Source organism: Bos indicus x Bos taurus, chromosome 10 (genome assembly GCF_003369695.1).
Source record: "Bos indicus x Bos taurus breed Angus x Brahman F1 hybrid chromosome 10, Bos_hybrid_MaternalHap_v2.0, whole genome shotgun sequence".
Taxonomy (NCBI): Eukaryota; Metazoa; Chordata; class Mammalia; order Artiodactyla; family Bovidae; genus Bos; species Bos indicus x Bos taurus.
Window position 1 is genome coordinate 70,899,783 of NC_040085.1, and position 143,677 is coordinate 71,043,459.

The 143,677-nt window shown below is 44.8% G+C and overlaps 3 protein-coding genes and 1 non-coding gene across 7 annotated transcripts in view; 2 read left to right on the forward strand and 2 right to left on the reverse strand.

The window, feature by feature from the left end:
• Positions 1 to 3,603, reverse strand: part of RAB15 (RAB15, member RAS oncogene family) — a 20,467-nt gene extending 16,864 nt beyond the window's left edge. Inside the window, exon 1 of the mRNA XM_027554335.1 lies at positions 3,337 to 3,603. Coding sequence (XP_027410136.1) covers positions 3,337 to 3,460 — 124 coding nt within the window. The 5' untranslated portion in view covers positions 3,461 to 3,603. The remainder of the gene's footprint in view (positions 1 to 3,336) is intronic.
• A 12,719-nt stretch (positions 3,604 to 16,322) lies between these two features.
• On the forward strand, positions 16,323 to 96,819 carry FNTB (farnesyltransferase, CAAX box, beta). The gene is made up of 12 exons (XM_027554334.1): positions 16,323 to 16,568; positions 50,985 to 51,049; positions 56,951 to 57,023; positions 59,439 to 59,530; positions 68,381 to 68,527; positions 68,614 to 68,697; positions 74,077 to 74,163; positions 81,739 to 81,868; positions 84,454 to 84,586; positions 89,789 to 89,900; positions 91,133 to 91,247; positions 95,346 to 96,819. The coding sequence occupies exons 1-12, from the start codon at positions 16,425 to 16,427 to the stop codon at positions 95,475 to 95,477; spliced, it is 1,314 nt and encodes a 437-aa protein (XP_027410135.1). The 5' UTR covers positions 16,323 to 16,424; the 3' UTR covers positions 95,478 to 96,819.
• TRNAG-CCC lies at positions 33,532 to 33,604 on the forward strand. The gene has a single exon. It is a non-coding gene; the product is annotated as a tRNA-Gly (tRNA).
• Positions 96,820 to 108,979: 12,160 nt separating the features above from the next.
• MAX (MYC associated factor X) lies at positions 108,980 to 133,327 on the reverse strand. 4 transcript variants are annotated; one of them, XR_003513152.1, is made up of 6 exons: positions 133,072 to 133,327; positions 132,314 to 132,340; positions 124,890 to 124,997; positions 111,741 to 111,864; positions 111,166 to 111,266; positions 108,980 to 110,496 (listed from the first exon to the last, which is right to left on the reverse strand). XR_003513152.1 is itself a non-coding variant. In XM_027554342.1 (5 exons), the coding sequence occupies exons 1-5, from the start codon at positions 133,105 to 133,107 to the stop codon at positions 110,309 to 110,311; spliced, it is 483 nt and encodes a 160-aa protein (XP_027410143.1). In that variant the 5' UTR covers positions 133,108 to 133,323; the 3' UTR covers positions 108,980 to 110,308. The 4 variants fall into 4 exon arrangements, 2 of the variants coding, with proteins under 2 accessions (XP_027410143.1, XP_027410144.1); XR_003513153.1 differs by having other exon boundaries at positions 110,412 to 110,496; positions 111,182 to 111,266; XM_027554342.1 differs by lacking the exon at positions 111,166 to 111,266 and having other exon boundaries at positions 133,072 to 133,323.
• Between the last annotated feature and the right edge of the window lie 10,350 nt (positions 133,328 to 143,677).

Sequence of the window (143,677 nt, forward strand, 5' to 3'; positions counted from 1 at the left end):
GGATGGGGAGGAGGGGAAGAGAGAGAAGGGACAAGCTGAGAGGGTCTGACGTGCCCAGACACTACCGCTGGACTCCCCTGACTGGTCTCCCAACCAACATCCTAAATGCCATTTTCTCCCTTCTCCCTGTCATCCCCCTGCTCAGAAACCCTTGACACCATCGCAAAGGGGCTCAGCCAGCACCTCAGCCAGGCCCACGGTGCCCTCTACCCTCCTTCCTTCACCAGTGGGACGTTTATGGAGAGCGTGCCTGGCCCTGTACTAGGACATGCAAACAACGAGGAATGAGGTTTGGTCTGACCCTCAAGGCACCTGAACTACAGTTTGGGAGACAGAGAGATAAACAGAGGAATGTTCTCACTCCTTCCCTCTCTTCAGCTCCAGCCAAACTGCCCAGAGTTCCGCGAACACCCACTGAATTCCCACCTCTGTCATCTCCGCTCCTGCCACTCCATCTGCTCCTTCCCTTGCAGGAGGAACTGAGAAGCAGCCCACACTGCAAGGCCTTGCTCTAGCCTCCCCTCCTCCCTGAGCCTTCCTGCTGCTTCCCATCCACCGGGCCGCCTCTCCTTCTGTGACCTCCTCCATCGCGTGCTTCGGGGAGCATCAGCGCTTGTGCACGGGCCCCTCACCATCCACGGGCTGCCTCAGGCAAGTCTTCCAGGGTTATTTAGCTGCTGGGACCAAACGTGATACCTTCATTACTAGTAACGATAAGGATCGTCATCCCTCCCCTACATTTGAAGAATGCTTCACCACGTGCTCTCAGATAGATTCTCTCCCTGTGACCAAGGCTCTTTTTTGGCCTATGTTGCTTCCTCAATTGGATCACAGCCTTCTGTGGGCAGGCAAAGGTGGATTGCAATCTGTCTCTAACACACCTGGTACTTCGTGGTGATGCTTAATGAATTGGTTTAACAGGTGAAGAAATAGTAGGGAACATCATGGCACTGACTGCCCTCCTCTGCGTGGGCCCCCTTCCAGGTCAGCAGAGCTGCATGGGAAAGAAATGCCAGCTCAGGGCCACCTACCCATCTGCGAAAGAGGAGTGGTGGGAGGTCTCCTCATCACCCCCTGCAGGTTCTTCTCTGGAATGTCACATGCTTTTACAGTAAGTGACCTCAACAGTGAATCACAAATCGACATGGTCCAAGAATCTGAACTGAACTCCGTCTTGGCAGTAACTGGAGAATTGCCCCATTTTCCCTATTCACAGAAGCAGCCCTGGGAAAGGTGCCGAGATCAATGTCCATGACGGTAAGAGAATGTGTCTTAGACAAGGAGCAGCTTGGGAGAGGTGACTCCAGGTTTTATTCATCTGAGAATCTTCAGGTCGCAGTGCTGAGCCTAGTTACAGGACACAGTTTTTTTGTGGGGGGTCGGGGGGGGGGATGGATAAACTAATGAATAGGACTTGGTAGTACCCATCCTTGTGGCTCCTTGATTTGTCTCTTGGCTACCCCTTCCACCTCCCTGAGGACCTTTCTGTATCACAAAAGGGAAAGCTTTTCTTGACCATCCAACTTTTTCCCTAGGTTCTTAGTTACGGCTGAAAAACATGACCAAGACAACGCAAAATCACAAACGCAACAGTAAGCTTTAAACAAGGAAGCATTCAAGAAGCCCAGTGGGGCAGATTTTAAAAGGCTGGTGTGAAGAAAGGCAGGTTTCTTTCTCTTCCGTAGAATCCTAACTCCTATACAGTCCTCTGCATCCTAGGGAAAGGCAGGCCCAGCTTGAGTACAGAGAGAGTCCTCACCTGCTGCAACCTGTCCTCACATCCCATCTGGTTCCTCAGCTGCTCCTGGGCATTTCCCCAACATCTCCTCTTCCCTGAGCCTTCCCCAAAGTCCTGTAGCCCTCCCTTGGCCTCCAGACCCTCCCCATTCCTAAGGTGTCTCTCATTCAAACAGCAGCCCAGCCCAAGCTCCTGGACATCCAAGGAGCTAGGCTAACAACTCCCCTGAGGAAGGTGAATGCACCTGACCCTGAGCCCCTTGAAGATAGTGAAGCAAAGAGAGAATGAGATCCTAGGAGCTCCATGATGACGACAACAGTAGTAATGACCAGCCTTTTCCAGGTCCCATGTCTGACTGTTCTAAGTGCTTTTACAAACATCACCTCATCTAATCTTTACAACACCTGGAGAGGCAGGAATGTGTTATCCTCCCCATTCTACAGATGAGAAGCTTACGTGGTATTCAAGGTCGCCCTGCCCCCAAGTGAGGTTCCCAGGTCTGTCTGACAACAAAGGCTGCCTCTGAACCCCAGGGCTCTGTTCCTCCTGGCTTTACCTGCCTCCTCTCCTCTCTTGGCAAGGAGCGGGTGTGGGGAGGGAGGGTGGAAGTCTCAAGTGGAAGCCGAGTGTGGGCCCTTCCTGACGGGAGAAGGACCTGGTCAGTGCTGAGGCCACTCCAGGGCGTCATCAGAGAACCTGCTGGACGTGGGTGAAACGCCCTCAACTCAGGCCTCTCAGAGGAGGCGGCCACTCAGGGCGAAAGACGGCTCAGAGGGGCGGCCACCCACTCCCTCCCAGAATGAGTGATTCCATAACAATCCTGTGCAGCATATGCCACAGGCCTTGTCCTCTCTAAGCACCGGCTCGGGCACTGCAGGAGCAGAGATGTATTCTGAGTCCCTTGCCTCGCAAGTAACCCTCCTGGCCCTCATCCCCCTCAGCCTCCTTCAAAACAAACGCCCCCACTGACGTTTTTCTGGAGCTGGCTAGCCATGCCCCATCCCGCGCACACTGGCTCGCACCTTACCTACGCCCTCCTCCAGGTGTGTCCCACCTTGTGGCTTACCTTCACAGCTGCGTCCTGTCAATTCAGTCCCTTTGGCCCCTCCCTTCCTCCTCTCTTCCCCGCTTTAGCTCCACACTGGGTCACCCCTGAACTGAGGGGTACCCAGTGGCTCGGCTCCCCCTACTCTGAACCCCCTCACCCTGAGCACAAGCTTTCCTTACCCTCCCCCTCTGCACCTGGGGGTGTGGGGTGTCATATCGGTGGCTATGATTCTCCACTGCCCCAGCTTGGAGTACCCAGGCCTAGGCCACCCCGTTTTCTCGGCTTCTGCGGGGAAGCGCCCCAGCCTGAGGCCCGAGCGCCTACCCTAGTCACCGACAGCAGTAGGCGGCCTGTTATCTCCAGGAACCCAGGCTTAAATACCCAGCCGGCGATCCAGCAGCCTGGGGTTCATCCCACGCCCTTGCCTCCGGAGCCCCCGCCTCTAGCCGGAGGGGCGGACCCTTGCTCCCGGGATGGAGAAGGGGCACCGCCGCCCGGACAGGTGGAGGCGGCGGGGAGGGTGGGGCGCCCCCCGGCCATCGCCCCTTACCAATGGTGGAGATGTGCGAGGAGTGGAACTCATTGTCGGTGAAGCGGCACAGCAGGCAGGTCTTGCCCACCCCAGAGTCCCCGATCAGGAGCAGCCGGAACAGCACATCGTACTGTTTCGCCATGGCTGAGCCGGAGAGGGCCGGGGGCTGCGGGCGGCGGGCTCAGCCCTGCTCCGCCGGGGCCATCGCGGCGCGCGCTCGCCCGGCCGAGAACGGCGCCGCCGGCGAGAAGGGAGCGGGGCTGTCCCCGCCGCTTGGCCGCCGCTGGCTCGGTACTGGGAAGCGTGTGCGGCGGGAGCGCGGTGGGAGGAGAGAGTCGGCCCCCGCCCGCCCCTTCCCCCGCGCCGCCGCCGCCGCCTGGGGAAGAGGCGGGGAGCGCGCGCCGGGGAGCCGACCCCTCGGCGGGGGCGGGGGCGAGGGCGAGGCCAGTGCGCGCTCCCCGTCCCCAGGGTGCTCTGCCCCAGCCGGGGCCCGACGCCCTCCCGCCCGCTTTGGGCGGGGATCCGAGACGCAGGGGTGAGGGGGTTGGGGAACGTTTTTGTTTTCCTGTAGACCTTCCGAGTGCGCTGGGAGGCTGGGAGGCTGGGATGAGCTACCCAGCCCACCTCCACCAAACTCCTCACTTGTCCCCCAATCCCATCCCGAACCTGGCCCTGATAGCTCCGCCCTAGCCGAGCGCCCGCCCTCCGCGGGAGCTTACCCGGCCCGGGGAGAGGGGCTGAGAGCAACAGTGGTTGGTCCTCACCTGGGCTCACCCCAGGTCGGAAGGCCTCGGTCTGGGTCTGGATTAAAGCGCGCGTCTTCGCTTAGAAGTCGCGGCCTCTAGAAACCCTGGAGAGTATTGCTAGAATTCTCCCTCTCTGCCATCTGGCTTCTCCATAACCTTGCGTGACTGTGTCCTCCCTCCAACCTACCCCTCCCCCACTAATCCCAGCTTTTCTTTAAACGGGGGAAATGTCTGCTGACCTTCACCAGGCTGAAAAGGCAGCGGATCATAAAAACACTTCCAAATGCACAATCCTTCGGAAGTGTTGTGCAGGCAAGTCTCTGTTTTGAGTCTAAGCTGCTTAGGGTCGGTGCTCAGGATGCCAATATATTATTTCAACCCACTAAGTATTTCTGCTGGTGCACACCAATGGTTTCAAAGAATGAATGGACCTCTGTTCAAGACCCAATTTACTACCACTGAATGTGTTAGCACCAGAGAGAGACAAATAAATGCTCTCTGGAGTCTAGAAAATGGCCTATTCCTGAGAATAAGTACAAAGGGAGAACACGTCTAGCCCATTAGATCTTTAAAAAGTGATGAAAAAGTGGATGTGTTTGACTGTTTTCAGGCTGAGTATTGGATGTGAATGTGTTTTTCAATAGTAGGTCAAGGAAAGCAGTAAGTCCGTTTACTTGGCTTGAAGAGCTATATTTCAGGCAAAGGGTATAAATTTATAATAAAGACGGAAAAAATCCGAACTGACAGTTACTTAGATGGCATTAAAAGCCAAGGAAACCTATTTTGCAGAATCCTCTAAGATGTCCAGGTGTGATTCTCTTCACTGGCTTTACATTGGGTTTCAAGTACATGCTGTGGGCTCTGGAGTTGGGCCCACTTGGGTTCCAGTCCTAGCTCTTCCCCTCAGCAGCTGTGCAGTCTTGAGCATGTTACTGAACCCCAGTACTCAGTAAATGCTGAAGGATGGAAATCACCCTTCTTTGATTTCCATGTGCGTATGTGTGTGTTTTTGTTAGTCACTCAATCTTATCTGACTCTTTGCGACCCCATGGACTGTATCCCGCCAGGCTCCTCTGTCCATGGGATTCTCCAGGCAAGAATACTGGAGTGGGTTGTCATTCCCTTTTCCAGGGGATCTTCCCCACCCAGGGATCGAACCCCCGACTACCACACTGCAGTCAGATTCTTGACGGTCTGAGCCACCACGTGGGTGGTAAGCATATCCCATATAGATGGTCAGGGATGTTTCCAAGGCACTCCCGTCGTCCTGCTGTGATTTTCACCCATACCACCATACATGGCCAGTGGAGGTGGTGGTGGGGAGGTTCAGCTCAGCCTGGCCCCCTCTGGGCACTGCAGCTGCCCTCCCATCGATGAATGGGCACTGCAATGGTCAGTACTTCCACAGGCCTCCTTACTGGGACGTTAGTGGCTCTCTGCTTGCTTCTGTTAAGGGAACGGGAAGGAAAATGAAGCCTGAGGTAAGTTCCTTGTCCAAGAAGAAACTTCGTTTTGAAGGAAATGGCTTTGCATAGATTAAGACAGGCAAGGGAGTGCGGCTTCTTAAACAAATCCAGGGAAATGAATGCCCAGACTCATAAAAAAACAGAAGAGATTTCATCATACTAGGCTGACCTCAAATTCGGTAGCTTACATTTCTTTTTTAAAAAAGCAGAATCAGTAGTGGAATAGTGTAGAAGCCTAAACTTCTAGCTCACCTATTTTCAGAGCTGTCAGAGATCTCTATTTTCTGTGTGTGTGTACACATGGGCATGCACCCTTGTGTACACACTCTGAGGTGGAAGAGCTGAGATTTGGGGACAATGTTAGCAAAAGAACCACAAAACTAGAGAAGACAACAAAGCTTGCTTTAACCATGGTCTTTGTAAAGAAAATACTTAATTCTCCCCTTACTGCAATCACTCAGTGGGACATTTTGACATCCTCTCCAGGGGAAGTCAGTGTGGACCGGGGCAGTCTTTACTAGAGCTGGGTGACATCTGAGGAATGGTTGCTGGATGTTCCTCCTGCCAAAAGCCTCCAAGAATCAGTCTCTCAAGTACATTGAACTGATTCTTTTACCAGAGAGACAAGTGCCTTCCCTGCTCCCTGCCACCTCCACCCCAGCCACATTGAGCATGCTCTGTGTTTAAACAGCCAGCAAGGGCACCGCTGTGGGATCTGTTGTAACAGCGGTTGAATTAACTGGAGAAATGCGCCAACAGGCAGCCCACTGCCGAGACTCAACACAGGTGGGCCGTGGGACTCCAGGTTATCAAAATCCCATGCCTCTTCCAGAATCACATTCGGGTTCCCAACTCTGGGTGAATGTAAACACTGTGCTCACCTAGCAGAAGGATTTCTGCCTTATCTCAGGATCAGAAGAAACAGACAGACCCCATAGCCCCTCGTTCCGTCTCAGTACCGTCTTCTATTCACATCCTTTTCCTTCTCTGTCTCTGAGAAATAGAAAAAGGAAGAGACTCTGAAATGACAAGGGAAAGGGGACAGGGCAAGCTAAGCTGTCAGAGACAAGTGCCTATGCACCTAAACCCCCTTTGAGGTTGCCTTAAGACGGCAGGGGAGGAGGGGCTCTGTGACACTCGGGTGGGGAAGGTGAAATTTTGGGACATTCAACAGATGCAGGAAGAGTTAGTTGATCCTGTAGCCTGGAGAGGGTTGCCATTTCCTACTCCGGAGGATCTTCCAGACCCAAGGATTGAACCCATGTCTCTTGTGTCTGCATTGGCAGGAGGATTCTTTACTACAGTGCCACCAAGGGAGCTTGTAGCCATAAATTGCTGTGCTTAGTTGCTCAGTCATGTCTGACTCTTTTCGACCCCGTGGACTGTGGCTCACCAGGCTCCTCTGTCATGGGGATTCTCCAGGTAAGAATACTGGAGTGAGTTGCCATGTCCTTCTCTAGGGGATCTTCATGACCCAGGAATTGAACTGGGTTTCCTGCATTGCAGGTAGATTCTTTTCCAGCTGAGCTACCAGGAAAGCCCAGTCATAAATTAACAAGCTTCAGAAAGGCTGTTTGGAAGGAGTGGTAATATTAATACACATTTGAAAGAAGTCACAGCGTTCATCCAGAAAATCATTTTGACTCTATTTTACCATTATCTAGTGGAGTAAAACATGAAGATCTCTTTGTTAATTGAGATTTTTAACTTTCTATGGAGGGCCTAGAAAGTTAAAAAAAATCTCAGTTTTAACAGCCTAGGGAGGGCTGCCCCAGGCATCAACCGCCTGCTTGCAGAGAGGGCAAGAGAGGAAACAGAGGGTGAGTAGAAGGTGGTAAAGGGCCAGGCCTGGATGTGGTGGATGTTGCTTTTGCCCACGTTCTATTGGCCAGAACTCAATCAGAAGGCTCTGCCTGCATGCATTTGGGGACTGCTGGGCTGTCACTTCACAGCTGCAATGCCCACTGTGGAAGGGAAGCAGGACTCTAGTGAATAGCCAGCATTTCTGTCACATAAAAAGAAGGCTGGGGTGGCTCCAACCCTGTCTGTGTATCAGCATCACGTGTGGAGCTTTAAAAATGCACGTGTCTGGGACCCAGCCCCAGAGATTCTGATTGGGTAGGTCTGCACAGATGCCCAGGAATATCTGTATTTTTAAAGGCACAGATGATGTTGATGGTCTCTTGTTAACTCTGGAGCGTATGTGTCTGGCATTGCCTCTCAACAGTTTTTAAAACCATTTCTCTGATTTCTCAGTGTGAACAATGCTAATTGGCTTCAATTCTGTATGTGCTGGTAAAGTAGTTTTCGCCATAATAAATCCCAAGTAGGACTAAAAGTCAATACTTTTGTACAGGCTTTCAGTAGTAGAGTCTATGTAATGATTAGTAATATATAATGTTGTTAATTTTGCCTCAATATTTGACACAATGGTGCAAGTATGTATGATTGCTGATATATTGATTTCTGAGAAGCTCACAGTTGTTCTCAATGCCACAAAATCATTGTTCAGAAAGCTATTCTTTTTGGAGTGATTTGAAAAACTTCTTTCGCCTCAGTGCTCCCCTTCCAAAATTTCAGACAGTAGTAGGTGCAAGCATCTGCTAGGGTAGTGTTGTTGCTGCAGATGGAAAATCTAGGATGGGGCAGAGGCCAGGCAGAGGTTAGAAGGAACTAGGGGGAGGGTGGAGGGCTGATATGGGAAGGTGAATGTAATAAGCACCACCGAAGAAAGCAAGTGGCAGCCTGCTGTAAATCGAATGAGCCTCTCCTCCCGTCCTCTCTTCCTTGTTTTATTGAAATATAATTGGCATATAACATTATATTAGTTTTAGGTGCACAGCAAAACAATTAAATATTTGTACATGCTGTACGTATGCGTGTGTGCTAAGTTGCTTCAGTCGTGTCCAACTCTTTGTGACCCTATGGACTGTAGCCTGCCGGGTTCCTCTGTCCATGGGATTCTCGACTCAAGGATTGAACCCATGTCTCTTGTGTCTCCTGCATTGGCAGGTGTATTCTTTACCATGGTGCTACCAAGGGAGCTCGTAGACATAAGTTGCTGTGCTTAGTCGCTCAGTCATGTCTGACTCTCTGCAACCTCATGGACTGTAGCCCGCCAGGCTTCTCTGTCCATGGGGATTCTCCAGGCAAGAATACTGGAGTGGGTTGCCATGCCCTCCTCTAGAAGATCTTCCCAACCCAGGAATTGAACCTGGGTCTCCCACACGGAAGGCAGATTCTTTACTGTCTGAGTCATCAGGGGAGCCATATGTTGTATGTGCTACAGGAAGTAAGAATAAAAACTAGAATTTCACAATTTCCACATTCTAATGTAACTATTTAAAATATTTACCAGAGAATACTCTATTGAAAATATAACTAAACACTAATGTTATATATTAAAAGGCCATCTTCATAGATTAGAACGAATTATTCCTTTGCTATTTTATTTCACTGAATTCTGCATGTGTTATGTCCTATTTTATGTCTATATCTATGTATTTTGTTTATATTTGTGTGTATTTACACAGGTTCTGTATTTATTAGCTAGTGAGCTCTTGAAGGATAAGACTAGTATAATGTTATGTTCACTGTCATAATTTTTTACAGTACGTTACACAAATAAGCACGCAAATGTTTATTACAATGACTGGAAATCATTTGAGTCATTGAACTTACCCAGTGCCTATTATGTTCTAGAGCGTAAGCGATGAACAATATAAAAATCCCTGTCCTGAGAGCTTACAGTTTAGTGGGAGGAAGACAAACAGTGAACAAATGCATAGTTTGTCAGCTGGCGATATGTGCTCTGGTGAAAAAGAAACCAGGAGAGTGGGACAGAGCATTAAAATCTGAGTAAAGAGCAGGAGTGACAGGGCAGGCTGCATCTGCATCTGGGGGTGGAGCGTCGTGTGGGAGGCTGGCCCTGGGGTGCACACACAACAGCAGGAGGCCAGTGTGGTGGACAGAGTGAGCAGTCAGGCAAGTGCGAGAAAAGGCCAAGTTGTGGGGCCTTCTAGGCTAGGATAAGCACCTCGAGGTTGACTCTGAGAGAATCAGAAGTCTTCAGATGTTTACACTGAAGAAGTTCAGTCTGGCTTTTGAGTTTGTATTAAGCTGTTGGAGGACAAGAGTGGAAACAGGGAGCACAGTTAAGAGATGAGAGTAAGAATCCAAGTGGCAGATGGTGGTGGCTCGGCCCAGGACCTCAGCTGTGGGATTTCGTAAGCAGGGGTTAAATTCTGGATGTATTTTCACTAAGAGTTATGGGGAATGAGAGAAAGAGAGGCATCAAGGATGGTTCTAAGAGATTTGTAGGAAAGTGGGAGGATGGAGTTACTTATGGTAATTGAAGGGAGAAGGCTGAGGGCACGGGTTTGGAAGAGAAACCAGCAGTTCTGTTGTGAACACATTTACCGTGCTAAGATGTATGTTAGATATCTAAGGGGAAATGCAAATAGGATGTTAGATACAAACACGTGTTCAGGAGAGAGATCCAGGTTGGAGATATAAATGAGGGTGTTTTCAATCTACTGGCAGTATTTGCAACACTGAACCTGATGGAACTCACAGGTGAGTGTAGGGACTCCAAATACAGCGTGAGGGAGATGAGGAAATAGAAAAGGCTGGTGCTAGACACTGCAAGAAGAAGGTATTTCAAGAAGGGAATGATCAACCCTGTCACATGCTGCTAGGAGGTCAGGTAAGAAGACAGGATAAAAGCTGAGACTGGCCCTTGGATTTAGCAATTAAAAGTTTAACGGGGACTTGACAAGAGCCAGTGGGGAAGCCAGATTGGAATGGGTTCAGGAGACAGTAGGAGGAGAGGAACTGGAGCCATTGGTAGAGAGGGAAGGAGGAATGGGGAGGTAGCTGAAGGAGGAGTGGAATCAAGAGGCTTAAAAGTGTCTTTTTCCCTCCAGTGAATGGAGAAGTAGCCTGTTTGTGGGTAATGGACATGATCAAGTACAGGAACAATTAAATGTCTTAGGAGAGGTAAGGGAGGATGGGCATGAGGGGAGAGGGAGGGTTTGGCCCTAGGTAAGAGCTGGGTAAGAGCCGGAGAAGGCAATGGCACCCCACTCCAGTACTTTTGCCTAGAAAATCCCATGAACGGAGGAGCCTGGTGGGCTGCCGCCTATGGGGTCCCACAGAGTCGGACACGACTGAAGCGACTTAGCAGTAGCAGCAAGAGCTGGGTAGATGGGAGAGGGAGGGTTTGGCCCTAGATAAGAGCTGGTTGGATCTCCTTGCAGTCCAAGTGACTCTCAAGAGTCTTCTCCAACACCACAGTTCAAAAGCATCAATTCTTCAGTGCTTAGCTTTCTTCACAGTCCAAATCTCACATCCATACATGACCACTGGAAAAACCATAGCCTTGATTAGACGGACCTGTGTTGGCAAAGTAATGTCTCTGCTTTTGAATATGCTATCTAGGTTGGTCATAACTTTCTTTCCAAGGAGTAAGTGTCTTAATTTCATGGCTGCAATCAACATCTGCAGTGATTTTGGAGCCCCCAAAAATAAAGTGTTTCCACTGTTTCCCCATCTATTTCCCATGAAGTGATGGGACCAGATGCCATGATCTTCATTTTCTGAATGTTGAGCTTTAAGCCAACTTTTTCACTCTCCTCTTTCACTTTCATCAAGAGGCTTTTGGGTTCCTCTTCACTTTCTGCCATAAGGGTGGTGTCATCTGCATATCTGAGGTTATTGATATTTCTCCCAGCAATCTTGATTCCAGCTTGTGCTTCTTCAGCCCAGCGTTTCTCATGATGTACTCTGCATATAAGTTAAATAAGCAGGCTCTTGAGAGTCTCTTGGACTGCAAGGAGATTCAACCAGTCCATCCTAGAGGAGATCAGTCCTGGGTGTTCTTTGGAAGGACTGATGCTAAAGCTGAAACTCCAATACTTTGGCCACCTCATGCGAAGAGTTGACTCATTGGAAAAGACCCTGATGCTGGGAGGGATTGGTGGCGGGAGGAGAAGGGGACGACAGAGGATGAGATGGCTGTATGGCATCACTGACTCGATGGACATGAGTTTGAGTGAACTCCGGGAGTTGGTGATGGACAGGGAGGCCTGGAGTGCTGCAATTCATGGGGTCGCAAAGAGTTGGACACGACTGAGCGACTGAACTGAGCTGAAGAGCTCGGTAACCCTTTCATCCGAGGAGGGCCAGGGACAGGGAAGGCAGAACAGGAGACTGCAGATGCTGGTAGAGAAGTCATTGTGGGGAAGAAAATTAATTACCTAGCAGGATAATAGATGAGTTCTTTCCAAAATATGTATTACAACATAGATTTGCAAGATATTAAAAGAAACAATTCATGCTGACATATGGGCTTCTGTGAGTAATGTAGTGAGAGCAGTTTTAAAGTTTTCTCTGGAAGCTACTCTGGGAAAAGGCAACTGTGGGGAGCCGGCGGGAGGCACTCCGCCCGTGGCAAAGGTCATGAGGAAGGAGGCTCGACATACGAAAAGGCGGGATCGAGCCTCAGGAGTCCCCCTGGAAATCCTCGAGCATCTACCCCCATAACCAGAGCCTGCCTACTTTACTACTTTGTGCTCTCACCAACACCTCTGACTTTACGGGGGGCTGTCCCCCACTACCTCTTTTGGAGAAGGAGTTAACTTAGGGCTCCAGTTAATAATAAAAACTCCTGGGCATGACAAGAGTGTTTTAACCTACAAACTCCTCTGAAGGTTCTCTAGGCTGCCTCACAGGCTTGTCCAGCCACATGTGATTGCTCACAGCCTCCCAACCGTGAGAGGCACGAGATGCTTTAAACCTTCTAAAAACAGGTTCTTTAGAGAAGTTAGAAAATTATAAGTATAGTGGGCTGATTAGAAATTGTATTGGTGAAGGATTTTTCATTTGTTGAGCCAATGTTTGTTGCTAAGTCTCCACATCCCCTGCCCTTACACACATTAATGAATATATAGAAGAAATAAGTATTAACCTTTGATATAAATCACGTTAGACCTTAGGCTAAGTAAATTCTTTCCTTAACTAAAACCCACTACCCCCTCACCCTATAGGAATGTAACTTTATTTGGGTGGCGTCTGTTTTAAGAATAATCACCCCTGGAGAAATAAGTGTCCTGGTTGACTGACTGCTGTCACAAGGAGAGGGTCATAAATTGTCAGCAGGCCCCCTGGCCAGAAGATGATGTAACACCCCTAAGACCTCTGTATACATTTGTATGAAGCACCTGACTTTGATAAAAGTCAGGACTGCTGACCCCGTGTGACTTTTGCATAACATCTCAGCGTATAAAAGTAGACCATGGAAAATAAAGAATTGGGATCAGTTTCTCGAAATACTGGTCTCCCCATGTCGCTCTCTCTCTCAAACTCTGGCTGAGTCTCCATCTGGAGCGTGGAACCCGCCATGCTTACTAACTATGCCTGGGCTTCTAAGATCTGACCGGGGAGGCCTCAGTGTCTCCTCTCCTTCGGGAGAACAGAAGGACGTCTGCGGCCTACGTAAGCGGTGCAAGCTTCTTGTCTTGAAGTTTTATTGGTCTCCCGCGTAAACCAAGCTACTCAGCCTCTTTTCTCCACTGAATTTTCCTACTGAGCTATCCTCAGTCTATTACTCTTTATATCTCTAATTAATATCTAATTGAAGCTATTGTTTCCTGATCCTCGCCGACGCTGTCCCCGCTTTGAACTCCCTGGATCAGCCAGGGCTGGACCCCGGCAGGCAACCGCTCCCCACTCCAGTACTGTTGCCTGGAAAATCCCATGGACGGAGGCGCCTGGTAGGCTGCAGTCCATGGGGTTGCTGCAAGTCGGACATGACTGAGCGGCTTTACTTTCACTTTTCACTTTCATGCATTGGAGAAGGAAATGGCAACCCACTCCAGTGTTCTTGCCTGAAGAATTCCAGGGACGGGGAGCCTGGTGGGCTGCCGCTTATGGGGTTGCACAGAGTCGGACATGACTGAAGCGACTTAGCAGCAGCAGCAGCAGCAGCAGCAGCAGCTGGAAGCTACTCTAGGAGCAGAAGCGCCCTCTAGTGGTTCATTTAGACCACTAATCTTTTTTCTTGCTCTAGATAGAAACATGAATACAAAATAGCACTATCCACATCTTATTTTTAAAAGAAACAATTACAATTCACAGTTTAATTTAGAAGAATGTCATACACTTGAGTTAAATAAACCCAAACCATCTGTAGTCCAAGTTGGAGTTGCTATTATCATTGCTAAGACTTTCTCCTGTAAATATATCATTTTCTGCCATACTGCCGATATTTATGTACATTCTGCTTCTTGAACAAATCGTTTTTATTAAACTCAGAGGAAAGATGACTTGTAGGCCACCGCTGATCCAAGGCTGAAAAGTCTTCTCAATGCTACGTAGAGTATAAACTCCTCGTATTTTCCATTCTTTGTGTCACTTGATTTTGTTGCCACTGGGTTTCCTCTACCTGGGATTGTCCTCCCACCGTCATCATTTCCTCATGATCTTCCAGACTACCTTCAGTCTCCTCTGCCATGCTGCTGCTGCTAAGTCGCTTCAGTCGTGTCCAACTCTGTGCGACCCCACAGATGGCAGCCCACCAGGCTCCCCTGTCCCTGGGATTTCTCCAGGCAAGAACACTGGAGTGGGTTGCCATTTCCTTCTCCAATGCATGAAAGTGAAAAGTGAAAGTGAAGTTGCTCAGTCGTGTCCGACTCTTAGCGACCCCATGGACTGCAGCCTACCAGGCTCCTCCATCCATGGGATTTTCCAGGCAAGAATACTGGAGTGGGGTGCCATCGCCTTCTCCATCCCCTGCCATGCAGTCTCACCCTATCCTGTGCTTTTTTCTCCCTCATGCCATTTCCCCCAACTGCAATAAGAAGTCAGTTCTGTAATGATTGTTTAATGTCTGTTTCTTCTGGTAAATCTTGAGACCCATAAGGGCTGAGCACGTGTGTGGCTTATTCACCACTGTCTCCTCAGCACTTAGTTCACTGAGCAGCACATAAAGAGACTATCCTTCAGGAGGCTCTTGCTTCCTCCCTATTAACCTCTTTCAGATCCCACTGTGCAGGAGACTGCATTCAGAAATAGATTTCTATTTCTTGAATACAATTTGCCATTGCTTTAGGTGCACTTGCAACAGATGTTATAATTTGTTACAGAATTGTTCCAGTAACTCGTCCAGTAGCTCAATTTAAATTTTTAGGTAGTAAAACAACTCTTAACAAAGATGGTGGAGTTCTTAGATTTGACCCAGACCTTAACAGATCTTTTTTTCCAAAACAGAAATAAAAGGCAATAAGATGCCAATACAGAGGGAAGAACAGGGACCATTTCATGTTGTACAGCTATATCCATGACTCTAACCCACACAGTCCTACTTATTCCCAGATTTAGAAATATTCTGGCACCTCCAGGACTTCACCCAACAACAGCACCTCTAAAATGGACATGGTGATAGTGTTTACCTACCTTGGGCCTCTGGGCCTCCCGGCCTCATCTTTAGACACTGAGAACAGGGGGATGGCTGGTTGTGAAATATCATACCACGGTTTCCTGGGTCCTAGACATGTGACTTGGAATTGAGAGGGAACAGAGTAAAATCCTCTGAGCCGGAAATGGATCTTGTGTCCAAGTCTATCTGGAAAGTCTGTTATCATCTTGTCATCTCAAACCTCCAAGCCCCCACCCCGACTCTAAATAATTTAACCTCTTGGTATTATAATTTTGGAGTAGTCTTTTTGTTGTGGGTCCCTGAAAGAGGGTCTCTTCTATCGCTTGCCCAAAGGTAGCAGGGTTTTCCTAAAATCACAACTTGAACATTTAATGGAGATGTATATGATGATTGACCCCACTTAAGAGGAATTTCTTTTATTTGGAACACCTTCAGATTAAATATCAGATTGAATACAAACACACATGAGCATATTTATTGCATGTTCTCTCAAACGTGCTGTTCCTTTCTCTTGTGAGGCTCTTCTTGGATGTTGTTCACGTGCGATGGCTCCTTGTCATCCTTCAAGTCTCATTCTACATGTCACTTACTCGGAGAGGCTTGGGGCGACCAGCCAGTCTAATCAGTCCCCTCCTCCTTTACTTTCACAGATCCTGTTATTTTCCTTCATACAATTTATCACAAGTCTTCATGTATTTATTGTGTTCATTCACTTAATTCTGTCAATTCTACCAGACTGTAGGATTCCCATGGGCAAGGACCTGATTTGTTTTGCTCACTTTTGTATTCCTGCGACCTAGCACGGGTGCCCTGACATATAGTAGGTACTTCATTTGAAATTTCTAAATAAATGAGTGAATATTTCTTGGTTGTTTGACTTATACTTGTTCCTTCTACTGCGTTTTAGTTTCTGCTACCGCACTATAACCCCAATGAGATAGAGAAAATTATAGTGCCCCTTTCCTCCATCACTGCGTGCGGAGATGGCGATGCCTTTGTGGAGAAGCTACTTGCTGGCTTCTCCCGGGCGGCTGTCATGTACCCAAAGGTGAACAATAGTTCTATTCGTAATAGCATGATTAAGACAGTCAGGAGAGCTGTCAGAAATGCTTTAAGAGTTACACTCATTGGGCTCTTGGGCACCCGCAACTGCAAACTACTGACATAACAATTAAGTGAGAATGAGCAGAATGTTGAAAAGAGGGGTGTGTGTGAAATGAAATTCGGACGTACACATTCTTCCCTGCCGCTTGGAAACTGAGCCTCTTGCAGCAAACCCTTTGCCCAGAGGGGGGCGGCAGCATCCCACTCCCTGAAGATGTGTAGGTGGCAGGAGCAATTCGCGTTCAGAATCTTTTGACTCTACCCGCTCACCGTAGCGCCCTAGCCCGCTCGAGTTTCAATGCGCGTTGTGGTTTCGAAGCTGAGCCCTATACACCGCCTGCTGCTTTCCGGATCATGGCTTCTCCGAGTTCCTTCACCTACTGTTGCCCTCCATCTTCCTCCCCTATCTGGTCAGAACCGCTGTACAGTCTGAGGCCAGAGCACGCGCGGGAGCGGTTGCAGGACGACTCGGTGGAAACAGTCACGTCCATAGAACAGGTGAGGTGGCTTGACTGGGCGAGGCGCCCGCGCGCGGGCTTCTGGGAGCGGGAGTCCGGTCCTCAGGGCTGCTGGGGCGCGGAACTCACCTGGGAACTACAGCTCCCACGGTGCACCGCGGCGTTTCCCCTTTGGGGAGCTCCGGGCGCCCAGGCTTGGGTTGGGGGAGTGGAGGTTTTTTGGCCCAGGTTGGGGAGGGGTCGATGTCAAAGCTGGAGCGAGAGAGCAGTACCTAAGCCTTGGGGAGCAGAGAGAATCTTGTTCTGTACCTGGAGGACTGAAGCAGCCCAAGCGGATTTACAGCCCACTCCTTTCTGCCTGACATTGGGAGGTTCTCTGATGGAGAGTTCACTTTCTACAGCCTGATGGTAGTTGTGGGACAAAGAAGGGGAAGAGAATTGGCCAGAATGTGGTCATGCCGTTCTGTTGTAGGAAGGGGGATCCTTTGTAGGGCCTGATAGTGGGCTTTTGCCTAACACTCGGAAATGAATTGTCTAAGGAGACACATGTGCTGACAGAGCAAGAGACTTTACTGAGAAAGGGGTGCCTGGGTGGAGAGCAGCAGGGTAAAGGAACTCAGGGGAACTGGTCTGCCACGTGTGGCTCACAGTTTCAGGTTTTATGGTATTGGGATTAGTTTCTAGGTTGTCTCTGGCCAATCATGTTGCTTGCTTCATAGCCTAACTCAGGGTCCTTTTTTGGCATGCATCTCTCAGCCAAGATGGATTCCAGGGAGACTCTGGGAGGTTGGTCTTCTCTATCGGTGAGCCTCTCCTGAATTCTCCTGGTTAGTTTTTGTCTGAAGCACCACGTTCCTTATGGGGACCTCTTGTTGGCCAAGTTGGGTTATTTTGGTCAACACTTACCTAACTCCCCCGGAGACACTTCATACTCAACATACTTCTTGGGAATTGGGGCAGAGGTTTCTTTCTTCTGTAGCTATTTCCTATTGGGAGTGGGCACCTTCTTTGCTGCTGCTGCTGCTAAGTCGCTTCAATCGTGTCCGACTTTGTGCGACCCCGTAGACGGCAGCCCACCAGGCTCCCCCGTCCCTGGGATTCTCCAGGCAGGAACACTGGAGTGGGTTGCCATTTCCTTCTAGAGTAGAAATCTCTCTCTGCCTGATCTAAATCTAGGTATTCTGTGTCTAAAACTGACTTCCACCCTTATAGTAACAATTTGGCCTGAAACTGTTGGACTCTGTCAGAGATAAACCTTGTAAGCAGGTGAAACAGGGGCTAAACAGGAGGCCTAACAGGATGTTCATTGCAGGGCAGAGGGGAGAGGGGGGAAAGAAAGGCAACATTTGGGGTGAGGGCTGCAGAGTGTGTGACTTTCTTCTGATTGGTGGGTAGTGAGGTATGGTGTGCCAGGAATCTTGGGCTCAGCCTGAAGTTACCATCCTCCACTTTGGTGTGTTGGGGAGGGGGGGCAGTTTGTCAAAAGAACTCAAAGATACAGATATGCATGCTCCTAGAGTAGGAACCAGGACTCTGCCCCAAGGCTGTCCCACCACTTGGCTGTTCCTCCCCTATTTCTGTATCCTCTCCCTTCCCTGATTAGCAACTGTTTGAATCTGCCCTTTGGAACTCAGTGAAGGTCTTGGAGGCTGAATGAAACCTATATAACCTACAAACAGGAAACACAGAAAGGATTTGTACTGGGGAGCCTCACAGATTCCTGCTCAGTTTCAGTCCCTTCTTTGATACTTCTTAGTCTTTCAGGGAATGGGACAACAATAGCAGTGGCAAATTCCTGTTGAAATGGGGCATAGTCTTGTCTCAATTTACGGACCAGACACTGAATTGGAAATGTTTCTGAGTTCCAGGTACTGGATCTGAGTCTCTTATTATTAAGATCTCAATCCTTTGTTCCACCATTTTGGTGTAACAGACTTAATTAGAAGTAATTAGAGGAATGAAACCTGGACTAGACAAAATAAATCTCATTCCCTGAGGTATTAAGAAGAATAAGCTTGAAACCCTTTCTGAACCTCGAACCTTTGGGAGACTTGAAACCAGTTGTCTAATTGTACCTAAGTAAGTTTTAACTTCTGATGTAGCATTAACGTAACAGGAGCTATCGGCCACTACACATATGTTTCTTCTTTTTGTTAATATCTGATCTAAAGCACTTTCATTTTTTTAGTTACAAGAGGATACCTTGAAACCATAAGGTTGCACCTACCAGTCACCAGCGGACATTGTTTTGAGAAATGCCAGTGACATCCCATGTCTGACACAGCTCAGAAAACTCAAGTTCTCAGCAGTACATGGCCTTGTCTGAAATCACGTCCATAATGCCTCCTAGTATTAATAACCTTAAATGTCTCAACCACAGCGACTCCATTTTGACTTTCAGTTTCATTTTTCTCCTTAATTGGCCAAAGCAGGTGTCACTGATAATTTTAGTGTTATCTAGGTATGAGATGATATAAGAATTTGGGCTCATAAAATCTCTTGAAACTATAACTATCTGAAGGCCTGTTCTGTCAGTTTTTCCAGCGCACAGAGCATCTCATCCTTGATCTCCACACTGAACTCCTTTCGAGATGTGTTGAAGGTCAGTGGCCGAAGTGCCCAGTGACCGCATTGTTGCAGAGGCAGGTGGCAAGTGCCAACTTTCAGTTGGCAGGGCCCCTTCAGGGTCATAAATTCGATCATAGTTTGGGGGGCATTTCATGACCATTTTGTCCCACAGTGCTTGGAATGCTCGTTTCCAGGTCTGGTGAAGGTTTCACTGATGGGCCACTTAGTGTGCTATTACTGGCCTAGGCCTTATTAACAGTGGCCAGAAGTCTCTAGGCCACCTTAGTCTCTTATGGTCCAGGACAATATTCCTTCTTGTTGCTTCTTCCTATATCTAGAGTTATGCTTTTATAATCATTGATCTCACATGGAACTACGTATCATCATTTTATCAGGGGCTCAGTCACACATTTGTAAATGCAAGAAACAACAGTTTTGTAAAACAGGCAATATAAAAAAAAATAGTACAGCTGGCAGTATTAGTAAGGTCACAAATTAAAATTTAAGTCAAGAGCTTCTATTAGGTGCAGCCCGGTATATCCCAGGTCATCTGATTTAATCTGCTTTGTATCAGTCTTTATCTTCAAGGGAAATTATATATTGGCATTGTCCCTAAAGCACCCAGCCGGATTTCCTAGTAGTACTAGTCTGGTTGTCCCTAGTGGTTTGGTGATGCGTTGTGTGCATGCTCAGTCATGTCCAGCTCTTTGCGACCCTATGGACTGTGTAGCCTGCCAGGCTCTTCTGTCCATGGAATTTTCCAAGCAAGAATACTGGAGTGGGTTACCATTTCCTATTCCAGGGGATCTTCCTGACCCAGGGATCGAACCTACGTCTCCCATGTTTCCTTCATTGGCAGGCAGATTTTATTATCACTGCACCACCTCGGAAACCTTTAATTGTTACCAAAATAAGGGAGCCTTTACATTTAAATGACCGTATGCTAACCTTCTGGTTGCAGATCATGGAACATCTTACCATCATCCAAAGATAGATTACTGAGTTAAGCTTCAGAAACAAAGTGTGCCTTTTTAATAATTCAATTAAACTTTGCAGCAATGTAACATTGTAACAGCAAGGAATTATTTGATAAATGGATCTTAGTGAATATAGGCCTCAATAAACAGACTTTAGTGTCTATTGGAACGTCTTTTTCTCTAAAATCACACTCATTTTTTTATCAAATATAGCCAAATCAAAATTAATTTGTCCTCAAATTAAATCTGATTCATTGATAAAAGTCCTCCCGAGGCCAGGAAGGCCACACCGAGGGCTTTTATCACAGATTTTGCCTTGTAGATTTAAGTGAATTCCTCCCTTTTTGAGGTCCACAGAATACCTTGAGATTCCTGTACCTGTTAGGAGGTGGCCTTCCTAATTTATCTGATGAAGTTGCTAGGAACCTAAGAGTTTCCAATCTCCAGAGAGCTCAGGTAGAGAGAAAAGAGAAATATTTTAATTCTGCTTATAAAGGTATAATTTACGAATTTGCTGTAAGTCATAATTAGTTTGAAGGGGTTTCTTATTTTTTAATTAATTTATTTTTGGTTGTGCTAGGTCTTATTTGCTGTGGCTTGTGGTCTCTAGAGCACAGGCTCAGTAGTTGCAGCACATGGGCTTTAGTTGCTCCATGGCATGTAGAATCCTCTCGGACAAGGGACTGAGCCTGTGTCCCCTGCATTGGCAGGCGGATTCGTATCCACTGTACCACCAGAGAAGTCTGAGAGTGTTTCTTTACATCTGGAAAACACAGATTAAAAACTAATAATGTTTCAGACAGAAACCATAAAAATTATAACCACATTAATTAGTTTACTCAAATCTATGTAACTAATCCTTTTTGTTAACTTTTAATGAAGCCATCAGATTTTTTTAATTAGGATTTTTTTCTCTTACCCAGTTCCCCTGTATAATCTGAGATTTATCAGAGTACAATAATTGTCTATAAATGAGAGAAAGACTTAAAAAGTCATGGTTAAACATTTGATCACAATGTAATTGATGAGAGAAACTTAGTTATTGCTGTGATACACATTTTAAAATAACAGCTTAAATTATAACATGATATCAGGGTGTTGTGCTAAGTCACTTCAGTCATGTCTGACTCTTTGACCCCATGGACTGTAGCCCGCCAGACTCTTCTGCCCGTGGGGTTTTCCAGGCAAGAATACTGGAATAGGTTGCCATGCCCTCCTCCAGGGGATCTTCCATACCCAGGGATTGAATGCACGTCTCTTACATTGGCAGGCGAGTTCTTTACCACTAGCAACACCTGGGAAGCCCGATATCAGGACATACCCAAATTTAAAAAAATTATACAATTTTTAGAATGTATATATTAATAATATTTATACATACAGTATATTCTAAGTAGGTTTATCACTCATGTGATGATGCTGTCCGTGTATATCTAATATATCAAATACTACTAGTTAAATACTTCTCTCCAAGATGCCTCAGAGACCCTCTAAAATGTCCCAAAGTTAGCTGGAGGTCAAAAGAACTTTAATCAAAATTTGGTATGTGGGAAGTTTGTCAAAAATTTCAAAACACTTGGTCAAGTAAGAGCATAGGTCACTGGCAGATAATACTTATTCCCTAACCAAAGTTGCAAGAGATCTCAACAGCAAGGCACAGAAACTCACACAACCTGTTATCAAAACAACATTCAAAGGAAATTTTGTTTTCTTAATGGAGAGTGAAAAGCAAATCTAGTCTTGCACCAGCTTGCCTTTAACAACAAAATTCAATTAACTTCAGTCTAAACGTAGCCAATCCTGACCATCCTCAGGATGGTCTGTATCCCCATGGTCTGTATCCCCCATGTTAATCTGTTCCCCATGCTCTTCTCCGTACAGAAACAACCAGCTCTAAGACAGACTCACTTTCTTTTCCCCTGCTGCTGCTAAGTCGCTTCAGTCGTGTCCGACTCTGTGCGACCCCGTAGGCGGCAGCCCACCAGGCTCCCCGGTCCCTGGGATTCTCCAGGCAAGAACACTGGAGTGGGTTGCCATTTCCTTCTCCAATGCATGAAAGTGAAAAGTGAAAGTGAAGTCTCTCAGTCGTGTCCAACTCTTTGGTGACCTCATGGACTGCAGCCTACCAGGCTTCTCCATCCATGGGATTTTCCAGGCCAGAGTACTGGAGTGGGGTGCCATTGCCTTCTATGTCTTTTCCCCTAATAAAATGCAATTCCATTCCTCATACCTTGTTCATTGAAAACACACATCCTATTTTCCTACTATATACTGAAATTCTTCCCTAATTACATATTTAAATTATAGAGTTCTCAACTCTTAAAAACGTTAATTTCTAGTGAAAACTGAGAAAGTAACCAATTATGATGTCTTCTAAATTAATATTCTGTAGATTGGTGAACATAAATGCCTGTGATAGTTTCTAAAAACATTTGCTTTTTTAAAATATCTATTTAAAAAATTTATGTATTTATTATTTATTTGACTTCTATCAAACCTAGGTACAATAAGGGTATTATACTTTAATAACTCTAAAGACTTGTCTGTGTTAATTAAATCAACAAACAAGGTTTAATACCAGATACTAATTTCATACTGAATATTTCCCAGTACTTGTAAATCTGAAATTAATTCTGACCAGTAATTTTCTGTATTTTTGAGAACTTACATAAGCATTTAATTTTGTTTAAGCCAATTAAGTAGAGCTCATTGACAAATTAATTTTGATAATACCATTTGATAATTTGGATGGTATTTGATAACACCATCCAAAGGTAAGGACATATGTATAATGTACACTGACATTTAGACAGATACAACCAGAGAACTCATAGATTCATTTTTTAAACTTAATCATGAATCAGCTATTACAACATAAAATTCAGTAGCTTCTTTCCTCTTTTTTTTTCCCCCCTAAGTCTCAAGAATTAGTGATCATCTAGATAAGATAAATAATCCTGAGAGCCATGGTCTCAAGGTACAGGGTGAGAAAAGCAAGTTCTCCTAGAAGAATTTGTTCCCACAAAGTCAGAATTCTGAAAAGATGTTTCATCAAGCTTTCTTTTTCTAACCATATATACAAAAATAACCAGTTCTGGAATTTTAAGAGTTTCACCAAACCAGTTTTTCTGGAGCCTGAAGAATATTGTGGCTGCTGCTGCTAAGTCGCTTCAGCCGTGTCCGACTCTGTGCGACCCCATGGACTGCAGCCTACCAGGCTCCTCCATCCATGGGATTTTCCGGGCAACAGTACTGGAGTGGGTGCCATTTCCTTCTCCCATATTGTGGCTACACAGGACTATAATAAAGTATCATCTTAATCTCTTAATAAAATATCATCTTCTTCATAGGCTCATAGGTAAAATCCTTCTAGTCAGACAGCATTCATCTAAGAGGGCTCTGCAGTGGACAGAACCAGACTTTCCCATGTCACAAAGCAGAATGGCCATCATAAATCACAACCCAGGACACAGAATAGAACACACATATAGGCACCGTTTTGTAATCAGACACTTCCTTCATCACAAGATTGCAATGGCTCAGAAAACCTCCTACAGAGACACAAAACCTCAGTACTGACAAACAGGAAATGGGAATGTCTCAGGTTGCCAAAGATTTCAAAGGGAGGAAAGAAGGACAGATTGAAAGAAGAGGGGAAGAAGGCGGGACAAAAAGGGGTGGCCTTATGGACGTCTCCTGACACCTACAGATGCCCAGGCATTAGAGGGATTTTTCCTGGGCTTATAGGAAGGAAGGATGGGAACTTGGCCCTATCAGAAACCAGGTAAGATCATTGGAGTTCTCTGCCCACCAGAGGTGATCAGGCTCCGTCCCTCAGCTCAGGCTGAGGCCCTTCAATCAGACTTCTGTGTCCAGTACCAGGACAGAAGAAAGGAGGGTAGGATAGGAGGGATTGAAAAGAGAGAGGGAAGGGAAAAAAGGTCAACAAAGTCTCTTGTTTGTTATCTGGTCGGGGCACTCTGGCCAGTCATCTCTATCAGGGGGAGGCCGGGGACAAAAGGGCTCTGGTAGCAGCTGTTGGGTCTGGTCTGTGGGTGAGTGAGCTGGTCCCTGAGTTCCCCAAGTGGTTAGGCGGTCAGTCGTAGCAAAGGGGTCCCACCAGAGTTGCCTGTTGTTACAGGAAGGGGGACCCCTTCCAGGGCCTGAGAGTGGACTCTTGTCTACCACCAAGAAATGAATAGTTGGAGGAGGCACATCTGCTAACAAAGCAAGAAGCGTTACTGGGAAGAGGCCTCTGGGTGGAGAGTAGCAGGGTCAGGGAGCCTAGAAGAGCCTCACTGCCATGTGGCGACCGGTCTCAGGTTTTATGGTCATGGGATTCGTTTCCAGGTTGTCTGGCTAATCATCTCGCTTGCCGCATAGTCTGATTCAGGGTCCTTCCTGGTGGCACGTGCATCTCTCAGCCAAGATGGATTCCAGGGAGAAGGACTCTGGGAGATTGGTCATCTCCTTCCTCTTTTGGCCCCTCCTGAATTCTCCCAGTTAGTTTTTGGTCGAAGCACCATGGGACCTCCTTTTGTGAGACAGCTTGGGCAAGTGGGCTTGGCCAAGGCGGGTGGTTTCGGTCAACAGTTACCTAAACAGTTCCAGGTTCTGTTTAATTTCTGAGCTGCAGTGCCAGATTTGAGGCCTGCATCATGGGTGGGCATTTTAGTAGTTTTTCTATCATATGAGCACCAGCAATGTGTTGGACAAAATGTTGAATGCTGGAAATACAAAGAAATAAAATAGTCACTGATCTTGAGCACTGCAGAACCCGGCTAGGGTAGACAGACTGGAAAATAATACAGTTTGGGAAGTAAGACTGTAATAAGACTATGCATTTTGGACTTCTTGCCATTCACTGCAGCCTCGAAGTAGATAGAACCTGTCACTTTGAAATGTATCTGGGGAATGAGTAGTGAACTATGGTTTTGTTTTTCTTCTCATCCTCCAATTGGAATTGTTCCCAAGTTAGTTATTGTGGAAATGCTTACCCATCTGTCACTAGAAATGATCAGAACGATTCTTTTTAGCACCAACAAATAAGCATTAGACTGCTTACTAAAAATAAGATCTCTTAGTAACATTAGTCTCCAGGCTTAACCTTTGATTTTCATACCTGAGGTTGGAAGCCTCAATTTTGGTAAAATTAGTAATGATAAGTATTATATTGTATTGACTATAAGTATTGACTATAATAACAAAACAAGGGTTTGAATACACACTTATACATTCAGTAGGAGAGGGAATATTTTAACTGGAGATCTAAGCTTCGTGTGTTTTAGGGTAGAAAGGGAACTTACCTTTTGAATCTAGCATCCCAGGTTATTTAGCCCACCAGTGTGTCCTTCTACAGAAGTCTTTTGCAAAGGATTGCAGAGAAATCTCCCATCAACAAAAAAGCTCCAGGATCTTGGCAGTATTCCTAAGTAATGGATTGTTGAATTGATCCAGGTCAACCCTTTTTTTATTATCTGACCTAAGACTATAGGATCACCTTTTGTACAGTTAATTGAATTGACCCAGCAGATAAGGCTATGGATAGATAAGATGTTAGTGGAAAAAAGGGCATCAGAATTTGGTCTAATTTACAGAGGAGAACAGAGACGTCCAGGGTTAGAGGGGTAAGTCAAAAAAAGGAACATTATCAGGGACTTTACTGATCTGTTCTTTCCCTTTTGCCTGCACTACTTTTTTTTTTTTTTTTTTCAGTTGAGGCCCTGCTTAGTTTCTATCAGGGAAAACCCAGCACTTACATTCTAAGTGCTTAGGTATAATGAAGGATGCAGAAATGGATGCAACACAGTTCTGGTCTACAGAAGTGTTGGCCAGTGTCTGGACCAGGTGTGGAAACTAGGTTCTGATATGGAACATGGGTACTATTAGGATGTCTTTCAAATCTAGGCCCAACTGTGTGGTGGAGAGTTAAGCATCTTACATTTCTTTTCCATGTTGTTGTTCCAGCTCACATTTTAAGTCTAGGATAAACAGTTCCAGATCATGGGAAGATAACATAGTATCTCATTCTCATAGCTGCCTCAGTAGTTTTAATAATCATTTTAGTATCCATTTATTGGGCATATATTTTCCATACCCAATATATCATTCAATTCTTATGCATTTAATGGATGAGAAGACCGAGTCTTAGAGAAGGACCAGGTTGGTAGGTTAATGATTATATAGTCATAGAAAAAACAACCTTGCTAGGAGTTGTTTACAGAAGATACTACTGTTATTCCTTTGGTTCTGCTTGAAGATTCCATTTATATTTAAGGATTTACTGACAGAGCTCAATTTTGTGCCATTGCCAGTAAAAACAAGTCCTTGTCACCTGCTTCCCATCTGATTATCAGGAGACTATTTGCTTAACAATACTTTGATAATAGAAGTTAAACTTCTAAACAGTGGAAAGAGTCCTTAGCTCTGGGTTTTTCATTGCATTCACTCATTTTTTTATTTACCAACAAATACTTGAGTGCCTTCTTTGTGCCAGGCACTATTCTAGATGCTGGACATAAGGGAGTGAACAAAAGAAGCTGAGTTGATGCCTTTATGAAACTTTTGTTCTAGGCTGGGAAGGCAGTAAATTAAAAAGGAGAGAAAAAAAAGTGTCCGTCCATCCATCTCTATCTAATGTTAGAGAGAAATGCTGTGGAGAAAAAGAAAGCAGCATAAGGGAGATGGAATGTGTCGGATGGATAGGGTAGGAGCAGGGAGGTTTTATATATGGTGGTGATAAAGGAAGCTGCTGCTGATGTGATGTTTCGGCTGAGACCTGAAGTAGGTGAGGGGACAAGCGATGCCTGTATTTGGGGGAAAAGCATTCTGGGCAGAGAAGGCAGCAAGTACAGGGTACCGGAGGCAGGGGTATGCCTGGTGAGTGGAGAGCCGCTGAGCAGAGAGGTTAGCAAATGGAATAGGAGCTGAGGTTGGATCTTGTCTTTCAGATATTCTGATTGAGATGGGAAGCCATTTGGCTGAATAGCTTCCATTTACCTCTCCAGAGCCACTCCACCCTTTTCTAACCTGCTCTGTAGGTCCCAGTAGGCAGACCTGCACTGACAGGCAGCCTTGCTTTCTGACTTCTGGTTGCATTTACCCACAGGGAGTATTAGTAGGGGATGAGTGAGAGAGAAGGATGAGATGGGCGTCTGTATTCTCTTCTCAAAGAATTGTCTGGGTGGGGCTGTCTCTAGGTTTCAGATCAATCCCTAATTGTCTCCTCCATGCAGCGCTCTGCCTCCGCCTCCACTCCTCCTCTTCATTCTTCAGGTCTAGAAGGGGGTGAAGGACCCCTGTGCTGCTGGCCCCCGTGTTGTGATAGGAACTCTCCTCGGATCACCCACTTTGAATGTGCCATCTGTTTCCTACCAGAGGTCAGACTGATCTGTAACTGGAGGATTTGGCCACAATCTTTTGAGATTTCAGCAGGCCCATTTAGGTCACTGTCGACAGTAGGCTGTGAGGAGGCCAGCGTGGGTGCAGGGAAACCAGTTAGGTGGCTATTGCAGAATTGATGATGGCTCTGCTCAGGGCTGTGGTGGTGGAGGTAATGAGCAATTCTGAGATTCTGGGTATCTTTTGGAGGTCTCTGTCTTGACAAGCTGTTTTACTTCTCAACGAACCTGATGCTCAGAGGACCTTTTATGACCACAAAGCAAGATGTTGTTGTATTATTAGTGATTGTCTTCCTTTTTGTGTCACCTGCAGCCACCCCATTGCAAATGTTCCATAATTCAGGCTGGTAGGGTAATACCAGTACAGTCTCAGAGGTAGCAGGCTTACCAAAAGCAGTTGTTACTGAAGATACTACTCTCATTTTCCTTTTAGACAGCCCTTGAACAGAGGCAAAAGCATTCTCTGCTTAAAATGGCATGATGTCATTAGACAACATTCAGTCAAGTAACAGTCAATTCTGACGGAAATCTAGAAGAATTATTTGTTGTTGTTCCATTGCTCGGTTGTGTCCTACTCTTCGCAACCCCATGAACTGCAGCACGCCAGGCCTCCCTGTCCATCACCAACTCCCGGAGTCCACCCAAACCCATGTCTGTTGAGTCAGTGATGCCATCCTCTGTCGTCCCCTTCTCCTCCTGCCTTCAATCTTTCCCAACGTCAGCGTCTTTTCAAATGAGTCAGCTCTTTGCATCAGGTGGCCAAAATATTGGAGTTTATCTTCAACATCAGTCCTTCCAGTGAATACCCAGGGCCGATTTCCTTTAGGATGGACTGGTTGGAGTCCTTGCAGTCTCCTTGCAGTCTAAGGGACTCTCAAGAGTCTTCTCCAACACCATAGTTCAAAAGCATCAATTCTTCTGCACTCAGCTTTCCTTATAGTCGAACTCTCACATCCATACATGACCACTGGAAAAACCATAGCCTTGACTAGACGGACCTTTGTTGACAAAGTAATATCTCTGCTTTTTAATATGCTGTCTAGTTTGGTCATAACTTTCCTTCCAAGGAGTAAGCGTCTTTTAATTTCATGGCTGTAATCACCATCTGCAGTGATTTTGGAGCCCCCCCCCAAAATAAAGTCAGCCACTGTCAGCCCCAAGAAGTGATGGGACCGGATGCCATGATCTTAGTTTTCTGAATGTTGAGCTTTAAGCCAATTTTTTCACACTCCTCTTTCACTTTCATCAAGAGGCTCTTTAGTTCCTCTTCACTTTCTGCCATAAGGGTGGTGTCATCTGCATATCTGAGGTTATTGAGATTTCTCCCGGCAATCTTGATTCCAGCTTGTGCTTCATCCAGCCCAGTGTTTCTCATGATGTACTCTGCATATAAGTTAAATAAGTGGGGTGACAATATACAGCTTCCCTGTCCTTCATCATCTCTTGGAGTTCGCGCAAACTCATGTCCATTGAGTCGGTGATGAATTCTTTTCTCTTAGAGGGGAAAAAAAAGAATACTCCTGAAGCAATCATAGAATGACTCACAAGAGCATATAATGAAGTGCTCAATTCTGACTGCATTGTGCGAGGTTTCAGGGAGTGGAAGCTGATCTGTTGTGGGCTGAGGGAGTCAGAACAACTTCATGGATGATGTGGATGGGGTCGGGCTGTAAAGATGAAGTTTGAGGGACAGCCATGCCAGTTTGAGGAGCCCTTAAGAGGGAAGACTTACAGGTTGGCTGTGGTAGGGAATTAGGTCAACGGATGAGGCGGCTGATCTAATGGTAGATGGGGAAGAGGGGAAGGTAGAATGGGATGAAGAGAGCCAGGCCAAAGAGCTGGCCGCAAGTGACAGGCATTGTACTGCTGCAGATCCTAAAGGAGGGAGCACTGGGAATCCAGGGGCGAATCCTCGACTCCTGCTGATGACATGGTTCAAGTTCTAGTCTCTGAAAGATTATTAAATGGAAGTGGAACAAGTTCCTACATATGGTCAGACTAACTAATTTTTTATGCTTCTGATAAAAGGAACCAGAGCTTTGCTTGTTAAATGCTTAGTAGGCTAGTTATGTGAATCAATTTTATTTTATTGAAATTCAGCATATATCACATTGCTCAACTATAAGAAAGTGCAAGTATCAAAATCTCCCAGTTTTCCTTTTAAAAAGCTCCCTGAAGTGCTTTTTGGAGTATACTTGTATGCACGTACTTGTAGGAGCTGAAGCTCCAATCCTTTGGCCACCTGATGGGATAAGCCAACTCATTGGAAAAGAGCCTGATGCTGGTTGGGAAAGATTGAGGGCAGGAGGAGAAGGGGATGACAGAGTATGAGATGATTGGATGGCATCGCTGACACAAGAGACATGAATCTGAGGAAACTCCAGAAGATAGTGAAGGACAGGGAAGCCTGGCGTGCTGCTGCCCATGGTGTCGCCAAGAATTGGACCCAACTTAGCAACTGGACAACAAAACAAACCAAAAGCCTACTGACAAGATTTACATTTTAAATTTAGGTATCAAAATAAATAAATAAATAAATTTAGGTATCTATACTATTTAAAATCACATTATTAAAATCACACTAATTTAGAAATATTGTTCTTTCTCCTCCTCATATTCATAAAACATTGTCTTCAAATTCTTAATATCCATCTTTGACCTTAATGTTTTTATTATCATTGGAGCTACATCTTAGATCTATGAATATGTTTTTTTTTAATTAATTTTATTTTTAAACTTTACATAATTGTATTAGTTTTGCCAAATATCAAAATGAATCCGCCACAGGTATACATGTGTTCCCCATCCTGAACCCTCCTCCCTCCTCCCTCCCTATGAATATGTTTTTGCAGGCCACACTTTTAGTTTTTCGAGATACATCCCTTTTGAATATGGAAAAGATAACTGAATATTTTATCACAAGTTACAATTATTATTATTTTACCATGTGTCCAGTTGGTGCATATCTTTGATCTTCATAATTTAAACACTTTATTACTTTTTAAAGGGATCTTTGAAAGGGTTTACAGTGGCAGTTTACACATGGAAGTGTGAGCTCATATCCCCAGGCATTTAAATGTGTGTTTGTCTTCTTTCATTGATACCATCAGCTGACCTCTGTAGACAGCGGAAACCAACCTTAACTGAGGTTCTTCTAGGCTGGTGTATCAACCCTAATTGGTTCATATTCAAAATAAAGAATTGAAAGAACTCCCCACAGCAAGAGTTACTTTGTAAGTATTTCCTATAAGGTGACTTGTTTTTTCTGAGGGATAATTGTTTTAGGATGAATCCTTTTCTTATATTTAATCTATTAATGGTTCTTTACCACTTCTTCAGTATTTGCGTGAATCTCAGGCAGCAACTCTGCTTTCTGGAATGGGCCTTCTCTGGGAGAGAGGGGGAGATGTAGGGAGCAGGGAAGTGATGATCTATGATATGAAAGTTGGTGCAGCATGAAATTTGCTTTAGATAGAAGCTGTGAAAGAAAAAGTACCAAATGTATGAGTTGTTTTTTTTTAACCACTCAGCTATGAATGGAAATTATTCTGTGCTTCCGATTGAACTTCTAGAAAAATTCCATGAGCTGTCTTTTAAACAGAGCTGTCAAGAATGCAGGCGGATGGCTAGATCTGCATTTGTATTGCCATGGCACCTAAGTCTTGGGGACTTGGGGGCAGTCACTGCATCTCTGACCCCAAGATTCTCACGTAGTCTCTCCTTTGTTGAAAACCACAAACTGATACACATATTAGTTTATATCGTGTACATAGACTATGCACACACACGCGTATATTTAATAGTTCATATTATATAAAGTTACATGTGCCTGTGCTGCTGCTAAGTTGCTTCAGTCATGTCTGACTCTGTGCGACCCCAGAGACGGCAGCCCACCAGGCTCCCCCGTCCCTGATATTCTCCAGGCAAGAAAACTGGAGTGGGTTGCCATTTCCTTCTCCAATGTGGGAAAGTGAAAAGTGAAAGTTGAAGTCACTCAGTCATGTCCGACCCTCAGTGACCACATGGACTGCAGCCTTCCAGGCTCCTCCGTCCATGGGATTTTTCCAGGCAAGAGTACTGGAGTGGGTTGCCATTGCCTTCTCCTGTATATCCATTTAAATATATAGTAGGGAAGGAAAAAATCTTTTCCAGTACCCAGCTTAGATTCTCCAGATGGGGCCCTGTAAATTAGACTGATCAAAAACAAATTAACAAGAGAAAAATAAACAAATTTATTGACATGTGCATTGTGTATGTACACATGGGAACACCCATTGAAAGGGTAATTATATGTCCTTATATGCCACCTTAGGCTAAAACAAAGAAAGGGTTTTAGGCTTTGGGGCTGGGGAGACAACTCATGGGAACAATCCAGGAAAAGTATGGTAAACAAGAGTTGTTTAGTTAGGTTTGCCATTCAGATTTAAGTCAGTGCCTTCGCCATTGATTAGAGTTGTTAGGAGTCCTCCACCCCCTGGTATGGAGAGGGAGACATCTTTACAAAAGGAAACTTAATGCCTTGTTTTTATTTATTTTTATTATTATTATTTTTTTAATATAAATTTATTTATTTTAATTGGAGGCTAATTACTTTACAATTGCCTTGTTTTTAGAGCTTTTTCTTCATCTCCTGGTTATCAGTGGCCTTTAGCTTAAAATAATCCATATACCAAAAAGGCCTGTTTTGGGATGGCATATTCTGGGACTCCTCAATATGTGTAATCTGACTTCAGTAAACTTAAAACCATTCTGTCCATAGAAACACTTAGCCTGTGCCCTGTCAGAAGCAGGGGTAAACTTTTGACAAATGAGTAGACTTAACTCCGAACTCTTATGTTCCCTTTTTGCCATATCCTAAGTGACCAATTGCCTCATGACTGGAGAAAGTGAGAGATGTATTGTTAGGACTAAGTTATGTTGTACGTTAAAGAGGTTTGGGAGGGCAGACAAGGGTTTCTCTAGGTATATCTCCATTGCAGAGTTAGAATTGCTGGGTTGTAGGGTGTGTGTCTTTTCAGTGTTATTACCTGCTACTGTGTTGCCCTCCACAGTGGCTCTAGCAATTTAAGCATTAATTAGTGGTGTACTACTGGAGAAGGCAATGGCACCCCACTGCAGTACTCTTGCCTGCAGTACTCTTGCCTGGAAACTCCCATGGACGGAGGAGCCTGGTAGGCTGCAGTCCATGGGGTCGCTAGAGTCGGACACGACTGAGCAACTTCACTCTCCCTTTTCACTTTCATGCATTGGAGAAGGAAATGGCAACCCACTCCAGTGTTCTTGCCTGGAGAATCCCTGGGACAGAGGAGCCTGGTGGGCTGCCGTCTGTGGGGTTGCACAGAGTCAGACACGACTGAAGCGACTTAGCAGCAGCAGCAGCAGTGGTGTACTACAATTAGTGGGACTTCCCTGCTGGCCCAGACGGTAAAGCGTCTGCCTACAATGCGGGAGACCCGGGTTCCATCCCTGGATCGGGAAGATCCCCTGGAGAAGGAAATGGCAACCCACTGCAGTCCTCTTGCCTGGAAAATCCCATGGATTTTCTGGAGCCTGGTAGGCTACAGTCCATGGGGTCGCAAAGAGATGGACATGACTGAGCAAGTAATTAGTGGAGTTCTATTTTGCCATCACCCTCTCTGAGACTTTATTGTCAGCAGTCTTAATTTGGAAAATATAGTATCTTTTACATACGTTTCAAATATCTCCCCCTAGGCTCTTGTTTGCCTTTAATCTTGCTTATTTTTATGTTCTTCTTTGTCTTTTTCCTTATAGTTTAGGCTTTTAGAAGAAATCTTTGTCTATCCCAAGAACATAAAGATATTCTCCTATATGCTGTTTTAATCACTTGACTCAAGTTTTTCATATTTGAGTTTAATCAACCTGGATTTTACTTATTTACTTTTGGGATGTGAGGTCGGAAGGCAGTTTTTATTAGCAACACTTACTGTCCATGTTTTTTCCTTTAATATTGGATTTTCCCATCTCTGCCTTAAACCACGTTTTCGTATGTATATGGGCTGTTAGGAATTCTTTAATGAAAAATGCTGCTAAAGGGACTTCCCTGGTGGTCCAGTTGCTAAGACTCTGTACTCCCAATGCAGGGATCCCAGGTTCAATCCCTGGTCAGGGAACTGGATTCCACATGCAGTAGCTAAACGCAACTAAGACCTGACCCGGCATGGCAAAAAAAAAAAAAAAAAGCTACTAGAGGACACTTCCTGAACATTCTAGCACAGTAATGCTGTGTGCCTGACCTTTGAATGATGCGGGTTACTACTGATAACATAGCTGCGGATCTGTGGGCCATTGGGAACTCTTTTCTAGTGATTTCATTTTCTAATGATTTCTTTTCATTTTCATTTATGATTTAAACTTAATTTTCCTTCATTACTTTGGAACACCTGATGTTAAAACAAGGTTTTCTAAACAAGGAATTGGCAGTGAGGGCTGCTGCTGCTGCTGCTAAGTCGCTTCAGTCGTATCCGACTCTGTGCGACCCCATAGACGGCAGCCCACCAGGCTCTCCGTCCCTGGGACTCTCCAGGCAAGAACACTGGAGTGGGTTGCCATTTCCTTCTCCAGTGCATGAAAGTGAAAAGTGAAAGTGAAGTCGCTCAGTCGTGTCTGACTCTTAGTGACCCCATGGACTGCAGCCTTCCAGGCCCCTCCGTCCATGGGATTTTCCAGGCAAGAGTACTGGAGTGGGTTGCCATTGCCTTCTCTGGCAGTGAGGGCAGTGGTCTCAAATCAGGCTGACCATTAGAATCAGCTGGGGAGCTTTGGCCTCCCCATCCCCTCCTCCAGGGTTGTACCCCCAACCAATTAAAACAGAACCCCTGGGGGTGGGACCCAGGCATTGGTATTTTTAAGCTCTTTTAATAGGCAGCCAGGGTTGAGAACCCATGGTTCATAAAGGGTTCATAAAGGATCTCAGCCTTGATAGAGAGGAACGCCAGCTGGTTACAGAGACTCTGTCAACTCTGACCACCCGCTGAATCTTGTACTCAAAGTATTAGGATATTTGTTCAGAAGAAATGTTTTACCTGTCACCTTTGTTTAACCTTTACTAAGAAGAAGAAAAGTGTGGTGAGCAGTTGAAAAAAAAGATAGTTATAAATTAAGAAAGTCCTATTTGGAGTCAAACTCAAGCATCAGCCTCTGAGCTGAAATCCACTGTGACTATTAAAGAAAACCTTTTTGATCTATCAAACATAAGCATGCGTCAGAATCCTCTGGAGGACTTGTTAAAAAGAATCCTCTGGGTGGGCCCCATCCTAGTAGTTTCTAATTCGATAAATCTATGACCTGAAAATTTATATTTTTAACAAGCTCAGCTTGGTACACTGCCTCTGAGCTACTTGCTCTAAAGGTTTCTGTTGTGTTTTTTTTTTTTTTTCCATTGTTGGTTTTTTAAATCCATTCTCCTAATGACGTACAACTGGGCCGTTGCCAGATTCTGGATATAGTGAATAATGCTGTTATAAACATTCTCGTAGAAGCCTTTTTACGATCATGTGCTTTCATGGGTTAAAAACCTGCAAGTGGAATTGTTGGATCGCAGGGTAGGTGTATGTTTAGTTCTAAATGAAACCACTAGCCTTTTCCAGAGTGATCATACATGTTACACTCTCACCAGCAGTGTTTGAGGGCTCTGGTTCCTTGACACCCTTGCCAACATTTGGTGTTGTCCCTCTTTTCAACTTTAGTCATTCTGCTGGTGGATGTGGAGGGATATTGTTACAGAAAAAATTATTCATGACACATGTTAAAGAAGACTGTATTCAAGGAGGACTACTATGATGGTGTTTTGCAGTGGGGGAGAGAGATTGGGCTCAAGTCTGAATACAGCAAGGAAAATTGGGAATTGATAGCATTCTTTGGCATTGCCTTTCTTTGGGATTTGACCTTTTTCAGTCCTGTGCTGAGTTTTCCAGATTTGCTGGCATATTGAGTACAGCACTTTCACAGCATCATGTTTTAGGATTTGAAATAGCTCAACTGGAATTCCATCACCTCCACTATCTTCATTCATAGTGATACTTCCTAAGGCCCACTTGACTTCACATTCCAGGATGTCTGGCTCTAGGTGAGTGATCACACCATCGTGGTTATCTGGGTCATTAAGATCTTTTTTGTATAGTTCTTCTGTGTATTCTTGCCACCTCTTCTTCATAACTTCTGCTTCTGTTAGGTCCATACTGTTTCTGTCCTTTATTGTGCCCATCTTTGCATGAAATGTTCCCTTGGTATCTCTAATTTTCTTGAAGAGTTGTCTAGTCTTTTCCATTCTATTGTTTTCCTCTATTTCTTTGTATTGATACGGAGGAAGGCTTTCTTATCTCTTCTTGCTATTCTTTGGAACTCTCCATTCAGATGGGTATATCTTTCCTTTTCTCCTTTGCCTTTAACTTCTCTTCTTTTCTCAGCTATTTGTAAGGCCTTCTCAGACAACCATTTTGCCTTTTTGCATTTCTTTTTCTTGGGTATGGTCTTGATCACTGCCTCCTATACAATGTCACGAACCTCCATCCATAGTTCTTCAGGAACTCTGTCTCTCAGATCTAATCCCTTGAATTTGTTTGTCATGTCCACTGTATAGTCATAAGGGATTTGATTTAAATCACACCTGAATGGTCTAGTGGTTTTCCCCACTTTCTTCAATTTAAGTCTGAATTTGGCAATAAGGAGTTCATGATCTGAGCCACAGTCAGCTCCCAGTCTTGTTTTTGCTGAATGTATAGAGCTTCTCCATCTTTGGCTGCAAAGAATATAATCAATCTGATTTTGGTATTGACCATCTGGTGATGTCCATGTATAGAGTCTTCTCTTGTGTTGTTGGAAGAGGGTGTTTGCTATGACCAGTGTGTTCTCTTGGCAAAACTCTGTTAGCCTTTGCCCTGCTTCATTCTGTACTCCAAGACCAAATTTGCCTGTTACTCCAGGTATCTCTTGACTTCCTACTTTTGCATTGTAGTCCCCTATAATGAAAAGGACATCTTTTTTGGGTATAAGTTTTAGAAGTTGTAGGTCTTCATAGAACCATTCAACTTAAGCTTCTTCAGCATTACTGGTTTGGGCATAGACTTGGATTACTGTGATATTGAATGGTTTGCCTTGGAAACAAACAGAGATCATTCTGTCGTTTTTGAGATTGCATCCAAATACTGCATTTAGGACTCTTTTGTTGACCATGATGGCTATTCCATTTCTTCTAAGGGATTCTTGCCCACAGTAGTAGATATAATGGTCATCTGAGTTAAATTCACTCATTCCAGTCCATTTTAGTTCACTGATTCCTAAAATGTTGATGTTCACTCTTGCCATCTCCTGTTTGACCACTTCCAAATTACCTTGATTCATGGACCTAATATTCTAGGTTCCTAAGCAATATTGTTCTTTACAGACTTCACTTCCATCACCAGTCACATCCACAACTGGGTGTTGTTTTTGCTTTGGCTCTGTCTCTTCATTCTTTCTGTAATTATTTCTCCATTGTTCTCCAGTAGCATATTGGGCACCTACTGACCTGGGGAGTTCATCTTTCAGTGTCTTATCTTTTTGCCTTTTCATACTGCAAAGATGGACACAGAAGTACAAAAGTCAAGGCCTGATTGGGAGGAGGATTCAGAGGAGCATAATTAAAGTTTCATTAAGTAGAGTCTCTTGGACAGCAAGGAGATCAAATCAGTCAATCCTAAAGGAGATCAACTCTGAATATTCATTGGAAGGACTGATGCTGAAGCTGAAACTCTAGTACTTTGGCCACCTGATGTGAAGAGCTGACTCATTGGAAAAGACCCTGATGCTGGGAAAAATTGAAGGCAGGAGGAAAAGGGGACAACAGAGATGCGATGGTTGGATGGCATCACTGACTCAGTGGACATGAGTTTGAGCAAACTCGGGGAGATAGTGACAGACAGGGAAGTCTGGCATGATGCAGTCCATGGGGTCGCAAAGAGTTGGACACCTCTGAGTGACTGAACAACAACAACAATAGTCTCTGTCAGTGTTACATTGTAGAATATTTGCTTCTAAATTGACAGAAGCAGTCTCTAATTGATTTCAACATCTATTTAACTACTATACATATAAATACATGTACAGTGTGTGTGGGCAGATGTGTTTGACTTTTCAAAAAAGTAGTTGTGGTGAAATCTTGGTGCGTGCGTGCTAAGTCACTTCAGTCGTGTCCAACTCTTTGTCACCCTATGGTCTGTAGCCCTCCAGGCTCCACTGTTTATGTGATTCTCCAGGCAAGAATATTGGAGTGGTTTGCCTTGCCCTCTTCCAGGGCATCTTCCTGACCTAGGGATCAAACCCCAGTCTCCTGCATTGGCAGGTGGGTTCTTTACCACTAGCACCACCGGGAAGCCCAGAATCTTGATATTAAGTGTTCTGTTTTAATTCTTAATAATTTATAACTTTTTATTATAAAAATTTTCAAATATACGAAAAATTGATAGTATTTTTTTGCCTTCCACCCAATTTCCCCGACCCCCATAAACTGTTCAAGGATAAATTTTAAAAGATAATAAGATCATGACTCATACAAATATAAAATGAGCACCTGTCAAAGACTTTATTTGACTGATGAACCCAGTACTTCAGATAAGAACTCAACATGCCATACATTTATAGTCAGATAGGAATGCGGAAATAGATTTGCAAATGGATGCAAAACTGGTCAATAGTCATAAAGTGATAGTTGCACTTTACTAGATACAGTTTGCATTTCTGTGGACAGAATTTATTTGCATTACTGTCAGTTTTCTGCAAATTAATTTCTATCTCTACAGAGTTACGAGATAGTCTAGTGTCACAACTAGACTAGAGATAACCTAGTAGAGATAACCCAATAATGAATCATCCAGCCAGGACACAAGTTTTCCTTTGGGGGTTGTGTCTGTGTGTTTACATAGTGTGTGCATGCGTGTTTGTGTGTGTATAAGTCTATATGTATATGACTATTTTTTCCCCTGGATTTTGAAAGAAGATGAAGTTATTTTGACAGTTAACCACTAAACAATAAAGCATGCGTCTCTTAAGAATAACATTCTACATAAAGACAATAAAATCACACCTAAGAAGATTAATAATCAGATAATCATGATGGTATGATCACTCATCTAGAGCCAGACATCCTGGAATGTGAAGTCAAGTGGGCCTTAGGAAGTATCACTATGAACGAAGATAGTGGAGGTGATGGAATTCCAGTTGAGCTATTTCAAATCCTGAAAGATGATGCTGTGAAAGTGCTGCACTCAATATGCCAGCAAATTTGGAAAACTCAGCAGTGGCCACAGGACTGGAAAAGGTCAGTTTTCATTCCAATCCCAAAGAAAGGCAATGCCAAAGAATGCTCAAACTACTGCACAATTGCACTCATCTCACACGCTAGTAAAGTAATGCTCAAAATTCTTCAAGCTAGGCTTCAGCAATATGTGAACCGTGAACTTCCAGATGTTCAAGCTGGATTTAGAAAAGGCAGAGGAACCAGAGATCAAATTGCCAACATTTGTTGGATCATCGAAAAAGCAGAGAGTTCCAGAAGCACATTACTTCTGCTTTATTGACTATGCCAAAGCCTTTGACTGTGTCAGTTCAGTTTAGTTGCTCAATCGTGTCTGACTGCGATACCATGAACTGCAGCGTGCCAGGCCTCCCTATCCATCACCAACTGCCAGAGTCTACCCAAACCCATGTCCACTGAGTCAGTGATGCCAACCAACCATCTCATCCTCTGTTGTCCCCTTCTCCTGCCCTCGATCTTTCCCAGCATCAGGGTCTTTTCAAATGAGTCAGCTCTTCGCATCAGGTGGCCAAAGTATTGGAGCTTCAGCTTCAGCATCAGTCCTTCCAATCACAACAAACTGTGGAAAATACTGAAGGAAATGGGAATACCAGAACACCTGACCTGCTTCTTGAGAAATCTGTATGCAGGTCAGGAAGCAACAGTTAGAACTGGACATGGAACAACAGACTGGTTCCAAATAGGGAAAGGAGTACGTCAAAGCTATATATTGTCACCCTGCTTATTTAACTTATATGCAGAGTACATCATGAGAAATGCTGGGCTGGGTGAAGCACAAGCTGGAATCAAGATTTCTGGGAGAAATATCAATAACCTCAGATATCCAGATGACACCACTCTTATGGCAGAAATTGAAGAAGTACTAAAAGGCTTCTTGATGAAAGTGAAAGGGGAGAATGAAAAAGTTGGCTTAAAGCTCAACATTCAGAAAACTAAGGTCATGGCATCTGGTCCCATTACTTCATGGCGAATAGATGGGGAAACAGTGGAAACAGTGAGAGACTTTATTTTTGGCGGCTCCAAAATCCCTGCAGATGGTGACCACAGCCATGAAATTAAAAGACACTTGCTCCTTGGAAGAAAAGCTATGACCAACCTAGACAGCATATTAAAAAGCAGAGACATTACTTTGCCAGCAAAAGTCCGTCTAGTCAAAAGTATCGTTTTTTCAGTACATATATGGATGTGAGAGTTGGACTATAAAGAGAGTTGAGTGCCAAGGAATTGATGCTTTTGAACTGTGATGTTGGAGAAGACTCTTGAGAGTCCCTTGGACTGCAAGGAGATCCAACCAGTCCATCCTACAGGAGATCAGTCCTGAATATTCATTGGAAGGACTGATTTGTAGCTGAAGCTCCAATACTTTGGCCACCTGATGCGAAGAGGCGACTCATTTGAAAAGATCCTGATGCTGGGAAAGATTGAAGGTGAGAGGAGAAGGGAACGACAGAGGATGAGATGGTTAGATGGCATCACTGACTCAGTGGACATGAGTTTGAGCAAACTCCGGGAGTTGGTGATGGATAGGGAGGCCTGGTGTGCTGCAGTCCATGGGATTGCAAAGAGTCGGACACAACTGAGCAACTGAACTGACTGACTAAGAAGATTAAAAATAATTCTTTAATACCATCTAATATTCACATTTGTTTTTCAGTTTCCCTGATTTCTCAAGATTCTTTTTATATCTTTCTGGTATGTTTGAATCTGGAGCCAATCAAAGATCCTTTATTTCAAGTTGTTTAACATTTTTGAAGAGCTAATCCCTTGGGATTAAATTTTCTGATGACTAATCCTGATGACCTTTCTTGTAACATTTCATGTAGCAGTGTTTCTGAAACAGATGCTTTCGGATGTCATCCTCCTCCGAAGAGAGCCAAATCACTTTCATTAACATGGTCACAGACTGTGTGCTTTGTGCTCAAGAGAAATGAACCTATGGGCTTTTTGCTGTTTACACAAGAGAAAGTCATCTCTTACTGTAGGGCTGTTAATAACCTTTTGTATTGCGGCCAGTTGGTAGCTGCCTTGCCTGTGGGCCTCTCCTGCCGAAAGGAGAGATTAACTAGAACAGGATAGTCTCTTGCTTTGAGGTAAAAAGGAGACATGGAAATTCAAGATAAAATTCAAGATAAAATCAAAGTCCTGGGAAAGCGGACACACTTTAGCATCTCTATATTGAAGCTGAATCTTCCTTCCTTTCTTCCTTACTCCCTTCCTTCCTAATTCTGACTTGAGAGCTATACAGTGTTAGAGTTCTTCATGATTTAGGTAACTTTCTTTTTAAATACTTACCCTCAATTCTGAGAATTTTGATAAAATTTTAAAAAGGAATTTAATTATAATTCTTGCTTTATAGACACTATGCAGTTGTTGTGACTGCTTTTCTTAATTCTGTCCCAAAGGCTAAATTTTTAATTTTACTAATGTTTGGAGACCCCCAAGACCACTCTTAGGTTTACTGATTCACTAGTACTAGTTCAATTCAGTCACTCAGTCGTGTCCGACTCTTTGCGACCCCATGGACTACAGCACGCCAGGCCTCCCTGTCCATCACCAGCTCCCGGAGTTTACTCAAGCTCATGTCCATTGAGTCGGTCATGCCATCCAACCATCTCATCCTCTGTCGTCCCCCTTCTCTCACCTTCAGTCTTTCCGAGCATCAGGGTCTTTTCAAATGATTCAGCTCTTCACATCAGATGGCCAAAGTTTTGGAGTTTCAGCTTCAACATCAGTCCTTCCAGTGAATATTTAGAACTGATTTCCTTTAGGATGGACTGGTTGGATCTCCTTGTAGTCCAAAGGACCTTCAAGAGCCTTCTTCAACACCACAGTTCAAAAGCATCAATTCTTTGGCACTCAGCTTTCTTTATAGTCCAACTCTCACATCCATACATGACTACTGGAAAAACCATAGCTTTGACCAGAGGGATCTTTGTTGGCAAAGTAATGTCTCTGCTTTTTAATATGCTGTCTACGTTGGTCATAACTTTCCTTCCAAGGAGTAAGTGTCTTTTAATTTCATGGCTGCAATCACCATCTGCAGTGATTTTGGAGCCCCCAAAATAAAGCCTGCCACTGTTTCCCCATCTGTTTGCCATGAAGTAATGTGGTCATGTATGGATGTGAGAGTTGGACTGTGAAGAAGGCTGAGCACTGAAGAATTGATGCTTTTTAACTGTGCTGTTGGAAAAGACTCTTGAGAGTCCCTTGGACTGCAAGGAGATCCAACCAGTCCATTCTGAAGGAGATCAGCCCTGAGTGTTCTTTGGAAGGAATGATGCTAAAGCTGAAACTCCAGTACTTTGGCCATCTCATGCGAAGAACTGACGCATTGGGAAAGTCTCTGATGCTGGGAGGGATTGGGGGCAGGAGGAGAAGGGGACAACAGAGGATGAGATGGCTGGATGGCATCACTGACTCGATGGACGTGAGTCTCAGTGAACTCCAGGAGTTGGTGATGGACAGGGAGGCCTGGCGTGCTGCGATTCATGGGGTTGCAAAGAGTCGGACACGACTGAGCGACCGAACTGAACTGAACTGAATGGGACCAGATGCCATGATCTTAGGTTTCTGAATGTTGAGCTTTAAGCCAACTTTTTCACTCTCCCCTTTCACTTTCATCAAGAAGCTCTTTAGTTCTTCTTCAATTTCTGCCATAAGAGTGGTGTCATCTGCATATCTGAGGTTATTAATATTTCTCCTGGCAATCTTGATTCCAGCTTGTGCTTCGTCCAGCCCAGCATTTCTCATGATGTACTCTGCATATAAGTTAAATAAGCAGGGTGACAATATACAGCCTTGACGTACTCCTTTCCCTATTTGGAACCAGTCTGTTGTTCCATGTCCAGTTCTAATTGTTGCTTCCTGACCTGCATACAGATTTCTCAAGAAGCAGGTCAGGTGTTCTGGTATTCCCATTTCCTTCAGAATTTTCGACAGTTTGTTGTGATCCAAAGTCAAATGCTTTGGCATAGTCATTGAAGCAGAAATAGATGTTTTTCTGGAACTCTTTTGCTTTTCCAATGATCCAGCAGATGTTGGCAATTTGATCTCTGGTTCCTCTGCCTTTTCTAAAATAAGCTTCAACATCTGGAAGTTCATGGTTCACATATTGTTGAAGCCTGGCTTAGAGAATTTTGAGCACTACTTATGTTTCCTGAAAACTGGGTTTCCCTCTTGATGGATGTTGAGCCAAAAGACACAGTCAAATAAAAGATTGGAAGAAGGAAAGATTTATTACTACAAATAGGGAGAACACTGGGGAATCTTTCCCAAGGCAGTGTCTCCCTTAACAGCAAAGCTGGGGAAGTTTTACTAGGGTATATGCATATTCATGATTAGGCTTGAGTCCAAGCTTTAGTTGGTTCAAGTCAGAAGCATCAGTAAAGATCAGCATCGTCAGCCTTTGGTTCCAGTAGATCTGGTGGTTGAGGCCTCAAGCTGCTCTTTACCATTAAAAGAGAACTAGGAATTTTCACAACTCATGTGTTGTCTTTGTTACTGTTATTTTTCTTGCCTGATAGTTTCTGCATTCTTTGGTGTCTTAAGATCATTGATTACTAAGACCTGTTCAAGGGCAAGTATTGTGGCCAGGCTTAGATCCCAGAATGGCTTAGGCCAAAAATGGCTTCTCTTATGTCAGGAAAGTCAGGTTGGATTTTCTTTCTCTGCGGACCTCTGCCTTTTCTGCTTACACAGATTCAGAGTACTCAGAATATAGCTGTACTCAAGGTGATGACTTATTATAGCAAAAGGCTAGAAAGCAAATCAGCCAAGGGAGAGGCTCATGGGTGGAATCTGCAGGAATCTAGGACAAGTGTCTAAGAGTCCTCTCCCAGTGGAGTCACAGAGAAGGAATTTAATTTCTCCAGTATCAAACTGTGACCACACATGCAGAACTACCAGGGAAGCCCGTTAGAGACTTGTTGCTCATGGTTTTTAGTGGGCCTGGTCACTAAAAGCCAGCACCCTCTTTTTAGAATAATTCCAGGCTCCCAGAAGGAAAATAGCTGCTCAGCATAAACTAACTTGCTTCTACAGTTTAGGCTTAGTGAGCCAGTCTTATCAGCTCTGGGAATGGTGGGAACCCTGGCATATTCTAGGCTCCCAGACTCCAGCGAGGGTCTACCTTTCAAGGAGGCCTTCCTAAGGATAGCAGTCTCAGGCCTGCTATGTTAACTCTTTTGTATACAACTAGCTTTTTTCCTTTCCTTCTGCTATGCAAATCAGAACATTGAAAGAATGCTTATATCTTCCCAGTGACAAAATTACTCAGATTTATATAACACTGGCAGATGACATGCAGAGAAGGGGAAGTAGAAAAGGATGTTGCATGCTTTGGCGATTACTTTCATTTTCTCATCCTCAGATGACTAGTTTTTCATTTCTGTATTAATCCACTACTATTTGTTCAAAAAACTGTAGGCTTATTGCTAGTACTATTTTAAAAGTTGTACTCTGAAAATCATACTTTGTGCTTTGAAGTGATTGTTTTCTATTAAAAAATACACCAGTTCCTAAAAACAACCCACAGAATGGGAGTAGGACAGGGAACTTGTATCTAGAATACATAAAGATTTATTACAGTTCATTGATAAAAGACAAATAACCCAGTTTAAAAAATGAAGAAAGATCTGAATAGACATTTCTCCAAACAATATCTACAAGTGTCCAATAAACCTATAAAAAGATGCTCAATATCATTAGCCGTCAGGGAAAGGCATTCAAAACTATAGTGACTTCAGTTCAGTTCAGTTCAGTTGCTCAGTTGTGTCCTATTCTTTTCGACCCCATGAATCGCAGCACGCCAGGCCTCCCTGTCCATCACCAACTCCTGGAGTTCACTGAGACTCACGTCCATCGAGTCAGTGATGCCATCCAACCATCTCATCCTCTGTCGTCTCCTTCTCCTCCTGCCCCCAATCCTTCCCAGCATCAGAGTCTTTTCCAATGAGTCAACTCTTCGCATGAGGTGGCCAAAGTATTGGAGTTTCAGCTTTAGCATCAGTCCTTCCAAAGAACACCCAGGATCGCCTTTAGGATAGACTGGTTGGATCTCCTTGCAGTCCAAGGGACTCTCAAGAGTCTTCTCCAACACTGCAGTTCAAAAGCATCAATTCTTTGGCGCTCAGCTTTCTTCACAGTCCAACTCTCACATCCATACATGACCACTGGAAAAACCATAGCCTTGACTAGATGGACCTTTGTTGGCAAAGTAATGTCTCTGCTTTTGAATATGCTGTCTAGGTTGGTCATAACTTTCCTTCCAAGGAGTAAGTGTCTTTTGATTTCATGGCTGCAATCACCATCTGCAGTGATTTTGGAGCCCCCCAAAATAAAGTCTGATACTGTTTCCACTGTTTCCCCATCCATTTCCCATGAAGTGATGGGACCAGATGCCATGATCTTCGTTTTCTGAATGTTGAGCTTTAAGCCAACTTTTTCACTCTCCTCCTTCACTTTCATCTGCTACTTCACAAACACTAGGATGGCTATGATCAAAAACACATAATATCATGTTGCTGAGGATATGAAGAAACTGGAACTCTCATATACTGCTGATGGGAATATAAAATGGTATGACTGCTGTGGAAAAGTCTGGCAGTTCCTCAAATGATTACACATTAATATATCATATGATCCAGCAGTTTGACTCCTAGTCATGCCAAAAACTTGGCCTCTGGGCACTAGGGCCAAATCGAATCTCAGAGGCAGAGTTTTGGGTGAAGCAGAAAATAATGCTGGGCTGGATGAATTACAAGCTGAAATCAAGTTTGCTGGGACAAATATAAACAACCTGAGAAATGCAGATGATACCACTCTAATGGCAGCAAGTGAAGAATTGAAGAGCCTCTTGAGGAGGGTGAAAGAAGGGAGTGAAAAAGCTGGCTTAAAACTCAACATTCAAAAGATCATGGCATCTCGTGCCATCACTTCATGGCAAATAGATGGGGAAACAGTGGAAACAGATTTTATTTTCTTGAGCTCCAAAATCACTGCAGATCATGGGGTGACTGCAGCCATGAAATTAAAAGACACTTAGTCCTTGGAAAAGCTATGACAAACCTGGAAAGTGTAGTAAAAAGCAGAAACATCACATTGCTGACAAAGGTCCATATAGTCAAAGCTATGGTTTTTCCAGAAGTCATGTATGGATATGAGAGTTGGACCATAAAGATTGAGTGCCAAAGAATTGATGCTTTTAAATTGTGTTGGAGAAGATTCTTGAGAGTCCCTTGGACAGCAAGGAGATTGGTTCAGTTCAGTTCAGTAGCTCAGTCATGTCTGACTCTTTGAGACCCCATGAACTGTGGCAAACCAGGCTGCCCTGTTCATCACCAACTCCTGGAGCTTGCTCAAACTCATGTGCATTGAGTCGGTGATGCCATTCAACCATCTCATCCTCTGTCATCCCATTCTCTTCCTGCCTTCAATCTTTCCCAGCATCAGGGTCTTTCAGATGAGTCAGTTCTTCACATGAGGTGGCCTAAAGATCGGAGTTTCAGCTTCAGCATCAGTCCTTCCAAATTCAGGACTGATTTCCTTTAGGATGGACTGGTTTGATCTCCTTGCAGTTCAAGGGACTCTCAAGAATCTTCTCCCAATACCATAGTTCAAAACATCAGTTCTTCGGCACTCGGCTTTCTTTATTGTCCAACTCTCACATCCATACATGACTACTGGAAAAACCATAGCTTTGACTAGAGGGACCTTTGTCGGCAAAGTAATGTCTCTGCTTTTTAATATGCTGTCTAGGTTGGTCATAGCTTTTCTTCCAAGGAGCAAGTGTCTTTAATTTCATGGCTGCAGTCACCATCTGTAGGGATTTTGGAGCCCAAGAAAATAAAGTCTCTCACTGTTTCCATTGTTTCCCCATCTATTTGCTATGAAGTGATGGGACTGGATGCCATGATCTTAGTTTTTTGAATGTTGAGTTTTAAGCCAGCTTTTTCAGCTCTCCTCTTTTATTTTCATCAAGAGGCTCTTCAGTTCCTCTTTGCTTTCTGCCATAAGGGAGGTGTCATCTACATATCTGAGGTTATTGATATTTCTCCTGGCAATCTTAATTTCAGCTTGTACTTCATCCAGACCAGTATTTCGCATGTGCTCTGCATATAAGTTAAAAAAGAAGGGTAACAATATACAGCCTTGATGTACTCCTTTCCCAATTTGGAACCAGTCTGTTGTTCCATGTCCAGTTCTAACTGTTGCTTCCTGACCTGCATACAGATTTCTTAGGAGGCAGGTAAGGTGGTCTGGTATTCCCATCTTGTCAAGAATTTTTGTGGTGATCCACACAGTCAAAAGCTTTGGCATAGTCAGTAAAGCAGAAGTAGATGTTTTTCTGGAATTCTCTTGCTTTTTCTATGATCCAGCAAATGTTGGCAATTTGATCTCTGGTTCCTCTGCCTTTTCTAAATCCGGCTTGAACATCTGGAAGTTCTCAGTTCATGTACTGTTGAAGCCAGCTTGGAGAATTTTGAGCATTACTTTGCTAGCGTGTGTGATGAGTGCAACTGTGCAGTAGTTTGAACTTTCTTTGGCATTGCCTTTCTTTGGGATTTGACCTTTTTCAGTCCTGTGCTGAGTTTTCCAGATTTGCTGGCATATTGAGTACAGCACTTTCACAGCATCATGTTTTAGGATTTGAAATAGCTCAACTGGAATTCCATCACCTCCACTATCTTCGTTCATAGTGATACTTCCTAAGGCCCACTTGACTTCACATTCCAGGATGTCTGGCTCTAGGTGAGTGATCACACCATCGTGGTTATCTGGGTCATTAAGATCTTTTTTGTATAGTTCTTCTGTGTATTCTTGCCACCTCTTCTTCATAACTTCTGCTTCTGTTAGGTCCATACTGTTTCTGTCCTTTATTGTGCCCATCTTTGCATGAAATGTTCCCTTGGTATCTCTAATTTCCTTGAAGAGATCTCTAGTCTTTTCCATTCTATTGTTTTCCTCTATTTCTTTGCATTGATCACTGAGGAAGGCTTTCTTATCTCTCCTTGCTGTTCTTTGGAACTCTGCATTCGGATGGGTATATCTTTCCTTTTCTCCTTTGCCTTTAGCTTCTCTTCTTTTCTCAGCTGTGAGATCAGTGAATCCTAAAGGAAATTAATCCTGAATATTCATTGAAAGGACTGATGCTGAAGCTGAAACTCCAATCCTTTGGCCACCTGATGCGAAGAACTAGCTCACTGTTAAAGACCCTGGTGCTGGGAAAGATTGAAGGCAGGAGGAGAAGGGATGACAGAAGATGAGATGGTTGGATGGCATCACCAACTCAATTGACATTAGTTTGAGCAAGCTTCAGGAGTTCGTGAAGGCCAGGGAAGCCTGGAGTGCTGCAGTTCAAGGGTTGCAAAGAGTCAGGCACAACTGAGTGACTGAACTGAGCTGAGACAGCACCAGGACCCTGTCCCAGGCTGCACTGTCCTTTCCTGGCTAACACTCCCTTATCTCTGCATCCCCTCCCTTCCCTGATTAGCAAGTATTTGAATCTGCCCTTTGGAAATCAGGGAAGATCATGAAGGCTGGTGTCTGTTCCCTACAAACAAGGAATGGGTAAAGGGTGCTGGCAGAGAAAGGCTTCTGTGCCCAGGAGGCCCAAAGGGTCCTTCTCAGTTTCATGCGTGCGTGCATGCTAAGTCACTTCAGTTGTGTCTGACTCTTTGTGACTGTATGGCCTATGGCCCACCAGGCTCCTCTGTTCCTGGGATTCTCCAAGCAAGAATACTGCAGTGGGTTTCCAGTTCATACTCCAGGGGATCTTCCCAACCCAGGGACTGAATGCATATCTCTTCTGTCTCCTGCATTGACAGGGAGGTTCGTTACCACTAGCGCCACCTGGGAAATTTTATTAGGTATATACATATGAAAACATATATCCATCCAAAAACTTGGACAAGAATATTCATAGCAGCATTATTCATAATAGCCAAAAAGTAGAAGCAACCTAAATGCTCGTCAACTGATTCCATTTATATAAAATATTCAGAATAGCCAAGTGGATAGTAAAAGAAAGTAGATTAGTGATTGACAGGGACTGGAAGGATTGAGGGTGATTGCTTAGGGGTATGGGGTTTCTTTTTGGAGTAGTGAAAGTGTTCTAAAATTGATTATGGTGATGATACGCAGCTCTGTGAATATACTAAAAACCTCTGAATAATACACTTTAAATGGGTGAATTGAATGGTATATGAATTATATCTTGATAAAACTGTTGGAAAAACATACCCATTCTTAAGAGAAAATAAAGTGAATTATTTGTTCATTATCATGAACAGCTGATCTGAAATACTCTGGTATTTATTAGAATTTATAATGTATATTTTCAGACACAAGTCAGTTACTAACTTCACTGGACTGTCACTTGTTCATTCTGAAGAGGAGTAATTAGGAAACCAGAAGAGAAATGAGACTATGTTGGGAATGGTTTAAGCAGTTTCTTCTTTGCAGGTATGACATACCTGTGTTTCTGTTAGGTGTCTTACTTTAGAAATAAACCTTGGTTTTCATCACCTGGTTCCTGGCTGCTTATGTTGCCCAAATGGTGACTGATGGTGGGACTTCCCTAAGAAGTTCTCAGCTGGAAGCTTTGCCTCCTGGGGGTCTTACGTGTCAGTTAGAATGCTCATCCATTAGCCTCTGAATATTATTAAGTCATATGGATGTGAATTGATTTGTGTTTAGGTACAGGAAGTGAGTTTTCCTCCTACTTGCTTTTTGTTTTATTCAGAATCCATCAGTTCACTTGAACTATAACAGTATATTATAGAAAAACAAAACAGCAACCCCCCAGTATATAGTACACACATCTTTTTATTTAATGATCTTCCTGACATATGTTTCTTTCTTTCTTTCTTTTTAATCTTGTTCAGCATATACCAAGGGAGGCATGGCTGACAACGCAGTCTGTGTTCCGCTGAGTCTGGTGCTTTGCATTAGTCCCATATCAATGTCTGGCAGGGAGAGAGTCCTGAGGAGTCTGGGATGACTTTCTTACTCCTCATGAGACAATCTCACAGTGACTTCAGTCTGTTTTTTGAAGTATTGTGAATTCTTAGCCAGACAGTCCCTCAAACTCATGTTCAAAGGCAAATACCAAAGCATATCCTGAAACCAAATATAAACGAATTTTAGATTGGCTGCCGTTTTAGCTGATACACATCACTGCTCCCCTCATCTTGATTCTTGCACACTTGTCAAAGGAGCTGGAAGCTCTAACTCAGTGGGTGTTTCAGAAATATTAAATAATGCATTTTTTATATTTCCCAAGATGGTTAGATAGCATCACCGACTTGGTGGACATGAATTTGAGCAAACTGTGGGAGATAGTGAAGGACCGGAAAACCTGGCGTGCTGCAGTCCATGGGGTCGCAGAGAGCTGGACATGACTTAGTAACTGAACAACCGCAACGAGAGGACATTATTACGTATCTTGGAATCTCAGCAAGGACTGGCCTCACAAAGCAAGGATGGCTGTGAAGCTGAAACCCTGTGTCCTGCTGGTCAGTCCCCTCCGGCACTACTGTGCTCTTTCCTTAGGGAAGCTGTGCTGGTGACCACATCATGCTGTGGTCTTCAGAGGAGAGTGGTCATCTCATTTCCTTTGTGACTTGACTTTCTGAGAGTCTATGTTTTATGGGACTGTGGAGTTGCTGTGTGACAAAGGTCTGATGATCAGGTGTGCTGTTTCTTTGGTGTCCCCACGATCGATATTCTTGTAAATCCCTTCAGGAATTTTAATACTGTTCAATCTGTATTTAAATTATTAAATCTGACAGTAAGAAGTAGGACCCTTGGCAGAAATTGAGTATTTGAGAATGACCAGTTAACGAACACCTAAACAACTTCATAGAGCAGGCAAGAACAGATCAAGCAAAAGGGATCTGTCTTTATCTCCGAGTAGCTGGTGTCGGGATGCCAAACCACAGAACCGCCATTCGTTTGGATATTACGGATTAGTTTACTGGAGAAGTGGGTTGTGATGTTAACGTGGTGCAGATCATTCTTTCTGTCCTTGTCCCAAACCTGTCCTCCTGCAGAGCTACTGCATGCAGTCATATCATGCTGTTAGGTTCAAAGCCACACCAAGGAACTCTAGCCAGTAGGCATTTGTGGCGAGAGGAACAAAAAGCTGATAAAAGTCTTACCTGTTGTTGTTTTCTTTCTCCCATCTGCTACATCCTTACCAGGCAAAAGTAGAAGAAAAGATCCAAGAGGTCTTCAGTTCTTACAAGTTCAACCACCTTGTACCAAGGTAAGCTGTGGTTAGCAGTCTGAGTGGAGCTGGGAAGTACCATCTCCCGTGGGAGCCTTTCTTCTTTCCTCCTTGAGCTTGTCCAACCTCGGGGTATTGTAGCTATGAGGTTGGTGTTTCCTCACCTGTGGCTCCCTGAAGATGCTCCTGACTCTAGCTCCTGCCACTGTTAGAATACCGACTGGAGGAGTTGTGCACTGGAGCTGAGCCATCAGGTGTTACATGGGAATGCCCCTCAGAGCCTGAACTCTGAGCTCTGAAGATGGAGAGAGAGAAAAAGTTTGTGATTCTGTAGCTTAGTTCTGACCCTCTGTACTGGTGTTCAGAACTCTCAAGTTTTTCTTTCTCATGTAACACTTTGAAACAGATATAGCGTCAGGGGGATGGAAAAGGATGGATTCCTTTGGTGTGTGTTATGACTTGACTGGGAAATGTGGGGCGTTTGAGCCTCTCCTAGCCTGGCCCTTTTTGGTGGCTGTGCAGCAGATTCTTGGGGCCACACTTTAAGTGAGAGATACAATGCCTTTTGTTTTCGTTGGTGCTTAGCAAGTTGAAGCCTTCTAAGCTCTTTTGAGGCAGAAATTCCAAAAGGGGGATTATAAACAGAAACTTATTAATTTGAACCTTCATTTCCCTCCCCCCCCCCAGTTTTATAATGTATCACACTAGAATTTCATAAGGGCATTTCTCTTCTAATCACAGATTGCTTCTCTGAAACCACCCTGTGCGATCTTTCCTCATCAGTAGTTCAAGTTGTGTTTGCTCATCATTTTACATTGATGTTACAGTACTTTTCCTAGACAATCTCTGAACGTAGAGTAGTTGGGCCACTGGCTGGGCTGGTTCTCTCTGGGTGGGAAGCTTATGGGTCTAAAATCTGGCCTGATCTTGTTCACGTCTCCCAACTTCCTGACACCTCCTCACGCACTGACTCCTGGCAAGTCAGTCTCTGGGTCAGTCTGTCTTTCACTTACTGCTGCTGCTAAGTCGCTTCAGTCGTGTCCGACTCTGTGTGACCCCATAGATGGCAGCCCACCAGGCTCTCCCATCCCTGGGATTCTCCAGGCAAGAGCACTGGAGTGGGTTGCCATTTCCTTCTCCAGTGCATGAAAGTGAAAAGTGAAAGTAAAGTTGCTCAGTCCTGTTGGACCCTCAGCGACCCCATGGACCGCAGCCTTCCAGGCTCTTCTGTCCATGGGATTCTCCAGGCAGGAGTTACTGGAGCATTACAAATATTTCTAGCCTCAGTTAACTTTGTGTCTTTGTTTTTTGTCCCTATTTCCCTAAAAAAGAAGTTTAGCTAGAAAACTCTGATTCACCAAGACAGAAAAAGAGTCAGAAAAAGGGAAAGCCAGGTGGAAAAATTCTCTTCATCTTCCTTCCCTGGAAAAGGAAAGCATCAGCTAAGCAGAGAAGTCTTTTTCCAAACTGCTAACCTAAATCTCTGCATTAACCCAAAGCCCCGACCTCAGAAAATGAATTACGACTCTTGTCATGAGTGGCAGCTGGAGCTTAGCAAATGACACTGTTTATGTAAACAGCTCGGGGAGAAGGAGCCCTCTGGCCAGTACAGGGTGTTTTCCCGGAGGTAGTGGGACTTGGTAATGCTGTGGGGCACGGTGGCTTCAGGAGGGGTTTGTGGTTAGAGTTGCACTGTGATGACTCACCTGTTGTTCTCTGAGTCTCTATCCACTGTGGACATAGGTCCTCTGTGTTCCCAGAGGACCTTTGATCATTTGACATTCCCTTGTCACCCACCATAAGAGTAGAGGTCTTGGGCTTTCCTTTTATCCTTACTGAGATGGGAGGGAGATTGGGAGGTTATAATCTGAGAAGAAGCTGTGTTTGGGGAGTGGTAGTGGAGGACACGGAGAAGTCAATGGCACCCCACTCCAGTACTCTTGCCTGGAAAATCCCATGGACAGAGGAGCCTGGTAGGCTGTGGTCCATGAGGTCGCTAAGAGTCGGACACGACTGAGCGACTTCACTTTCCCTTTTCACTTTCGTGCATTGGAGAAGGAAATGGCAACCCACTCCAGTGTTCTTGCCTGGAGAATCCCAGGGATGGGGGAGCCTGCTGGGCTGCTGTCTATGGGGTCGCACAGAGTCGGACATGACTGAAGAGACTTAGCAGCAGCAGTGGAAGGCAGTAAAGGAGAGAAGTCCCTTGATTCATAGGTCTTTAGGTCAGATGTGGGTAGAAAACAAAAAATGTTCCTCCTTTGTGGAAATAGAATACATCAGGGCTCTGGGTTTATTTCAGGAATCTGACATTTCCCATTTTATCATTGTTGCCTATGAAAATGAGTGTTTTAAAGGATGCTAATTAGCATCTTATGTCACAGCATGCTAATTAATATAGAGACATTACACATTGTGGGTGAATAATAGAATATAAATCAGCTTATCAATATAAGGCTGGGGCCGAACATCTTCACCGTAGAATGAACTTCTGGGACATAAGAAGAGATATGAAACTTTAATCAGCATTTTAAATTACTGTCACAATTACAATATTTAACATTTCATCAGTCAAATTTAAAAATTTTGGTATTATATTGCAGGAACAAACCTTCCTTGTTAGCTAAAGTGAATATTCAGATGTTAGCGATTAATCTGGGTGACACAGCTCGTGTGTGTCTCTGAGGTCATGATGTTGATTGGATGTGAGAGAAACACACACATGCTCCCCAGACCACTGACCATGCCCTGGTCCAGGGGTGTCAGGAATGATGCCGAGGAGGCATCCGTCTCTTCAGCCTTTCGGAGCCACTGCCAAGTAGATTTGGCTGAAATTCAAGGCTGAAGCTGAATGTTGTTACATCCTACCATTTATTCCTCATCCCAGAAATGGTTTTCCTTGCTCTCAGACTGTGAAACATGCATCTTCTCTGGAGTGAGGTGGTCCATCCCAAGAAGCCTTTGGACCATGCTTTGAACAGTTTTGTGTATCAGCATCCTGCTTTCCCATAAAAGTTAATTTTTCCTTCCCTCTGGTTAGTCATTCTCACTGTTTCACATGCTTACAGATTTACCTTCTTTAGTAACAAACCAGTGTGAATCAGGCATAGGCATACATATGTCCCCTCCCTCTTGAACCTAGCTCCTACCCCACCGCCCCCTGGTTGACATTAACAGTGTCTTACCCTGTCTTCCTGCTTCATCTATTCCCACTTAAGTGTTTTCATCAGTCCAGTTTGTAAACACATACCGAATACCTAGTGGGGTCAGATAATTTTTCTAAAGCCATGATTGTAGTTACTTTTTTCTCAGCTGAAAATCCTCAAAGGTTTCTTGTGCCAGTTTTTTTTTTTTTTATTGAGGTATAACTGACGTAACATTATATTCATTTCAGGTGTGCAGTGTAATGATTCAGTATTTGTATATACTGCAGTACGGTCACCACAGTACGTCCGATTAACATTCAGCACCATGTGAAATTGAAAGTCACTCAGTTGTGTCTGACTCTTTGCAACCCAATGGACTGTAGCCCACCAGGCTCCTCTGTCTATGAAATTCTCCAGGCAAAAATACTGGAGTGGGTAGCCATTTCCTTCTTGATCTTCCTGACCTAGAGATTGAACCCAGGTCTCCTGCACTGCAGGCAGATTCTTTACCATCTGAGCCACCAGGGAAGCCCATTAAGCACTATATGTACTCACAAATTTTTTGTCTTATGATGAGAAGTTTCAACATCCTCTCTGGTAGCTACTTTCAAATATGCAATGCAGTATTATTATTTACATTGAAAACAACTTTATCTTATGTTGGAGTATAGCTGATTAACAGTGTAGTAATAGTTTCAGGTACACAGCAGAGCAGCTCAGCTGTAATATGCATGTATCCATTCTCCCCCAGACTCCCCTCCCATTCAGGCTGCCACATAACGCAATACAGTATTATTAACTAAGGTCACCGTGCTGCACATTACATCTTCATGACTTACTCATTTTATAACTAGAGCTTTGTACCTTTTGACCCCCGTCACCCATTTCACTGCCATCCCCTTCCACCTCCCACCTTAGGCAGCTACCAGTCTGTCTTCTATATCTGTGAGCTCAGGGCTTTTTTTTTTTTTTTTGGTGGAAGCCCTAGAGTGTCACATACAAGTGAGATTGTACAGTATTCGTCTTTTTGTCTGATTTATTTCACTTAACATAATGTCCTCCAAGTCTCCCCATGTTACTGCAGGTTCCCTTTGAGTGTTACATTGAGTTAAATTTCTCAGCTGGCATCCCAGATCCCTTCTTGATCATTCCTCTTTCATTGCTAATAGCCAGGCCAAGTCCCTGACTTGTCAGTTCCCCTGCATGCTTTATATTCATCTGTAGGATGTAGTAAAGCTGTTAGCCACTTGCACCCATTTAAACGTAAATTAACAAAGTTTAAAATTTAGTTGCTCAGTTACAGTAGCCACGTTGCAAGTCTCAGTACCCACATGTGGCTTGTGGCTTCCTATTAGACAGTACAAAGACTCTTACGTTCTCTTGGATGGTCCTGTTTTGGTTCCTGTTGTTTCTCTTCTGACTGAACTGCCTTCCCACCATCACTTCACCTCCTCTTCTCCTCTACCTGTAAAAACATTCTCCCTCTTCCAGGGCCCCCACCTCAAGTTCCACCTGTTCGCGCAGCCTCCCCTGATCATTTCTTTCTGAATGAGAAGCCTCCCCCAACCTCTTTAGAGCCTCAGGAACATTTTATATGTTTTTTCTTTATGAAGCCTACCCTTTTTTTTTTTTTTCATCATCTTGTAGCCACTTATGTCCTTATCTCATTTCCAGTACTGAACTGGAAGCCTTTTTGAAGTAAAGACTACTTATTCTGTGCACAGTACCGTGGGAGTTCAGTTAACAATTGTTGAATTGAATACCTAGGGAAGAGAATGCTTCTTCTTTCGTTTCTTTTCTGGAATCAGCAAGCACAGTGAATGTCTCAAATTCTTTGCTTTTTTCTTTCCGTCTGTAACCACACAAACAGACCCCTTCTGTAAGACCCAGCAAAAGACACACCCCCCTGCCCTTGGCCTGCCTGTGCAGGTGGTCACGGCAGATACAGTCCATCTTAGAGCCAGTGCTGCTGACATCAGGGCCAAGGAGAACGACTGGCTGCAGCATACAGATATTATCCTCCAGCCAGGACTGTGGGGCAGCACGTGGAGGTGGGATGTGGGGGAGGGAATAATAGACTGAGGGCTTCCCAGGTGGTGCTAATGGTAAAGAACCTGCCCGGCAATGCAGGAGACATGAAAGACGCGAGTTTGATCCCTGGGTTGGGAAGATCCCCTGGAGGAGGGCATGGCAACCCACTCCAGCTTGGAGAATCCCATGGACAGAGGAGCCTGGCAGACTATTGTCCATAGGGTCACAGAGTCGGACACAATTGAGGTGACTTAGCACAGCATAGCACAGTAACAGACGGATGAGTGAGGAGCAGGCAGAGTACAAACCTCAGACCTCAGAAAAGTGACCCCAGAAGAAATGCCTGGAACAATAGAGGTGAACCAAATCAGGGACGCGGCGAGGCTCAGGATGGAGAGCCATAACGTATCTGTTCTCAGCTGGACCCCAGAGGAACTTCCTGGATGGTTTCTTGCTGCCTGGCTAAGTGTGCTTATGGTGGTGTTTCTCGCCCAAAGCTACCAGCCACAAGGGAGAGGATCCCCCCAAACATTTGTCAGCATGATTTGCAGACACTTGAGGGGCATTCAGAGGCTGGCCTCTTTTCTCCGGGGTAGGTGTCCTGGGAAGCTGAACAGGTTTGACTGCGGGGGGGCGGTGACCAGAAGGTGAGAGTGCGTGTGCGGGTGTGAATGTGCAGGTGTGCCCACGTGCACACGTGTGTTCTGTACTGGGGAAGCAGGGGCTGTGAGAGTAGTTTTACTAAAGCTCTTTGTTTTTCCAGGCTTGTTTTGCAGAGAGAGAAGCACTTCCATTATCTGAAAAGAGGCCTCCGACAGCTGACAGATGCCTACGAGGTAAACTTCTCTCCCAGGAGCTCTCTCTATCAGATTATCTGCCTTAATCTTTCTTTTCTTTTTTCTGTTTGATGTAAAAGGCATGTGTGGGCTTGGCCTGTTGCAGGCTCACTCACTGTCCACGTGGCTCTGGTAGGATCCAGGTGCACAGCCGCCTGGCCCCACAGAGCTGGGACGCCTCCTTCTGAAAGGACAGAACTAGAGCTCTAGTCTCTTCTTGCTCAGAGCTACTGGAGCCCCCAGCTCGGGGCAGGGGGACTTCCTTCCACCCACATTGTGGCTGCGGAGGGTTCATGTGCATTCTTCTAGATGCTCTTTGACTATTAGCTAAAAGGGAGTCTAGATATCTTCACCCCATTGCCCTGTAAGCAGATCTAACTTCTCTACTGGCCAGAGCACCAGTGTATAAGTCCCAGAAAGTACTCTGCAATTGAACACGGTAAAAATGCTCAGACATGAAGTGGACTTTAAGTCAATATTCCTTAGAGCCCTCGGGGTCCACAGAGGGGCTCAGGGGAGGGCATCAGAAGTGGAGGGGAAGGGTGTTGGGACTAGGGGCTGAGTGACAGGCAGAGGGTAAATGTGAACCAGAGGCTGCAATCTGCCTGCCCCACTTTCCACAGAGAAGCTCTGCTTTTCACTTGCTTTTTCTTTGGCCCGCATTTGATTATTTATGGCAGGGGTTTGGGCCTATAGACTCAAGCAGGTGGCATAAGCCAGGGATGTGGGCTGGGTTGCGGTGGTGGGTGATGGTCGGGGGAGCAGAATTGAGGCAAACTGGAGGACCACGCTTTTGCTCTGTTCCTGCCAGCTGCTGTCAAGCAGCACTGCGGACCCAGGGTTGCCAGATCTCTTCTTGTTCTTTGAAATGAAGCCAGAAATTCAGATTTCTTTATGAATCTCTCAACATGTAGCTGTTACAACTAATTCTAATTAAACAAACAAAACACTACAGGGAACAAACAGAACATGTCCACGGGCTACATCTGGCCTGTGGACTTTCAGTATTCAATCCTCGATGGTTAGGGTCAAGTTAGTCCTGATACAGTTAATACCATGACAGCTAACAGCTCACCGAATAGTGTGCTAAAGTTTGTCATTCAATGTCTCATTTAATCCTCACAGCTAGTCCAGGAGGTAGGTATTTTTTTCTAGATTAGGAAATAGGCTTAGCAAGATTAATTGATTAATTTTCTCAAAGGCATGTAGCTAGCGAGGGGCTTCCCAAGGGGCTCAGTGGTAAAGAATCCACCTGCCAAGCAGGAGACCTGGGTTTGTTGCCTGGGTCAGGAAGATCCCTTGGAGAAGAAATGGCAACCCATTCCGTTGTTCTTGCCTGGGGAATCCCGTGGACAGAGGCGCCTGACAGGCTACAGTCCATGGGGGTCACAAAGAGCTGGACATGACTTAGTGACTAAACCACCACCACCATGTAGCTAATGAGAGAAGGAGCTGGCACTGAAACCCATAGCAACGTCTTCTGTCAGCACACCAGCTGCCCCTAGGTGGTGAGCAAGCGTATTTATGTGCACGTTTATGAAGACGGCAGCTTAGGCCAAGGAAAAGAGCACTGGATCGAGAGTCTAGAAACCTGGGTTCTTGTTTCTTACATTTACTGTCTTTGTCATCTGGAAAAAGTTCATCTCTCTGGATCTCATTTACACACCATTTATACACTTTAGATTCATAAAACTGGGGCAATAATACTACCAGCCTGCCTAGGCTTGAATGCTTGAATGTTTATGGCTTGAACTAGGATCAAGACCTGTTCACAGGTCACCTTTGGAAACATTTTCCAGCTGCTCAGGCAGAATTAGCCAGTTTCTTCCATGTGCCCGTTATAGCATTTATCCAGCTCTGTGTATGCACTTGTCTTGTTCTGCCTTATTCCAGAAATGCACTAGTACTTCCGTGTCTGTCTAATGCCCTCCTCCTCTACAGATAACCACACACATTCTAACCCAAGCACCTCAAGAGAAGGAACTGAATTTTATTCATGCTTGTGCCCCTAGTGCTGGGCCTGAGGAGATACTTATTAAATATTTGTTAAATCAATAAACGAGTGAATGCAGGAAATCCTTCCCTGTAATTGTGGCTCTCCTTGGGTCTACACTGAGAAAACAGTAGCACTTGAGTTTCTGCCGTATGAGAAGTCCTCTGCTTGGCTTCTTTCAATGCCTGTCAGGGAAGGACTCATTGGGTTCAGGTTAAACGCCTTTGTCCCGTTGTCCTTTGCTCACATATGGTCACTTCAGCTCCGGGCTAAGGCCTCCAGGCAAAGTGTCCTTCATCCCTCTGAGGTGGCCCTTCTCCTCCTTGCCAGGCGGCCGGGAGGGAGACAGATGTCGCCTTGTCAGCAGGGTCTTGGAACGATTCTGAATAAGGGGTGTGTTTTCTGCCCTGTTCCTTTCGCAGTGTCTGGATGCCAGCCGCCCATGGCTCTGCTACTGGATCCTGCATAGCCTGGAACTCCTGGATGAGCCCATCCCCCAGATGGTGGCCACAGAGTGAGTCTGGCTTTGGGGTGCCCCGGGTGTCCCCTGAAATTGGGTTTTGAGTTTGAGGGTTCTTTTTGTTCAGTTTCTGTTTATTTTGAATGAAAAACACGAGAGTGCTGCAAAGAAAACCGTTGCCCTTCTCTTGACCTCCAGTAACTTCCTGAAACTCCTCCACTTCAGAAGCCCGTTGTGTGCTCGTGGGTAGAACGAGACTTTGAACTTCCAAGAGAAGGATTCTGTTTCTTCTGTGGCCTTTTCTCTGGGCTCTTGCTCTGGTCTTTGAGAAAAGTCTTCATCAACACCAGAGAAACCTGATTTTTCCAGAAAGTACAGTATACATTTGAATAGCTTCTGTGGGGAAGCACGTGGCAACCCCGTGGACAAAAATGCCTTTGCTTTCCATAAAGAGCTGCCCGGAAGTCCCTCCTTACCAGTGCCTGGGGGGTGGTATGGCTCTTGATAGCGGTGGATATGTTACCGGCTTGGTGTACAGATGTCAGGACATCGTTTTCCTCAACTTCTCATTAATGATTAGAGATCTAAGCAACTAATTGAAAAAGATTCTTCCCAAAGTGCTTCTGCAGAGGGTGTCCTCATTGTGGCTCCTCATCCTTAGAAATTCATCACACTTTATATATATATTTTTAAAGATTTGATTTATCTTTGGCTGCACTGGGTGTCTTCGTTGCTGTACACGGGCTTGGGCTCCAGTAGTTGCAGCATGGGGGCTCAGTAGCTGCGGCCTGTGAGCTCTAGAGCACAGACTCAGGACTTGTGGCCCATGGGCTTAGTTACTCCACGGCATGCAGGATCTTTCTGGACTGGGGATCAAACAGTGTCCCCTGCAATGCAAGGCAGATTCTGAACCAGTGGACTACCAGGAAAGCCCCACAGTTTCTATTTTAAAGAAAAAAAAACTGATCATCACTCTAGTCTGAGGGGTACCCAAGGTAGGAAGGGGCTGCCAGGAATTGGCTCTGATGCCTTAGTTCTCACTGAAAGAGAGCACCTTCTCTCAGCAGCATCTTGACCTCAACTGCTTCCCCTGCTTCTCCGAAGGTAGAGGGTCAGAGGGAGGCCTGGAGCCATGTTTGTCTGCCTGCGGTGCGCAGGGGCAGCTGTGCCGGGATGCGTGGAGGCCAGGCTGTGCGCCTCCCTGGCCACAGTCCCTCTGCCTGGGTCACGCTGTCAGGTCAGAAGAACAGAACCACACATTGTCTCATTCATTCCGTCTTAACAATAACCTCTCATTCTTGCCTTCCTGGGCAGGGTGTCTTGTGATGAATGTGGATAGAAAAGATAATAAAGAATTAGGCCATTAACCCTTGTGATGTGTACAGTGCTTTCAGAGGGAGAGGAAAAATACGCATTGTCTTCCATATCACAGAGCTGCTGCAAGCCTCGTTGCTTCTAGCCCTGGATGTAGAGTTGGACACAGTTTCTGCAGTAACAGGAATTTAATTGTCAAAATAAAGGCCTGTGTGTTTTTGAAATACCAGTTGGGGGTTGCGGGTTGTTTGGGAAGTTCCCCCCACCCGTCACATACACAGTCAGGATAGATGGAATGGGAAAATCGGATGTGAGAGAAGACAGAAGACTCTGGAGGAGTCGGCGAGAGTGAAGTACAGACGCCCCCTAGAGGAACAGTGGTTTGGAGCAGGAAGGAGGCCCCCTGTAGATGTAGACTGATCTGAAGTGGGAAAATGATAAAGGGCTTCCTGAAGTGGAAGAACTTGGATCAGCATCCATTTTGAGTTTTTTCTAGGTTCTGTACTTGGTGTTGTATGTTGTCCAGTCTCTCAGTCATGTCCGACTCTTTGTGACCCCATGGCCTGCAGCACACCAGGCTTCCCTGTCCTTCACCATCTCCTGGAGCTTGCTCAAATTCATGTCTGTCGAGTCAGTGATGCCATCCAACCATCTCATCCTCTGTCGTCCCCTTCTCCTGCTGCCTTTAGTCTTTCCCAGCATCAGGGTCTTTTCTAATGAGTCAGCTCTTCGCATCAGGTGGCCAAAGTACTGGAGCTTCAGCTTCAGCATCAGTCCTTCCAATGAATATTCAGGACTGATTTCCTTTAGGATTGACTGGTTTGATCTCCTTGCAGTCCAAGGGACTCTCAAGAGTCTTCTCCAACACCACAGTTTCAAAGCATCAATTCTTCGGTGCTTTATGGTGTTGTATAGGTAAAGCTTTTCTGAGGAAATAAATGTTGGAGCAGCTTTTGTGACAACATCAGTTAGGAAGAGAGGACCCCGTTGAAGGGCTTTTCACACTGACCAATTGAAGACAACCTAAATATCAACAGTTGGGGATGCCGTAAGTGTAAAGTTTAGGTGAAGTCTCTGTGTCGTGATACATACAGTGAAATCTTATGCAGCCACTTAAAAATTAAAAAGTTAGCAGGTGTTCGGTAGGCCTATGGTGATCATTTCACAGTATATACAAATATCAAATCATAACATTGTACACCAGAACCTAATGTTACGTGTCAGTTATACCTCAATTACAAATTTGTATCTACATAATTGTGTGTTTTTATATATGGGCTTCACTGGTGGCTCAGACGGTAGAGTCCACCTGCAATGTGGGAGACCTGGGTTCGATTCCTGGGTTGGGAAGATCCCCTGGGGAAGGGAACGGCTACCCACTCCAGTATTCTGGCCTAGAGAATTCCATGGACTGTACAGTCCATGGGGTCACAAAGAGTTGGACATGACTGAGCAACTTTCACTATACTGTACTATATTTATGTATAAAAATGTGTGTGTTTGATAGAGATACTCATGATTTAAATGAAAAAAGGTAGTTAAAGATTCATTTTTTATAGATTAAAATTAAAGGTGGTTCTACACATAGGAAAAAACAGAAGGATGTATATATACACATGATAGGAGTTATTTGTGTGGATGATGGGGTTAAAGGTAATTTTTTTCTTTTCTAATCTTATTTGCATTTTCTAAAATTTCTACAATGAATCTATTGTTTTGTAATCAAAAGAATGTTTTAAAATTTAGAAGCTGATTTGTCCTGATTGCAAGAGCCCCTTGATAGTTCATGACTGAAATTTTCTGTATCACACCCACCTTCAAAGTTTTACCTGTGGTTCTTCTGAACATTGATTTAACAAGCTTTTAAAGAATTACCTAGACTTTCCAATAATGAACTTTGTTTTATGCCTAGCAGGCAATTAATTATAGATGCCAATAATATTTGTTATGAACAGAGCCTAGTAGCTTGGCTTATAAGAGTATAAACTCTTTTTAGTAAGAAATAGAGAAATCTTAATGACTTCTATTAAAATATGGGGATTTTTTTTTTTAAAGACTACCTAATTTTGGAGATTGCTTTTTTATTTATTTTGCACAGGGAGAAGAAATGCTTTGAAAATGTGGTCAGGTTTTTTTTTCTTCTTCTTTATACCAATGTTAAGGTGACATAGAGGGTGTGTTTAGCTCTGGAGTTTATTTTTCTACTGTCCTCTCTCTCCGCTCCCCGACCTAGTGTGCAACGCACGCACATTCACACACATGGGTTTCTTTCTCTTTCCTGTTTTGTTCACGTTTGTGCTTCCATTTGTCCTGGGAACAATGTGACAAGCTGAGGTCCCTCTAGTGGACAAACCGCTTTTGTCAGCTCCTGTGACTGCTGACCAGAGCCAGCAAGGCCAGGCTTTTACTGCTGGTGTCAGACCTTTCAAGAATGATATATTCAGTTCAAGAATAATGTATTCAATAATAATATATTTATAGGAATCAAGTGTGCCCTTCTTAAGAGATTGTATCCATAAATTTATATGTGTGTTTACCTTAAAGAAATGAATATTTTGGAACCACACTAAATACATTTGCTTTGTTAATGACTTTAGCACTGAAGGAAGCATTTTTTAAAAAATGAGAATCCCTTGCTTCGTTATTGAAAGCTACTTAATGAAACACATGGAGTAAAATGAAGACCCCAGGGAAACCATGGCCGTGTTAAGTTAGGTCTTTTAGCTTCTATAAGATCTGAAAATTATCTTTAACTTAAAAATTGTTTTAGGACCTTTCCATTTGTAAAGTTTTCCCAAAGATTAAATTTTCAGGTGCCAGTGTTTTCTCATTTCCCTTTAGAAAGTTTATCAGTAGCTTGTCCCTTGAATAGTTCCTAAAATATCTCTCCCTTTAATTTTAAATTTAATCCGTCTGTTTCCTTATCTTTCAATGAAGATAGCTTATGTTTCCTTTTGTCTTCTGGGCATTTTTGGCCAGGTGTTGCTGGCATCTAGTTGGGAGAGGTCAGGGATGCTGCTAAATGTTCTCCACAGGACAGTCCCTACAACAAAGAATCGTCCAGCCCAAAATATCAATAGTGCCACAGTGGTGAAACTCTGCTCTAAAATAACCAACTTCAGTTTTTCTTAAATCTAAATTTTTCTTATCTCTAAACTAAATTCTTCTTGCTACAGAGTAGCTTCAATTCTCATTTCTTTACCAAAAATTTGTGTAATTATCTTTTGTATTTTTTATTTTTTAAGTCATTCAGTCGTGTCCGACTCTTTGCAACCCCACAGATTGTGTAGTCTGCCAGGCTTCTCTGTCCATGAAATTCTCCAGTCCAGAATACTGGGGTGGGTAGCTGTTCCCTTCTCCAGGGGGTCTTCCCGACCCAGGGATCAAACTCAGGTCTCCCACATTGCTGGTGGTTTCTTTACCATCTGAGCCACCAGGGAAGCCCTATCCTTTGTATACTTGAGGTATTTCGCTGGGTAGCTCCCTCACTGTGGTATTCTGTAATAGTAAGCCTTGGAATCACTTCTGTATTGAGACATTTTTACAACTCTGTTCTCAATTTCCTTTGAGTTGGAAAACAGAGTCTTGAACCAGTTATAGCTCTGACCAATACTGTGTTTATGATGCTTTTAAGAAGCATTTTCATTGCTGTTCACAACTCATGAACCCTAACCTCTGGTCCTTTTTCTGCTGTGTTCCTTGGTATTTCCCGCCTTATATTTATATGCTTTGTTCGTCCCCCACTCCTGCCATCCCTAAGTACGTTACTTGCTACTCATATCTGTTTCATTTGTTTTATTCTCTATTTATTATTTTCGGCTGCACTGGGTCTTCGTTGCTGCATGCGGGCTTTCTCTAGTTGCAGACAGCAGGGGCCACTCTTCGTTGCAGTGCACGGGCTTCTCATTGTGGTGGCTTCTCTTTGAGGGGCATGGGCTCTAGGGCATGTGGGTCTCTACAGTTGCGGGTCACAGGCTCAGTTGCTGCATGGCATGCAGGATCCTTATGGACCAGAGATCAGACCCGTGTCCCTTGCATTGGCAGGAGGATTCCCAGCCACTGGACCACCAGGGAACTCCCTCATTTGTTTTATTCTTGCTGACTTCTGATTTGTTTAATATTATTCTGGACTTCCTCCCCGTAGAGATTTCCCTGCTTGTTTTGATGATTTGCTTACATACTATGCATGCTTTTAAATCCTTCATCCACACTGGTGACAGTGATGTCCAGAATCAACCACTTTAGATCTGTCCTTAATCATCCCCTAAAAGTCTGAGTAAATCGTTGATACTCTTGCTTTGAACTTGATCCTCTTAGAGGTTTTATGTACTTTTTATTAGCTGGATGATAGAGCAGTAGTGTCCAATAGAACTTCCTGAAGCAATGGAAATGTTTTATGTTTTGTGGCAGCCACTAGTCCCATGTACCTATTGAGCAGTTGCAATGCGGCTTGTGTGACTGAGGAGCTCAATTTTAATTAATATAATTAAAATGTAAATAGCCTCATGTGGCTAGTGGCTACCTGTTGGACAGAGCAGATGTATCACATTGCTACCCAAAATGTGGTCCCCAGACCAGCAGTATCTCTGTCACCTGGGAACTTGCTAGATGTGCAGAATCTCGGGTCCTTCTAGTTCTGCTGAAATAGATCTGCAGTTTGATGAGATCCTTGGGTGGCTTCTGTACACACTCAAGTTAGAGAAGCACTGAAACCTGGCTGAACACTGGAGTCACATGGGGAATTTTTAGAACTATTGCCACTCGGGCCCGCCGTCAGCGACTCTCATTTAATTGGTACTAGGTATGGCCTGGGCGTTGGGGTTTTTTTTTTTTTTTTTTTAAACATCCCCAAAGTGATTCTAATTACACAGCAAAGACTTGTGGTATTCAAACTTTGTGTATATCCACATCACCTGGGAATGACCCCTGTAAAAATACAGAGGCCCAGCTCTTTCCTGCTTCAGCAAGTCTGGGTCTCTGTGTTCTTCATTAGCCCTCCAGTGATTCCAATATACACATTTGGGGTTTATTTAGAACCCTGATCTAGGAGACAGTTTCCCACTTTGTTGGAAATTGTCATGTAAGCGAGAACGAAACGCCTTGCTGACTTAAAAGAAAACTGATCTACTGGATTGTCTAGTCATGTGAGCGGACGCGTGATCTATGAATACTTGTTTTTCACAGAGTGTGCCCCTCTTGGTGTTGGCTCAGTGTTTGCCGCTTGTGATTTTTTAAATTACGTTGGTGAATTTCTGGTCTCTAAGCTAAGTTTTTTTCCCCCTTTGAATAGTTAGAGTGTCATTCACATTTTGCTTTTCAGAATTGCTCGGAGTTGCGCCCACGACAGCTGGTAGCTTCGTGGTCAGTCTGCCAGTTCCTTAAGGTACAAGTTGGAAAGCCCATGGATCAAAATGTTCTGTAGTTCGGAAGTGCCTCTGAGTTGAGAAGAGCTGAGCCCAGTTCCCCAACACAGCCCCGGAGTCACTCAGATGTAGCCTGTCAGCTGGGGACAGTTGGCGTGGAGGGTTGATTTAATAACGTCTCTGGTACATTCAGATCCCAGCCTACTCCAGACTTTAGGCTACAGGGTCAGGAGTATTGCATTTGGTATAATTTTGTCATGGGAGCTGGAGAAGGGAATGGGTAACTAGATGACTTTTCCTTTTCTTTTTTTAACATGTACTGTTTCCTATCAGTCAAAAAATTTTGTTTTTGTGATACAGAAAACTTTTTGTGCAGCCAACTTTTGTTAGACCAGGAGTTCCTTTGCCATTTGTTTCCAGGAAATAGGATAAGAATTGATGAAGGTTTGGGAAAGGTTAGTGACAAGCTCATTTTCTTTGCAAAAATTAACTGCTATTAAAAACATGCCACAGAATTGTCTTCCTTCTCTGATCATCAACTTTAGTTTCAATCTATGTGCTTCCTACAGTAAAATTGTGGGTGGAACATGAAGTGAGTGTGTATTGCTTTTAACCTATGACAGTTTCAGGACTCTACTAGGAAATCAGCAGCATTTTCTATGGCTGTCCCTGCCCAGGTGATGTAGCAGGTCTGAAATCAAAAGTAATCAAATATGACCTGGGAGAGTAGCCATTAACTCACGTCTTAGTTGAGATCAAGAAGACTGTGTGATCTCTTTGGCAGCATGGATAAGAAGGAATGAGATGGAAAAGCCCAGGAAAAGAAGGCTGTCTGAGCACTAGAAGAACTCAGATTTGCCCCTGGTTCTCTTAAATGAGGGGCTTCCCAGGTGGCATAGTGGTAAAGAATCCACTTGCCAATGCAGGAGATGCGGGTTTAATCCCCAGATCTGGAAGATCCTCTGGAGAAGGAAATAGCAACTCACTCAGTATTCTTATCTGGAAAATCCCATGGAGAGAGGAGCCTAGAGGGCTACATACAATCCACAGGGTCACAAAGAGTGGGATGCAGCTGAGCTTGCATGCACGCATGCTCTTAATTGAGGCCTTGTCCCAATAGGAAGCTGGGATCCTGCTATGTTGGGGAAACAGCTTGAGAACTCTCCTGGGGTCTCCTTTCCAATGAACTTCAGAGGACCCTCTGACAAAGAGGGGCTCTCTTGGTTTCATCTAGAGCAAGAGGATAACTTCTGGGCAAACTGAGGCCATGCTTGGAAGGAAGGGCTTAGAGGCCAACCCTCAATATAGCAGTTTCCCTCAGTGAAGGCACTGGAGTTTCTGAAAAATTCTTCAAAAGCCCACAGCTGGGGATGCATTCTTGTTTTCTTTTGTTTTTTGGAAAGTATTTGCTTGTTTATTTGGCTGCCTCAGGTCTTAGCTGTGGCACACACGATCTTCGACCTTCAGTTGTGGCGTGCAGGATCTCGTTCCCTGACCGGGGTTTGAACCTGGGTCCCCTGCATTGGAAGCATAGAGTCTTAGCCACTGGACCACCAGGGAAGTCCCTGGCATGCATTCTTGTGGTAGGAGTTGGCAGTGCTTAAGTCTGCCATCATGAGCTCAGTGTGCAGAAGCCCACTTCTCATTCTCCTAACCATGGAGGCAGACTCCATTGGAAGCTTGTTTCTTGTCAGTGATACGAATAAATATCAGTAGCCCACTGGGGCTTAGGCTTCAACGAGAATGAGAAGGCACCTCTTTAAATATTTCTGATAAGCCTATGTGAGGGCTCTAGACCAGCATAGTTGGTGGGGGGAAAAGTAATTGAGCATCACCACGATTTAGGCAAAATGCAAAACCTCGGAGCTACCCCAAAGGCAAGGAGAAGGGACTGGTTCCATAGCTCTGGGGTGGAAAATTGAGAGAAAATTGAGAGAAAAGTATGGGAAGAAGCATGAGACTCATTCCAGTTCTGTGAAGGGCTATATGTTTCTGCCCGGCCTTCTGTTCCTGGCTTCACAACTGGGCACATGCTTAACTACAAAGCTGATCGAGGCAGGGTGGAGAATTAGGTCCTTTACAGATGTATTCAGTATATACTCACTAGGTGGGAAGGGTGTGTCTTCTCTTCGGGCAGGGCGGAGCCTTGGAAAGGCCTGGACTCTGGTAGAATTCAGTGTTTTGGAACTAATGCTGTCTTTGTTTTTCCCTTTGGCCGTGTGCCTAGCGTGTGTCAGTTCCTGGAGTTGTGTCAGAGCCCAGAAGGCGGCTTTGGAGGGGGCCCTGGCCAGTACCCACACCTTGCACCCACGTATGCAGCGGTCAACGCGCTGTGCATCATTGGCACCGAGGAGGCCTATGACGTCATTAACAGGTACAGCCAAAGCCAGCAGGGCTGGACACCCAGCCGGGCTTCCATCTGCTGACGCTGCGCTGACCATCACCTCCCTCCTTTTTCAGAGAGAAGCTTCTCCAGTATTTGTACTCGCTGAAGCAACCCGATGGCTCTTTTCTCATGCACGATGGAGGTGAGGTGGACGTGAGGTGAGTGGGGTTTTTCTCAGGCTGCTGCATCAGCAGATTCTCAGGCTTATCTGCCATCAGAGATGCCAAACCCAGGGAAGGAGACAGGAAATCGCCACCTTGTCTCACCGAATGTCACACAGAGAGACGTGTCAGTGACATGGTTCATAATCCCTGCAAATATGGGATAGATGTCCTCAGGGCTCATTGTCACTTGACTTCTTTTATGTAGATGCCAAATACAAGTAACACAGAAACAAAATCAAATGCTTTTGTTTTAAAAATGAAAAATAACCTTCGTTTGGCACGAGATGATATACCATAGATATAACTGTATAGTGTAATATAATCTTTCATCTTTCTGGCACGGGAAGGCAGGAGAATGCCCAGTGGGGACTTAGTAAATATTTTCTGAATGTATTTGATGAAAGCGTGAGAATGTTTAACACCTGTGTGAGAACTGCTTTGGGCAATGCAGAAACCATTAGGGGCCAGTGGAGTCTATGAAAAACAGTGGCATTAACTGATTGGAACCAGTTGGCTCAAATAATACTTTTTTCTCAAGAATTGTCTGACGTACCTAGCGAGTCGTTTACTCACCTGGCAGGAGGTTCCCTATAAAACATCTAGGGAATTTACTGAATTAGTCATTTCTCACAAGCAGTGGATCATTGAGATATATACCAAATTATTATTGTTTAGTCTGATAAATAAATCGTTATGAGGTTTCTATAGCAAAGTCATCTTACTGCCTATTTGTAAATGTGTTGTCCTCTACACGAGTTGATAAATACTCTGGCTTAACTATTGGTTTGAAAATATAGGGCAAGAAAAAACATGAAGGTTGTGGAGCACAAAACACATTGCAGATAAAGGGAAGTAACCTTTATCTGCAGAGACCTTCATGAAGGGTTTTTGTCTATTTGTAACCTGTCTGTTCAAACCATAAAATAAGGCTAGGTATCTGGAAACCTGGGTACATGGAAAACTGTTTCTCTGCTCACAACACCTCTGACCTGAAATGTGGGGTGTTTATCCTCATATTAATGACACTAAGTACCCAAGTTAGCACAGACCCCACAGGTTAAGGGCTCAGTCCCACAAGACTGTCTGCACTTCAGACAGCAGTCACAAGTAGTGGGTTCCCAGGTTAACCAATTCTGCCTGATTTGTAAATCGGGGGTCCCCATGACCTCCTTCTCAGTTCAGTAATTTTTCAGGACAGCTCAGAGAACTCAGAGAACATTTTTCTAATACCATTTATTATAAAGGATATCATAAAGACACAAATGAACAGCTGCATGAAGGGGCATACATATAGAATGAGGGCTGGAAAGGTCCAGAGTCTAAGAACTTCTGTTCCCGTGATGTTGGGGTGTGACACCCTCCTGACAGGCACTTGGGTGCATCCCCCCAAAAGCTCCCTGAACTTCTTCATCCAGAGTGTTTTAATGGAGGTTCCATTATGTAGGCATAATTGATTAACTGATAGGCCATTGGTGACTAACTCAGTCTTCTGGGGAGTGGGGCAGAAAGTTCCAACCCTCTGATCCCATGGTTGGTTCCTCTGGCAGCCAGCCCCCATCCTCCAGGAGTCACCTGCTGGGGCTTGTTATGAATTACAGGACTCTCACCCCATTACTCAGGAAATTCCACTAGTTTTATGATCTCTGTGCCGAAAAGACCAAATATATGTTTCTTATTATGTCGTAATACCCCAGTATCTGTTGTTAAAAGATAAACAGGGGCATGTTAAAAATTTTATGAACTAATTTGAGCAAAAATTGATTCGAATAGGGCAGCATTCCATCTCACAGATAGGAAGGAAGCCCAAGGAGAGCTGTGCACAGTGAGAGACTTCTATAGGCAGAAGGGAACAGGGACAAGGAAGTGACATCAGGCGCTTAAAGAGTGGGTTGGCTGTTGCAAGGCCTCTTTCCTTGAGGGGATGGCAGGGGTCGACCAGCAGAGCATCTCACTAGCGCTGATGAGGTGGTTCCTGACTGACTGGTTAAAGATCCCATTTCTGGGAGAGCGGAAACCATAATGAAGTCTTGGTTTGGTGATGTGGAGTTTAGCATAAGGGACTCCTTTTGGGGCCTCTTGTTTTGTTTTTTAGCACTGCATATGCCAGTGAGGGCTCCCTGGGTGGCTCATTCGTAAAGAACCCACCTGCCAATGCAGGAGATGCAGGAGATGTGGGTTCGATCCCTGGGTCGGGAAGATCCTCTGGAGGAGGAAATGGAAACTCATTCTAGTATTCTTGCCTGGAACATTCCATGGACAGAGGAGCCTTGTGAGCTATAGTCTGTGGAGTCTGAAAGAATCGGACGCAGCTTAGCAACTGATCACAATGCCAGTGAAGCCAATATAACTATTGAAGAGAAGCAGTATTGTGTTGACATCTTTAGAAAAAAATTTAAAGAATGTTTTTCCCCTTTTGGTCACTACATTTTCATCCTGTTCTGCAGATACTCCAAATGTAGCTTTTTAAGGTTTCCTGAGATTATAGGTGAAAGCAGGCAAAAACTGGCAAGATCGGTTTGGCATTTCATTGCTTACCTTTTTCAGATATGATTATTCTCTTAACTTATTCATTCTGGTGCGGGTTTCCTTCTGTGTTCTTATTCATATCTGCCAGACAAATGCTAGGAAGCTCCTCCAATAAAATAGGTTTGTTTCTGAAGAGCTCTTCAACCATATGCTTCCTCTGGTAACATCCTGCCATGTGAGCCATGCTTTACATTTGCAGAAGATTAAAGATGTGAACGATGGATGTAACCTGGCAGGCTGCGTCCTGTTCCCCTGGTCAGTGTGGTTTCTCGTGCCCCAGTTCCATCGCTTTTCACTTGATTTTCCTTTAATTGTCTTTGCCCTGGAGCATCAGCAGTTTCTTCTGAAAGCTGCCAGGTGGATTTGACCTGAAGAGAAGCAGCAGTTGACAGGGACATCTGGAGGCTAGCCTGTCTTCTTCTGGGTTAGAACCAACCTCTTTTGATATTTCAGGCCTGTCGCAAGTCCTCGTTTCTAAGATGAGCTTACTCAGACATTCACAGCTCCCATGGACAGCCGCTAATCCAAGTCAACTTGTAGCCAGCACCGTCTTTCCCCTCAGTTCTTAAGAAAGGAGCAATTATTTATTCCTGACCTCCTAATCTAGATTATATAACCTGGAGTATTCTGGGAGGGTAGTGGGAAGATAGGGACCCAGAGTTTGCAAAAGTTTTGGCGACAGAGTGTAGAGTGTGTTTGGGGAAGGAGGAGGTCAGTGTTGCTGAAGTGCAGAGGGGTGCAGGCAGAGAATGAAGTTGGCTGGCCAGGCTGGGAATAGTCCGAGGAGCACTGCAGTCTCCTTGAGAAGTCTGGAGTTTATTTTAAGGGTAGTGGGAAGCCACTGGCAAGTTTTAGGGAGTGACATGATCTGATTTGTGTTTTGTTAGAAGTTCTATGGGGAATACATTGGGCTTTCCAGGTGGTTCAGCAGTGAGGAAGCCTCCTGCCAATGCAGGAGACCTGGGTTCGATCCCTGTGTCTGATCCCTGTGTCGGGAAGATCCCATGGAGAAGGAAATGGCAATCCACTCCAGTATTCTTGCCTGGAGAATTCCATGGACAGAGGAGCCTGGCAGGCTACAGCTCATGGGGTCACAAAGACACGACTTAGCGACTGAAAGGAACAAGTGAATGCATTATAGTGTTTTAGTGAAAATCCTCTGGTTTCAGGGCTGGAGGGAGGAAGACTGGACAGGAAACTGACCCAGATTAAGGATGACTTGGATTTGGGTGACAGCAGGAGGCCAGAGGGCAGCTGACGAATTTGAGAGGTATGACGAATGGACAGAGGGACAGAGGAAGCTGATGCTCAAAAAAAGTGTGTTTTGCTCACTCATTGTCTCGGTGTGAGATCTGGCAGCAGGTCTCAGGTCTTCCATTTATGAAACAGACCACACTGCTGACTACCTCCCTACCTCAGAGGTTATATTCACATTCAAGAGCAAGTACTTTTGAAGCCCTTTGTGAGACTCAAGACCCGAGAGGAGTTAGGTCAGACTTTCGAAGTTAGCTTACGGTGGATGATAACACTTGGCAGAAAGGACTCTTGCATGCTTCTGATGCCTGCTGGTTTAACTCAGCCTCTGCTGTGCCTTCGGCCAGTGTGAGCAGGCTGATTAAAATGCTGGGAGGAGAATAATACCTGCAGCTCACTGGAATGCTTCAGTGTGCTTGACTCAGTATTATGTCCATATTAAACCATATGGAAGCCAGACTCTTCTCTCTCCTCTCTTTTATATTCCTTAGGAGCCCTTAGATAAAGGATCTTGAAAGAAAATTAGAACAAACAGTTTTGTCTTCAACATAAAATGAAGCTGAGATGTTGGATGTTTGAAAAGACCATGTGCTAAGTCACTTCAGTTGTGTCTGACTCATTGCAATCCCATGAATTGTAGCCTGCCAGGCTCCTCTGTCCATGGGATTCTCCAGGCAAGAATGCTGGATTGGGCTGCCATTTCCTATTTCAGGAGATCTTCCCTACCCAGGGATCGAACCTGCGTCTGTTGCATCTTCTGCATTGTCAGGCGGGTTCTTTACCACTAGCGCCACCTGGGAAGCCCATAGTGGAAAAGAAGAGACAGTTTGTAGATGTATTCTATAATAGAGGGAGAAGCTGAAATAAAATGTGTCCTGAGAAGAATTAGGGCTGGCAGGATGGAATGGCAATAATTATTCCAAATCAAGTAGAATATGTTCTTTTTTCTATTTAAAGTGTGTGTGTGTGTGTGTGTGTGTGTGTGTGCGTGCTCGTGCACGCGTGTGCGTGTACTGGAGGGGTGCTTGAAATCAAAACTCTTTTCTCGCTCTAGAAGTCTAAGGAATGGATCTGAGTAGCTCATCTATTCTGGTCCCTCTTGCTTGGTCTATGCAGCCATATGGTCTGGCAGCCTGCTTTGGAGGTTGTCTGTTTGAAAGAAATATGGTTAACCTTTAATGTGTCCATGCCATAAACATGGCAAGTCCTGGATCTAAGAACAGTATTGACAGCTGAATGAATGAGCATCTCAGAAATACCTGAATGGCAGCATGGAATTTTGGGAGGCATTGTAGGTCTTTAGAAGAGCTGAATTCACTGTTGACATAAATTGATATGGCTGTTATTTTGTCTGGTGTAGATTTGACTGTGTGGAGGTAGGGAGAATAGAATGTCATGTTCTTTCTCTGAGACCATGCTGTGAGGAACTTGATCCAAATGGAATGTCGGAGCTCCTGGTTGGAGACCAGGAGCGAGGACAGGTGGTGATTACAGCTTATGAGGCAGAGAGCAATCCGCCCAAGAAGTTCAGTGAGCCTTGTCTGAGCTCTTCCTGAGAGTGTGACCCTTGCCCGTCTATTTCTGTCCTTCCAGAAGTGCATACTGTGCTGCCTCGGTAGCTTCGTTGACCAACATCATCACCCCAGACCTGTTTGAGGGCACTGCTGAATGGATCGCAAGGTGAGAGATGCTGGGACTTGTCCCATTTCTTAGACAGCAGGCGGTCAAGACTTCTGAAAAATAAAGGAAGTGCAGAAGAACCAGAAGGGAATGTAAAATTACAAGAGACATGTTATGGTTGAAAGATTTTACATTTCAAAAGTACATTTTACATTTCAAAAATTGAAAGTTTTCTTTTTTCCAGTTTTCTTTATGTGATTGGCAAGGATCAAAACTCTGGGTAAACAGTATTAGTCAGAGTCTAAATGGATTTAAACCAGTTTGAAGAGAAATTTGGAAATGTCTCAAAAACGTCCTTGCTGATGACCCCAAAATTCCACTCCTCCAGAAACTCACACACATGCATGAGAGAGACTGACATAGGACTCATTTGTAATAGTAAATAAAGCTAGAAACGGATTAAATGTTCATAAACACGAGATGGATAAATGAGTTGTGATGTAGTCACATTGGAATATAATATAGCAATGAAAATGAATGAACTAAAGCTACATATATCAATATGGGTGAATCTCAGAACAGTATTGTGTTTAATAATGTTAAACTAGTGTAAAAAAAAAAGAACGTTAAAGAAAACATGCAGGTTAACACATTGACTGGAAATTTGAAAACATGCAAAACAGTTCTGTATTGTTTATGGGAAGAATCACATGTAGTAATATAAAAACATGCTGGAAAGAATAAGCACCAGGTTTAGGATGGTAGTTACTTCTGGGAAGAAAGCAAACAAAATTACAGAAAGCCTGCACTTCTACTTGGGCTTCCTAGATGGCGCTAGGGGTAAGGAACCCACCTGCCAGGAGACTCAGGTTCAATCCCTGGTTCGGGAAGATCCCCTAGAGGAGGGCACAGCAACCCACTCCAGTGTTCTGGCCTGGAAAAGCCCATGGACAGAGGAGCCTGGTGGGCTACAGTTTGTAGGGTCGCAAAGAGTTGAACACGACTGAAGTGACTTAGCATGCACACAGGCACACTTGTACTCAGGAGACTTCAGTTGTATCTGTAACTGTTTATTTGTTTAAAATTTTAAAGAAACCTGAAATGCATATGGCTAAATCAAAGGTTGGTGTTAGATACACATATGTTCTATATATTACTTGCTGTACTTTCCTGGATCCTTCCAATTATTTCATAATTAAAAAAAAAAAAAGGTATAGTAGGCTTATCTGTACTATTGAGGAATTATATCCAAGCTGTATTGTTTTATTTTTTATATCTTAGTTTTTATGAAAGTAGTACTTACTGCTATGAAAATACAATTTTCAGCTAAACGAAATGATATACTATGATCATATTTACTTTTTTTGTATGACTTATTTTCCCTCTGGAATTAATCATTACCTCCTAATTCCCACATTTTCTGCCAGAGCTATAAAGTTACTCTCAATATGGTCAAACAGTTCAGGTGATGTATCAGTTCTCTTTTGTGTGTGTGTTTGTGTACATGTGTGTGCCCTTGTGTTTTGAGTCGTCTACCCCTGGGCCTCTGCCCTCCTGCTTCAGTCTGGAAATATTGATCTCAGCTTGCTGCACAGCAGGCATCCAGAAGCTTCCTTTCACTTCTCTGCTTTGTTAAAGCCCCAGTCCTCCTTTCTCCTGGTTTACTTTCTCATTTGAATGAATCACTTATTTCAACAGATCCCAAAGAAGAGAACTTGGGAGATAGATTTTTAAGATTTTGCAATAATTTTTATTCTAGTCTCACACTTGATGGCTAGTTTATTTGGTTAGAGACTTCTAAATTGAAAACTATAGATTGTATTCCTTCAGATTTTTTAAGCCTTGCTCCATTATCTTATGGAGTCCAGCGTCATTGTTAAAAAGGCTGGTCATAATGATGGCCAACCTTTACTGAGGACTTGGTATGTAATACTTAATAGTAAGGGAGCTCTCGTTTAAACATTGAGAATATAACCTTTTGAGCTAGACGGCCTGGGTTTGGTTCTTTTTTACACCTTCTGTTTCTCAGTTGAGATTTCCCATTTTTTCATTCATTACACGTATATTTTTCTTCATAAAGATAAATATAAAATTATAATATCTGTTTTAAAATTCTTGCCTGGAAATTTCAACATCTGGCTCTCTTGGGGTTGACATGCCACCTTTTCCTGAGTGCCTGTGTCACGTGGTGTTTGGCTTGTACCCTGGACATTATGGCTTCCAGGTGGCACGAGTGTTAAAGAACCCAGTTGCCAATGCAGGAGACATAGGACACATGGGTTCAATCCCTGGGTCAGGAAGACGCCCTGGAGGAGGAAATGGCAACCCACTCCAGTAATCTGGCTTGGAGTATCTCGTGGATAGAGGAGCCTGGTGGGCTGTGTTCCATAGGGTTGCAAAGAGTTAGACGTGACTGAAATGACTTAGCTCACATCACTGGATGTTGTGATGTTATGTTGTAGAAATCGGAGTCATTAGATCGCTTTAAAGAGTGCTGATCTTTTTCTTCAGTCATCTTGGTGAGCTGATTGCAGTGGGCAGGACCCAGCTCTTGGCTCAGTTCTTGGTTAGAAACTGCTTTCAGCTGGTCCAGTGCAGACATGATCCAGGATCAGGTAGAAACTTGAGCGAAGTTTAAACATGGAATTTGGTATTTTCCTTCTCTGACTCTCCTCTTTCTGGGATTCCTCATCAATTTCTGTCATTCTGGTTCTTCTTGCCAGAAATATGGGGCTTTCAGTTTCAGCTGCCTTCCACTGACCTGCTTGCCACTGTTGGGCAACTGTAGCCATCCTCAGGGCAAATCAGAACAAAAGAAAAGGGAGGAATGGGGGAGAGGAGGGACTGACTGTTCCAACTTTCAAATCCTCACCTTTTTTGTTTGCTGAGACTTCAGGAAGTAGTTTTAGTGTGTTTTGTCCGGAGCATGTAGTTATTAATATTTGCAGGATTCTGACTGCCTGGGTTTGAAGCCCAGTTTTGTCATTTATTAGCTTAGTGGCCTGGTTAAGTTGTTTAACTTCTCCATGTAATAGTCTTCATAAGTGTCAAATGATAGGATATTGAATTTGATATTAAGCTGAAATACAAAGGTATTTAAGTGGTAAAACTTGTTATGATATCCTCTGTGCGTTACTGCCTCCCAGTCCACTGTATTCCCAATCCATTGTCTGTTTCTGTCTTATTTCTCTTATTCTTGCTGTTTGGAAAATTCATGATGTTGAGCCATAATAGAATTTTTTGTTGTTGTTCATGGTGCTGGGTACTCAGCAGGTATCTTCAGTCTAGAATTGCGTGTACTTTACTTCCGTACTTACTAAGAGGTTCCCTTACCTTTTATCTTCTAATCCTTCTATTGAGTTTTTATTTCTGTAATTCTATGTAAAATTTTTCAAAGCTTATTTTTCATCTCCATTTATATAAAAAACGGATACTTCTTTTTTATGTACTCTCTTGTTCTTGTTTGAGGGATATTTTGTCCTTGCAGTGTTTAGAAAGTTTACTTCTGCTCCTTATGTTATTTCTTCCAATTTATTTTTATTTGTTTTATTTCTATGTCATGTTTACATAAAACTCTCTTTCACGTAAGAGCCTTTGCTTAAATGTTTGATGTTCATATTTAAGAGTCAGGTGCTAGAAAGCTGATGGAGAGCTATGTTTGCCAGAGTGGCCTGGAATCCAGCCATTCATGGGGAATTCTCATATATCAGTATCCATAGGATTTTTCTGTGGAGAACCTTCCAGATTCCTGGTTATGGTATGAAGCTGGCAGCCAACTTTGTGAACTCTAATAGGGGAAAGGGGCTTATCTGGTGGCTGAGCAGTAAAGAATCCACCTTCCAATGCAGGAGATGCAGGTTTGATCCCTGGGTCAAGAAGATCCTCTGGAGAAGGAAATGGCAACCCACTCCAGTATTCTTGCCTGGAAAATCCCATGGATGGAGGAGCCTGGCAGGCTACAGTTCATGGGGTTGCAAAGAGTCAGACATGACATAGTGACTAAACAACAGCAACAGCAGAGAAAGGGGTTGGGAGTGCTTTTGCTCAGGTCATAGACTTCCACTGAATCCTCCTGCTCAGTACAATACCTCCGCCTGCTCTCAGCTGTGCTGGAAATCCTGGAATTCACACTTCTTGATTAAGCCCCTGCAACCTCCCATCTGCTGGGTACCTGGAGGTCTAACTGAGTCTCTTTATCAATTTACCACCAGTCAACTCAGTTAAAAACCTTCCCATTTTAGGGGTAGCTTACATCGCTCAACTTGTCATTGGAGAACATCACCTTGCTTTCTGTTGCTTCAGCCCTCCTTTCCTCCCAGGGCTGGTGTAGGTTTCTCGGCTCTATTAAGTCAGTTACTTCTTATCTTCATCCTTTTCCAGCTTTCACGATTTTGTTATTTCCTGTCTGTATTCATATCCTCTCCTATTCTCCTTATCCTTATGGATTTATCCTTTTTAAAAATTCCTTTACTTTCATTTTACTGTGCTCTTTTCAATCCATTATATTTAGCTAGAAGAAACTCCCAAAGAATTTTGCTAAATTGCTCTCACCCATGTGAAAACAAAGGGATGGAAAGTGGAAATGTGTAAATAAATGCATATTGTGTGTGTGTGTGTGTGTGTTTTAAAGCTGAGTTAAGAAAAGTTAAGAAAAAAAAATTAAGAGGTCCCTTGCATATTCTTCACTCATCAGACCTTTCAAACTTGAGCTGTTCATATGCTCCAAGAAGCCAGATGCATTGGAAAGAAAATTTGGATTGTGTGTCTGGTTGGCCATGGGGTTGAGAGATGGAGGATGCTGAAGAAGCTATTCAGGGGGCAGCAGCCAGTTTTTGACTCTGCAGTGAACTCTCTGAGCCTCAGTTTAGTTCAATTCAGTTGCTCACTCATGTCCGACCCTTTGCGACCCCATGAACTGCAGCACACCAGGCTTCCCTGTCCATCACCAGCTCCCGGAATTTACTCAAACTTATGTTCATTGAGTCGGTGATGCCATCCAACCATCTCATCGTCTGTCGTCCCCTTCTCCTCCTGCCTTTCATCTCTCCAAGCATCAGGGTCTTTTCAAATGATTCAGCTTTTCGCATCAGATGACCATAGTATTGGAGTTTTAGCTTCAATATCAGTCCTTCCAACGAATGTTTAGAACTGATTTCCTTTAGGATGGACTGGTTGGATCTCCTTGCAGTCCAAAGGACTTTCAAGAGCCTTCTTCAACACCACAGTTCAATAGCATCAATTCTTCAGCATTCAGCTTTCTTTATAGTCCAACTCTCACATCTATACATGACTACTGGAAAAACCATAGCTTTGACTAGATGGACCTTTGGCTAAGTAATGTCTCTGCTTTTTTAATATGCTGTCTAGGTTGATCATCGGAGAAGGCAGTGGCACCCCACTCCAGTACTCTTGCTTGGAAAATCCCATGGACGGAAGAGCCTGGTAGGCTGCAGTCCATGGAGTCGCTAAGAGTCGGACACGACTGAGCGACTTCACTTTCACTTTTCCCTTTCATGCATTGGAGAAGGAAATGGCAGCCCACTCCAGTGTTCTTGCCTGGAGAATCCCAGGGACGGGGGAGCCTGTTGGGCTGCCGTCTATGGGATCGCACAGAGTCGGACACGACTGAAGCGACTTAGCAGCTAGGTTGATCATAACTTTTCTTCCAAGGAGTAAGCGTCTTTTAATTTCATGGCTGCAGTCACCATCTGCAGTGATTTTGGAGCCCCCCAAAATAAGTCTGTCACTGTTTCCACTGTTTCCCCATCTATTTGCCATGAAGTGATGGGACCAGATGCCATGATCTTAGTTTTCTGAATGTTAAGTGTTAAGCCAACTTTTTCACTCTCCTCTTTCACTTTCATCAGGAAGCTCTTTAGTTCTTTGCTTTCTGCCATAAGGGTGGTGTCATCTGCATATCTGAGGTTATCAGGCCTCTCTGAAAAAGGCCTCTGAATTCCCAAGGCCTCTCCTTTAATGAGAGGTGCCTGGAAGACAAGAAGTACTACAGATTCCCTTTTCTTCTACCCGGAAGTTGGATTAAGTGCTCATTGACCTGTACACCTGTGAGGATTTGTGAGGCAGATACACCTGCAGGGAATGTGACTCTATATACATATCTGTAGACCATTGGAAGTAAAGTTCTATGTTATATGAAAATATACAGAAAGGAAAATTTCTTTATATCACAGATAAAACAGGTTTATTAAGACATGCAAAAAGAAAATCTAAAGTCACCAACCACTCATGTTTCTTATCTTTCCAGAATTCCAGAAAAATCATGCAGTACATTATCATTTTATGACTTTTTCATGTAACGTATTTGGAACATTTTAAAGTATACTTCTGTAATATCATTTTAAATGACTATATAGTATTCTGTTATATGGATACATCATAATTTATATAACCAGTCCCTTACTATTGAGTTTCTAACATTTCACTATTATAAATGGGGATACAATAAACATTCTTATAATCTGATCTTTGAACACATTTATACTTACTTTGTAGAATTAATTCCTAGAAAGGGAAAGTGAAAGTCACTCAGTCATGTCTGACTCTTTGCTCCCCCATGGACTATACAGTCCATGGAATTCTCTAGGCCAGGATACTGGAGTGGGTAGCCTTTCCCTTCTCCAGGGCATCGTCCCAACCCAAGGATCAAACCTGGGTCTCCTGCATTGCAGGTGAGTTCTTTACCAACTGAGCTATCAGGGAATCCCTTTAATTCCTAGAAATGACCCTAATATTGCTGGGCCAAAGAGTATTAAGTTTTTATGGCTAGAAAATACAGTCATATTTTCTATATTATCTTACATTATCTAATTATCTTATAATCCCAATAATAATTATTATAGTAATAATTTGAAAATATAGGAATTTGTAATTTGGAGAAATAAATTTACTTTGGATAGCTATAAAGGTATATATGTTCATTCTGGAAGCTTTTTGAAAACACAGAAAAATAAAGAGGAAAGGTATCAGCAGTAGATTTGTATTAAAAGATAACCATCATTAGCAATTATTTTTCAATTTTATTTTAACCTGATGGTTATCACAGCAAACATGATTTTATAACTCTTTCCAAAAAGTAATGATTTGAAGTTCTATGTTTGTTCATTAGTAGACTATGTTTCCTTTATTTTTTTGAGGAAAGCGTGAAAGTCACTCAGTTGTGTCCAACTCTTTGCAACCCCATGGATTATATAGTCCATGGAATTCTCCAGGCCGGAATACTGAAGTGGGTGGCCGTTCCTTCTCCAGGGGATCTTCCCAACCCAGGGATCAAACCCAGGTTTCCCACATTGCAGGCGGAGGAAAAGACATTTCTAAAAGTTAATTAGCTGGCATGTTTCCATTCATAGTTTCAATTTTTAAAATAGAATTAGAAGAGTTGATTTATAAGTTGTGTTTCAGGTGTACAGCAAATTAATTCCATTATATATATATATAAATATAAATATTCTGGTTTATATATATATATTCTTTTTTATATTCTTTTCCATTATAGTTTATCACAAGATACTGAATATAGTTGCAGCAGTGTACGCCCTAAGCTGAGCCACTTCACTCTTTGCCATCCAGGGTGCTCACTGGTTGACACTCAGTCGGGTTTTCTCGACCTCCCCCCAGGTGTCAGAATTGGGAAGGTGGGATTGGCGGGGTACCAGGAATGGAAGCCCATGGCGGCTACACGTTCTGTGGCCTGGCTGCGCTGGTCATCCTCAAGAAGGAGCGCTCCTTGAACTTGAAGAGCTTACTAGTAAGTACTTGGTAATCTGTCTTCCCCTCAGGCCCCAGGGCCCTGGGATGTGACCGCTCAGACGTGCTGGTTTCAGGGACGTTTGTCTGTGTGAAGAGCTAGCAGTTCCTACCTTGAGCTCTGGGCTGACAGTCATGTAACAAAGCTTCAGATGCAGTTGTTGGATCGCCCAGCACTGTTAGGAGAGAGTGCAGGGGGTGAACATCTGCTCTCGGTCTCGGCTCCCTTCCTCCTGCCTTTCCTTCTTCCTGCTCTGAACCTTCTACATCGTGTGTTAGGCCAACCCCAGCGCCTTCTTGAGTCCCTCAGACATCTGGGGAGGGCCACAGTACCTGCCTCCTACTTCTAGGAGAGTGTAGCTTCAGTCTTTTAAAACTAGAGGTTTTCACATGTCTTAGAAAGATTCTCCTGGGAGAAGAAGTTATGAGAAGAGCTCTTATTACCCTCTGCACTGTGTGAGTGTTTCGTAGCTACCTTTACACGAGCTGGTCACCGCTGGGAATACACGGAGCGGGTGGCCCAGGCACTTATGTCTCAACTCCAAGCTCCTGCCCATTATTCAGAGTGAACTCATTATCCAGAGTGCAGTCAGCTTCAGGGACTTGTTAAATTGTAGCTAAATTATCATTGGAGGCCTGGTATACACACACACACAGCCACCAAGAAACTGTCTTTGGTGAAGCTTTTACTCCCTGATCATGACCTCAAAGCAAATCAGCTGCAACTGACATTCATCTCCTCTCCCTAAGTTCAGATGTCAGGTTGCCATTGTAGGAACTGTTGTGAGACCCATCATGGGGTCCCAAGAGAGTTTATATTTTTCCCTGTGCAGATACGACCAGTGGCATTTTGTCTTGGCCTTTAGGAAGCCTCCTGTAGCGTACTCTTCTTGAAGGTTCTCAAAGCCTGAAGGGTTTATGCCCAAATGGCCAACTTTATGCATAGACTTAGAGTTTATCAGACATTTAAAACCCTGATCACTAACAAAGTGTGAAACATGAAAGCCCCACCTCCCAGGCAGAAATAAGAAATAAGCAGATGTCTCAGTTCCAGTAACCGTGTTCTGGATTTGAACCCTTTCTCTGCCACTTCATAGCCATGTGACCTTGGGAAAATTGTCTAATCTGTTTTAACTTCAACTCTTTTTCTCCATAAAGTAGAGGTAATAGTTCTTTGAAGGTCAGAGAAGATAATATACATGAAACAGCCTGGAATGTAGTAGGTGCATCCTTCTTACCCAAGCTACTCCCTCCCTTCTGTTTGCTCTGGGAGAACTAGGACCCGTATCTGAAGGATTTTATGAATTCATATAGCCACGGGAAACAGAATAAATCCATGGGCTTAGGCACTGAAAAAAATTATTTAGTCTGGCTTATAAACACGTAATCTGTGGGGTAAGCAAAAATGAAGACTGGACTCCCTACTGTAGTGCCTGTTAGCTTGAGCAGTGCTTCGCCTGCTTTCGTTAGATGGCATCAGTCCTAGAGCACTGGCTCATGGAAGACTGGGGATATATTAGTGTGTATACCTGCAGTGCAGTGTGTTTTGTGTCGTTCTAAGAGTTTTAGGGTGGTGTTGCCTTGAACAGGGATATAATCTAAACTCTACAATTGTTCATTAAAGGAGGGCTGGACTGGTTCTTCCAAAGGGGGTCCTCAGTGACTCGTTTCAGGAACTCAGTGTAGTAAAACGTAGGTCCAGGTAAACGCCCTCTTCTGTACCTTTGGTGAAGAAGCTCCTTGAGATCCTGGCTGGTGGCTGGAACTGTCTTGAGGGGCTGGGAGGGACATGGAAGTATTATCTGCTCAGCCAGTTGGTCTGCTCATTCCTCGAGGCCAAGCCCTTGACTATCTTGATGTTCGAAGTAGAGTGTGTTTAGAAAACTTGGAGATAAGGGAGGAATGTATCACGTGTGACCACTGAGTGACACCAAGAGCCATTTTACAGGTTCACGGTAAAGGCTCTTGTCAGCCAGCCAGTTTGCCCTGGAGCAGCAGAGTGGCTAGAGCCCACAGAGCCATCCTCATTCACCAGGGCTAGTGGCTTCTGCCCCTGGTTCTGCAAGGGCCGAGGGCTGTGCTAAGAAACCTGGGGTGAATTTCCTTGCCAAAAATGGTGTGAAATCATCTGACGATTTGTGGCACAAAATTCCATTTATTTGCTTTTAATAAACTTCCCTGAGAAAGTAAAGTGAATAGAAATGAGCCACCGGTGGTCTGGCCTGAAACTTCCCAGTTACACCTTGTTTATTAAGAGGCATTATTGCAGGTCTCCTTCCAGGCCAGGTTGGCCCCTTTGTTCTTTCAGCACCAGAACCCTCTTGGAACCCAGGACAGGCGGATAGTTGTCTGTTAGGCCCCAAGCAGGAATTCATGTTGGTTGCCTCCAGAGGGTTAAACTAGCTGTGGCAGTGTAGAGCCCTCTGTGACGTTGAGGGCGAGGAAGTCTGAGGTCAAAGCAAGGGAACGGGAGTTGAGAAGCCAAAACCTGGCAACGTTCCCTCCCAGACCTGCCTCTGGAGAGCTGGCTGGATCACATGTCTCTTTTAACCTCTGGCGCCTCTCTCTTCTCTGTCTCACGCTCAGCAATGGGTGACAAGCCGGCAGATGAGGTTTGAAGGTGGATTTCAGGGCCGCTGCAACAAGCTGGTAGACGGCTGCTACTCCTTCTGGCAGGCGGGTCTCCTGCCCCTGCTTCACCGCGCGCTGCACGCCCAAGGTGAGCCCGGGTGCTGGCGGGGCTGGCGGCTCCCCTCGGCTGCTGACCGAGTCGGAGGCCAGGGCGCTTGGTTAGAGGGGTTGAAACAGGCTCTGTCCATCCTGGATTTTGAGTACCCAGTGTGGACCCTCCCGCCCTAGGCATGCGTGTGCCAGCTAGGATTTCGTCCTTGGGTTCAGAGGTCACTGCTGCTTCACACCGGCTGTGGCAGGTGGGGGAGGTGGGCGCCTGGCCGCGTGGTGACTGCCACCTCAGCTGAGTGTGAAGCCACAGGTTCCGATGCAGAGCTTTGTGTGAGTCAGGCCAGACTGAAAACCCACACTGTGCCCATGGTCACAACAGTGCCAAAAAGGCAGAAACAACCCCTGGAGCAAAGAGCCACCATGCCAGGCTGGCTGTGTGGCGGCCGCCATTACAAGTGTCATAGTTTAAATTCACTGAAGAATCCTGGACACAGGTTAGTACTGCCTCCCCACCCCCAACCCCCCACCACTGGAGTAGAGAGACCTGGGTTCATCATCTCTGTGGGACCTCAGATGGGAATGCAAATCCAAGCAGGGAAATAGAGAGCAAATTTCTGGGAGCCTTGCCTTGTTACCTCTCAAAATCTCAGGCCGCCTCCTGAATCATCTTTCTCATTTACTTCACGTGAGGACAGGAAGGAAACCGGTGGGAGAGGGGAGGTCATGGTGGCCCTGCTGCGTGCTGACAAGTCTCGGAGTATGAGCCCTTGGCCCAGAAGAAAGCTTAGTAGTTGGGTTATTCTTTGCTCAAATGTAGAGATACAATTCTTTTCTACTGCCCCCCATCCTCCCGCCCACCTGCTTGCCGGACACACAACTTTCTCTTGTTTGGCTGTTTTTTCCTGAGTCCCTTGCATTAGTTCCTTATTTGAAGTAAACAGAGGCTCTCTCCTGTGTCCCCGTCACCCCACCTTCCCTGTCACAGCCTATCCTAAGATTCCTCTGCCTAGAGCCCCGGTTTCAAGGTGCTGAGCTGAGGCCTCCCGCTGACTCTGGAGCCTGCATGGTCTCTGCTTTGGACACTAGAGTAGGAAATCAGAAATTCCCTGAGAGTCCAATGTTTCAAAACGAGAAATAACTTAGGGTTTTAGTGATCTCTGTTTTTGGAACTGGTGAGGTCAAACCTCTGGTAACACCCTCCGCCTTTCACAAGCCTGTCCCTGGAGGGGATAAGATGCAGTCATTCTGTAGCTGCCGGGAGAATCTGGTGAGAGGGTAAGAGGAGCCCTACCTGCCCAAGTCTTCACGGGGTCCCTGCTTTCCATTTTGCTTTTTATAGCACAAGTTTTGGAGGCCTGGTCATATTCCCACATTTGCCTGTGGAAGAAAGTCAGTTGTCTGTGAATTTTGGTACTTCCAGCTTTTTTCACTCCCTGGGAGGAGGCCCATATTAGGCCTGCAGCTCAGTTCTCAGCAAATAGTGGGCTTGGACCAGGCAGGGATCTGGGAGGAAGTTTGGAGTGGTGGACAAAGTACTGATGTTGAGAGTCAGAAGGAGATGCGATGTAGAAAGATACTCACAATATACTGTAGTCAAAGTTAGGTTTCAAAGCAGTATGTATGGAATTCACCAGGGAAGTTCCAGGAAACATACTTTTAAAGTTTTATATCCCACTGTTCAGTTCAATTCAGTCGCTCAGTCGTGTCCGACTCTTTGCGACCCCATGGACTGCAGCACGCCAGGCCTCCCTGTCCATCACCAACTCCCGGAGTTTACTCAAGCTCATGTCCATTGACTCGGTGATGCCATCCAACCATCTTATCCTCTGTCGTCCCCTTCTCCTCCCGCCTTCAATCTTTCCCAGCATCAGGGTCTTTACAAATGAGTCAGTTTTTCACATCAGGTGGCCAAAGTATTGGAGTTTCAGCTTCAACATCAGTCCTTCCAATGAATATTCAGGACTGATCTCCTTTAGGATGGACTAGTTGGATCTCCTTGCTGTCCAAGGGACTCTCAAGAGTCTTCTCCAACACCACAGTTCTTTTACCATGTATATTACTTTTATTTTAGTAAGTGAACAAATATGTTTTTTGAAGGTGATGATGCTGACACTGATAATTAAAACGATGACGTGGCACGTGAACCCAGGCCATCCCTGACTTGGCGAGTGGTCGTCAGGCCGTCAGTAGTCCATGAGGTGGCTGCCTTAGGCATAGAAGACAGTATTTGAGTAGAAGAATGAATTATTATTAACATATTTAAAACGTCCAGTGCTAAGTCACTTTTTTTTTGTGGAGCAGTAAGACCGCAGCAGGCCTGTGAGTTTCTGTTTGGATTGATAGTTACTAGTTTCTGGCTTGGGACGTACTCCATAGCTGTCCACCTGCAAGACTGAGCTCCATGTGGCTGTACCTATCAGTTACTATTGGAAAAACTTCTGATTTCTCAGATAAAAGGAACCTTTGAAATGCAAAATGACATTATAATGGGGATCTGTATTTTAAGGGAGAGGGATAAAGGATTTAAAAGGCACAGTTATTACTCTGTAATCATATCACCTTTTATCCCTCTGTGATTATGTGTGTTGATGTGCGAATTCAGGATCTCAGGAAGTTCTTGTTGAGTTTATGAACTTTGAGGAATGTAGGAGGTAACCGCAACACTATAATCTATTTAATAATAAACGTAGCATTTTCTTCTCAGATTCCAATTTTAGCGATAGGTTATCATTTACCTTAAGGTAACAGTCTTTTATTTATTATAGGATATGAAATAAAGGTATATTTTATACTGATGTTTCATACAGTTAATCCTAAAGTTTGATAAATACGCTTTTTAAAATAACAACTTTCTTGAGATATAATTTACATGCTGAACAATCTAATGATTTGAAGTGTACAATTTAGTGTTTTTAGTGTTTTCAGAGTTGTGCAACCACCCCTGCGATCAGTTTTAGAATTTTCATGCCCCCCCCCGGCCCCTGCCACCGCAATCCCTGCAACCATTGAATGTGCTTCTTAAAAGAAGAAATCACAAAGGAAAAATCAACAGTGTCATCATGGCATATGATAAACTATATTTATGTAATTTTAAAAACCCATTTAGCCGAAAAGTAGAGCAAAAAGGGAGAAATAAGTATATCATATGATACAGATACAGGGTAAATACAGTAAGAAGTTAGGTTAATAAAACTGACTCTTGTATCTCAGAAGACAAAGGATACTTTCAAAAGGAAATACAACTAGTAAGCAAGTTATGAAAAAACTTCACCCTAATTAGTAATTAAAAGTGAGATAAATAATTAGGTACCCTTTCTTTTTAACATTTTAAGTGCTGAAAACTTGTTTCCATATATGATGTTTTATCTTATTTTTATTTTATATTGAAGCATAGTTGATTCACTGTGTTAGTTTCAGGTATATGGCAAAGTGATTCAGTTACACATGCATCACCGAGAACTTTTTAAAAGTAACCAGTGCTGGAGGTGGTACAGGAAAAATCTTAAATTTTACTGGCAGCTATAGAAAGTCTTAAAGCAGTTTATCAATATCTATGAAAAGCCTTAAAAATGTTTATTCTTTTTTAACTGAATCATTCCACTGCTTTGACTCTATTTCAAGAAAATAATCCTAAACATAGAGAAGATTCACAGAGGTGTTTACTGCGGCATTTTTTATGATTGCAAGGAACTGGAAACAGCCTTGGCAACAAGTACGCTAGAGAGAAGTCCCATCATATCTGTGTGTATCTCCTACAGTGCTGTGCTCACAGGTGGAGAAAGAACAAAGAGGAAAGTAATTACAGTACTGTGAGCACTTCAGGAAGCATGTGTCCTGGGCTGGGCACAAGAAGGGGGCCCTGACTGTGCTTCTCTTCCCTAGGCTCAGTTCCCGTGTGCCTCTTCCAGTGTGAGCATCTCAGGGGCCGGGCAAGACTTGAGTGTTGAAGATGAGTGTTTTTTGTACGCGGCCCCCAAACATCAGCCGACCATGCACATCATCCAGGGCTCAACCTGGGAGATAGCAGTCACTTTCTGACTGCCCCCATCTCTCCTCCCATCTCTCATTTAAGAAATCTGAACATGATTATTTTCTGTAGTCGTCTATGTAGATGAATATTCCAAAATTAACTCATTTGGAAAGTTCTTTTTATGTACCACATTTGCTATAAACTTTGATGAATTTTTACCATAGAAGATTCTCTATGCATATATGTGCGAGTTTGGGTCCAGTGCCTATGTTGATGCCATTACATGTGTCCACTTACGAAATACTCTGTGGCTTTTCAGAATGATGGTTATGAAGATTATGTAGCAGAACAGAAAAGTGTATGCCTCTAGAGTTAAATGAAAGACATAAGATACAGAAATATCATACCTGTATAGAAAAATGCATAAAACAAAAAAAGACAGAAAGAAAAATTAGCTTTCAGTTGCCATTTACAGGGTGTTCACTGCCTTTGTAGACCTGGTGTATCAAAGTATAAAATTGACTGAAGACTTAATGCACAGCCTATATGTGTATTTTTAAAAACAATTCTCATATAAATGTTTCCATGCACACCTGCTGGGTGGTAATTTGTCCCTCCTCCTCCCCTGATAACCGTGTCCACAGATTCTCTGACTGCTGGTTGAACTTCAGAGTGAAGAAGCTCGGTTGCTGGCCAGTACTTTAGTATCATCACCAGAATCCCAATTTCTGCTTAGACTACCATATGATGCAGGAGGGCAGTTATTAGAATTCTTCTTAGAGAAACTTTTTGAGCCAAGAGACTAGCTGGAGAATTCCCTTTAGAGATGGATTAAAGCAACAGCCAGTATTACCCCTGTTGGAGTTCTCTCGGCTAATCAAGAGTCTGGTTGACAAGAGAGACGTGCTAGAGAAAAAGTCTTAAGAAGCCCAAGGGGAGGCATTATGAACCCAGTCAGGCGCAGCAGCAGAGGTCAGTGTGGAAAGCTGGGCTAAAAAGCTCGTCTGTGCCTGCAAGGGATGTGGTTTAGAACTGCCATCCAAGGTAAGGAGAAGTAAAGCCAAGTGCTGCTCTGACCTGCTGCTCTCTGACCCATTTTAAGGTTCCGGAGAAGGGACGTGTCCCAAGAATGTGATTTTCAAGATTAGTCCAAGCAGAATGGGGGGAAACCTTGACTGTTCCTATTGGATCATGAAATACAAAGTAGGCATTGATCCTCCACGGACGTCTCCCAGGCCCAGGCGCACACTGACCCTTTGTCCTCTGCAGGTGACCCTGCCCTCAGCATGAGTCGCTGGATGTTTCACCAGCAGGCCCTGCAGGAGTACATCCTGATGTGCTGCCAGTGCCCCACCGGGGGGCTTCTGGACAAACCTGGCAAGTGAGTGCCTTGTCTCTGGGGAGGGCGGGGCGAGGGGGCTGAGCACGCAGGCCTGCTCAGACCCGGACAGGGCAGCCCTTTCCGTGCAGCTGCTTAGTGCCCACGTGGCATGGGAGCAGCTGGGCATGGAGCAGCCCTGTCCACCATGTGTCCATCCTGCGCTTCCAGCTCCCTCCTTTTCCTGGCTTACCTGCACCCCCTTACCAGTTAGGTAAACAGATTGCTGCATGGGTAACATTTCTTTCCTTTTTTATTTAACCAACTTGACCTAAATAGAACAGGATACAGGGTTTTAAAACTCCTGGGTGTCATGCTGTTGTTGTTTAGTCGCTAAGTCGAGTCCGACTCTCTGCGACCCCATGAACTGCAACACGCCAGGTTTCCCTGTCCTTCACCATCTCCTGGAGTTTGCTCAGATTTATGTCCATAGAGTCAGTAATGCCGTCCAGCCATCTCATCCTCTGTCGTCCCCTTCTCCTCCTGCCCTCAATCTTTCTCAGCATCAGGGTCTTTTCCAGTAAGTTGGCTCTTCATATCAGATGGCCAAAGTACTGGAGCTTCAGCTTCAACATCAGTCCTTCCAATGAATAGTCAGGGTTGATTTCCTTTAGGATTGACTAATCTCCTTGCTGTCTGAGGGGCTCTCAAGAATGTCATAAACAGAGATTATAATCACAGCTTTCATAGAGTAGATTGAACACCTTTAGGTGCCATACTGAAAGAAAAAGGGAAGCCAATCAAGTCCTGTTCCCTTTGCTGCTCTCTTTCCTCATCCCCCAACCCGACCCCCTCCCTGCCCCCTGCACACACACATACATCCTGCCTCCTCCTGCATGCATCCAGGGGAAGGCTCAGCTGAAGGCTGGCCCCAGCAATTTACCCATTTGTAAATTTTGACCCATTTGAAGAAAGAATTTGACCCATTTCTAGAAATTTTGGTGTGGGATTTTTTATGGCTCTTTTTTTTTTTTTTAATGTACTCTTTGGATTTAGCAACACTACCCTGGAGAGCCCTTCCTAGAAGGAAGTCAAGAGGACAGACAGTTCCTGCGGTCAGGCAGGGTGGAGCTCTGAAAAACGCTGATGGGGGAAGCCAGGCTTCTAGGCGTGTGGAGGGTGGGTTTGGTCACCTGAGTGCTTCCTGGGCCTCATCTATGGCCTTGTCTTCGGAGGCTGTGCCAAGGTGGGTGGAGAGCAGAGGATACCTACTCAGAGCTGCCGCATCCTTGCAGGTCCCGGGACTTCTACCACACCTGCTACTGCCTGAGTGGCCTGTCCATAGCCCAGCACTTCGGCAGTGGAGCCATGTTGCACGATGTGGTCTTGGGTGTACCTGAAAACGCCCTGGTAAGGCGGGATGCGGGGGGGAGCTTACCACCGCTTCTCCACAGGGCCCCCAGGACGGGGCTGGCAGGAGGGCAGAGCAGCCCTGTGGGGCCTACAGAACCGACGACACGAGTGTCCCCCATGGACAGGCTGGTGAGCTCGCCGTCCCCACACCCCCTCTGTCTGCAGCCCATTCCCCATTTGTGAGCACCTGACCGGGCTAACTCGAGGTTCTAAGCAGGAATCCAGCCTGCGACGGAGGGTGTATGCCTGTGTCCCAGAGTCTAGGACCCAGAGCACTTGTCATTAGTCCCCGTCTCCGAGGAAGCTGGCTTGGGAGCAGTGGTTTCTGCATCTGCAGCAGCAGCCCCTCCCTGTGTGGCTGATGTCTTCTCTTGGAGCTCTCAACGTGCAGCCCTGCATCCAGAGAAACCCTCTCAGACCACCGTCTATAAATGAGATGCCCGGAAACACTCGGCCAGAGTATGATTTGTGCCCTTCGTAGCACCAGCACAATTTGTCATGTGTGTTTAATTGGCTTTTGTCTGCTTCCCTCAAAAACCGTCAGCCCCCTGTGGGCAGGCTGTTCACGGCGGCATCCAGCCTCAGGCCAGCCTGGCCACAGGCGATGCTTCTGAACCTAGTCAGGAGCCTGAGACATGACTCCGACTAAGACTGTCCATGGCCGTCAGATGATGTGCCCATGCAGACTGTCATGAAATATTCCAGCAGAAGAAACGCTGATGGCCAGTAGGTGGATGAAAAAATGCTCAGCCTCACTAATCAATTGAGAAAACCCAAGTAACAACCCTTCAGCTTTCTCATGTGTTTGCCTGCTACGCAGCCCTCTTCCGTTCCTTCCCCTCCCTCCTTCCTCATTGTAACCCCATCCTCAGTTCATCACTGATCATGCCTGCAGATGTTTTTGTGCTGTCACTGCAGAGGTATGTATCCACAAATCATAGAGTTGTTTGTATGCTTTCCGTTGCTTTATAACGGCTATCAACCACATCACTTTTCTCACTGACCGTTACCCTGAGGTTTAGCTGACTTCATGTATGTTGTTTTAATTTATTAATCTTGACTACTGTATGGGATCCCCTTGTCTAGGTGTACTCCAGTTGAGTTTTCTAGTCTCCAGTTGGTCGGCATCGAGAGGTTTCACTTGTGCTGTGCCATGAGGTGTTGCAGTGAACATTCTTGTTAAGTTTCTCTGGGACACCCGCCTTCATCTTCACTAGATGGCCCTGAACTGTACCCCTGTGCGACTGGGTTGTTTTTCACTCACACAGCACCAAGCTGAGTTGTGCTGTAGTTAGATATTTCCTTTCTGCTAACTTGACTAGCAGCATCTCAGTTTTCTTTTGCATTGCCCTGGTTACTGGTGAGGCTAAGCATCTTTTCAAACATTTTTTGGGCCATTTGTGTTATGTCTTCTGTAAATCGCCAGCCACTTTTTTCCTTTGCTCATTTTCTGATTTGTAATTTCGTTTGCTCTTTTCTTATGCATGTTGCAGTTCTTTGTGTGTTCTTGACGCGAGTTCTTCGTCAATGGAATGTGTATGTGTGTGGCGAATCTCTTCCAGTTTGTGACTTTTCACCTTATTAGTGTTTTTTCTTGAATAGAAGATTTTAACTCTGAAGTAAATAATTTTATTTGCCTTTTTGGTTTTCAAAGGTTTGGGGAGGGTGGGGTTACTTAAGAAATCTTTTCCTACCTGAGGTCATAAATATATTTTCTTCTAAACAATGTAAATTTTGCTTTTCCCATCTAATTTTTTAAATTCTCTTGGAATTGATCTCCATCTGTAGTGAGGGTTGGATATAATTTTATCTTTTTCTTGTTTTGGATACCAGTTGACCAGCACCATTTACTGAAGTTTACAACCTTTCCTACTGATGTGTATCACATGTTTGTTACATACTCAAGTTTCTGTTTATGAGTTGATTCTCTTTCTGGACACTCTGTTCCATGGGTCTGTTTTATTATCTTCACTGTCTTATCAAATCTTAAATGCATGTAAGCAAGTCTCACTCACCCACCTCATTCTTTTGTTTTCATTATCCTTTGCCTTTTGCATTTTAGGATTTCCTGTGCATTTTAGGATCAGCTTATTAAGTTCCACAAAAGCTAGTGGAATTTGTATTACATTGAATTGCATTGAATGTAATATTAATGGGAGACAACTGACTTTAATATTAAGGCTTCCCTTAATATTTTTCAGGTTTTTTACCTATATTTTAATGGTCTTTTATCATTTCCCACAAAGGACTAGCATATCTCGTTAGATTTATGTCTTAAGAAATTTATAGTTTTTGTGTCTATTGTGACTGGAGTATTTTTTCCACTTTATTTTATAATTGGCTGTTATTAATGTATAGAAATGCTATTGATAATTGTTGTTTAACTTTGCACCCAGCAGCCTTGCTGAATTCTTTTTTTTTTTTTTTGTTCCAATCAACTTATGGGATCTTAGTTACCTGACCAGGGGTCAAATCCAGCCCCCTGCAGTGGAAGCCTGGAGTCCTAACCACTGGACCACCAGGGAATTCCCACTGAATTCTAATAGTTGTTAATAGTTTGTCTACAGAATCTCTTAGATTTTTTTATTTAGACCGTAATATCATCTTCAAATAAGGACAGTTTTGCCATTTCCTTCCTGATGCTTAAGAATTTTATTTATCTTGCCATGTAAGATAATTTTATTTATCTTGCTATGTTGGCTAAACGCTCTGTGGAGTGTTGACCAGAAGTGGTAATAAAAAGTGTTCAGATTGTAATGGAAAGGCTTCTATAATTCCACCATTCAGGAAGATGCTGACTGTGAGGTTTTGATAAATATTTCATGTCAAGTTAAGGATATTTCCGCCCCCTTTCCTGGTCTGCTGAGTTGTTTTTTGTTTGAATCATAATCTAGTGTTAAATTTTATTGAATGCTTTTCCCACATCTGGGTTTTCCTCCTTTAATCTGTATTATGTTTTGTTAATACACATTGTGATGTTAACTTTACATTAGAAAGATAAACCCTACTTGGTTATAATAGAGAGTATGTGTGTGTGCTGGTTTATCACACTGCTGATTAGCCCTGGTGGTGTTTTTGGCTCATGTTTTTATTTAGGATTTTTTTTTGCATGTGTGTTCATGAGAAAGATTGATCTCAATTTTTGTTTTATGGTACTGTTCTTTTCCAGTTTGTGTTTCAGGATAATATAGCCTCATAAAATTAGATAGTTATCTTCCTACCCTTCTTTTTCTTTAGAAAGTTTTATGTAAGTTAGAGATTATAAGCTAACACTTGCTTGAGAAAACAGGTAGACCTAGTATTTGGTGGGGTGGAGGAAATGGTTGTAGCAGAATTAACAATTGTTATTTAACTTATTCATATAGGCTTTAAAGGATTTCTTCTTGAGCAATTTTGAAAATCCATATTGTCCTATAAAGCTGCTCAGTTTATCAAAATTTTTATATTTTGGCATGAAACTGGGCATGGTATTTTCTTTGAAGTTTTAAAATCTCTTGCAATTATGTACCCTTCTTCATTGTCCCAGAGTGGAAGAATCCTGAATCCTGGCCCAGGACTGTACCCTGTCTCAAACCAGAGTCTCTGTGGTGCAGTGGGATAAAATAATTTATATATGGCCTGACACATTTACTTCAATGTTAGGGTTGTGTACCTTTTTCTTGATTATAAATATAAATGCATGGTCATTGTTTTAATAATTGAGATATATAAAAAAGTATAAATTAGAAATTTTTAAATAGTCATGTCACTGCTCCTATTTTGGAATATTCCATATACATCACATCTACAAACACTTTAAAAAGTAAGTTTGGGATAGCACACATAATGTTACCCTCATTTAATGTAAGTATTTGCCAATATCATCAAATATTTGAAAGCGTATTTTTTAACGGCTCCATAATCCCTTTGTGTCCCACGTGGTAGAACACGTTTTTACCAGTACCCTGTTGTTGAACCTTAGGGCCTTGTAAGATAAATCTCCATGTGCAACTCTGATTTTTGTTATATTCTTACAAGCGCATTTAATGGGCAAAGCCTGTGCACATGTCCAAGGGCCATGGGGTGATTGATTGGCATCTGTTCTTCTCTTTGCAGCAGCCCACTCACCCTGTGTACAATATTGGACCAGACAAAGTGATCCAGGCTACCATGCACTTTCTGCAGAAGCCAGTTCCAGGCTTTGAGGAGCATGAGGATGAGGCATCAGCAGAGCCTGCCACTGACTAGGGGACACGGGGCCTGCAGCTCTGCGTTCACCCATCTCCCCAGTCAGACCAAGGTTTATACATGTCGATACATACTGCATTTTGTGCTGCACAAGCCTTGGCCGCTGTGAAGCTTGGTTCTTTGTCCATTTTTGTTAAACAGAACAAAACTGATGGCTCTTGGTTCAGAGAACACAATGGTGTGGTTTTTTAAAAATTCTTTCCACTCCCGTCCTACCAAAACCTACCAGCTGTGTAGCATCTGGACCCGGCTCTGGCCTGGCCAGGGTTGGCTGGGGAGCAGTGCATGCTGGAATAGCAGCCCCGCACCGCCAGCTGGCCAGCGCGACCGTCCATTGAAATGAATGATGTCCAAGTATTACAGCATTCAGAGCTGTTGCTGCGATTCTCACGTGTGCTACCACTGTGTCACCAGGAAGATGGCCTCCTATGGGTGCAAAGAAGTCTGCTCCATGCCTAGGCAGGGGCTTTGAGTCTCACCAAAATGAATTTTCCAGGAAGATAACATGGTGGGGCTTCACTCAGAGGTGCCCAAGGTCCTCGCCTCCCAGCTTGGTTACTTGCAAGGGGAAGGAGCTAGGGTTGGGGGAGAAGGGATCAGGAGGTGTGAGTCCCTCCCTCTCCAGACTGGGCACTGACCACACATCTCTAAGGCCAGCTGCTGCATGGGCAGGATTTGCCTCGGCCCCAGTTGTGGTAGCTTAGACCTGGGAACCAATTATGAGTGGAAAACGAACTTCTTGTTCAACTCTGAGCCAGAGGAAGCAGCCCCAGAGCCACCCCATCACGTGCTCTGAACAGCCCCTCTGAAGACTGCGAAGCAGTACCTTCAGCCCTTGGCCAGGCTATGTTTCCGTCTTTCTTGCCCCGACTCCCTGCTCACCCTTCTGAAAGACAGTGTTGTCTTCTCTCACCCTGAGTATTAACACTACTAAGTCTTTCACCTTCATTTCTGACTCAGGATTTATTCACATCCTGCCTACTCCAGGCTCAGAGAAAGAAAACCTAGTGCTAGATAAGCTGGATGCTGCCAGGGCAGGGCTGAGCGCTGCCCAGAGTGTTCAGCCTGGCAGGGCCCCTGCTGCCCACACAGAACAACTCTTTCTCGGTTAGTAGGGGTGCTGTTGGCTCACCTATCCACTCCGATGGTCACAGCAAGCTCTATGTCGCTGGTCTGGCCTTCCTGTAAGCAGCCGTGGGCTGTGGGCAGATGGGGACCCAGAGATGCAGTGTAAGACTCATCTCAAAAACTCTGGCCATCTGCTGCCTCTAATTCCCTAGTGCTTTGGCGTATTGAGCTATGTATTACCTCCTTGAAATAATAAAAAAAATAACCTTTTCTATGATGTCTCTCATTCGTGACTGGTACCAAGAAAACTCCCGAGCGTCCAGCGTTAGGAGCTCTCCAAGTTGCTTGTGGGTCACCTGTCTCCTGTATGTGATTCCAGACCAGGCGAGTCAGTATTTACAAAGAGGAGTGACTTGGCTTCCTCCTGCCCACACCTTCTCCAGTCGAGGACAGGGAGGACCTAACCAAGATGGGGAGAACCCAACCTCCCTGGAGCCCTTGTTTGTCCAGCATTCCACACACAGGTGTCAGTCTGTGTGTCTGTCTCCTTCGCCTGGCTATGAGCAGGGACCTTGCTCCTGAGTCCTCATGCAGGAACTTGGCAGTGGGTGACATCCTGGCGAGTTGGGCAGGTCGGCATCATGTGGTCACCTGGTGTTCCTCACCTGGTCAGAGACCCTCTCCCAAGGAGAAGCCAAGCAGGCGGGTGCTCTGTGGCCTGTCCCTCCTTGATGGGAAAGAAGAAGGCGCCTACAGAGATAGAGATCGACCAGGTCCACATGCTGGCTTGTAATTCTTGTCCCCATGCTGTTTCTGCCAGGCTAACAAATGTTCAGGCTGCAAAGCAACATGCTGAAATGCACCCTCCCATCACTACAATGAAAGGCCAACCCTCTAACACCAGTAGCCTCAAGGTATTAAGAGATTAATTGCAGTAGTAATTGGTGTGGTTAAGAGAAGGGATTGCTTCAGTCTACACTGGCTTTATACCAAGGAGGGAGGATTTGAGCCAGGCCCCAAAGTGTAGGGAAATTTAGCAAGGTAGAAAAGAGAGGATCGTTCACTGGTATTCTTAGCTCAGGAGAGTCTATGCTGGTGTATCTATGAGACCTCTCTCTGCTCCCATTTGGGTCTGGAGGGTTTCCTGACTTAAAAGAGCATTCCAAGTGGCTCCTCAGATTTATCATGGATCCTTAAATTAGAGGCACTTCCACAGCATTCAAGGTAGGTTGCCCCAAATATTTCCTCTATTGATAATAAAGAAATTGACTACAGAGCTCTATCTCCAGATGGGCCCCAACATCCCCCTGGAACTTATCCCAGACCCACCTTGAATGCTATGTAAGTTGGGAAGCCTGCCAGACTCTACTATGAGCAGAAAGGGGTCCTTGTGGATAAGCCAGCACAAACTTGACTGAGATGACAATATGAGTCAACAGTGTTCTTAAACTGCCCTCTGGTATAATTTCTGAGAAGTTGCAAGTTAGATTATGGCCACTGTGCTGTAACAATGCAGGAGTGTCCTCGATGAAGCCCCTTCTTGGGAAAACTATTAAATAATATTTCTGTGATGGCCTTCCATGGAGGTCTAGGCTTGGATCTTGATATGTTGACTCCTGGTGATTTAGCAGAGAAATGGAGTTTATAAACCCCCTGGCAGGGTGGTGGCGTACATGGCCCTGGCTGTTTTCATCAGTATTAACTACGCCGCACTTCTGGCAGGAGCCTGATAGCCGGGAATTAAAAATGGAGCTTCTTGAGTTCCCTAAGCGTGCTTAGTGTTGGTAGACATGGAATCCGTTGGCTTCAAAAGTCAGATGTATCGATAAAAGTGCTGACATCTTAACAAAGACTCAGGACATATCATTCGGGGATAAATTTGGGAAACTGCTTTCCTAATGCTGACGGTAGGACTTGAATCACATGTTTTTTCCCTTCTGTTCTGGAGACCTTTCCCCTTTGCTTTTTTTGTTATTGAAATATAATTGCTTTACACTGTTAAGTTTCTGCTGTACAACAGGAATCAGCTAGGTGTACACGCATATCCCCTCCCTCCTGAGCCTCCCGCCCACTGCCCCCCCCACCCCTCTAAGCCATCACAGGCACTGAGCTGAGCTCCCTCAGCACCCCGCTACCTGTCTAGTTTACACAGCAGGGTAGTGTGTATATGTCACTGAGTGTTTCCATTCGCCCCACTCTCCTCCTCCCGCTGTGTCCACAAGCCCATTCTCTACTGCATCTCTGTTCCTGAATAGGGCTCCATATGAATGGGATTAGTGGTCTATGATTCAGGGCTATTCAGTGTTGCTTCCATCTGAGGATGTGGGTATTCATTTGGGGGAAGTATTTTGCTAATATTTTATTCTTCTACCATTTACACCAGGGGGCAGCAAAATCTCTCTAAAGGGCCAAAGTTCAGTTCAGTTCACTCGCTCAGTCGTGTTGGACTCTTTGCGACCCCACGAGCCACAGCACGCCAGGCTTCCCTGTCCATCACCAACTCCCGGAGTCTACCCCAACTCCACTGAGTCCATTGAGTCGGTGATGACACCTAACCATCTAATTCTCTGTCGTCCCCTTCTCCTCCTGCCTTCAATCTTTCCCAACATCAGGGTCTTTTCAGATGAGTCAGCTCTTCACATCAGGTGGCCAAATGCTATTGATAAAATATTTTAGGCTTTGCAAGCAACTACTCAACTCTGCTCTACCACTGTAGTACAAGACAGCTGCAAAGTATGGCTATGTGCCAATAAAACTTTATGAAAATGTAGTGGGTCAGATTTGGCTCATGGGCTGTATTTGCCTACCCCTGCTGCTGCTAAGTTGCTTCAGTCATGTCTGACTCTGTGCGACCCCATAGACGGCAGCCCACCAGGCTCCTCCGTCCCTGGGATTCTCCAGGCAAGAACACTGGAGTCGGTTGCCATTTCCTTCTCTAATGCATGAAAGTGAAAGTCACTCAGTAAATGTCTGACTCTTCGTGACCCCATGGACTGCAGCCCACCAGGCTCCTCCGTCCATGGGATTTTCTAGGCAAGAGTACTGGAGTGGGTTGCCATTGCCTTCTCTGCTAAATCTAGACTAAATCCCATCCATTCAACATTCTTCCACATCTCTCATGGCTGGGATGCTTTCCATGTACATGATATTAGTGTTAAATGACAAAATGTACTTGCTAACGTTCAGCCCAAACATTTTAACCACCTATGTGCATTGCTCAGGTCATTCACTGCCCTTGAACAGGAAGGAGAATTGTATGATGTAAAGAACTGTTGCAACTGACAGAAAACTGGACCCAAACTGGCTTAAAGCAAAGAGGAAATGTGTTGACTCATAAACTGAAACATTCAGGAATTAGTGTAGTTTTGTGAGTGGCTTCAGTGGGTTTCTCTCTATCTTTCTACATTGGCTCTGGCCTCAGGCTGTCTCCACGTGACTCTAAAATGGCAGCAGCAATAACTCCAGACTTTACATACCCTTAGGGTCAAGTTCAGCAGACAAGAGCAGCAGGCACTTCCTTCCCAGTGAGTATCATTGCATTTCACTGGCTTTGATCAAGCCAAGTGCTTTTCTGAGACTCAATCCCATGGCCAGTAGATTACACAGTAAACTGATTGATCACATGCTTCTCCCATGAGCAGGAAATGGGGCTCCATCAGAAGCACAAAGACCAAGAATGGGGAAAGAACGAAGCCTCAGTACAAATTAGTAGCGTGTGTGAAACTAGCTCAGTTGTGTCTGACTTTTTGTGACCCCATGGACTATAACCTGCCAGGTTCCTCTGTCCATGGAATTCTCCAGGCCAGAGTACTGGAGTGGGTAGCCATTCCCTTCTCCAGGGGATCTTCCCAACCCAGGGATCAAACCCAGGTCTCCCGCATTGCAGGTGGATTGTTTACCGTCTGAGCCACCAGGGAAGCCCAAGAATACTGGAGTGGGTAGCTTTTCTCCAGTGGATCTTCCCGACCCAGGAATCGAACCTGGGTTTCCGGCATTGCAGGTGGATTCTTAAAAAGGAGAGATGGATGCTAGCGATCTAATCACTATGTTCTCCATAACGGTGGATTCTAGAAGCCTGTCGTGGACACTGTGGCATCCATTCCTTCCCTCCCCAACTGTGGCAGCCAAAAGGCTTATGTGAGTGTTCCCCCCAACCCCGTCCAGGCCAGGTCCCGATTGGCCCAAGCCAATCATTTTAATTTATCCTTCTGCATCAGCAACTTGTTCAGGTTTAATAATAACCCAGGCCTAAGCCAACCAGCATGGTTTGTCCTAGCCTCAGTGACTGATTTAGAGCCAAGGATGTGGCCTAAAATAGACCAAAGAGAGGGAAGCCCTGGACATCTGATGACTGGGGAAAGCAGCTCTCTCCTGTTAGGGATGGTGGAATGTGTGGCCTGGGACTCCAACAACCATTTTCCTACCTGGAACGAAGGCTGTCTTAGAGGCCAGTCCACACAGACTCCCTGAGAGACTGACTGAGAAACACAGCCACAGCTCTGTCACACCGCTCCTGCAGCCTGGATCTACCTCTGGACTTTCAGCTAGGTAAGCCAATTTGAGTTGGATTGATTATTTACTATTGCTTGCAACCAAAAGCATCCTGACACACACAAAACTCTATCCCAGATTAGCCCCCAAGTTACAAAGTCCTCACCTGCTGCCTGAAGAATGCTGATTGTCAGGGATTCCCTGGTGGTCCAGTGGCTAAGATTCTGTGCTCCCAATGCGTGGGGCCCAGCTTCGATTCCTGGTCAGGGAACTAGATCCCACATGCTACAACTAAGGATCCCCTGTGCTGCAACTAAGACCCAGGACAACCAAATAAAAAAAGAAGAACGCTGATTGTCCTTGCCACCTCCATCCAAACAAGAACCCGAGGGAGACAGCCTCCTGGTCACTGCCCCTCGTCATCTGATGCTTGATTCAGTCTCGAGGTGGGTGGGGCAGGTGTGTTATCTGTATTTTACAGTTGGAGAAACAGGTCAGAGAGCTGGAATGACTCACCCAGGGCTTACCAGCCATCAAGTAGTGGAGTCTGGACCTGAACCCAGGTCTGCTGCCTCCAAAGGCCACGTACTCCCACCACTCCCAGTCTCTGAAATGGGTGGTCTCAGAGGTGGGGAGCAGACTAAACGTGCATGAGTTTCCCCTAGGGTGGATGACCGAGGCCTTGAATGCCTACTCCCGTCTTTCACCAGGATGCGGGTGGTGATAATGAAGAGTGGGGGCGGGCTCATCTCACCCTTCTGACTAGCCCCCCTGCCATCCCCACCCCTCAACTGTCAGTCCCTGGCATAAAGCAGCGCGCTCTGCACCACGTGTGGGCCACCCGGCGCACAGTGTGATGCTGCGTGACTCACAGGCAAGGCACGGTGAGTCAGTCTTCCCGGGAGCTGACCACAGCCAGCCTTCTCCACTCCAGCCCGGCAGGCCTAACTGGTTCCTGGACATCCTCTTTCACTTCCTCGAGGTAACCTTGGCTCTGTGTTTTACCAGCTGATGCAGGAGGTTCAGAGCACAGGGCCCAGTGGCTACTGTTCCTCGTTCCTACTTCTTGGGCACGTCCAACAACAAAACCAGGCAGGCAGGCGGAGGGCTCAGCACCAGACCAGGTTAATGGGACACTTTCTCTGCCCTCTGCAGAAACACAGCTGTGAGAAAGAACAACAATAATACATTTTCAATAATAAACTTTCACAGAGTTCCCTTCTGCCCCTTAGCCAGTCTCCCCTCTTGTTAGTATCTCATGTTAATATAGTACATTCATCATAACTCAGGGCAAATACTGATCTATTAACTAAAGCCCATACTTTACTTCTCCTGGAGAAGGAAATGGCAATCCACTCCAGTTTCTTGCCTGGAAAATGGCATGGACAGAGGAGTCTGGCAGGCTACAGTTCAGGGGGTTGCTTTATTTGGAATTCCTTCATTTTTACCTATGCCCTTTTTCTGTCCCAGGGTCCCATTCGAGATACCTCATTACCTCATGACATTTAGCTTGCTCTTGGCTGTGATATTTTCAGACTCACCTTGCTTTGGGTGACCTTGACAGTTTTGAAGAGGACTCGTCAAGTGTTTTATAGGCTGCCCACCCACTGGGATTTGTGTCTGTTTTTTCTCATGATTAGACTGGGTTTTGGGGAGAAAGACCACAAAGGTCAAGTGCCTTTCCCATCCTATCAATGGTACGTGCTATCAACATGGCTTCTCACTGACGTTGTTAACCTTGGCCACCTGGCTGAGGTTTGTCCCCCAATAAGGCTCCTCTTTCTCCCCCTTCCCACACTGTTCCCTTTAGAAGAAAGCCCATGTGCACAGCCCAACTGAGGGGTGGGGAGTTATACCCCACATCCTTGAGAGCGGAGTAGCTACATACATTATTTGCAATTCTTTTGTTTGGGAAGTTTATCTATGCTCTCTTTATTTCTTCATTCAATCATCTATATCATGATTAATTATTTTATACTTTGGGTTATATATCAATGTTTTAATACTGTGTTGTTTATTTTACTGCTCAAATTGTTCCAGATTTGGCCATTAGGAGCTCTTTTAATTGGCTCCTGTGTCCCTCTTTCATACCCATTCTTTCTTTTAATAATAATGCATTTTTCTATTCTTTTTCTTTCAAGAAGTATTGCATGTTGGTAATTGTCAACATTGGAAAATGGGTACCTTAGGGTTCAGTAGACTCCTTTCTCAATCTTTGGTCACAACTAAATTCTTTTCAAAATAAAAGGTACTGCGTGCTGGTTACCTTGGATGGGGGACTTCATGTTGCCATCTGCCATACCTGTGATGGCGTGGGCTACAGGCCAGGAGCCCGTGCAGGGCAGAAGCTCACAACCACTTCCTTCCCCCCATAGCCTCCACCCTGCCCCTCTGCTGGCTGCACCGGGGGCCTGAGGCTGGCACTGTGGTAGAAGGAGAGCACAGCAAGAGCTTGAGAAGTGATGACCTGGCCCTGTCCCCTGCCCCTCCCACATGCCAACCCTCTCTGGACCGAGGTCCCCAGCCCCTGAACTCCTCTGGCATCTGTAGCCATGTGCATGAATCTGCTCTCCACCTACTCTAAGCTTGGAGGCAGGGCCCAGGCTTCATCAGCTGCCCTGAACCTCCCTAGTGATTGATACAGTGCTGGGCTGAGAATACAGGCTGCTCAAATACCCATGGACTGAACTTATGCAGAGGCAACCCCAGGACTGACCCAACAGTGCTCAGAGACGCACACTCACCAGAGAGCCGGAGTCCACTGGCCCACACACCCGTGTGTGTGCATGGGGTACTTGTGACAGGCCAGGCATTGTGCTCAGGGTGCGGCAGCAAACACGAGGACCAAACCTGGGCTCATGGGAGCAACCAGGTGGAAAGAAGGCCTGCCGAAAGGCTCACGGCAGCTCTCTGAGAAGGATGGGGCCCTGGACGCACTTCCTGGTTGGGAAATAGTCAAGTCATTCGAACCAGAGTTCCTGTACCCGAAGTCTCCACTGCGGGAGGTATCTGCTGTGGACGTGACATTCCTCCTCTCAGCTGGCTGGCCTTGCTGTGGCCTTTTGGCGCAAAGCCTTTGGCCACTGTCCTTTAGCCCCAGATCTGTCCCTGCCACCTCCTAGCCGTTGATGCCTCCGGGAGATACGAAACAATGAGACTCTCAAGCCTGCGCGTGGGACCACAGTGCCAGCTGGACTCCTCTCTGCTGATGAGCGCCCAGGGGCGTGGGCGGCAGCTCCCCATGCCTGTTTGGTTATTTTCTGAACCAGACTCTGCGTGGCTCATGGAGGCCTTGCAGGAACCGGCTCGTGAAGGGCTTACCTTTCCCTTTGGGCCTGCAGTGGAGCTGTCAGCTTTCTGCTTTTCTTGGCAGGAGGCTCAAACCCTCACCATGTTCAGCGCTGGAGTGGAAGGTTCTGGCACAGATTTCTTAACATTGGATCCTTGATTCTTCGTTTCCTTTTCTTTCCCCCTCTGGCCTTTAATTTACTGGAAAAAATTAATAGCAGAGATTGTGCTGGATAATTTGGCCCAGAGGAGGCTGTAGGTGTACAAGGGCCCCACCCATGCAATGGACATCAGAGGAAAACAACCCTAAATTGGGCCTGGCAGTCAGACCTGGGCCTGCTGGTGCGGCTGGCATCCCACATGGCCACGGGAGGGAACTGGCTCGGCTGGTTGTGAATTGTCCAGGCCCACCTGTTTGGCTCTTTTCTAGACACACCCGTCCTGCTGGGTGTGTGTGTGTGTGTGTGCGCACTCAGGGCACACACGTCAGCCAGGGAGAGCCAGAGCACGTGGGCCCTGGATCCAGTCATCAGACCGCATGGAGCCAGCAGGTGAGTCTGTCCCCACCTCACCCCTGCTCAAGGGGCCCTGTAAATACCAAGGTCCCACCCTTATCGTAACCAGGCCCCATCAGGAAACAGGGCAGGCACAGAACTGTTCTCAGTGTCTCTGTGGCTAGCTCAATGCAGGTCATCAGGAAGGCACTGGAGAAATATGAACTGAAACCGGGATGGAGAACGGGGTGAAGAAACCAGAAAGGTCATGGCTAATGGTTCCGACCCAGCCAGCAAGGGTGTATTTCATTTCCCAAGTTGAGATATTTTCAAACAATAGCAGACCATGTTTTGCTAGAGGTCCCTTCAGAAATCAAACAAAACCTGTTACCATGCCCTTTGGTACTCAACATGTATTTACTGCCCCTTCCTTGTGAGAATTTTAACATACTGAAGGAGAAAGCTGATTCACTCCATACCGCAACAAAACTCAAACGGCTGAACGGCCAGGACCTATGCTGGCAGACAGACCTAAGAATTGCTAACGCGCATGTCCTCCCAAAGTGCCAGACGTTCCAACTTAGGCCTTCACGCCTCACAGCGGCACTCAGTGCTACTGCTGTCCTCATGTTATGCCTCAGGAGACCACGGCAGAGTCATCCAGAGCCAGGCAGTCCAGACAGGTGGGCTCAGAGCCTGTGACCTAAACCACCCAGGCTCTGGTTCTGAAGCTCTCAGGCTCCTTGTCCCTAGCTTGACCTAACGGAGCAATGACGACACTTGCCCACTGGGTGATGCTGCTGCTGGGAAAGCCTCCAAAGAATGCAAGCAGGGGCCTGCCCAGTCCGTCAGTCCTGTGTCCACCTCAGCCTGCTTCTCCAAGCTGGTCCGGGAATGAGTTGGCCAATTTGATTCTCTACCTGAGAAATAAACTAGAAAATATTTTTGTTTATTCCTTCTCAGGCAAAGTGTGGGGAGGTATTAATTAAGCCCATGCCTTTAGTAAACCCCAAACTATCGAACCTCAAAATTGAAGGACACTCTGTCTTGCCCATTCATGATCCAGCAGAGTCCAAAGGTCCTAGTTCCTAACGTGATTTTTCCACTGCGCATCCAATGTAGAGGCTGGCAAACTCCTCTTGCCTATGTGGGTTTCCTCCTCAGGCCAGAGAAACTGTTTTGAGCAAAGAAAAGCTCTAGTTTCATGCTATGCAGAACAGAGCCTGGCAAACGGGCCTGAGAGATAGCCTTGCTCCGGCTGGCTTATAAACCAGCTTGGTGACACAGGACAGTCAGTGTGTGGCATAAAAATGGGTGCTGCCCCATGATATCACCCTTGCTTGGAGCTTCCACAAGTGGCGAGGCAGCCCTCATGAGTGGTTGAGCCCCCTGGGAGAAGGGAAACACCGTGGAGGTAGTTCTATCCATCGGACTTATAACAAGCGTCTCTCCGCCCCCTTTCCCCAAGCCTTCAAGAGCCTGGTCTCAGACCCACCTGGCTAATTCAATTCAGCCCACTCACTTGTCCGAACAGTTTCCTTTTGTTCTCTGGGTTATTTTGCTTTGGGGAGTCAAACCTGAGTGCACGAGAACCATCTTGTTAAACAGCCCGACTGGTTGGTGGGCCATGGTGGGCTGCTGGTCAGGGGAGCAGGAGCCTGAGAATCCTCTTGACAAGCACCCTTGGGGCATGGCCCAAGGTCCACTTTAAGTAACACCACCACAGGCACTTCTTGGCAGTTCTGCCAGCCAGAGTACCAAGTGTCCCAAGTTTAGAGCCACCACTGAGTAGCAGGAGGGGATGCCGCAGCCTCACCTGGGGTGACAACGGAACTCAGGTGTGTTCTCTGGTTCTGAGCACTGGACTGTGTCACCAGTTCTGGGGGCCTGTGCCCTCTCTTCATGCACCCTGCCTTGTACGGCGAGGACACATCTCAGGGGCGGGAAGCAGTTGTGAGTCACGGCGAAGTCCACCCTCATGCAGTCCAGGGAAGACCTGGGTTTTTTGCATCTTGCAGATTTAGCCCTGGTCACATGTTCTGTGTAGATAAGGGCAGCTGGCACCTGAGTCTCCCCCTTGGTCCTGAGGTCAAGTGCATTATAAACATTATTTCCTCTGCTTCTCACAATCACATTGTGAGGTTAAAGCTATTATTATCCTTATTTTAGATATGAGGACACTGAGCTGAGAGAAGTAACTTGCCCAAAATTACCAGCGACCAACAAGAGCCAGAATTTTGAACTCAGGCAAGCATACTTCAGAGCCCAAGAGTTAATACACTACAACTCTAATATTAGAGAATGAATTCAGCTCTCTTCAGTCCTAGCTCAGGGCTATCATCTGCTCTAGTCCACTTTTTAAGTCTTTCCGTGTTGATAGCTTTGTGAGCTTCAGGCAATTCTTTGCTGAAGTGGTAGCTACTCTACAGATGGGATTAGCATATTAAGAATTTTAAAAACCCGGCCATTAATACCCTTACCCTTGGGGCAAATTGTAAAGGGAGGAAAATATCAAGCTCTCCCCATGGCAAGAGAAAGAGGTTGCTTTTCACAGGACCAAGTCCTCAGCAGTTTCTCTGGCTTTGTGCTGGGCTGTCCAGAGTGCAGTGCCTTAAGAACCAACCACAGAGTAACCTGGAAGTGAACTGTGGTCACTTTGGTGATCTGGGGGACATATACCGGCTTCCTAGACACGCACACCGGAAGGAACTTGGCCATGGCTTTCACTTGTTTCCCTTCAGCGAGCACAGACTCCAGCCCAGGGGCTCTTACCTGGTTCTCCTTTTCGGGCAGCTGCTCCCAGTAGCGCCTCTTCCTCTCCACGGCTTGTCAGCACACCAGCCAGCTTTGGATTTTCCCAGGTGAACCTGCTATCCTGTTGTGGCCTTTTTCTTCCAACTGGTTTACGGGAATTTTGAGATGCCTAAAACTCAACTCCTTTTCCAGCCAATGTCCTGGAGCCGGGGACTGGATCTCGGAGATGTCACCTTTTCAGGATGGCTCGACTGTTTGCTTCGCCAACACGGCCACACCTGCATTTTGGTTCTAATGCCCACCCTGACCAAGCCCATTGTGTGTAATATGGAATCTATAATTAAAAGTCTGGATATACAAAGGGATGTAGTAAAGGGCAATAAATGGGAAGGAAAGAAAGCACACTCACTTTGAAGGCTGAGGAAATCACCAGATTGCTCATTCCCTACTTTTTCTCCCTTATTCACGTCTCTTTTAGTCTTGAAAAGGAATGTTATTAATAAACAGGATTCTGCTCTCTCCCCGCATCCTTGTTTTCCTTATTGAGATCACGGTTTTGGGAGCTGGCTTGTCACGTTACAAAACACCTCTTAGAAATATGAATAAGAATATGTATAACTGAGTCACTTTGCCGTATAGCAGAAATTAACACAACATTGTAAAAATGCCTCTTAAAGAAACACAATCCACCACCTGTCAACTCCCGTTAACCAACAAGAGATGCTACAGATTCGACATCCAACAGATAGGAGCCCCGGCACCACCACTCTAAAGAGTGACAAATCAAAGAACTGATTTGACTTCTCTCCCTCCCTTGGTCTAGGAACAGCAGTATTTCCTGTCAACTAGACAGGAAAACTAAAGCTGAGCTGTAATTCTGGCCATAAATCCTTTCTTTCAAGGTCAAACAAGTTCAGGCCAGGAGAACTCCCTAGCCTGAGGAGAGCTAACTGGATGCTGTTGAAGCCTCTTTGACTTCCAGCCCATGGCAGCCCTGCTGCCTCCTATTACTATGTTGGAACTCTCTAGAAACTGGAAAGTCCTAGAGAATACCAGTCGCCCCTAGACTGGACGTGACATTCATTACCAGAAGAAATCCAAACCCACAGCTCTGCGCTACCAGTTCCCCAAGGGTCATCTATTTAGCTGGAGCTGGATCCAGAAATGTTGCCCTGGATAACCCCATCCCTGTTGGAACTTTCAAAGCTTCCATACAATGAGCAAAGTCACCACCACTGGTTTATCCACCCCCCCGCCCTGCTCGGGCCAAGCTGAGTCCTTAAAACACAAAGGAAACTGCTCCGGCATGGTGGCTCCCAGCCCACGGGCTCCTCTCTCAGGCCCCACACGGGCCCAGTGGCCTCCACCATCTTGGCCTTTGCCAGGGCAAGAAGACACCACCACCAAGAAGGATAAAATAAGTTTTTATTTATAGTCTTATAGTAAAGGGGAAAGCCTTAACTTGCAAGACAATTCTTCAGCAGTATGTACAACATACTTTTTATTTCCATGGAATGGAATCAAACACGGACTGAGACTACAGAGTATACACTAGAAATCAGCAAATGCCGGGAACAGAGTAGGAAAAAGACAAAGAAATGAGGCCTAAACACACAAAACCCTTCACTGGGATCTGCTGACCGCAGCCAGAACCAGGGCTGGATCACATAATGGGGACAGGTTCCAGGACAGTCGGAAGGGGAGGGGCGGGTGAGGGTGGGGAGGGGTCCGCACTGGGGTGCGGGTTTAGTACGAGGTGAACCGCTCTTGGTATTTACATACAAAATCAGTTGGCTCTATTTCTTAGAAATACACACGGAAAGAAAGGAAGATTTGATCATTACTTTATGAATCTGTCGCTTTGCAATACCGACATCATCATAGGGACAATTCACTCAGGTTCAAATTTCAGTAGCAGGAAATAAATATCAAAACATCATCACTGGCCCTCAATACAAAACCTCTACTCCACCCAATGCCCCCTCCTCGGCCCACCCACCCCTTCCACCCCCTGGCGACTCCCGCTCCATGCTGCCGTCCCCTCACACCACACAAGCGCCACACGGCCTCCCTAAGGCTAGCTGAGAGAAGCAGGAGTGAAACAGGCCGAGACTCTGTGCTGCAAATCTGTCCCCACTTCCTCTTATACCACAAACTTCTCCAAGGATCTGGTCTTTCAATAGGAGCGATAAATAGCCTTTTAGGGGGCGAAAAATCCTTAAAAAGAAGGGGGAATAATTCTGATTACTCCAAACTGGTCATCTTCTGAAAGTAGAGCAGTCCACAGATTCACAAAGTCTATCAAACAGAGGTGAGGATGGCCCGGAAGGAGAGGCCTGGGTGGGGCAGGAGTCCCCCGGGCACGTGCCCAGCGGGGCTGGAGGAGCTGGTGGGTGGTCAGGACACCATGTGCTCAGAGGTCTGGCCGGCCGTCTGTCCTCCACAGAGAAAGCTGCCAAGTTGGGGTGTTTTGGTTTAAAAATTCCTGGTGGGGACAGGGAATCCCTGAAGGGAAACGTTAAAAAAAAAAAAAAAAAGTGGAAATAGGGAAGGAGAACGAGAGCTGTTGTCCAAGAGCTTCTACGTAAAAATAAAATTTAAAAAAAAAATGAGAAAGAGGAAAAAAAAAACCCAAGAGTCTCTTAAATGGTTCTGAGGATTCTAAAGATGAACTGAAAGGAGGATAAGACGACGGAGGAGACAGACAGTTTTTATTGCTGGCCTGCCCCGCAGAGCTTAGCTGGCCTCCATCCGGAGCTTCTTCCTGCTTTGGGGCTCTTCAGGCTCCGACTCCGAGCTGGAGTCCGAGCCCCCATCGAAGGCAGAGATGGTGCTGCCCTTGGCGTTGGTGTAGAGGCTGCTGTCTGAGGAGGGGTAGTTGGTCTGCAGTTGGGCACTCGACCTCGCCTTCTCCAGTGCACGGACTGAAAGGCAACCAAGCGAGCGGGTTACAGCCTTCTGGAGACTGGGGAGGAACTGAGTCTTGGGTTGGGGTCCAGCCTGTTCTTCCGAAGGGCATGCTGGCCCCCGAGGCTCAGGGTGGCTCATAAGTAACTCCCTTCTGGTGGCTGGTCCACCTGCACACTTCATTTCCCTTCACCTTTCTCAGCCAGACACGAGTGCTCAGTGGATATGGCCAGCCACTCTGCAATGCCACCCAACCCTAAAGAGAAGGCGTGTGAGGTCACCATCCTGCCGTGGAAGCCCAGTACAGAGAGAGAACACGAGCTCCCTGTGGGACCCAGCAGTGCAGTAACAGCACAGCTGGCCTGGCAATGCCTGGCTCCACAAGGGTGTGAGGGTCACACATTAGCAGGGAAGGATGACAGAAGACGTACCAGCCAAAGAAAAGTTTTGGCTTAGCTCTCACGTACAAGATCCACTTGGAAAGACAAGCTGGACACTTGGAAGCAAGTCACCAATACACAGAGTACCTGGGTTTTCCAACACGGAGCCCCTACATGCAGGCTGCTCGGCCCGGTAACCAACCCACTGCCGCCTCCCGCTGCCCATCCCTCGGTTCAGCTCGTCTTGAGCCTGGAAGGTCAACCCATTTATTTTGGTTTAGTTTATTTTATTTGAGATGTTCTAACCCAGATGGTTACTTGCATTTCCTTTTACTTGCATCTTCCATGAGGGAGGAAGAGAAGTGAATTCCCCAGGAACAAAGAACTTGATCAGCTCTCGCTTTCCCCTGTGGTTGTAGGAAAAGGCGGGTGTGAGCATTGGAGAACAGCATGGGCCTGGCCCATGGGCTGCCCTGAGTGGACTACCGTTGACATGGGGAGCGCTCACTGTCCCTGAACACCTGGAGTCTCTGGCTCTTACACAGCACACTCCAATCCAAGGACCTCGCAGCTCTTTTGAGGCACCCGAGGCCAGCTGCAATTCCTACTACCAGTGAAACACCTGAGCCCCAAGAAGGGGAGAGCGAGCAGGTCAGAAAAAAGTCTCCAGATGTCTTAAGCCTTAGACTCCACTGTTCCCTCACCGAGGGCTCAGGTCCTTCCTCAGGATGGCTACACTCAACTACAGGCCCAAGCAGCAGGGCTGCAGCTGCTCAGGAGCACGGCTCCGTCACTGATTCTGACTCTGCAGGCCCCGGCACGAGGCCCTGACCTGGCTGGCGCACAGCAGGGCCAGCTGCCCCACAAGCCCCACTGCTCACCTTGCTGCTCCAGGAGAGCATTCTGCCGCTTGAGGTCATCAATATCTTGCTGGTGTGTGTGGTTTTTCCTTCGCATATACTGGATATACTCTGTGGCTTTGTCTAGGATTTGGGCCCGGGATGCCTGTTGCAATATGAGAAAAAGCAGAGGGGACAAAATAAAGACCTAGTCCATGCAGCAAGGAACCATTCCTTTCAGCAAAGGCCACATGAGGGGACAGAAGTAGGAGGGGAAGGGCACGAAGCGCTAAGTGCTGTCGAGAATCTTCTTTATGCCGGTCAAGGCACCAGCTGCTTTCCACAGCTTACCTCACTAGCACTTTGAGAGATGGTTCCATAGGAACCTGAGTCTCTGAGAAGTTTACTGGTTTATTCAAAATCACCAGCGAAAGAGTGTAGAGCCTGGAATCAAACTCAGGTCTGTCTCAATCCTGAACTTGTTTCCCAGCCAGCCCCTTTGTTTCTTTAGGTTGCTTTCATGTCTTCGGCCAGGCTGTTCTGAAAAAATTAAACTACTACTTAACTGAGAGCTAAGGTCACTCACTCTCTGCTGGGCCTGGCTATAGGCAGCTGGTCCAGAAAGACAAGATCAAGATCTCAGCTGAAGCTGGCTCAGGATGGGGATGGGTACAAAGGTTTTCATCAAGGTCCAAGATTTCAGACAAGTGCTCAGACCGTTGTTAACTAGTTCCAACTAAGCCATGTGACCGAGTCATTATTTCAACCTCTCTGGCTTAAGAGACGTTTGTGAAAGCTGTCAGAGCTTGATGTCAACACAGGAAGGGCATGAGATTGGGCCATTTCAGGAAGCAACCACACCTTTACCATGGCTGAGGGTAGCCTAGGCACTGCCCTGTCAGAGGAGCAAGTTAATGAGCTAATAAAATGGATGTCAGGTTACTTGGCCCCTGGAGGTCAAACTTGTCTGGGAGATTCCCTGGAGGGTTGCAAACATGGCCTGAGTTACTCAGGACCAAGCACTCAACAGACGGAACTGGCAGAATGGTACAAGGCCCAGAGAACTGAAGCCCAAGACAAGCTAGTCTAGTAGTTGAATCCGGCAGTCATGCCACTGAGGCTCCTGAGCAGGAGCAAAGCTTCTTAAATGGCAAAGAAAACAGCCACACTCGGGCGAGCAAAACTATACCCGCTTGTAGTAAACCCTGACAATCGCAACTCACAGACTCCAGCACGGCTGGGTATCAGAGAGGTTTGGAAGACCTAGGTTTATTCACCAGTTCTCACAAGTACTAGAGTCTCCAGGCTTTCCTCTTATGGCATCCTTAAGGCAATTTCCTCAAAAGGAAATTGTTCATATTCAACCATTTTTATCTGGTGTGAATTATGTGTGGGGCACAGAGCAGACACTGTGGGGAAACAAAATGTATTAGTCATGGCCTCTTTGCCCAGATGCTTGCTTACTATCTAGTTGAGGAGATAAACATATCTATATACAGACAAATCACAGGGCAGTACCAACAAGTGTAACTTGAGTGGTACAGATTACAAAGGCCACGGGAAAGACGGCTTTTGGCCGGGGTGGTCACCTTGTGTGTGCCTGGAATTAGCCTTGGCTCTGCACACACAGGCCCCCATCTGAACCAGTGGGTCAGGGTGGGTTAGACTGAGGCGGAATTTGTGGGAAAGGGTTGCTCCGGGCGAGGAGAACAGCGTAGGCAAGGGCACGAGGGTGGAGACAAGACCAGGTCTCTGTCTTCAGTTGAGTAAGTCAGCTGATGGAGAGCGAGTGAGGGCACCTACCAGTGGGGGGTGGGGGGCGGGGCGTGCAGCTCTCCTTACAAGGCCACTTCAGAGGCTGTGTCCCATTTCTGCCAAAGGAGACTTATTAGGGTTATTTACTGGGTGATAAAATGGGGGGGAAAAGGGCACATATTTAGAAGGGACTAATTAAAATACCCTGCCTCTCTGGATGCTAGAGAGGGCATTAAGAACACGTATAGTCAGATAGGTGGCAGGATGGGCAGAAGAGTTTAGGAATCCAGCAGACAGCTGCCTCCGGAGCCCTGTCCCTAATGTGCTCTTGGGACCGCAGACACAGTCTTTCTCGCGGGGCTATTTCTTATCTGACGAGACACTCTCTGACCCCACTGAGCCTTCCAAATTCTATGCATTCCATCACTGATCTAATTGCTATGAATATTTATATCACAGCCTCTCTTTAAATTTGCCATTTTTTTCCCCGACTGTTGCTCCCAGAATGCAACATTAACCTTATTTAACTCCTCATTCATCTCTAGCACAAGGGAAAAAAGCAAAATCTCTGAACAGGAGAGCACTTACAAATGCTTAGTGATGCTTTTTAACAAATGACCACACTGAGTAGCAGCCTGAACGCTACCACTTTCTTCACACGTTCATACATGAAATCACAAGGTGTTCATACAAGAAATCACAAGGTGTTCATACAAGAAATCATGAAGTGAAATGTGAGCCATGAGCATAGCGCAACAAACCAAAGAGAAAGATGCCATGAGAGACGGAAGTCTTTCTACCTCGGGGCAGTTTCTGGATTAAAATACAATTCATAGCTGCTCAGAAAACGGAATGTATTGGGATCAAGAGGTTTCCATTGAAGGAGAGACTGGAATTAACCCAGCACCCTCTAGAATGCTAATAAGCACCGCCCTTCTTCCATACCTGCCCCTTGCTAAGCAGAAGTACCCAAGCCACTTGAGGTTGTCCCTGACGCCCCCATTAGCAAGTCCAAAAGCATGGTTCAGTTAACTTTATTTTGCCTTCTCCAGTGTTCTCAATAAGAAGTAAAATCACACAAGAAAAAATCTGAAGTACAAATGACAGAATTCCCCCAAATTTACAAGTGCATGAAGTCCAGGAAGAAAAAGCAAAAGGTTGAAGGTAGAACAGGACAGACTCATTGAAAACCCCCTCTCTACAAACCAACCCCCCAGTTTAACAAACCATGAAAGATCATGTGACCAGCCACAGGGGGAAGGTGTGGGCAGGACCTTGCCTTTATGAGTTTATACTGTGAACAGTAAACATGAAGCCTGCAAGAATCCTGGGCCTCATGGCCTGGACTATGGAGCGGCCCCGGGCTTTCGGTTTCTGTTTTCTAAACGGTGCCCAGTTGCTGAGTCGGCAATCTTCAAGTGCGTGTTCCTGAGCAGATAACACTGGTAGGATCAACATGTCCACAGATCAACTGTTGCCTTTGGGTATCCAGGAAGGCTCTGAATGAATAAGCTTTCCTGCTAGTTTTTACAATTAGAAGGCACTAATTCTTATTCTGCCTTTCTCAGCAGACACAGAACCCTTCAATGGTCTGGACAGTCCCAGCACAGGAGGGTATGTGGCCGTGGGACCGAAGCAGCACTCGGCCTTCTGGATAGCTGTGTGAGTTAATGCACAGCAACTGAGGCTTCTCTTTCCCTCTCGGAGCCACGCGAAAGGACACTGGACACCCTTGCCAGATGGTGTTCCAGAGCCACAGCTGCACACAGCAGTATCAATGAGGAGGATAATGGCAGCGTCCGAGGACTTACACAGTGCCAGGCACCCTCACACAACCTTCTGATGTGTTCAGTTCAGTTGCTGAGTCGTGACCAACGTTTTGCAACCCCACGGACTACAGCATGCCAGGCCTCCCTGTCCATCACCAACTCCCAGAGTTGACTCAAACTCATGTTCATTGAGTCGGTGATCCCATCCATCTCATCCTCTGTCGTCCCCTTCTCTTCCCACCTTCAATCTTTGCCAGCATTAGGGTCTTTTCAAATGAGTCAGTTCTTCGCATCAGGTGGACAAAGTACTGGAGCTTCAGCTTCAACATCGGTCTTTCCAATGAATATTCAGGACTGATTTCCTTTAGGATGGACTGGTTGGATCTTCTTGCAGTCCAAGGGACTCTCAAGAGTCTTCTCCAACACCACAGTTTAAAAGCATCAATTCTTCGGCGCTCAGCTTTCTTTATAGTCCTACTCTCACATCCATACATGACCACTGGAAAAACCATAGCCTTGACTAGATGGACCTTTGTTGTGTTAGTTCTGATGTGTTAGTTCCTCTATTTTACACGTGAGGAAACTGAGGCACAGAGTTGTAACTTGCCTGATGTTAAATAACCAGTAGGTAATATAGTCAAAAGATTTGAATCCAGGACACCCTTATTTTGGGACCAGAGAGGAGGCTGTGGAACTAAGGAAGAAGGTCAATGAAATTTGGAGAATCAGAGCAGGAAGACAAGGACTACAAAAGAATCGCCCAATTTGTCTATAAGGGTATCAATGAAGAGCCTGGTGAGGGTGGTTTCCTTGAAGAAGTGAGTTTAGGTAAATCATCTTCACATAGGTCATTGGGTGCAAAAGTGACTAGAAGCTGAAGCAAAGGTGAAGACTGGTTTTTACAATGAGGTTGAAAAAGTAAGAAATGGAAAAAAAAAAGTAGTGTATAATAATAGCAGTATAGAAAGAAGATTGTTTTTCTTTTTCTTTGAGAGGCAAATGAAACCCAAAGAGTCTCTTAGCAGAGAAGAAGCAAATACAGAGGAAAAGCCAGAAGATGCAAGCTAGCTTGAAGAGAACTTTGTGAACTCGGGCCACGGCTGAGAGGAGATGTGGGCTCCCCACACTGCTCTGGCTTTATCACCTAAGAGGAGAAACCTAAAATGGATAGTGGAGGCAACCCAGCGTGGCTCAGGAGCCCCGTGGTTCTTGCCTCCTCCTGCTCGTCTGCAGCTGCTTGCCTGTTTGCATCTGTGCGCAGAGCAGCAAGGAGATGGAGAAAAGGGCCACCCCAGCCTCCAAAGGCACCCACTTGAACAGAACTCTGCTTGGGAACAGAGTACACTCACCTTGTGTGCTGCAGCAAGAATCAACTACATATTTCACCAGAGGCCCCAAACCCAAGAGTCTGATTCTAATCTGTACCTTTTAAAGGTCCCAAATGATTCTTGAAGTACTTAACACTGATGTTTAGAATGACACCCATGATTATTAAATCCCAGTTAAGGCAGTGGCTCTCAAAACTTTTCATATAGGGCTAGAGTCCCATACATTTCTGGAGCTGTACATCTTTGTGTCTCTGCACCAGCCCAAGTTGCTTTAGAAAGCAGGTGGGGAAAGGTGAGGAAGAGAAGAGTAGTACTAGACTATCAGCAACAGAAACATCACTGCTGTCCCCTAGGGTCTTAATGTTGATCTGAGAAACTGTCATCTTTGCTGAATTTACCATTTTTTTCCTCCTGTCAAAATCAGATCCTACCGGGCTGATGCAACGGTTGCCCTGTCCTAAGAACCAAAACCCCATATCCTGGGGAATGAAGAACTACTGGCTGACTTATCAACTGACATGTTTTATTTTTCACTAATTAAAGAAAATAAAACCATTATTTTCTGAAAACTGCACAAACTTTTACACATGGTAAAGAAAGGGAGGGCTAAGGCAAAGCTGGTATACATTTTCAACTGATTAAGCCATTTTCTGGAAACAAAAATTAAACACACAATAAATTTGGGTCTGCAGTAAACTAGTTCATTCCAAAATGGAACCACTATCAGTGCCAACAAGGGAGGCTAGAAGGCTGTGGGGTCAGAACCAGCACAGCCGTGTGGCTCCTCCAAGGCCTCCTGTGCCAGCCCCTCCTAGCCCAAGGGACCATGTTCTTGATTACTAGAGGAGGCAAAGGTATCGCACCCCATAAAGGACCTAGTTAAAGCTGGGAGCCATTCATCTGTTTAAGGGTCAACACAAGTCACATTTCAAACCCTGTATTCTTTTATCTTGGGCCCTTGGTAGTTTGAAATGAAGGTGTGACACTGTCCCATCCAACTTTGATCACGTGGGACAGGAGCACAGGGCTCCTCCAAAGAGGAAATACAACTAGTAAATAAACATGTGGAAAAGGACTTACTCTCACAGGCAACAGACAAAACACAACATTAATTACTATCTTTGGCTTACTAAATTAGTCACCCCCTTCAAAAATAAAACAAAAACAAAAAACTCCAGTGATGGCAAAATGGGTACTCTCAAAACAATACTGAAAGACTAATCTTTAGAATTTACTTGGAAATGAAAAGAAAGAACACATGAAAACTGCCCTCCTGGAAAGCACTCTGCAACATACAGCAAAAAATCAGGTGTTTTACCACTAGACAAGTTGGGTTGTTGAACCCAACTTGTAGGAAGCTATTTTGTGGAAATAGCCACATGCACCAGGATGTGCACCACTACATTACTTGTTGAGTTAAAAAACTGGAGGAAGCCTAAATGGTCCAAAGAACATGCCTGATGTCTACATATGAACATTCTACCACTTGGGGAAAGGACATGTTATGTGAAAGCAACAAACTATAGCATTTACCCATGTGAAGTATGCATATGAAAAGAGCAGGAGCAGACCATTTTACTCCTGCTTCTGAGACTCCATCAGTAAACACATAGATTTAATAATAGCAGCTTTAGAGAGAGAGAGGGAAAAGGAGCCAGTTTTGTTTGACATCCACTTGGAGATGTCAAATTTCGGTCATATTAAAATGGGGTATGGGATGGGGAGAGTGTATCTCTGAACTGCACTGTCTGGTACAAGAGCCACTAGCCATGTGTGGCTAATGAGTACTGAAATGTGACTAGTCTGTACTGAGAAGTGCTATAAGTATAAAACATACTGGATTATAAAACAGTGCAAGAAAATAATACAAAATCCCATTAGTAATTCTTAACATATTGATTACATACGGAAGTAATACTTATTTTTGTGTCGTGTTACTTGCTTAGTCCTATCTGACTCTTTGTGACCCCATGGACTGTAGCCCGCCAGGCTCCCTCTGTCCATGAAATTGGTGGTATTGGTTTCCAGGCCAGAATACATTCCCTTCTCCAGAGGATCTTCCCAACCGAGGGACTGAACCTGGGTCTCCTGCATTACAGACAGATTCTTTAATGTTTGAACCACCCAGGAAGCATAAATAAAACATACTATTAAAATTAATTTCATCTGGTATTTTTTTTTTTTACTTTGTCAACTAGAAAATTTAGTTGTATTTAAACTAAATTGTATTTCAAATGTATTTGTGGCTCACATTGAACTTTCACTGGACACCACTTATCTTAGAATCTTAGAATAAAGCAAAGGTTGTAGTTTTATTATAGGAATGGAAGGGCTGTTCCTTTTCTTCTCATTTTCCCAAAGTTTTTTGCAATTTTATTAGAGGGGAAAAAAGAAAAAGAAATGCTAGAGGGAAGGCCTAGTAACCAATTCCTATCCTTTCAAGTCGCTGAGTTTCATGGCTCTATAGTCTTCTCCACGTAGTGAGCCCTCTAGCACTGTGTAGCACAGACTTCCAGAAGGATGGACAAAGTTCCTGCCCTCAGGGAGTGCACCCTCCAGTTAGGTGATAAGATTGTTACACAAAAAAAGGGAAGAGAGGAGAGACCCATGAAGATCCACTGGGGTGTCAGGGACCATGATACCCAGGGTTCTCAAGGTGCTGAGGCATTTGATGTGGGCCGTGACAACGGACAGGTGGAGACTGACTGGCATGGAGAAACGCAGGAAGGCACAAGAGCAGGAAACGCAGGGAGCTGGGGAGTCCTGGAAGTGGGTCTCCTCATTGTGAAACCCCAATGTCATCCGGGTGGTGGGGCTGGAGTTGGGACCTTGGTGGAAGGAAAGATTTCAGATACACCTGAGGATCACATTCCTGCACAGAGGAGGGGGTGCACTGCTCCACAGCAAGGGAAGCAGCAGAAAAAGCAGGAGGGCAAGTTGGGAACCTTATTTAGAGAACATGAATACCAGTCCCTACCTCGATGGGCACTGAGAAACCCTTGGAGGTTTCACAGGGGAGAAGTATGAAGTCAGATACAAACTGTACATTTACAGTTACTGGGCCCAGAGCTTAAGGGAGATCTGGGCAACGCTGGACAACAACTTAAGACGTAGACATTTTAAGAAGGAATGCCCAGGTTGGAGTCTGGTCAGATACTAACTGATGGGTAAGCAGGTGAAATGGGCAGGGCTGTGGTTTACGTTTCACTTAAAAGACAATCCTTTCAGCAGCCCAGATGTGATGTAGAAATAGTGCTGCTAAATGAACTGCCTGCCTCAAAGGGCGTCCACCAGAGTGAGCCCCTCCCAGTGGAACAAGGCCAGGTGGAGAGGGGCTTCCTTCAGTTAATAAACACTCACTCTGCTTCCTACTGTGTGCCAGGCTCCAAGGGAAGAAATATGACTAAAGATATTCTCCGTGCCTTCAGTACTTACTACGGTGAAGTATGGGAGATGGGTAGACAGCCATTAAGTAACTACACAAATACATGTACAGTTACACCTGGGATAAGTGCCTGGGCCACAGGGCCGAGTGAGTTTAACAGGGATACTGACCTTCAGCTGTAGGAACTGTTAGGTTTCCTGGTATAAGGGAGCTATTTGATTTCAACATTTACCTGTTAAGGACACTGGGCTTTAATGAAGATGAAACAAATTAGCTCCGTGTTTTGACCTCTTACTTGATGTTCAGCATGTTATTATTGTTGTTACATATAATCCTCTCCCCTAACAAGAGAGCTAGACGCTCAAGAGTAGACACCATGTATTAACCTCTACGACGCTCATATGTAAACACATGAGCACAACCACGCTGGCTGTGCTGTCAGAGCTGAGCAAGCTCACTGCTTCCTCTGGCGCTCGCCCCTCAGCTCCGTTCTGGGGACCTACCACGAGCCGGAGTCTGTGACAGGAGCTGGCAGAGGCAGTGCCTTCATAGTCTCACCCAAATAGAAGGGACTCTGACTCACTGCCTAGAAGAACTCTCAATTGTTGAGCAGAAGAAAGACTGTTTTCCTTTATTTTCATCTTAGGTTATAATCTCTTTTTAACAAAGCTCTATCCAAAAAGGAGAAATCCAGAGCACCACTACCTAAGAGAGCAATGAAGTATGATAAACAGGCATTTACGAAGAGACTTAGAAGATGAGAAATTACTATAAACCACCATTTAGCTACACATGGCAATGCTGAAACAGACCCTTGTATCACTAAAGTCAACCATCCCAAGCAGACACTGTGATTGGAAGCAATCTCTCTGGTGCAGGGACTGGGGCTAACTTATTGGGGGTGGGGGCAGATAACTCTGCCCCCATGAAAGGCAAACTGACACGCTCACCACCAGGTTTACCATTCCCCACCCCCACCCCCCCACCCAAACACACACAACAGGGTAAGCTCAGAGCCAGCAAGCCTTTGGGCAACATTCCCTAGGACCCAACTAAGGACCCTTAAAACAAAGAATAATTCTGTTCAAGAACAGTAGTGTCTTCCTTTGCAAAATGGGGTCACAGTTGTTTCTGCCCTTGTTTCATTAATCCTGGTGGCTCAGATGGTAAAGTGTCTGCCTGCAATCACAATGCGGGAGACCTAGGTTTGATTCCTGGGTCAGGAAGATCCCCTGGAGAAGGGATTGGCAACCCACTCCAGCACTCTTGCCTAGAAAATCCCAAGGACGGAGGAACCTGGTAGGCTACAGTCCATGGGGTCGCAGAGAGTTGGACACGACTGAGCGACTTCACTTTCACTCACTTTCCTTCCTCTGGTTGACTGGCTTATAGTTCTAATTCCATTCTATCTTTCCTATGGGCTCCAAGTCCAGCTGAAAAACTATGGGAAACAAGACTCAAGCAACAGGAGCTCAAGAGGCCACTTGCAAACAATTCGATCTATGGCAAAACCCAAACAGACTGCCAACTATAATCATCTATTTCTCAGAGCAGCAATGCAGACCCAGACAAATTTATAAACTTCAGTGACGCTTAACTCTGCACTTCAGTGTTGCCTACATATGCTACTTCAGGGGAGAACGTTTGTAGTAACCCTAGTATGACACACTGCCAAGATACTGGCCCTATCCAGGGGAAGTTCCCAATATGAAGACAAGGTATGAGAATTTAAGGAAATTTCTTTAAAATATTCTAAAGCTGTTTATCCCCAGGGTGTGATAGAAAGACTAACTCGGCAATCGGCAGTCCTGAGTTCCAGTCCCTGTCTAGCTATGGACTAGAATCATGATCTTGAGCCTGCTCCCTCATCTCTCATATGTAACAATGGCAGGAGCTAGCAGCATAATTGTCCAATTTTGACAGTGTAATACTCACCTCAGAGAACTACTATGCAGACTTCATCTTATATTGCAATACAGGTATTAGTTAATACTGACATTTTATTTAAGCAAAAGGTGAACATCTTATAGTAAAATATAGGAAACAAAGGATAGGGTTTGGGTCTCACATTTAAAGCTGTTTTTTTGGGGGGGGCTGTTTTTTAGTATAAGTATCCCCCATTCTTGGTTAGGATCCAATTCAATCAGTATTAGCTTCCCTTTAAAGACAAAAGGCTTAGAACAGGTAGGCCAAATCGTCCTAATACTGAGAGAGAAGTCACCTGGAACATACAGATGCACAAATCAAAGGAGACGGGGGGCCTCCCTTCAAAAAAACTGATCTAAGCACCCCCACAACTCTCAGAGCAAAATTACCATTTCAGGATTATTTACATAATGTCAGAACCTTGACTGCTGCAATCCAAATCAAGAATTAGCCAATTTCCTTTGGTTCGATTACCACTTTAAAAAAAAAAAATTGCAACATTTAGTGAAAACTCGGAAGTCTGAGGGACCAGAGTATTCTGTGAGACTCAGCACAGCACCTGTCAACAGTGTCAGCAGACAAGGAAAATAATAGATTGTGAAACTTAGTGGCAAAGGGCTGGGGTTCAACCAGAGGTAACAGCCACTTCCTTTATTCATGCTCAACACGAACATCTGGACCAGAACCCACAGAAGCACCTGAAATTGGGAAGGAACCTGGCAGACTGCCACTGGTGCTCCGTTCATCTGCTCAAAGAAACCTGGCTCCAACCACTCCTCTCCCCTACTCCTGCTACTTTGCTGACTTCATCTCCTGCCACTATCCCTTCACTCACTCCATTCTGGCCACACCAGCCTCTGTCTCCTTGAGAGGCCCAGGAAGGCTCCCAGGCTCCCGCCCCTGGGCTATTCCACTTGCCTCCCCTGGCGTGGAATGCGCATCACCAGACAGATGCATGGCTGAAGTCTGTTGCCTTGCAAGTGTGTGTTTTTTTGGTCTGCTCCAATGAAACCTGCAACCCTTCTTTCCTTGTTTAATTTTCTCAATAGCACTTATCTGACGTAATACGTATATATATTTACTAGTGCGTTTTTACTATAAGTAATTACTAGTTCGTTTTCAATCTTTTCCTCACCAGATTAAGAGCTGCTTTCATCTGCTTTGTTCACTGCTGTATTCCTAGTATCTAAGACAATGCCTAGCATCCAGCAGATCCCCAGTATTTGTGAATGCAGTAGGTGAGTAAATGAATGGGTTCCAATGAACGACAACTATTTGTAAGGTTTGTAAGGTTACCAAATTCAAACTGTCAACTTCCTTGAAGAAATGAGACAACAGGATTATGGTAATGTGATTTTTAAGGACCTAAGGAAGAATGTTACAATAATGTAAAAAAGACTAGGTAAGAAAAAGGTAGAGTTGAGCTCTTAAGAACTGACCTCTCCCAAAGTGCTCTCAAACTTAAGAATCATCTGACTGCTAGTTATAAATACAGATCTCCAGGCCTACCTACCTCCAGAAAGACAGACTCAGTAGTGATTCTGAGGCAGATGGTCTACAAGCCATTTCTTGGGATATACTGTCCTGGTACCACTCGTTAGATGTGAGACTTAGAAAAAGGTAGCTCTTGTCTGTTTACTTCATCAAAGCCATTTTAATTGATATCATGGCACATGAATACGTCAATAGTTCAGGTAAGCACAAGAGATAATCCCTTGCATGTGTGTACTCTGACTAACAGGGTGAGCCTCTCTCCCATCATAAAGATCTCCTGTGGTGCTCTGACAGTGTTGTACCCAGGAATGCTGTTATTCCAGGTAAGCACCTTGGACCAAGGCCATCAAGCCCAGTCCACACTAAGTGCACCTAACCCACGGCGAATTCTGCTTTTGCAATACTAGGTATCTACATGGCCTGTTTTATGCTTTTCATCAAGGTCAGACCCACCTCACGCTTCACAGTCACACCTCAGATAAGGTGTACAGCACATGGCTTACCAGAGTGGCAGTATAAATAAAATGAAACTATCATGGCAACCACTTTCACTGGCCCAAGTTTAATTCTGGATGACCAAGCAAACCTAAAACTCCTACCACAGAGCTAAATCTGGAGAGCCGTTCAAAGCACACCTGAGAGCAATGGTTTTTCTTCACATGGTTGCTTCTTGAAACACTGCATTATTGAACCAACAAAACAACCAGACAGACAGACAGACAAATAAAAAAAAAGGTCCTCCTCCAAATTTGCCACTTACACCACTGAACAGCTGCCGAGAGCAGCCAGTTATATTGTGTCAAGGATGGAGATAACTGTGCAAACACATATTTTCTCCAAATTTCAAGGACTGACCCTAACCTATAGGCTTTTTAGTCAAAGCTTTAGACTTTGTTTTTCAAACGGAGAAACAGTTGGTGCCTACCTCTCCAGGGAAAAGAGTTTCTGGAAGGCCACCAATGGGGTAGAGGGATGGGGGAAGAAGAGTGGTTATTTTTCTCTTTCATTTTGTGTGAACATGTCTCTTTACTCAAATTCACATTAAAATGCTCTCTATATATGTGCCTTTGGAATAATAACTACTCTTAGACTGGGAGATCACTGGTGTCCAGATTGGTTTACATACATTCCTGGGAGGTTTCATTTAAAATAAGTACCACTTTGAACCATACGAAAGGAATTCCCATGGAGGTCCAGAGAATCATTGACCTCAGAGATCCTTAGCATTATCCCAAACTACTGTATGCTTGTTATAATGATTTCTTGAATGAGTAATTATATGTAATATTAATTTTAAAAGATAGCTCCTACTGATGTCTTAACAAGCAGCTCCATTACATCTGACACTGTTTGTTAAGGATGAACTAGAGAGTAGGTAAGGTGTGTGATGACTCCCTGAAGAATCAAAGATGAAGGAAACCATGTCACCCAAATATCCCAGACTCCATTTCTTTCTGGAAAGGTGAGCACCCTGCTAAGCCCCACAGCGTGTTCTAACCTAGTGGTGGCTCATCAGCTTTCTCAATAAACTCACCTTCTCTCCTTGGAGTGAGGGGACCGAGTCCCGCAAACTGTGAAAGCTGTCTTTGATGTGGTCCCTGCGTTTTCGTTCCAGTGCATTATGATGAGCCCGTTTGTCAGCCTGGAAGAAGGGAAAACAGCACATTAGCAGTGGCGCTCCTCCTGCATGCACAGCTGAGTGGGTACAGCCTGGAAGAATATGCTGTCAGCGCAGTCCCAGGTGACTGGACTGGGAAGGATTTGTCGAGGTGGGCAGTTAGGAGTCTCCAGAATTAGGCTCTGCTGAAGGGGGAGAAAGGGGTGAGCAAGGCTTGCAACAGGAACATCCAAAGTAGCTCGATGCATCCAGCTCATGCATAAGTAAAATAAAAGTTATTCATGGGGACAAAGTGTGACTCTCCTGGAACATCAGTTTTCTCCCACAACTTACTTATGTGACACAACAGCCGCCAGTCCCACGGCTAGGAGGTGGCCAGGGAAAGGCTGCAGTGGGCCCCTTCATAAGAGGTGATCACCCCCACTGTAAGAGATTCCCTTGGCGGGGACCCAGGAAAAGAGTCAGGCCACTAGTACAGTGCTTCTTTCATGTGAAAACATCACCGTGAGTCTGCTCTGGTCTCCACCTTGCTAAAGGGTACTAGTTTTAAGACCTGCTTGCCAAATCATATATGAGAAACTAAAACCTCTGGAAAACCCAGATGCATGAATCTGAGATCACCATGACAAAGCTGATATAGATGCCAACTGCATTCTGAGCTCCTATTTTTTTTTAAAAGTGCATCCAAGTGCTATTCTGCCAAGGCCTTCCCTTCACAGGGTGCCAGAAAGGTAGTTCTTAGACAGCAAACCTTCTGACACTCACATACTCTGAATACATTTCTTCAGGCACCTGTGGCAGGTCATGCTTATTTGGCAGTAGCTAAATACCCACAGACAAAAGCCCTTATCCTGTCCTGCTTAGAATTAGAAAGAACAATCAGCTGAGAGGGACAAAGACAGCCAACAAATCAGGGATGGCAAAACACACTGGCCTCAGATGAAGACAGTGCGGGTGAACGCTGCAAGGGAGTTTCGGCAGACCCCCATCACAGGGGCAGTCCCGCCAATGGGAGCTCAATTGCTGACTTAACCTAAAGCAGGAATGTCACATCTGAACTTCGGGAATTAGTGGAAATACTGTACTCTGAGAACTTACCCCCAGTACACGAGGCTGCACTGAGCTAACCTAAAGAGGAAGTCTGGACATAGGAAGTTCAGGTAGCTTTAACCTACCCAGACACAGAACCCGCAATTTTAAAAATGAAGCAACAGGAGTGAACACCTTGGCTTAGCACAAGAAAGCCTCAAATGAATCTTTGTACTAGACAAGATGTTCAGATAAAAGTCTATAAAGACAAGAGTTACGGGAATGAAAGGACTTGAAATTCTAGTATCTAATCCTAAAAGTCTGAGTCATGACAGAGGAAGAAGAGGCTGGGAGCAGCTGTGGTAATTTTAGTCACTTCCTGGTCTCTCAAGCACAGCACCTCACCTACAGCTCTGTTGAACAGGACACACGGTTCCCATCACAGCCACGGTTCTCCATGGCATAGCGCTCGTTTTTAGGGCAGATGCCTGGAACACAGCTAAAGCTCTCCTAATCTTACGCCTGGACTCTCTGTGAAAATGAGTGTCTGCTGAACTTCAGCGATAACGTGGAATTTACAGGGAAACTGAGGGAATGACCAGATCACCTGAGGCTAGAAGGTATCATACAGCATTAGAGCAACAAAATTGCAGGTACCTTCTGTCAGCTATATGGATAGCTTGAAGGAATTAAACATATTTAAGTACCTGGTCCTCTTCTAACTTACCATTCCCTCTAGTCATCTATTGATAAGGTAGTTAAGTTGGGCTGGTTCTTAGACTAAAAACTTCAGAGGGCTGAGAGATGGCATTTGGCATTTATCTGTCTCCCCTGTGTTTGCTACACACTCCCTAGGATGGTTTATTTACATGCAAATTAATTGTCCAGCTTTGGTATCCAGCAGCAGCCCAAGATACTCCTGTCTACTAAATCACCCTGATTCCTGGCCCTCCTCCCAGCTTAAGAGCTGTGCACAGAAGCAGTGACACCAGTTACCCACAATCCTTCTTGTTGATACAAATAAAATTCTAATTGTCTGTTTTCTTTCTGGGAGAGCCCTGCAAATCTCAAATGGCTAGAATCAAGGTGGACTTGGTTTCACTCAGGCCTGCACTAGAAGGGTGGAGCTAAGTATAATCTAACACCAAAATCATCCCCACAATGCATTACCCCCTTCCCATTCACTGAGCCCTGAAAGGACTCAAATGGACAAGTCTTTCGGTTAGAGGACTGTAAGTGAACTTGGCTGTGGACCATCAGCAGAAATCTTGGCTTCTCATCTGGGGAGCCAGCCAACTTTGAGAAGTTGGCTCAACAAGGAAAGGCAGCAGTCCACTGCCTGGTAGAAAGCCTGGCCTGGGGACCGCTGTTCTCAAAGCAGTGGATGCAATTTCTGTGGTGGTTCCAGGCCCCATTTAACCAGCAGAAGAGTGGAATCTTAGACCAATCCCTGCTGCCATGTCCATCCCCAAGCTGCTCCACTTAACCAGAGGCCATTTTAAAGCTCTCTGTGACAATGTCAATGATGTATTTTTTCTTCTTCTCAAGCCTCATTTGAAAGAGCAAGTTAAAAACATGCAGAACTAACATGCCTAATTCCAGGCAACTCTGATTAAATAATACCTCTAGTGGCTTGAAAGACCATATGAAAAACCTTTATACAAGACTGAGAATTCTGTTTGGGAAACAATTTCCAAATGTCTAGCCGGATGAATTCCCCTCCCCCGCAATTCACCCAAATGGAGGGCCAATTGCCAGGCTTATCACTGCTTGTTAACTATCTTCACTTGCTGGCAACCCTTTTTGAAAGGGCCAAGATTTCAGAACTGAGAATGAAAAACTGGGTGAAGATTCCCAGTATAAGGCATCTGAGATCCTTCCACAAACGCAAAACTAATTAAGAAAAAAAAAAATGGGGGTGGTGGTGGTGGGAAAGGGCCAAACAATTGTGTGTCTTGAACAAATAAAGCTCAACTCAGATGAGCCAGCTCTCTCTTACCTATACTGAGGAAGATGTCTGATAATGAAAACAGGTGCTACCAGACAAATTCTAGAAGATAAAAGAGGCATTCTTGGGCTGTACAGCAGTCCCCCAAATACCTCCCCTATACATCCTACAGGAGCAGTGGCTGGATGCTGTCACTCTTTAAGCAAGCTGGATTTGCAGTTTCTGCCAGACAAGCCCTCCTTCAGGGCATCCCAGGCTAACAGAAACACTAAAGGGCCGTGTGATACTGAAGAGTGGCCCACAGATGCTCAACAGGAACTCCAACACCAAATCGATTCCAGCTTTGACATCTCTGCCAAGGTTTTTATTCAGTCTCTCAGTATTACTTCCCCCAAACTTTCCATACTGGCAGCCAGAACACGAGTCTTCACCTACAATTTGTCCATCTCTGACACTAACAAGCACGTGTTATCTTAAGTGTTGTTAAATGTTGAAGGCAAACTTTATTTCCTTAGCCAAGAAGTTGCTAAACTGGCAGCAGGTCATTCAAGCTAAGGAAAGCTGTTCAAAACTGAGGGATTTTTAAAAATTATTTTCTTCCAACTTACTGCATAGAGACTACATCTTCCTTTGAGGCATTACATCAGACAGCAGCATTATTTCCCACAAGTTCTAGGGAGGCAAATCGCATGGGGAAATGAATGTTCTATTATGCAAGGATGCCTAAGGTTCTCCAGAGTAATGCCATCTCTTGCAGATTACCTGACACCTAATTCTGTCTATAAGGGGAATCTTCTCGAATCAATATAGAAAACTCCCACCATATACGGGATTAAGAGTTGCTCTGTAAACATTTACTGCCTTTAAGAAATTTAAAAGTTATATTTTAGAAGGAAGATAGTGTTTCTTATGATTACTTAATAAGGTATTCTTATTAAACACTAATGATGGAAATACATAGGCTCAAAATTCTCATCAGAAAAGATCTATTTACTACTTCTGATGGGAAGTAGATAGGATAAATAAAACTGAACTTCTAAGCAACTTAATTCACTTTAATCAACATGAAAACTGCAACATGAAACTATGGGCAGCTTGGATGAGAAACTCACTAAGGTCCTTAATAGGAGATATAAATGGCAACTTCCCAACACCTCTCCGGCTTGAAGCCAACTGCCTGGTATACGTTTTTAATATCCAATACATATGTGTGTTTTCCAGACTACTCAAAAAAATCACTTGGTGCCTTAAAAAACTTGGGAAACATATATATAAATATGCCATCATTCTATAGCCATTTTCCTTGATCAACGATGTTACTATTACTGGCATCTTGGAAAACGACTTATAAGTAAGATCACCCTTCCATAAGTATTTTTAGGAACCAAACTTGGCATCCACATCAGTGTGAACACTCTAAGCCGACACAAAGTACATGTATCATGTAGCATTAGGGTAAAAGGCACTGATTTCCTGACTAAATTTCAATCTCAAAGGTGACTAACCAAGCTCATTCCCCTCTGAATACATTGCATATCATAAAAAAACAAAGGGCTCTGAGAGGTTAAAAATATTTCATACCAGAAAGGTCCAGAAATCTGTTTCTAACCACCCCCCAGATAGGTACGCTGTAACTGAAACATGTGCAGCTGTCACGAAGAATAAGCTGAAAAAGACCGTGGGTTTCTAACACACTAACCCTAGCACTGTGTTTCTCATATACTTTCATTCCTTCAAAAAAACAAAACAAAAACAAACCCCAAACAGAAAAAAAAACAAGTATACCCTGCATGAAATATCCCTGCCCCAGAAAACTTGTGAAATGCAAATTTTTTCCTCCAAAGAATAATAAAAATAAGACAGTATCAGTGACATTCTGAGATACAGTGAATTTACTAATAAAAATTATTGTTTGGGATTACTTTAACAAATCTTATTGGTCACCGGAGAAGTTGTTTCCGTTTGCACTGAGGCAACAATAAAAAATACTCGTCAAGTCAGTCAAGTCAGTTTCACTTTCTGTTACTTCAAGCCTCTGTTCTTGCTGACTATCCAACATTTCTTATGCAGTAAAGCCGTAGCTATTATAGTTACGTTATAAAACATGAATGAATTTCTCTTTCTGTATTAGGACCCACAGGACCTTTTCAAAATAACTTCTTAAAAGTTCTTCTGTAGTCCTAAATATTTGGTTGTTCACAGTCCATATTCTTTTCTGAACTAAGGCAAAGCTTAATAGTTTCCCCCCAAATTAAAAAAATGTATATCTATACTAAATGTCAGGAGAAAGACAGACATAGTCACACCCAGAAAAAAATAAAATCCTTTTAACCCTATGTATTCACAATAATTGCTTGATATGCTATAAAATTTGTCTACTGCTTCTTCTCTCTATGCCAGTGTGATTATCTTACAACAGATAACATTTAAACATCTCAGCAAGTAGATGTGTCAAATTAAAAACAAAGGGTCAAACCCACTCCCTCTGCCCACCCTCCAAAATCAAAGGGAAAATCCTAAGTACCTTAACATCAAACTTCAAATATCTAGACAAAACAACGAGATTAGCACTCTAGGAGAGTGGAAACATTTTAATAATTTAATAAAACAATTTACATCAACAGCCATGTGCATGGATATTTTGAAAAGCAGAAAGCTCTCAGGAACTATACACCAAAATTTCATAAAGAAAATTTTTCTCACAGTGGAAAGCTGATATAATTTCAATTTAAATAATAATTCTTCAAAGGAAGCCCAAACAACCCCTATTCTCCAATTCTGATCAAGCCCTAGGGCAGATTTTATAACTGGAGACTTGGAGGAAAACAGACCAGATTTCAAACATGAAATTCCATGTTTACATTATTAAGGATAATAGTAACTGAATAAAAGGAATTTAATTTTCCAATGTATGTAGAGATATTAAGTATCAAACAATACTGCAAATATTCAAAGTATTGTCTTCAAATACTCCAAGGAAAAATAAATTCTTCTTTACTGACTATTTGGAACAACTGCACTGTTGGATTTTTACAGAAACATCAGCTCTCAACAAGTACACTTTTTCTCAATACCTAACTGCTTTGACAACCTCAGAATTGAGCAGGTACAAGAGGGCTTGCTTTTACTCTGTGATAAATTCTTAGACCAGAGGTCTCTAAGTGGCATCCTTGAAATTCTAACAAGCCCCTAAACAACTTGATTGTCTCACACATCATTTTAAAAATCAGAAAAATAACATAAAAGTCTGGATTTTTAATCTTTCTTCCAAAACAGGAAGATAAGACAACACTCAGCCTGATTCTCACGTAACAACCCACTGGACTACAGTGGCTGCCTTTTCAGAAGACGCATGTGTTCTTTAGTCCCCCAGTTCTCACCTCTGCTCTCTACTTCATTCCTGACTATCTCACTGCCTGGATCCTCTGGAAGCATCTAAATTTGGGGGCTCCATTCTATCCACTCCCTACTGCTCCCATCTGTCAAATGTTAGACAGCATGATTTACTTATTTCTCTTCCTCCCTGATTATGATTTATTTGTACCTATTTTTTCCTTCTATTCATGGAACACCCATAGTACTGTTTCAAGGACACGAGATTAGTGTCTATCTTAAATCCACAGAATCATCTACTGAGAAGATTTATAACAAAACTTTAAGAAATTACTGACAACACTGTATAGTCTCAACCATCACCTCTTAGCAAACCTCTCTCTGCAATGCCACTTTTCTTCAGCAATTCTTTTATTGCCTTTATACTGCTCCTTCAACTAAAATATAGTCAGACCACAATAAGCTGCTGAATGTGATACGTTCAGATTCAACCTTTGGCTCCTCTACATTCCCAATGTCTGCATTAGAATAACACCAGATTGTGAGAGATTCCATAGGTCTACAGCAGTCACATGACTTTTGGTTAAAGGTGATTACTGCATGTGGCTTCAACTTCACACAGCCATGGTTTAGAACCTACTTCTTCCTAAGTAAATCTGACCACTTTTCCCTGAAGTAATACTACAACTTACTTTAGCATGATGCACTTCTCATTTCCCACTTATATAGTGACAACTAGAGCCCCCATCTGAAAACTACGGAAGGATTAATTTCCTTGCATACAACTTCTCTCACTCACCTACATTCACGGAAACTTATCACCGGAGACTCCAAAATTATGAGATTCGCAAACCACCCTCCCCCCACCCCCACCACCTAGAACCCGAGCAAGGCCCCACCTCACCTTAGCGGTTAACAGGTGAGTTTACTACAACATTAAAAGTAATAGAACAATCTCTTTTTCTCTCCGACCCCAAAAAGGACTAGAATTGAACGGAAATGAAAATGAAATGGAGAGTAGGAGACGTACCGCAGATTGAAACCTCGGTTGCTCTTCCTGGAATAAGAGAGAAAAAAAAAATAGAAAATATAGAAGTTATTTTTACACTTCACATTCAATAATAAGAAAGAAAATGCCGGCGTCAGAGGAAGCGGCGGGTGGGGAGTCAGCCCTACCCACCCCCCCCTTCCCCATCCTACGCCCCCATCCCCCCTAGCGGGATCGGGTAGCGGGGCAGGGGGGTCTCGAGCGCCGCCCCTCCTTCCGGGATCCGACCCGGGACAGAAGGGGATCCAGAGGACTGTCTCCTCTCCTCGTACCCAGCTCATGGCAATGTGGGCACTTCCAATCCCTCTCCGCCCTCCTTCATTCCCCAGGATCCGCGGGTCACGGGAGCAGGGGGTCGCGCGCGGACGGGGCATGGTCCTAAGCGCAGTCCCCTTTCCCCAGGACCCGGACAATGGGATCCCCGGCGCACCCGGTCCCTGTCCCCCGGATCCTGAACGGAATAGGATGGGAACGGGAGGCCGCAGCACCTTCCTCCACCGGGGGAGGCTGGGGTCCCAGAGGCCGCGTGTCTCCTCCCCACCTCCAGTCTCAGAAGGCCGCTCCGGCCAAGAGCCCGGAGAGAGCGAGCCGGGAGCGCGACGGAGGGGGTCCCAGCCCAGCGGGGGAAGGGGAAGGAGGCGGCGTCTGCCCGGTCCCCTGCCGCCGTCGCCCTGCTGAGAACCCCGGCCGCTGTCCCAGCCTGACAACCCGCAAGGGAAGGAAGAAGCCCCAGGACTCACGTCGCTCTCCACCTCGATGTCATCGTTATCGCTCATTTCCTACGGCCCAGGGAGCGGCCACTGCAGCGGCGGCGGGGAAAGGGGAGGGGTGGAGGGGAGGGGGAAGTCACCGACAACAACAAGCCGAGTCCCCCCCCACACACACTCACTCACTCACTCACTCACTCGCTCTCTCACTCACACACACACACACACAACACGGGCGAGAACCACCTCCTCACTGCAGCACCGGATCAACGGCGGCACGCACGCCCGGTCGGCCCCCTGCCACGTGACCGAGCTCGTCACGCTGGGGCCGCCGAGACTTGTAGTTCTTGTCCCTTTGACTTACGGCACAACTAACTAAAAAAAACTACAAATCCCAGAAGGCACTGTCCCCAGTCTTCGCCAGCCCGGCTTGTTGACGGAGCCCAGAGCGCCTGCGTGCCCCGTGGAGGGGGCGGAGAGAGAAGCGGCGCGGTGCCTGCTGGGAGTCGTAGTCCGTAGACCGCGAGTTGTCAGGAGATTTTCCTCCCGAGGCGGCAGAGGTGGCTGCTGGGAAGACAGGACACGTGGAGGGAGCTGGGGCTCCTGGAGCCCGGCACAGGCTGAGCGCCGGGCGCCGGGCCCAGGGGACAGGGTGGAGGCTCTGGAGAAGTAGCCAGCTGCCTAAATACCGCTGCCTCTCCTTGGTGCGACTGGTTTTACTCTGTCTTCTGGATGACTGAGTCGCTCTGCGTTGCGCCCTGGGGCGTGACCCTCCTGCTGGGGGATGCTACAGCAGCGAATTAGGGGGCGCGGCTCCGATTGCCCACGCAGACCCTTGGGATCTGGCAGTGGGGAGGTGTCAGTGGCAGGTATTAAATGATGTCACAGGCCTGGCAAAATGACCGACCACCGGCCTCGCTGAGGAACCTCTCCCAGTCACGAGAATCTAGTGTCCATTCATCCGGGACTGACCATCTTGCTCCTTACTTGAGGGTCATCCTTTCAGACACCCGACCCTCAGCAACCGTTTACATGGAAATAAAAGCGCCTTCTAAATTTGTTGTAGAGTAAGAAGTTTAAGGAGTGCCCTAGTTCAGAGTACCATAATTAAGAATTGCTAAAAGTACCAAAAGGGGAAACTGATGCAGCTCCCTATCTAGTTAAAATCTTATTTAAGTATTGTGGCATGAGGTGTGATCGTATCTATTTTACTAATATTTATTGAACATCCAACATGTGCCAGCACGGAAGCGACATAAAGTGTAACACTAGAACAGACACTGTCTTCATGACGCTCACACTTGCGGAAGCAAAAGTGAGACTGCCCTGCTGTAATTTTAACAGTGTACCTTTACAATAAATCCTTAATTTAAAAACCTTAGAATGTTTAAATTGTCGAAAACAGTTTGGAAATAGATTTTGTGATAAAGCTGTCTTCATTGTATCTTAGGATTATTTTTACGCAGTGTGGAAAGAAAGATTAAGTAAAAATTCTTTGTGGTCTAATGTCATCAATGGAGACAACTGAAAATTAAAATAAGATGGTTACATTACTGCCTTGGAAATAAAAATGTATCTAGAGGACTTAAAAAAAAAAAAGTGTACATTAAATCCCACAGGAGGGAAAAATACGAAGAAGAGCAAGACGATTTCAAGCCTAAGACCCTTACCAAACTACTCTTATGTCTGGTGTCTGAAATGAATGAAATCTTGAGTTTTCCCTATCAGCTACTGAATCTACAATGAGAACCATTTTATTCCTGACTTTTGAATATGGAAATTTGGAAATATGTCATTTGTGACATATCTCCCCATTTAAGCATACTATCTATGCCTAAGAGATAAATGTAAACATGGTAATCTTTACATTTTTCCTTTAAATATTGGTTGTATTTGAAGTCTGCACATCTTTGCAAATAAACTTATCTTTTCTAAATACTTTTGTCTCAGTCTTCCTTTCACACCAAGTGGAGGAGATAGACAGATCATTATAAGAGCTGCTTGACTAGAGGGACACAGGGAAGGTAGGTAGTTCTTGGACGAGTTAATTAGCTGGAACCCAGGACTAATTCATGATTACAATTATTGAGTGACAGTTATGTGCAAAGCACTATAAGGCAACCCAGGCTACAAGTTAAAATCACTCTGGGGTTTTACAAATTCTGATGCCTGGGCCACACTCCAAATTAATTAAGTCAGAACCTCTTGGGGGTGAGAACCAGGTAGAATGGGTTTCTTTTAAAAAAAAAAATCTGCAGGTAATTCCAACATGCAACCAAGATAGAGGACTACTGCCACAGAGGATGCCGAGATAAATAAGATGTTCTTCTGATGAATCTTATACTTTACAAGAGTGAATCTTATGGTTTGTCAATAATTATAGTTCAATAAAGCAGTTGCATAGAACACAGGATAATCTTGGCTTACCTAGAATTTAAAAGCTGGAATAAATTATGAACACAAATCATTGCAAAGAAGACAGACTATCTGAGTGTTACATTAGCTACACAGGCAGTGAGTGATGTAAGAACTCAGAGGAAGGAGGAAAGAATGGAAAAGACAAGAGATGGCTTCAAGAAATTTAGAGATACCAATGAAACATTTCATGCAGAAACAGTATGGACCTAACAGAAACAGAAGATATTAAGAAGAAGTGGCAAGGATACACAGAAGAACTATATAAAAAAGATCTTCACAAACCAGATAACCATGATGGTGTGATCACTCACCTAGAGCCAGACATCCTGAAAGGCGAAGTGAAGTGGGCCTTAGGAAGCATCACTACGAACAAAGCTAGTGGAGGTGATGGAATTCCAGTTGAGTTATTTCAAATTTTAAAAGATGATGCTGTGAAAGTGCTGCACTCAATATGCCAGCAAATTTGGAAAACTCAGCAGTGGCCACAGGACTGGAAAAGACCAGTTTTCTTTCCAATCCCAAAGAAGGGCAATGCCAAAGAATGCTCAAACTACCACACAATTGCACTCATCTCACACGCTAGCCAGAGAAGGCAATGGCAACCCACTCCAGTACTCTTGCCTGGAAAATCCCATGGACAGAGGAGCCTGATAGGCTGCAGTCCATGGGTTCTCGAAGAGTCAGACACGACTGAAGTGACTTAGTAGCAGCAGCAGCAGCACACAGTAGCAAAGTAATACTCAAGATCCTCCAAGCCATGCTTCAACAGTACATGAACCATGAACTTCCAGATGTTCAAGCTGGATTTAGAAAAGGCAGAGGAACCAGAGATCAAATTGCCAACATCCGTTGGATCATTGAAAAAGCAAGAGACTTCCAGAAAAACATCTGCTTTATTGACTACACCACCAAAGCCTTTGACTGTGTGAATCACAGCAAACTGTGGAAAATTCTTCAAGAGATGGGAATACCAGACCACCTGACCTCCTCCTGAGAAACCTATATGCAGGTCAAGAAGCAACAATTAGAACTGGACATGGAAAAACTGGATTGGTTCAAAACTGGGAAAGGAGTACATCAGAACTGTATATCGTTACCCTGCTTATTTAACTTGTATGCAGAATACATCATGGGAAATGCCAGGCTGGATGAAGCAAATCAAGATTGCCAAGAGAAATATCAATAACCCCAGATATGCAGATGACACCACCCTTATGGCAGAAAGTGAAGAGCAACTAAAGAGCCTCTTGATGAAGGTGAAAGAGGAGAGTGAAAAAGCTGGCTTAAAACTCAACATTCAAAAACTAAGATCATGGCATCCGGTCCTATCACTTCATGGCAAATAGATGGGGAAAAAAAGAAAACAGTGACAGAGTTTATTTTCTTGGCTCCAAAATCACTGCAGACGGTGACTGCAGCCATGAAATTGAAAGATGCTTGCTCCTTGGAAGAAAAGAGATGACACACCTAGACAGTGTATTAAAAAGCAGAGACATCACTTTGCCAACAAAAGTTGGTATAGTCAAAGCTATGGTTTTCCCAGCAGTCTTGTACAGCTGTGAGAGTTGGACCCTAAAGAAGGCTGAGTGCTGAAGAATTGATGCTTTGAAACTGTGGTGCTGGAGAAGACTCTTGAGGGTCCTTTGGATAGCAAAGAGATCAAACCAGTCAATTTTAAAGCAAATGAACCCTGAATATTCATTGGAAGGACAGAAGCTGAAGCTGAAGCTCCAGTACTTTGGCCACCTGATGCGAAGAGTCGATTCATTGGAAAAGATCCTGATGCTGGGAAAGACTGAAGGCAGGAGGAGAAGGGGACAACAGAGGATGAAATGGTTGAATGGCATCATTGACTCAATGAACATGAATTTGAACAAAGTCCAGGAGATGGTGAAGACAGGGAAGCCTGGCATGCAGTCCATGGGGTTGCAAAGAGTCAAACACGACTGAGTGACTGAACAACAACAACTGAGGTATTGTTGACCAGATAAACCTTCTTAGACTGTCAGCTCCAGGAGGGGAAGGACTGGTTCTGCAGAGACCTGATTTTGGTCACCATGAATCCCCAGTTGTTGGATGGAAGACTGGGCCAGTTGGAGTGGTGAGGAGGAAAGACTTTCCAGGTAGAGAGAGAATGGTAATTTTAACAGATTTCATTTTAGTAATTGATAGATTATGAAGACCTGTCAAACCCAGTTATTAAGTTTGACCTAGTAGACATAAAGCCTTGAACCCAATTACAGAATATGTTCTTTTCAAGCACTCACGGAGCATTTACAAAAATTCATCGTATTTTGAGCTGTGAAGCAAATAGTAACAAATTTCAAAGGATTGCGATTTTAGCATGTTCTGGGGCCTAATGCATTTAAAATAGAAATAATAACTACAAAATCCTAGTACGTTTTAAGTGACCCAAATGGAGGGACTTTGATGAGCATGGCACATATACAGGAAAGAACCAGACATAGGAGTGCAGAAATTTCCTCTTGTTTTCCTTTTTAGTATTTTTCTGGTGTGGATAATAATGTAAGACCCTAAGAATTCATTTTTATCTCTGTACACGTGAGTGTCTGGTAAGGCACTCATCAAGCCTGGGCCTTGACGCTGACTCGGCAGCCCAATCTAACTCCTTGCTACTTCAAGTTTGGTTCAGTGCTATCCACATCACCAGGGAACTTATTAGAAATATAGAGCCCACTCCAGACCTACCAAATCAGATCTGAACTGTAACAGTACACTCAGGTGAATTTACAGAGTTTCAAACTCAATAGGGTCTGGAAAAGCTCTGATGAGTGGGGAAGGGGACAGCAAATTGGGGAGTAGATCACCTCCATTTTCTCCTCAGCTCTTTTCAATTTGGCTTCCACTCTACCACTTGACTAAAGTCACTCTTTCTCTCTTTTTTTTTGCCACACTGTGCTCCTTGCTGGATCTTACTTTCCCAACTGGGGATCGAACCTGGGCCCTGGCTGTGAAAGTACCGAGTCCTAACCATGGTATTGCCAGGGAGTTCCCACCTAAAAGCACTCTTTTCCAGGCTACCAGCCACCTTTTTATTGGTAGATCCAAATCCCTTACCTCCTTTGAGCTGACAGTCGCCTTCTTCACTGTGGACCGCCCCTATTTCTCAAAGGCCAAGAACTCTCCAGCTTCCTCTTACCTCCTTAGCTGCTCCTTCTCTGTATCCTTTGGTTCTTCCTGCCCTGTCAGTGTCTGAGTTCCAGTGGCTCTGTGGTGGCTCCCACCTCTTCCCCTCCTACTCTCTGCCTGACAGGATCCTCTGCCTCCTGAGGCTTTCATGGCTGTCTTTCTTCTCTCTGATGGCAGCCCCAAGACTTGAACTCTAGATTATTATATTCAGTTTGTTTCCCAACAGGTCTACTCGGAATCACCCACAGGCAACTCAAAACCTGAGGCTTATGAATGAGAAAAAGTAGGTTTGGCTCAGCATTTGGAGTAAAATTCATTTATAAAGTTGCATATATCTGTCTGAGTATGTATGTACAGAGAAATAGGTAGAAGAATATTGAGCAAAAATGTTAGTAGCATTTGCCTCTGGGAGGTGAGGTTTCCGGAGATTTTTCTTTTTCTTTCCTTTTAAGTGAGCAGCATCATTCTCACCCAAACAGTAGGGCTATTAAAAGACAACCGCTATCTCAGTAAGTCGGTTATCTTTCCTAAGCAGCAAACTTCTCAAGCCGTCATCTTGAGGAGGAGGCCTCCTCCTTTTCCACGCCTCTTATGCTTCCTTTCTCTTTATTTGCAGGGGAGAGGGAGGGTGTAGCCACAGAGATACCAGCAGGAACCAGCTGGCATACTCAAATTAGGATCGTTTGAGGGGTTATTAATAACAAAGTTGCTTACAAATATGTGGGCAGGGTGTAAAGAAACTGCAAGGAATCGCACAGTGCTGTGGGGACTCTGTGGCCACCCCTCGGCCTGCAGGGGAGAGGGAAGGAGCTGTTATTGAAACTGGGACAAGGGCTGCATGCAGAGGGCCCTCTGACAGGAGCTCAGAGCTGGGGCCCAGGACAGTTTGATGTGGAGGGCCAAAGGAAGATGACACAGCGCAGCAAAGCACCCTTTCCTCCTTTTCTCACCTTTTCAGAGAGCGTGGAAGAATTGCAATCCTTCTTCTGTTTTCTGCCCTCCAGCCAGTTTGATCTAGGAATGGTATATCTTCACTCTCTTCATTAAACCTTTCTATCTCTCTCTGGTGGCTCAGACGGTAAAGAGTCAGTCTGCCATGTGAGATACCCAGGTTCGATCCCTGGGTAGGGAAGATCCACTGGAGAAGGAAAGGGCAACCCACTCCAGTATTCTTGCCTGGAAAATCCCATGGACAGAGGAGCCTGGCAGGCTATAGTTCATGGGTCACAAAGAGTCGGACACGATTGAGAGACTGAGCCAACAATCCCTCTCAATGCGCTCAGGATAAGGTTTACATTCCATAGTTTGGCACATAATGCTCTTCATGATCTGGCTTTTTTGCTAGTGTTATCTCTTAGCTCCTAATCTCTTACCCTCTATACTCCAACTGTGCAGAACTTTTTGCCTTTCCCCCAAATGACCATGTTTTCTTTTGCCTCTAGGAATTTCTACATTCTGGTATTTCCCCCAAACCATTCCCACTTATTCTCCTTTTCTTCTCATCCTTTGGGACTTTGCCATCACCTCCTCCAGGAAGTCCTCCTGGATTCTCCAGAGCTGGATTAGTGGGAATGGAGTGAGCCACAGGCAATCAGTTTCTTCTCTTGTTCTCCAAGCTGATGACTCACTCCTCCTCTAGAGGGTAATAAAAGAGGAAGCACAGAGCCACAGTATTCCTACTATATTTTTTTCTCTCTGCAGAATAGAATAGACTGTTCAGTACCTTGAACTTTCAGCCTCCAGAACCATGAACAATAGAGGTCTGTGGTTATAAACCATCCAGTCTGTGGTATTTTGTTAGAGCAGCATGAATCGACTAAGACAATCACCATCTGTTTTTATTTGATGTTTACTTACTTGTTTATGGATTATCACCCCACTAGACCATAAACTCTGTGAGGTCAGGGACCATGCCTATTTTGCTCTTAATCATATCCCTGGCGTCTAGCATGGTAGCTGGCCTGTGGCAAGTACACAATAAATAGTGTGGGCCTGAACCTAAGAATAGTTTATTTCAAGGTCATCATACATTATAGACTCCATCAGTCAGTCAGTTCAGTCACTCAGTCGTGTCTGACTCTTTGGGACCCCATGGACTGCAGCACACCAGGCTTCCCTGTCCATCACCAACTCCTGGAGCTTACTCAAACTCATGTCCTTCAAGTCCGTGATGCCATCCAACCATCTCATCCTCTGTCATCCCCTTCTACTCCTGCCTTCAATCTTTTCCAGCATCAGGGTCTTTTCCAATGCGTCAGTTCTTCGCTTCAGGTGGCCAAAGTATTGGAGTTTCAGCTTCAGCATCAGTCCTTCCAATGAATATTTAGTACTGATTTCCTTTAGGATGGACTCGTATGATCTCCTTGCAGTCCAAGGGACTCTCAAGAGTCTTCTCCAACACCACAGAATCCATCGGTAAATGTTAATTCATTCTTAGAAGTATCTGGAGAAAGAATTATGAAAATGGTTTCTTCTTTGCCAGAAAGCTAAGTAGAGCTTCCCTACCTGACCTGAACCCCTGGGGCTGATAGAAAACAAAGAGGTTATTTGTTTGGGTTTTGCTCCACACATGGTGCTTGGCAGGGCAGTCCCTGCTAATAATGCCCTGCTCTGAATTCTTCTCAAAATGTGTTTCAACAATTCTGAGGACTTAGGGGTCAGGATGGAGAGGAGGAGATTATGTCAAGGGCCAATCTGTGTTTAGCCTGTGCCTTACTTGTAGTCCTTGAACTAATTTGACTCCTTTGTCAGAAAAGCAAAGGCATCTGTTCACAGCTTTCTTAAGGGCCTGCAGAGGATGTTTTGTTTGTTAGGGTTAGTTTCCTTTTAGACGTTGGTATTTGTTCATGGAAGTTGTCACACTGATCACTTTGGCTACTGGTATGGTATATGAATACAATAGTTTACTAGGGAGGAGAAATTTTAGTATAATGGAATAATATTTTTCATATTAGGTAAGAGAAATTTTAATATAATGGAATAATATTTCTCATATGTTTGATCATATAATCAAAGCCCAATTTCAAAAGAGTAAACAAACAGAAATTACAGATCTTTTATGGAGATGTTTGAGGTTGAATGGGACAACAGCTTTTATTTTAAATAATAATTCAGTCAGAGTGTTCATTGTGAGGCTCTTCAAAATCAAAATGTACTCCTCAAGGCAATTTGGAAATCACAACTATCAATATGACAGATTTTGCAACTTTGATCCAGCTTCTTGCTGACTGTGGCAAGAACATTTTGCCTACCAACTCCAAGTTCCTTTTACATTAGAGGAACATGTATGCCCCAGGGCACGCGGTTTCTTCAAAGAGATGTCCTTTGTCTCCTGCCTGTGACAAAACTGGGGACCATGGAAGGAATATGTCTCTCTGAAGCTTGGTGGAATTTAAATAGCCACCACCAAACATTTAATTAACAAATAAATTGATTAATTCTTGGTGTTCTTTAAAAGGATGGCTCAAAACATTAGATATTTATGGCAAAAGGAAGATGGGAGAAAGAAGTGACTGTAGGGGCTATTACCCCGGAATCCCCCACAATCAGAGTGGATGCAGCTAAGTGAAGGGGTGGTCCTGATTCTAATGGAGCTCCAGGGCTTTTACAAGCCTCTGTCCCAGAGCAAACAGGAGAGAACCTGCCTTAGGGGATGGAGCTATGCAGATAAAATGAGATTATGCATGTGCCAATATTCTCTTTTGTTTTTTAAGAATTGAGGTATAATTTATATAAGGTAAAATTCACTTTTTAGTGTACATTTCTGCCAGTTTGACAAATGCAGACCGTCATGCACCCTATCACCACAATCCAATCAAGTACAGGACTGTTCTGCCATCCCCCCAAGTTCTTCTGTGCCTTTCTAGTCAACAGACCCCCATGACCTCGAGCCTTTGAAAGCCACGACTGATCTATTTTCTATATCTATAATTTTACCTGTTTCAGAATATCACAGAAACAGCATCATACAGTATGTTGCCTTTTGTGTCTAGCTTCTTTCGCTTTGCATTTGGGATTCATCCAAGTTATTGCATATGTTGCTAGTCTGTTCTTGTTACCGTGAGGTGGTATTCCATTGATGGATATGCTGGTTTGTTTACCAGCTGAAGGACATGTGGGTTGTTTCCAGTTTTTGACAATTAGGAATAGAGCCACTATAAACATTTGCATACAGGTTTTTGTGTGAACATAAGTTTTCATTTCTCTTGGATAAGTACCTAAGAGTGGAATTGCTGGGTCGTATGGTAAGGGTATGTTTAATTTTATAAGAGACTGTCAGACTGTTTTTCAAAGTGACTGTACTATTTGGCATCCCCAGGAGCAATATATGAGTTTGTGTGACAATATTTTGAAAAATCAAAATTCTATACATCCCTTTTAAAGGCAAGTATAAGGTAAGTTTCCCAGTATTGGGAGGAATTTTCAGAGACAACTCTAAATCTGTTTGCCAAACTAGCAAACAGAGGCCACAGAAATTAGCTGAGAAGGTTGACTGAGTATTTGGAGCAATTCTGCAAAGGAGAGTGTTTATTTCGAATCCCAGTTAATATGGACAGACATCTGTTGAGCACTTTCCATGTCCTGGGCATTGGGCTTCCTGTTTTACATGCATTTTCACAATGACTGCTGTTACAATCCCACCTTACACGTGAGGACATGAGGCCCAGAGAAGGTAATGTCATACCAATTACAACCCAGCTCATAAGAGACCTCACAGGCAATAAAATCCAAGTGTGCTGAATTCCAGACACTGTACCCTTTTAACTGCTCCCCTGTGCTAGCCTCTTAGCTGCTGAGAGTTACTACCAGTTATTAATGCTTCTCAGATTGTACCTTCTGCATTTCTTTGCACACAGACACCAGGTTGGAACATGGGCAGATATGAAACTTTCTGCCAGCTAACCCTGAGCTCCGCTGCTGTTCCTTCAGTCCAAACCCACGAGTCTACCCTCCCAGGCTGTACTCCCAACTCTCAGACTTACTGGCTTCCTCTGAATCATGCTGTAAGCTGCACATTGTGTCTTTGGAGAAGATTTGGAGAATATTCTAGGAAGAAAGCCTCCTGCCATTG

What these genes read in the sequence shown, in the direction of transcription:
- FNTB (XM_027554334.1), top strand. Translation starts at nt 16,425, where the DNA reads ATGGCTTCTCCGAGTTCCTTCACCTACTGTTGCCCTCCATCTTCCTCC. An exon ending in GCCTATGACGTCATTAACAG is followed by an intron (nt 68,528 to 68,613) that starts GTACAGCCAAAG and finishes CTCCTTTTTCAG; the next exon opens with AGAGAAGCTTCTCCAGTATT. An exon ending in TGAACTTGAAGAGCTTACTA is followed by an intron (nt 81,869 to 84,453) that starts GTAAGTACTTGG and finishes TCTCACGCTCAG; the next exon opens with CAATGGGTGACAAGCCGGCA.
- MAX (XM_027554342.1), bottom strand. Translation starts at nt 133,107, where the DNA reads ATGAGCGATAACGATGACATCGAGGTGGAGAGCGAC. An exon ending in ACATCGAGGTGGAGAGCGAC is followed by an intron (nt 132,341 to 133,071) that starts GTGAGTCCTGGG and finishes CTCTTATTCCAG; the next exon opens with GAAGAGCAACCGAGGTTTCA. An exon ending in CCTCACTCCAAGGAGAGAAG is followed by an intron (nt 111,865 to 124,889) that starts GTGAGTTTATTG and finishes ATATTGCAACAG; the next exon opens with GCATCCCGGGCCCAAATCCT.